At 42.1% G+C, this 114,920-nt stretch overlaps 8 protein-coding genes across 9 annotated transcripts; 1 reads left to right on the forward strand and 7 right to left on the reverse strand.

Moving 5' to 3' along the window:
- Positions 1-18,633: 18,633 nt before the first annotated feature.
- On the reverse strand, positions 18,634-34,793 carry actn2b (actinin, alpha 2b). Its single transcript, XM_080507986.1, has 21 exons — positions 34,468-34,793; positions 29,906-30,020; positions 29,633-29,752; positions 29,345-29,431; positions 28,556-28,643; positions 28,197-28,275; positions 25,881-25,962; positions 25,545-25,630; positions 25,221-25,313; positions 24,843-25,073; positions 24,430-24,577; positions 24,102-24,252; positions 22,286-22,394; positions 21,511-21,651; positions 21,215-21,397; positions 20,655-20,789; positions 20,298-20,477; positions 19,937-20,083; positions 19,699-19,764; positions 19,275-19,433; positions 18,634-19,172 (listed from the first exon to the last, which is right to left on the reverse strand). Exons 1-21 carry the CDS (start codon positions 34,597-34,599, stop codon positions 19,014-19,016), a joined length of 2,691 nt encoding a protein of 896 aa, XP_080364112.1. The 5' UTR covers positions 34,600-34,793; the 3' UTR covers positions 18,634-19,013.
- A 171-nt stretch (positions 34,794-34,964) lies between these two features.
- p4ha1b (prolyl 4-hydroxylase, alpha polypeptide I b) lies at positions 34,965-47,230 on the reverse strand. Of its 2 annotated transcripts, XM_080508033.1 has the most exons (16): positions 47,053-47,230; positions 42,380-42,462; positions 42,171-42,267; positions 41,852-42,003; positions 41,489-41,626; positions 41,143-41,382; positions 39,920-40,137; positions 39,649-39,825; positions 39,403-39,473; positions 38,702-38,767; positions 37,325-37,424; positions 37,181-37,234; positions 37,013-37,078; positions 36,462-36,530; positions 36,213-36,309; positions 34,965-36,080 (listed from the first exon to the last, which is right to left on the reverse strand). In XM_080508033.1, exons 1-16 carry the CDS (start codon positions 47,064-47,066, stop codon positions 36,010-36,012), a joined length of 1,713 nt encoding a protein of 570 aa, XP_080364159.1. In that variant the 5' UTR covers positions 47,067-47,230; the 3' UTR covers positions 34,965-36,009. The 2 variants fall into 2 exon arrangements, with proteins under 2 accessions (XP_080364159.1, XP_080364158.1); XM_080508032.1 differs by lacking the exon at positions 38,702-38,767.
- Positions 47,231-48,984: 1,754 nt separating this feature from the next.
- On the reverse strand, positions 48,985-51,722 carry LOC308138217 (serine/threonine/tyrosine-interacting-like protein 1; the record flags this gene model as incomplete). The annotated part of the gene is given in 6 exon segments (XM_080507247.1): positions 48,985-49,637; positions 50,430-50,566; positions 51,101-51,266; positions 51,360-51,490; positions 51,654-51,680; positions 51,682-51,722. Coding segments are annotated over 6 exon segments (1,155 nt in total).
- A 6,102-nt stretch (positions 51,723-57,824) lies between these two features.
- On the reverse strand, positions 57,825-64,878 carry ecd (ecdysoneless homolog). Its single transcript, XM_080507972.1, has 14 exons — positions 64,751-64,878; positions 64,380-64,596; positions 63,930-64,047; positions 63,715-63,802; positions 62,954-63,132; positions 62,465-62,657; positions 62,066-62,194; positions 61,846-61,971; positions 61,655-61,740; positions 61,443-61,546; positions 60,222-60,474; positions 59,946-60,013; positions 59,539-59,744; positions 57,825-58,470 (listed from the first exon to the last, which is right to left on the reverse strand). Exons 2-14 carry the CDS (start codon positions 64,582-64,584, stop codon positions 58,228-58,230), a joined length of 1,998 nt encoding a protein of 665 aa, XP_080364098.1. The 5' UTR covers positions 64,585-64,596; positions 64,751-64,878; the 3' UTR covers positions 57,825-58,227.
- Positions 64,879-65,518: 640 nt separating this feature from the next.
- Positions 65,519-74,880, forward strand: fam149b1 (family with sequence similarity 149 member B1). The gene is made up of 15 exons (XM_080507783.1): positions 65,519-65,658; positions 66,382-66,498; positions 66,934-67,078; positions 67,740-67,888; positions 68,043-68,186; positions 68,781-68,933; positions 69,020-69,204; positions 69,320-69,462; positions 71,152-71,264; positions 71,706-71,930; positions 72,749-72,872; positions 72,953-73,078; positions 73,169-73,250; positions 73,838-73,975; positions 74,140-74,880. Exons 1-15 carry the CDS (start codon positions 65,612-65,614, stop codon positions 74,220-74,222), a joined length of 1,974 nt encoding a protein of 657 aa, XP_080363909.1. The 5' UTR covers positions 65,519-65,611; the 3' UTR covers positions 74,223-74,880.
- Positions 74,881-75,047: 167 nt separating this feature from the next.
- On the reverse strand, positions 75,048-77,167 carry dnajc9 (DnaJ (Hsp40) homolog, subfamily C, member 9). Its single transcript, XM_080507740.1, has 5 exons — positions 76,841-77,167; positions 76,093-76,233; positions 75,641-75,895; positions 75,392-75,478; positions 75,048-75,300 (listed from the first exon to the last, which is right to left on the reverse strand). The coding sequence occupies exons 1-5, from the start codon at positions 77,012-77,014 to the stop codon at positions 75,199-75,201; spliced, it is 759 nt and encodes a 252-aa protein (XP_080363866.1). The 5' UTR covers positions 77,015-77,167; the 3' UTR covers positions 75,048-75,198.
- A 2,068-nt stretch (positions 77,168-79,235) lies between these two features.
- On the reverse strand, positions 79,236-86,918 carry ndnfl (neuron-derived neurotrophic factor, like; the record flags this gene model as incomplete). The annotated part of the gene is made up of 3 exons (XM_080507454.1): positions 79,236-81,092; positions 84,624-84,748; positions 86,740-86,918. 3 exons carry the CDS (start codon positions 86,916-86,918, stop codon positions 79,660-79,662), a joined length of 1,737 nt encoding a protein of 578 aa, XP_080363580.1. The 3' UTR covers positions 79,236-79,659.
- An 8,719-nt stretch (positions 86,919-95,637) lies between these two features.
- sparcl2 (SPARC-like 2) lies at positions 95,638-102,208 on the reverse strand. Its single transcript, XM_080507455.1, has 9 exons — positions 102,072-102,208; positions 101,560-101,641; positions 100,855-100,927; positions 99,738-99,849; positions 98,855-99,167; positions 98,806-98,823; positions 97,694-97,806; positions 96,563-96,657; positions 95,638-95,778 (listed from the first exon to the last, which is right to left on the reverse strand). Exons 2-9 carry the CDS (start codon positions 101,626-101,628, stop codon positions 95,723-95,725), a joined length of 849 nt encoding a protein of 282 aa, XP_080363581.1. The 5' UTR covers positions 101,629-101,641; positions 102,072-102,208; the 3' UTR covers positions 95,638-95,722.
- Between the last annotated feature and the right edge of the window lie 12,712 nt (positions 102,209-114,920).

Consider the following 114,920-nt stretch of genomic DNA (forward strand, 5'->3'; position numbering starts at 1 on the left):
CCACCGCTATTGCCGCCGCTGTTTCCGCCGCTATTTCCTCCGCTGTTTCCGCCACTATTGCCACCACTATTGCCGCCACTACTGACTCCACTGTTGCTGCCGCTATTTCCTCCGCTGTTTCCACCACTGTTTCCGCCGCTATTGCCGCCACTGTTTCCACCGCTATTGCCGCCACTACTGCCTCCACTATAGCTGCCGCTGTTTCCACCGCTGTTTCCACCGCTGTTTCCACCGCTATTTCCGCCGCTGTTGCCGCCACTGTTGCCACCACTGTTGCCACCACTATTGCCTCCACTGTTGCCACCACTGTTTCCACCACTATTGCCTCCACTGTTGCCACCACTATTTCCACCACTATTTCCGCCGCTATTGCCGCCACTGTTTCCACCGCTATTGCCACCACTATTGCCTCCGCTGTTGCCACCGCTACTGCCTCCACTATAGCTGCCGCTGTTTCCACCGCTGTTTCCACCGCTGTTTCCACCGCTATTTCCGCCGCTGTTGCCGCCGCTGTTGCCGCCGCTGTTGCCGCCGCTGTTGCCGCCGCTGTTGCCACCACTATTTCCACCACTATTTCCGCCACTGTTTCCGCCACTGTTTCCGCCGCTGTTGCCACCACTATGGCCGCCGCTGTTGCCGCCACTGTTTCCGCCACTGTTTCCGCCGCTGTTGCCACCACTATTGCCACCGCTATTGCCTCCGCTGTTGCCGCCGCTGTTACCACCGCTGTTACCACCGCTGTTACCACCGCTATTTCCGCCACTGTTGCCGCCACTATTTCCACCGCTATTGCCGCCGCTGTTACCTCCGCTATTGCCGCCGCTGTTGCCGCCACTATTTCCGCCACTGTTTCCGCCACTATTTCCACCACTATTGCTGCCGCTGTTGCCTCCGCTATTGCCGCCGCTATTTCCACCGCTATTGCCTCCGCTATTGCCTCCGCTGTTGCCGCCACTGTTTCCGCCACTGTTTCCACCGCTATTGCCGCCGCTGTTGCCGCCGCTGTTTCCACCACTATTGCCTCCGCTGTTACCGCCGCTGTTGCCGCCACTGTTTCCGCCGCTGTTGCCACCACTGTTACCACCACTATTTCCACCGCTATTGCCGCCGCTGTTGCCTCCGCTGTTTCCGCCACTATTTCCACCGCTACTGCTGCCACTATTGCCTCCGCTGTTACCACCGCTGTTTCCACCACTATTGCCTCCACTATTGCCTCCGCTGTTTCCGCCGCTGTTTCCACCACTATTGCCTCCGCTGTTACCACCGCTGTTGCCGCCGCTGTGGCCGCCGCTGTTTCCGCCGCTGTTGCCGCCGCTGTTTCCGCCGCTGTTTCCGCCACTATTTCCACCGCTACTGCTGCCACTATTGCCGCCGCTGTTGCCTCCACTATTGCCTCCGCTGTTGCCACCGCTGTTTCCACCACTATTGCCTCCGCTGTTACCACCGCTGTTGCCGCCGCTGTTTCCGCCGCTGTTGCCGCCACTATTTCCACCGCTATTGCCTCCACTATTGCCTCCGCTGTTGCCGCCGCTGTTGCCGCCGCTGTTGCCGCCGCTGTTGCCGCCACTATTTCCACCGCTATTGCCACCGCTATTGCCGCCGCTATTGCCGCCACTATTGCCGCCACTATTGCCTCCGCTGTTGCCGCCGCTGTTGCCGCCGCTGTTGCCGCCGCTGTTTCCACCACTGTTTCCACCACTATTGCCTCCGCTGTTGCCGCCGCTGTTGCCACCGCTATTTCCGCCACTATTTCCACCGCTATTGCCGCCACTATTTCCACCGCTATTGCTGCCGCTGATGCCTCCGCTATTGCCTCCACTGTTTCCGCCGCTGTTGCCGCCACTGTTGCCGCCACTATTTCCGCCGCTGTTGCCGCCACTGTTGCCGCCACTGTTGCCGCCACTGTTGCCGCCACTGTTGCCGCCACTATTTCCGCCACTGTTTCCGCCACTATTTCCACCGCTATTGCCGCCGCTGTTGCCTCCGCTGTTTCCTCCACTATTGCCTCCGCTGTTGCCGCCACTATTTCCGCCACTGTTGCCGCCGCTGTTTCCACCACTGTTGCCTCCACTATTGCCTCCACTATTGCCGCCACTGTTTCCGCCGCTGTTGCCGCCGCTGTTTCCACCACTATTGCCTCCGCTGTTACCGCCGCTGTTGCCACCACTGTTTCCGCCACTATTTCCACCGCTACTGCTGCCACTATTGCCTCCGCTGTTGCCACCACTGTTGCCGCCGCTGTTTCCACCACTGTTGCCTCCACTATTGCCTCCACTATTGCCTCCGCTGTTACCACCGCTGTTTCCACCACTATTGCCTCCGCTGTTACCACCGCTATTGCCTCCACTATTGCCTCCGCTGTTTCCGCCGCTGTTTCCACCACTATTGCCTCCGCTGTTACCACCGCTGTTGCCGCCGCTGTTGCCGCCGCTGTTTCCACCACTATTGCCTCCGCTGTTACCGCCGCTGTTGCCACCACTGTTACCGCCGCTATTGCCGCCACTATTTCCGCCACTATTTCCACCGCTACTGCTGCCACTATTGCCTCCGCTGTTACCACCGCTGTTTCCACCGCTATTGCCTCCACTATTGCCTCCGCTGTTTCCGCCGCTGTTTCCACCACTATTGCCTCCGCTGTTACCACCGCTGTTGCCGCCGCTGTTGCCGCCGCTGTTTCCGCCGCTGTTGCCGCCGCTGTTTCCGCCGCTGTTTCCGCCACTATTTCCACCGCTACTGCTGCCACTATTGCCGCCGCTGTTGCCTCCACTATTGCCTCCGCTGTTGCCACCGCTGTTTCCACCACTATTGCCTCCGCTGTTACCACCGCTGTTGCCGCCGCTGTTTCCGCCGCTGTTGCCGCCACTATTTCCACCGCTATTGCCTCCACTATTGCCTCCGCTGTTGCCGCCGCTGTTGCCACCGCTATTTCCGCCACTATTTCCACCGCTATTGCCGCCACTATTTCCACCGCTATTGCTGCCGCTGATGCCTCCGCTATTGCCTCCACTGTTTCCGCCGCTGTTGCCGCCACTGTTGCCGCCACTGTTGCCGCCACTATTTCCGCCGCTGTTGCCGCCACTGTTGCCGCCACTATTTCCGCCACTGTTTCCGCCACTATTTCCACCGCTATTGCCGCCGCTGTTGCCTCCGCTGTTTCCTCCACTATTGCCTCCGCTGTTGCCGCCACTATTTCCGCCACTGTTGCCGCCGCTGTTTCCACCACTGTTGCCTCCACTATTGCCTCCACTATTGCCGCCACTGTTTCCGCCGCTGTTGCCGCCGCTGTTTCCACCACTATTGCCTCCGCTGTTACCGCCGCTGTTGCCACCACTGCTTCCGCCACTATTTCCACCGCTACTGCTGCCACTATTGCCTCCGCTGTTGCCACCACTGTTGCCGCCGCTGTTTCCACCACTGTTGCCTCCACTATTGCCTCCACTATTGCCTCCGCTGTTACCACCGCTGTTTCCACCACTATTGCCTCCGCTGTTACCACCGCTATTGCCTCCACTATTGCCTCCGCTGTTTCCGCCGCTGTTTCCACCACTATTGCCTCCGCTGTTACCACCGCTGTTGCCGCCGCTGTTGCCGCCGCTGTTTCCACCACTATTGCCTCCGCTGTTACCGCCGCTGTTACCGCCGCTGTTGCCACCACTGTTACCGCCGCTATTGCCGCCACTGTTTCCGCCACTATTTCCACCGCTACTGCTGCCACTATTGCCTCCGCTGTTACCACCGCTGTTTCCACCGCTATTGCCTCCACTATTGCCTCCGCTGTTTCCGCCGCTGTTTCCACCACTATTGCCTCCGCTGTTACCACCGCTGTTGCCGCCGCTGTTTCCGCCGCTGTTTCCGCCGCTGTTTCCGCCACTATTTCCACCGCTACTGCTGCCACTATTGCCGCCGCTGTTGCCTCCACTATTGCCTCCGCTGTTGCCACCGCTGTTTCCACCACTATTGCCTCCGCTGTTACCACCGCTGTTGCCGCCGCTGTTGCTGCCGCTGTTTCCGCCGCTGTTGCCGCCACTATTTCCACCGCTATTGCCTCCACTATTGCCTCCGCTGTTGCCGCCGCTGTTGCCGCCGCTGTTGCCGCCACTATTTCCACCGCTATTGCCACCGCTATTTCCACCGCTATTGCCACCGCTATTTCCACCGCTATTGCCACCGCTGTTGCCTCCGCTGTTGCCGCCGCTGTTGCCGCCACTATTTCCACCGCTATTGCCTCCACTATTGCCGCCACTATTGCCTCCGCTGTTGCCGCCGCTGTTGCCGCCGCTGTTGCCGCCACTGTTTCCGCCGCTGTTGCCACCACTGTTACCACCACTGTTAGCACCACTGTTACCATCACTATTTCCACCGCTAATGCCGCCGCTGTTGCTACCGCTATTGCCGCCACTGTTTCCGCCGCTATTTCCACCGCTATTGCCTCCGCTGTTACCGCCGCTGTTGCCGCCACTGTTTCCGCCACTGTTTCCGCCACTATTTCCACCGCTACTGCTGCCACTATTGCCTCCGCTGTTACCACCGCTGTTGCCGCCGCTGTTGCTGCCGCTGTTTCCGCCGCTGTTGCCGCCACTATTTCCACCGCTATTGCCTCCACTATTGCCTCCGCTGTTGCCGCCGCTGTTGCCGCCACTATTTCCACCGCTATTGCCACCGCTATTTCCACCGCTATTGCCACCGCTATTGCCGCCACTATTGCCTCCGCTGTTGCCGCCGCTGTTGCCGCCGCTGTTGCCGCCGCTGTTACCGCCACTATTTCCACCGCTATTGCCTCCACTATTGCCTCCGCTGTTGCCACCACTGTTGCCGCCACTATTTCCACCGCTATTGCCACCACTATTTCCACCGCTATTGCCACCGCTATTGCCGCCACTATTGCCTCCGCTGTTGCCGCCGCTGTTGCCGCCACTGTTTCCGCCGCTGTTGCCACCACTGTTACCACCACTGTTACCACCACTGTTACCATCACTATTGCCGCCGCTGTTGCCTCCGCTATTGCCACCACTGTTTCCGCCACTATTTCCACCACTATTGCCTCCGCTATTGCCGCCACTGTTTCCGCCGCTATTTCCACCGCTATTGCCTCCGCTATTGCCTCCGCTGTTGCCGCCACTGTTGCCTCCGCTATTGCCGCCACTGTTTCCGCCGCTATTTCCACCGCTGTTGCCGCCGCTGTTTCCACCACTATTGCCTCCGCTGTTACCGCCGCTGTTGCCGCCGCTGTTGCCGCCGCTGTTGCCGCCGCTGTTGCCGCCGCTGTTTCCGCCGCTGTTGCCACCACTGTTACCACCACTGTTTCCACCACTATTGCCTCCGCTGTTGCCGCCGCTGTTGCCACCGCTATTTCCGCCACTGTTGCCGCCACTATTTCCACCGCTACTGCCGCCACTGTTTCCGCCACTATTTCCACCGCTATTGCTGCCGCTGTTGCCTCCGCTATTGCCTCCACTGTTTCCGCCGCTGTTGCCGCCGCTGTTTCCGCCGCTGTTGCCGCCACTATTTCCACCGCTACTACTGCCACTATTGCCTCCGCTGTTGCCACCACTATTTCCGCCACTGTTTCCGCCACTGTTGTTGCCACTGTTTCCACCACTATTGCCTCCGCTGTTACCACCGCTATTGCCTCCACTATTGCCTCCGCTGTTGCCGCCGCTGTTACCGCCACTATTTCCACCACTGTTGCCTCCACTATTGCCTCCACTGTTGCCTCCACTATTGTCTCCACTATTGCCGCCACTGTTTCCGCCGCTGTTGCCGCCGCTGTTTCCACCACTATTGCCTCCGCTGTTACCGCCGCTGTTGCCACCACTGTTACCGCCGCTATTGCCGCCACTATTTCCGCCACTGTTTCCGCCACTATTTCCACCGCTACTGCTGCCACTATTGCCTCCGCTGTTGCCACCACTATTTCCGCCACTGTTTCCGCCACTGTTGTTGCCACTGTTTCCACCACTATTGCCTCCGCTGTTACCACCGCTGTTTCCACCACTATTGCCTCCGCTGTTACCACCGCTATTGCCTCCACTATTGCCTCCGCTGTTTCCGCCGCTGTTTCCACCACTATTGCCTCCGCTGTTACCACCGCTGTTGCCGCCGCTGTTGCCGCCGCTGTTGCCACCGCTGTTTCCACCACTATTGCCTCCGCTGTTGCCACCGCTGTTGCCGCCGCTGTTGCCGCCGCTGTTTCCGCCGCTGTTGCCACCGCTGTTGCCGCCGCTGTTTCCGCCGCTGTTGCCACCACTATTTCCACCGCTATTGCCTCCACTATTGCCACCGCTATTGCCTCCGCTGTTGCCACCACTATTTCCACCACTATTGCCTCCGCTGTTACCGCCGCTGTTGCCGCCACTATTTCCACCGCTATTGCTGCCACTATTGCCTCCGCTATTGCCTCCACTGTTGCTGCCACTGTTTCCGCCGCTGTTGCCACCACTGTTGCCTCCGCTGTTGCCGCCACTATTTCCGCCACTGTTCCCGCCGCTGTTTCCACCACTATTGCCTCCGCTGTTACTGCCGCTGTTGCCACCACTATTGCCGCCACTATTGCTTCCGCTATTGTCGTCGCTTTCCATTGAGCTGTCGTCACCCCTTTTGCAGCCGTTGTGTTTGCGCTTGATTTTGAAACAGCAGCCCCATGAGCAGCGATAATTGGGCTTGCACTGACGGGAGTTGCGGCACCTCGGGTTTGTTTTGGAGCAGCGGCCCTTCTTACGATTCCCCTTGGATTTTTTTAGCTTATGTGATGACTTAGAAGCAGGTTTACATTTTGGTTTTCTGCGAAATGAACCCATACTGTTCACAAAAGGCATTCCTTTCAGGCTCTCTATCGTACGGCACAGATTTGATGTTCCACAGCCAGAAAGTCGTAAATTCTTGCCATTTTTCCTCACTGTGAATGAAAAGATAATCATCATTTTTAAGACAAGGACTTTTTCAGATATTTCTCAGTCATGACATCTTTTGGTTTATCATCTTACATTGCTCTCAAATATGCATTGAAAATAAAATATGTAGGTCAAAGTGAATTGAATCTGTTGCTATTTTTTTCAAAGATGGCAACATGTTTCAGTTACGGAAAATGAACAACGAACTATTTTTAGATGTAAATAGGAACAAATTGAGGAAAACTAATATCTTAGGCCTCTTAGATGTTCTTTTTCTCATAGTTTAATGACAACCTGGACATTGTGCCTCCTTGGGGAATCATGCTAATTAGGCTCTTCCTTACTGGCCCATCTGAGCTACGTAGACAAAAGCACAGTAGAGCCAGCAAATGTTTTCCAGTGATGGAACATATTATTTACACCAAATTAAACTAAGCAGAGTAACTTCAGGATCTGGTTTGGTCCTCCACAGCAGTATGAGCTTTTTGTGTGGACATTCAGGAATTGTACCTGATTTTGGAAAGCAGACTTCTATTGATGTGCTTCCTTTTATCAGTCACCATTAAATCGGTGCTACAGCTTTGCTATATTTCACTGTAAAAGTGTGAAAGAACATGCAGCAATTTTACACCAGTGCTTTAAAGTCGTTTATAGACTGACCTTTTGCTACAAAGCAGGTGTCCTCATCTCCTTTACATTGAACTTGAGATTTGCAACCATCAATGCCTGGGTTACAACCACGACAATGTAGGGAGTTTGGTAATGGATCATCAGGGACTGAAACAGAAAAGATATACATTTACAGAAATGCACTATGATTAACTATGTGTGTTCTTTTATACAAATTTAATTTTTACCCCCCTACTTACACTTGAGAACTTGTGTGTTGCACTCATCGGTGTCACAGCACTGAGCCTCTGCAACTGCACCCCAGTCCCCCGTGTTGACTGAGAGTTTAGTCAAGTCTTCAGTTGAACACACTTCATCTGGTCCACATCCTCTGTAGATGCGCTGCTTTTCGGTTCCAAACACGTTGACTATAGAATGAAAATATAGTGAACATTTTCAGAAAGTTAAAACAATATAACAAGTCAGGGTTTTTTTCAATAAAATGTGTAATTGATGGCTTGGAATTTTTTTTACCGAGGATGGAAGCTGTCAAGCACCGTGTGTCTTTAGGACAATTGCGTACTTCTGTATTTCTACATAGCTGATCATTGGGATCCGTGCAGAATTTACACTGTATTGCTCCAGCTGCAATCAGAATTAAAACAGTCAGAGTCAGTACAAGGAGCATCTTATCCTAAAATGCAAATTTAAAAAAATACAGGACTTGAAATTACTTTTTTAACCAGAGAATATATGAAGCACAATTAAAGAGTAAGTATTTTAACAATATTACACACACAAACTACACACACAAATCTTACAAAAGTTTTCACATTTCTTGAATTAGATATGTTTGCATTTTATTTTTTTTATTTTTTTATTTTTTTAATCTTTCTCAAAAGTAAGTTTACCTGTGCTGGAGAAAGCCAAGAGAAGAGTCACTGACAGGAACAGCTTCATTGTGATCAGGAGATCACTGCCTCAGATGACGTCTCTTGATCAAGCTGCTCTCTCGAGCAACTCTGCATGTTATATACTGCACAGTACCTCAACAAATGAATGACACATTAGTGTGGGTAACTAATAATTGGGCATATTTTCAGCAATCAATTATGAGTTTGGTGACGCTACCATCCATTCAGTTTTGAGATGGCAGCATTATCATGTCTAATTACGCCCCACCTTTTTCTGTTCATTATGTTTCACCAAGCACTCAATGTCTCCGTTGATTATAGTTTGTGAAACAATTGAATGTCCAATGAATATAATGGTGAAGCCTTTATTGTTCAATGAATGACTGACCTTCAACTTAACTTATAATTACAAGAAAAGGCAACGCATCACTGACAAGTCTAAAAAGCTGGATATGCCTGCTGTGGAAATTTCATCTGCATATTTAAAAAGCATCATTCCTTCACTGTTACCGGAGGTGTTGTTTGAGTACACAGAGATAGGAATGGGGGATAAAACATCGCTTTGAGGGACACCTGTGTCTAAAATCACTTTGCTGGATTTATAACCATTTTTAAATACCTGCGCTGTGGCCTGTCATGCAAAACAAACCTGATTCCATAAAATCAGTGTGGGATGAACCTGAAGGTGTGAGAGATGGCTCACTAAGGTGTTTTTAGTTTAAAAGGAAACACTGTGTTGTATAATAAAGTATTTGTGTGTGTGTGTGTGTGTGTGTGTGTGTGTGTGTGTGTGTGTGTGTGTGTGTGTGTGTGTGTGTGTGTGTGTGTGTGTGTGTGTGTGTGTGTGTGTGTGTGTGTGTGTTACACATGATCACAGAAAATATTACCTGGACTTTTAGTGGATTTGAGCTTGTGACTCATAAAAATGTGTTCAAAATTTTATTTTATTTTATTTTATTTTTCAGAGGGGTGGGGCTTTTGGCTTTCTCTCATTGTCCTGTGTGTTGTTCACATTATGCCCTGTAGTAATTTGGGATGTTTTGTTGGCCATGGGTGTGTCTACATCCATGACTAATGCACTAAAGATTTTTCTGGGTTTCCCCTGTGATTGCCTGACAACCTGTTTTTAGGTGCCATCTTATGTTATATCAGATAAAACTGAAGCACTTCCTGCTTTCTGTGATGAGCATGGGACACAGGAGGAGGAAGTTTTATATTGTTTTTTTTTGCTTTGTTTATTTTATTTTATTTTTTTTACATTGAAGACATTATACAATGTTTTGTTTGATGATATAGTCAGAATTGTTACTGTGTGTCCAAAAGTTGTTTTGAAATTAAATCACTAACATTTTGATCTTAACGCTTTAGTACGTTTTTCTCAATGGACCTGTTTGCAGAAATACCTACTAACTTTATGTCTGTCATCTCTCCTCTATTAAGAAAAGAAAGGTTGTCAACATTCAATCTTGTTTCGGTGCAATTTGTTGGATGCTTCTTGTTGTGATATATAAAATAAATGAAGTGCACCTAATTAATTAATCAGGCCCACATGCTAATGCAGTGATTAGCGCTCTTGCCTCATAGCGAGAACATTCCGGATTTAAGTTCTGGCTGGAGCCTTTGTATATGGAGTTTGTATGTTCACAGTATGTGCATGGCTTTCCTCCCACTGTCCATGTCTGGCCCCCTTCTTAAAACCTATCTTTGTTTGTAGCCATCAAAGTGATTGTGTGAGGTTGTCATGTGGTTGTCTATGTGTTTGCCCTGTGACAGACTGGCTACCTGCCGAGGGTGTATCCTGCCCTCGCCTAAAGTTAGCTGGGATTGATTCAGCGCCCCGCAACCCACCACAGGATAAAGCAATTTAGGAGATGGAGGGATGGATGTCAATGGAAGTGGTACTTTAATGAAGCGTCACAAAATGAAAAGATGATTTCCTGAGGACAAGATAAATAAATCGCCTGTGCTCAAAGACATGCCCTTTATGGCTTTTCAGATTAAGATTATGGCTCAAAAATGTCATATGCTGCTGCAGTTTGGAATTTCTGAAACAGTAGTCAACCCTGTAGCTGGAGCATTGATGGTGGGCATATATCCAACAACATCCTATGAGACAGCAAACAAATTCTGGGCCCGTATTCATCAAGCTTCTTAGAATTACTTGTGGCTGATGATAGCTGACAAGATTGGCATTTTCTGACATTGTTGAATAGTTCTTGAAATGTGTTTTGTAACAGTAACTCTGGTTACAAGTTTTATAACCCATAGATGACCCATGACGAACTGTATGTTACGTTGTTTTATGACGACAGTGTCAACCGTACTGGTAGGGCAAATTTACATTTTGAAAACTTGAAGTATTTGTATGACGTAAATTAAAACCTAATATATATGGAACAAGTTACGCAGCACTATTTGCCTATTTGCAAGCACTATTTGGTAGTTTGGGTAATTGTCACTTCTTCCAGCAAATTATAGGTATGTAAAAGCACTCCACACCTATGTGACGTGCTTTTTTTTAATAGGGAATTTCTCATGACTGCGTATATCAGGGGTGGCCAACCCTGGTCCTCGAGAGCCGCAGTCCTGCATGTTTTAGATGTTTCCCTGCTCAAACACACCTGTTGTCATGATGAGGCTCTGCAGAAAGCTTGACAAGGAGCCACTAATTGCTGTCAGCTGTACTGATGTGAGGAGACATCTAAAACGTGCAGGACTGCGGCTCTCGAGGACCAGGATTGGCCACCCCTGGCGTATATGATCAACAGTGAAGGACCAAAGGGTCTGTAAATGTTATGGAGGCACACCGACATGTTTACCACAAAGCAAATTTAAAGGAGGAAGGATGATTTTAGATGGCTTTTTTGGGGGTCATTTTGTGATGTTAAACTGGATAACTACATGAATAATAATCATAACAGAATATTTAATACCCTTGCTTACACTGTAATTTTCATGATAAAACTTCTTTTCTAAAAATTTGGGGACAATGTGTATTTTTATTTGTTTTTATTTTATTTGTTTTTAACCTTTTTAATCCCATATTTTATTCATGGTAGATCACCGGCATTATATCCAATTGTAATATATTTAAAAAAAAACATTTATTATAACCTAAATACAAATGTATTTTCATAACATGGCACCAGCACGTGCCAAGAATTATTAATGTAAGATTTCTTCCATTGCGACATCCAAACTCTGTCCTGGAGGACCCCTTTCCTGCATGTTTTAATTCTCTCTCTACTTCAGCATACCTGAATCCAATGATGAGGCCATCACCAAGGTGGGGGGAAAAGCCCAATAATGAGCCCTTCATTGCAATCAGGTGTGCTGCAACTGGGAGAGCGCTAAACCCTGCAGGACGCCAGCCCTCTATTTCAGCACAAACAAAAGCAACTCTATTCTGTTCAAGACAAACATTTATTAAATGTGTGTCATCTGTAAATGGAATAGGGAAGGTTGAATCAGATATTACAACAAATTCATTGATGAAAATGAGAAAGAGAAGAGGCCCTGAAATTGATCCTTGTGGCACACCATATTCATTTTGTTCTGTGGGAATTATAACGATTCTTAGATATGTACTGCTCCTTATTTTTCCTGAAGTAGTCACTTTGCTATTTATTAACTCTCATCTCTGCTTGCTCAGTATTTTTTATTTGAATATACAAATCATGATTTATTGGTTTGGGTGCCCTTGGGGTGAAGTCTTCTTCTTATGGTCTCTCCGCCTGTGTTAATGTGTGATTCGTTGATGGGAGGCAGGTGGGGAGCTTTGAGTACGACCGAAGGTACCGGATTGGTCAAATGTGGGTTTATCAGCAGCCAGAAGCGCTCGGCTCCCTTTCACCACAACGAACAGCCCCTGTGTGTAGAGTGCATGTATGTGTGTGCACTTGTGCAGAGAGGAAGGTAGTGCAGATATAACTTGAACTGTGTTAATTATGAGATAGACTATTAGTGTGGAGTATTAATATTTTCTTTTGAGCACTGTCAACGGTTTTTGTAGGACTGAGAAGGAATGTACCTGAATCCCCTCAGTTCTTGTTTGGAATTTTAACTCGGTTTCCAAATTTAGGGGAAACATTGCTCAGAGTTTGTCAATGCATTAAAACCTGTGGTAATCTCACATAAAACTGAATGTCGATACCTTAGTTAAGGTGCAAGTTATAGAGTTGTTTTAGATATACAAGTATATGTATTAATGTATTCAGCTTTCTTAATGATGAACGAACATCAGTGTGTGTTACTCCAGGTGGGTTCAACACTGTCAGTCACTCGAACTGCATCCAGGAACATGATCACTTCTTTTCTCAGCTCCTAAGAATTAAATAGATTTTAGAGACATAAAGTTAAACATTCCTATGCACATGCGTACAGATATATTGTGGCCTCCAGATATCAAACATTGTCTGTGTAGGTCATGGGCCCACTGTGAGCAGAAAATACAGCACAAATATGGGTGATTAGTTCATTTATAATCAATTACATATTTATTTAGAATGAGAAAATTGGGCCAAATAGGCATTTTAAACCTTTTTTTTTCTTTTTATAGACACCACAGGTTTGTAATAATCCTTTTGTCTCAAATTGGTATGGCGAGAGACACATTTTCAGAAAATAATTATGTAAGAAAAAAATTACCTAAATCTCATTCAATTAAATGTAAAGGAAAAGAAAAAGAAAAAGGTTTGTTTGGAAAGATCTAAGACAAACAAGTGTTTTGAGTCATCATCCTGAATGCTAACCAGAAGTCACCTGATCCAGAAAATAATTACTATGGCAAAAAAACAACACCCAGTGGAAATGAAGGCTTTGAGCCACGCTTCAATTACTAGTTACCACAAAGGACTCCATTGTGAATGAACATTTTTGCAAGCCTCATTGATGACTCAACCCATTGCGAACTTGTTATTTGCGCGGAAAACTTTTACAGTACAGAAACATTTCAGGTTGTCTGAACCGGTTAAACATGGGACTAAAAGCTGCTTCTCCTTCTCCTTGTTTGCTTCCAACTCTGGGGACACTTATCATGAAATCATTTGAAAGAATGAAAAATCAAAGGTTCTCCAACATTTTTATAGCTTGCAAAGGCTCGTTTACTCCTAAATTTGAATCATTGCTTAAACCTTTCTATCTTTTACACAGAGCAAGCCAAAACATTAAGAATACCAGTTACATTGAATAAATACAATACTTATTGCTATAATGTTTCATATACTTCCAATCTAAGTTTTGCTCCTCTATAAAATCGCATATCTTCAAATTGATGTGGTTTCCAAAAAATATAACTTTCCTACCCCTACCATCAGAGGGTGCTCAAATACCAATAGTGGTACACCCCAGGTCGCGACTCAATATTTTAAGTACGTAATCTTGTGCCATTTGAAGACAAATTGCACAGAGCTGGTAGATATTCTGCTTCTTTTGGACTGTGTTGTCTCTTTATGGCTCGACGAGCTTGAACTAATCTGTGTCTTAAGTTCGACGATTTCCAGTTTTTGAAAATAACAATGGAGCATATCATATTCATCCTCCTTCAAAAAGATCTTGTGAGGATCTTGAGTACAGAGAGTGAATTGGACGATCAGAAAAAGTTCATGTGAAAAACTCTGTCTTTAAAATAATGTACCGAGGTCACACTGAATGAGTCACCTCACGAATTGATAGCTGGAAAGAGTCAACGTCTGTATTAAGATGGGCCACACATATATTTCCAGAAAACATTTGCGTCGTATTTAGAAATGACATATAAGTGAAAAGACTTTATGATATGACAAAAATATGGGCGTTATGATCAGCGACCGAAGAGAAATATTTTGTACCAATCAGTCACATACCTTTGTTTGTATATTAGCAGAGTTGGCAGCTATAATGATTAAACACAGCAATTGATGACTATCCCTTTAATACTTTTCATGAAGTTTGAGGTCCCTTTGTCATTCTAGCTGCTTTTCAGCTGGAGATTATTTTTCTTTATTCTCATGTTTTGTTTTGTTTTTACACTCTCGCTGACTGTGTTTTCATAAGTGTCCTCTTCTTTGTTCTAATGTATTATTTGTCATCACTGCTCATCTTGTCATCATTACAGACCAGCTGACCTCATGGTCTGACCTGAAGAACCTGCCAAGTCAATGGAATCTTTATTTTCTTGTGGGACATTCTTATATGTTCCCTCTTTTCACTAATGTTTAGACAGTGTTTAGTTGTTTTCCTTTTAAACAATAAATCACAATTCAACTTTTATTAACTTTACTTAAAGCTCCAGTGAATCTAATACAAAAAAAACCACTCAAAATACAATGTGTTTTGTTTTTGTTTTTTAAATCAATATATGGTAGCTCCAGAAAATAATTCTGTGCTAACACAAGATAAGTAAAAGAAAAAAACAAAACAAAAAGGTGCAACATCATTATGGACGAGATACACAATGGAAAGTTTCTATTTAAACTGCTGCCAAAGGCGTCGTCACTCAGAACTCGTTCAACTTCCTGCTGTTTTCATGCTGATGGGAACCAAGATTGTGACCAGTTGGGAAGGTCCCATTTCTTGTTAATCTTATTTACAAATACAAATCTTATTTGTTTAAATTAAAGTTAATTGACTCATTCTATCAGAAAATACTTCTTTACTTTGCTTTGCAGTTGGAGGGGCTCATTTGATTTAAGATTGTGCCTCAATGTACCTGAACACTGATGGTTGATGCTTCAAAAGCTACAGTGCCTGAGCAATTATATTTAATTATGTCAGTTCAACAGAAAAAAAGAATGGCTTTGTTTGTCATTATATGTTCCATACAACGTGCATCAGTTTGTGCATGAATATCAGTATTTGTCGCCCTATTTCTTCAAAGTTTTAGAAATACCTTAAACCAGATTATTAGTTGTGTTTTCAGAAAAGCTGTGTGCATTTACATATATGCCAGCAGTAATAAGGCAACTGTTATTGTCAATTCATCACAAACATTTGACGATATTGTGTTCAGTTTTGAGAGTTTTCATTGGTTCAATGAAGGCTGTGATTAATAAATGGTAGATTACAAGCAAAAAACCCCACTCTTACTTTCCTGACCGTGTGAGGGAGGCAGTCGACTCACCAAGTGAGAACATGTGAACCCTACTTGGAACAGCTGTAAAACAAGATTATGATTATCATTATATATATACTGATTTACTACATCAAAACAACCCCAAGATATTTAAGAATATATTAAGGTTGAATATACTAAAATCACAAATTTAAGAGGTGAAAAATAAATCTTAACTTTCCTGTCAACAAAAATACAAATTGCACAACACAACCAAGTTGGCAGAATATGTTTATAGCAACTCTTTCACATCCCATATCTCTTGAAGAACGTTTTCTTTACAGTAGTGCACATGTGCACATTGGTATGGTGAGATACTGATCTTAGTCACCAACCAATAGTTATATAAAAAAACAGCAACAATTAGGTGTGGTATGAAGAAACTTGAAAACAAAGGTTTCGAATATTTTTCTTGAATGATTGAGGCAGCACGACAAAGGTCACCTGTGCAGGGAAAGTGGTGGATGGTAATCAAAATCTACGCCCAGTGAAAATGCCAACTCCAGTGCACACTGTAATTTACGATTGTGAAGCTGCGTCTTTGTGCATGAGCCTCATTCCAGGGTGGAGATTTGCATCTTTATTTTGACTGTTGTCATATTTCTGGTCGGATCAAAGTGCGAGTAAGCGTGTGAAGATATTTTACCTCACACAACTCACAGATACACAATTAATAACATTTGGTTATTTGTATTAACCGGGAATATAAAACCCATTGAAGATCAAGATTTCATTTACAAGGGTGACCTGGCCGAGAAGTCCGCAGCAAACATCACACCACTAGATTTAAAACATATAAAACTGATTTGACACAATTAACAGAATACAATAGTTAAAATGAGATAGTGTGGCTTTTAAGGCAAATTAGAATAAAGTGCAATACAATTTTAAGGCATATTCATTTAATGTAAAAATGTATAAAACACAAATACGGATTTGTCAATCCCCGCTCTATGAAGACTAATAAAGAATGGAAATAATTTAAGGATGCCAGTTCGGACATTCCAGTTTCTGTTTGAAGGTGGTTCCAGGCAGAGAAACAGAAAACTTGCTTTGCGAGTTCAGTCGGAACACGAGGAACATGTCGGTGAAGAATGTCCTTTGAACACAATGGCCATTGGTTCTCTGGCACATAGATAGGAAGGAACCAAGCCAAGAAGAGTCTTGTTTATTACGGTCATGTTACGTTAACACCACTCAGGTGAAAGCAGATTCTATGGTGTTTGGTGCTTTTGCTGAAGTGTTTTGCACTTCCAGTCCAGGCCATCGGAAAATCTATCAAATTTCAAACAAAATCACTTCTTGAAATTGCAATTAAATATTTTTTCCCATATTTAGCCACAAGGATTTGTTTTTCCCAAACACATTCTTTTGAGAGGTTCTTCCTGACAATTATGAAACTTTATATCAGCACCAGAGTGTTAAGCATAAAATTAAATATATTCCTTTACATTCAGACTGTTATTTTACCAGTAAACTTGAGTTTGTTTGTTTACAAATTAGATACAAATTATGTATTTTCTTTCTTTTTTTTTTTTTTTTTTTTAACAAACATTTAAAATTGATGTGAAATCAGTCAGAGAAGTAAAGCATTGACTAAAACGGAAGAAACATTCAGAACATTCTTTTTTCTTCTTTTTTTTTTGTCCAGTAATGACATGTCTCAACAACTGTTTTGTTCATTGTGTTTTGACTTTTGAGACATTATTCCTATAATTTTTTGAAAGCTGAGCAGGAAGTCTTGAAAACACAAGGTGTTCCGTCAATTAGTCCAGTAATTGTAAAAGTATATGGTGCAACCATTCATACAGTTAGGTATTGGTCAGGAAATGAATTATATATAATAATGATAACTTCATGCAGACCCATTCATCTCCATGCACAATGTCCAAACACAAAGAGCACATAGTTAGACTTGACACAGTCTGTTATATAAAAAGAGTATTTTAGTGAATATTTAGTGGCACATAGAAATACACAGAGGCACTGGTATTATCTGACCATAAACATCATATTTTAAGCTTCACTTTCACTCTATAAATTTAATTTCAAGGCAGCTATGGCCAGAATAATCTCAGTGAGCCAATCATGCAACAGAAATTTTACAATTGATTTTTATTTTCACATACAACCTTTGTTCCTACAGAGCCAGCAACTCTATATGGAAAAATAAATAAATAAATAAAAGAAATCTACAGAAGATGGACTGATGGATGGATATGTGTCGATACGTTCTGCATATTTACTTTTCAACGTTTATCTTGATTTATGTGAACACATGTGCTTTTATCAAACTCAACTGGTGTTCATTTCCACTGGTTTAACTTTTTTTCAGGGATTCATTAAATGCAAGTTAGCTGTGAACAGCATTATCTGAAAAGACAACTGTAATGGTCATTCAAGAATTTTCAAGCTTACAACACGGAGAGGCGAGAATTTGAAGTGGCCGCAAATACTTTTTTTTTTAAGCGATAGTTACAGTTGACGTTTAAGAACGTGTGACACAAAACCGCCAAGCAGTGTCAGATAATCGATTATTTCCATAATGTGTTGCTATAAATGTTTCAGGCTTTGGTGTAAGAGACAGTCAGTACGATCGGTTAAAAAAAGGGGAGAAAATAGAAATAAAAATGAATAACTTGACACCCAGTGCAAATGAAGACATACACAGATATTTCTACTATCATAACATTTTATTGTGTTGATCCACATTTGCACAGATGAACCCTTTAATGTTTTGCATCACATTTGATCTTACTCACTCTCATCCTTTGTGCCTTTATTTTTGGGTTGATTGTGAGAATGTCAAGTAAAACCTTTCCCGTTTCTTAAATTTCTTACTAGCAGGGAAGATATTTCACCATACATGGCTCATTAATACAACAGTGGGCCTTTCGTGTTTTGTGCATTTCAGCTCTAAACACTTGTAAACATTTTTACTTTTGCTGGTATGTAGTTTTCCCAATTTTCCTCTGTTGGTGCTGCATATTTTGACCTTTTTCTTGTCAGCACCCAGTTTATTGGTGTATGAAGTTAGATCTAAAGCTAATTTTGCAACCTGTGACTAAATTCAGCCCATCTTTTTACCAAACCAAAGGCACAACCAGGAAACAAAACAATACTTGACAAAGCAGGACTACTTTCTTTAATAGCATCAGCAATGAGGAAAAGAATCTAATTCCAAGTGATATGTATTTTGTGTTGGAAAAAGTTTCTTTGTGTTGACTTTTTTTTTTCTTAATGCAATTCAATCATGTCATAATGTATTTGCTTTCTGGACACCACCCAAATGACACAAGAGGAGCACCAGTTAACACAGAAAAAGTTCAGCTCGATTGCAGACAAACTGATGTTTCAAAACTAAATTCTGAAAATCGAATTCCATTTTACCGATTCAATTCTCCTTGCGTTATCGATTTTTTAAAAATGTAATTGGGAGATAAGGGGCGGGTTGGGGAGTGGTGGTGGTGGTGGTGGGGTCAGCAGATAAAGCCTCTGTTTTCAAACAGGTTAAAGGTCACTCTCTCCATAGAGGGCAGTGGAGAAGGCAGTGTAGTCGAGGGCCCCCGGCGGGGTTCCGTGGCCAGCGAAAGGCGGCATCCTCTTGATGCAATACTCTGCTTGCTCAGGGGGAAGCTCCCTCCTCAGCTCTTCCACAAGTATATATGGCTGTAGTGGTGGGAGAGAAACGGTTTCAAGTTCATATTACCAATTGAAAAGAACAGTGATGGTACAGTACAAGTTGAAACCCATGCTCGCACACACACAAACCTTATCAGCTGCCAGGATACGGAAGGATGCCACAACCTGCTCGGCGGTGTCTGTATCAGCCGTCTCTCTGGTCATAAAGTCAATAAAAGACTGGAAGGAAACGCGTCCAGTAGCACTGGGGTCCACCAGTAACATTATACGGGCGAACTCCACCTCTCCCTAAGAAAGACACCAAAGCACATGGGAGGTGATACAGTTATTATGGCAGACATTGGAAAACTAGAACTACTATGAAGGGAATACCTATAAGTGCACCTTCTGCCCAATATGAATACAGATCTAAACCAAAGTGGTTATATGGTTTTTGCTAGAAATCTAAAAAGACTTTAAAAGCAGCAAAAAAAACCTATATTTTCTACACCCCCACACACACACACGGAATGGAATACAGAGTGTTAGTATTCTAATCTATTTGACATCATACCAAGTCATAGCCCATTGAGATGAGGCAGGCTCTGAAGTCATCTGTTTCCATTGCTCCATTCTTCTTCTGCAACGACACGTCAAATGTCAGGGTGAACATGGAAAGAAGGAAGTTGAATCAAAGAAAACAGCTTGGTGGATTTTAGCAGGTTATGCACACTCGGGTAATGGTGCCGACAGTTACATTAATTTAACTGCACAACCTCCCCAAAAATAGATAAGTAGTGCCGGCGCTGTACCCTGTCGAAGTGGTTGAAAGAAGATCTGAACTCGTTCATCTGCTGCTGACTGATGCCCTTGGCATCCCGGGTCAGGATCTGGGTCTCGATCTCATTGATGGTTCGTGCGATGGTTGTGAGGAGCAGCTCCCACCCGACACGGATGTGCTATTGATGTGGTGGCACAGGAAACGTGGTTAAACCAATCATGTTTATTTATAGTAACTGTCCACAAACTCAAAGTGAATACAAATTGAATGACTACAGACAGATTTATTCAAATGTTAATGGACTCCATGGTTTGTTTTAGCCACATGGACACATGGATGTCATTCTTCTAAATGTGCATAAAGTTGTGAAACCGTGTTTCTCTGTCTTGTACCTCCATAGTATAGTTGGTGTGTTTGTTATCAAACACAAGGGACTCTTGGATGAGCTGGTGGTCTCCTTCCAATTTGTCGATGTTGGGCTTGTAGGCAACTATGACGTGCTCACATTGCTTCAGCTGGGTCATCTGGTCCTCCAAAGTTCCACCTATTTCCAAGGAGCAGCGTCCAATTTCCTGTTCGGATAGAAATCAGATTATAAAGGTGCATATATTAAACCTAATATGTTCATTCGTAGTCAATTTGATAACCTTCATAAATGGGCCTCCATAATGTAAACTGCATTTGAAAGACCTTATATTTATAGGTCTTTGCCTGGATATCAAACGACAAGTGACGGCTGGACATCAAACCTCCATTCTGGTCTGAATCCATGGTCCAATGAGATTAGCCTGGGCAGCAAACTGTCGTCTCAGTCTTTCATGGGTATGCTGGTGTGCCATCTCTTCCTGCAGAGCGCCATCTCGCTGAGGAACCAGCTGCTTCACCTAGAAAATGCACAAAAGCACAAAGTCAATCACGGCATGTTTGGCAAGAAGCCACTTGGCTGGTATTTTTGGACCAAAAACTCTGAATGAATGCTTTGATTCAACTCACGAATAATATATGCGAGTATGTATGAACACAGCTTTTCTATTTATTTGGTGGTATGTTGGGAATATTACTTGTGACCAATGCTAGGCTCCCTCCCCATCTGGCGTGCCATCATTTATGAATTCTGACAGTGAAGCACACAAAATTTCTTGGGGTGGTGCCCAAAATTCATGGGGTCAAAGCCCTGATTTTGGAGGGTATAATAATTTATGTATAGATGATTCAGTATTTATCTAAGGTCACTGTCACAGTTCAGCCCTGCTGATCAATATGCTATACTGTACCAGTACTTTAACTACTTCGTTGGTACTGTGATTACCTTTTCCCACTTATTGAGAAGCACTTCAATTGTGATGGTGCTGTAAGGGTTGATCATGCTGGCCTTGATCCCGTAGCTCTGGGAGATTTTCTGCACCTCATTGTGGATTCCCATGATGGCCTGTCGCTCTGCATCTGCCTCTGGCAGGGTGGCTTTAAACTGCTCATGAGCTGCAAGCAGACTCTGGAGATGTAATAGAGATAAAAAAAAAAACACAAAAAAAAAACAATCCTATGTCAATTGCGAGCAAGATACCTGCAATTCAGAGAAAGGCCATGTAAAGCTGAGTTACCTACCTGGACTTCTTCAATGGTATGCACAATAAACATGTCCTGCAGGTCCTCCATGGCTCCCTCCATCCAGTTGTTGAAAGGAGCTGACCTCTTGGCAAACTCCAGGAAAAGCTGATCAATAGTTTCCAGCAACTTGTCTGTACGCTGAGACAATTAACAGACAACATGTTGAAAATGTTAGAATATTGTACCAGAGTTCAGCACTGGGCTTAACTTTTCTTCAACTAAAATGTATTATTTTGCACTAACATCCACTGATTTAGATATATAAAATTAAGATTTAGAACCCCTCGCCCCCCCCCCCCCCCCTTTCTCTTCAGCAGAGGTATGGTGGGGTGATGGACGATGGACAGAAACAACCCCCTGTCCCTGTCAGTCAGATTTAATCCTTGGCCCTTTTCCCAGGGCCCACAAATATTTACAGGTCCAGAGCAGCCAGCTTGGATCAGAGGAAGTGGCTCATGGGCTTCGAGCCAGTCACTTCCTGTATGGGACTTCTGCCTCCTCTATTCTCTCAACCTCTTCTATTTGACACTTCTATGCCGGGTCAGTAATTTTAAAGAAGAGTCAGTTCTCTTTCCTCATCAGTCAGTTGTCACTGTGAAGCTCACCCTTGACATTTCACCATGTTCAAGTTAACGTTTTGATTGAGTTGGCTTTGTCTTTGTTTATTGCACACTCTAGTGGAGACCGAATAAATCTGAAACAAATTGCAGGTTATCACTTACAATGAATAGAAACACTCATACTCGCACATGAAGTGTGATCAAGTAGTCACCTCCAGTGCTTCCCGCCTCTTCTGAGTCAACGTTCCCAGCTTGTCCCATAAGTCGCAGATGCTCTGGCAGCGTTTGTTCACACTGGCAACGTCGTGATAGTCCAGCTCACTGGAAAAAGCACACAACACTGTCTCACTTATAGAAAAGAACTTTAATGGCATCCATTTTTATTCAGCCTGGGGACCACGTCCCAGTATTTCTCGTACACTGAAATAAGCCATGAAGCTCTTTGAAAGCTGAATCACAGATCACTTTTAACTGTTTAAGAATAGGAGGCAATTTAAAACTGAGAGACGAAGGTATTTGGATCTATAAAGTCTATCGTAGGCAATATGTGTAAAACCATTGCAAAGTATTTAGCAAGGCTATTTCAGATTGAAAGAAATTCCAGCATTGATACAATTGTTGTTTTCTGTTCAGATAAACATATTTGTACAGTTTTAAGAGGCTATAGATTAGAATCTATTGCAACTGCAAATGGAAGTGTTTAAGAATTTGAGAACCTGCTAATTTTCTTTCCAAATTGTTATTCCAGTAAACTTTTTAAAGAACTAAATTAAAAGAAAACTGTATTCATTTCTAAAAAAAAAAATGTTCATGTCAAGCTGACATTGCAAAATACACGACAGGGTATAAACACAAAATCATGACAAGTAAAAAGCAGGTAGTACTGGTTTGATTAACCCAGTTTCGGTTACAGTTTAACTGGAAGATGCATTTTTTCATCATCTGGCGGTTGAGGCAAAAAGACACTGGCCTGAAACCTTTGTCTTCAGTTGATTGCGCCATAGTTCTGTGCTCAACAGTGGCTTGATAACTCCAGACAGTATGGCGATCGAAGTGAAGGATGCTTAGATAGGAGAAAGCCTATTTTCTTAATCAGTGTTGCCAAACTCAAAGTTAGTCTCGAAGTGATCGAGCTCACGGGGTCGATATTGAGGTTGAAAAAACAAGTGGAACAGGGCCGAGATCCAATCCAAATCTATACTAAGTCTTACTGAAGCACCACTTGAAGCATGGCTTTGAGAATCGGGTGGTATTACACCTGTTGGACCTTCCATTGGGTCATACATGTACGGAATGATTGGACCAGACATGTCATTCAGCATCGAAGGACAACTGGGATGTCGAGCCAATGGTTCAGGCCCTGGCTAGAGGAGAATAAGGCTTGTAAAAATAATTGATAACAGAATGTTTAAAAAGGTTAAGAAGAAAAGTCTTTTGTAACTTTTTTTAGGAGGCAAGCAATGGATAGTTAAGCCCAACTATGAAATGAGAATCCACTGACTACAAAGAAAAACAGCTGGGTAAAAAAAATAAAATGCATATATATATATATATATATATATTTTGGGGTTAAAAATGGTCCACGATTATTTAAACTCTGCATACCTCGAAAACACTCAAGTCGCCATTTTTCTGGTCTATGAGATCATTATCCTCTCGTCTCAAAGTGATGAGAAATATGATGCAGGAAACACTCTGTGGCCACTCCCAGAGCAACATAATGTGATTCATCATTGACTAATGATTATGAAAACCGACAACTTTTACTTGCCTTCAATTTTCTTGTATTTCTGGGTAAAATATGAAGAAAGGAAGGAGGACGCATGGGTTTTGCAGCATCTGTTACTCTGAGTTCAACACAGTCTTTGTGTGCATGCCTTCTTAAGCAGTCACCTCTTTAGTACATTTTCTATACCAATAAATACAATTTGAAAGGAAAAAACACAACTGTTGACTTCACTATTATTTCCTCTTTCCGGGGTCTAGATGACTATTTCATTGCAAATGTCTGCGATTAAGAGTGCATACTTCAGTTCCTGTGCGATGGCAGCAATCTGCTCCACTCTATCCTGGTGGGCTGCCAAGTCACTCTCAAAGGCCTCGTGTTTTCGAAGCAGTGCTCGGATTTCTGTCAGGGTGGATGTTTCATAGTCCTTCTGAGAGAGGATCAGCTCTTTACCTGAAGATCACACAAGAGACAAGTACAATAAGGCCGTATTTGGTAATTGTACATGCATAAAGTGGCCTGTTGCTCAAAGACCATCAACCAAATTGCAATGCACGAATAAAAATGATTGTCGACAAACAAAAATATGTCGATTTTTAAACAAAACACCACAATATGACAACAACTGACCGCTGGCCCAGTTCTCGTGGTTGGTGGCTTTTTGGCGAAACTTCTCTGCCAGGTGGTCCAGCCTCTCCAGTCTACGGATCTCTGTCAGAAGCCACTCCTCATAGCCTTTCTCTGCCTGCTCAAGGCCCTGCCAAGCACTGGCTATATCCTACCATCACAATGAAAGTAACGCAAAAGAAATCCTAATCGACTTTCAGAAAATGTTTTTTTTTTTTTTTTTTTTTTGGAACGGAAGCATTTCAAATCAGATAGCCGGAGCTCCTGTTGCATTAAAAAAAAAAAAAAAAAAAAAGTGAAGAAACCAAACTTCAAGGTCGAGTGAGTACATTTTTGTAAAGTGTTGGAATCATCAAAGCTTTGAACATTTGCAATGATAAGTTGAACCAGAAAGATGATTCGTAGGTGCGACTTACAGATACCATCTTCCCCTCAGAGGGCATGAAAGCAGGGCGATTGCTGATGCGCAGCTTGGTCTGCAGGGTGTTGAAGTTAATCTCCAGCTGGCACTTCTCCTGCACCTTGGGGGGTTTGTGTTGGCGTCTGTAGTCCCTGAAGTCCTCCAGCTTCCGTTGCATCTCTGACATGGTCTTCTCTGGGGTGCGGTTTTCCAGCCATGGAGTGGTGCGGCGGATCCACTCCAGCAGCTGGGAAACACAAGGACAATGTGGGGATGAGTGGAGGTAGTCCGCGATGAATAATAGATATTTCGTCAGATGGATCCAGCTTATCGCAGAGGGTGATTAGATTTTAGCCGAACTAGATTTATTGCATTATTTGTACATAAATATTACCTCGCTGGCCAGTCTTTCGTACTCCTCCATCATTTTCTCATTCTCTTGGTTTACACCGAGCACCTTACAGATCCTATTGGCAGCTGTCTCCGCCTGGGAGCACAATATATCCAAATTAATTCACATGCCTCTATTGATCCCTTTGAACACATCCAAAGGCAATACATTCACTTTTCATCATCAACACATTGATTGATCAGCATGCAATGGCCTAAACATTCTCCGCAGCAGAAAGAAAACATTTGGACTGGAGAAAACCGGCTAGGATTTCTAAGAAAGTCTAAAAATACAAATTGCTCAGGTGAGCCTTTCCATCTCTTGTACCTGTTCAGCCCCAGCAAAAGCGTGATAAAAGCAGGACACGTAGGTCATAATGGCTCTCTCATCAGGCTTGGGGGTGTTAATGATATCTGAGAGAGGGAAGAAAAGTCAAAATGGCAGGAAGAATGACAAAAGGAAATAGCTTCTCTTAGAAGTCTATTTTGACTGCAATATATGAAATTTGATTAGGATGACTGTAATTTTTAATGACTGGAACACTTGTTGATGCATCACAAGGAGATTACTGCAAAATAAAATGTCCAAGAGACACAGAAACAATCATGACGAACACATATGAAAACTCTTATTAGCCGCTACTTTGACTCCATAAAACATTACCTTCTGCATCCAGCATTTTGGGAATGTCCAGGTGTTTCTCGGCTATGTCAAAAGCCAGGTTCAGGTTCCCCAGAGGATCATCCTAAATAAAGATACACAATTCTCCATCACTGGACACCAATGTTGGACTTAAAATGCCACTGTGCTGATCTCCATGCCATGGAGGACACGTTACCCTCCTCTGCTCTCATAGTCTACATGCACATTTAATATCACTAATATCTATTACATCCATCTACTTCACCAACGCATAAAGTTTATATTTTCGTAGAAGGCATGAAGTGAAGGATAATAAAAAGGGAAAGGAAGAGTACATTCCCACAAAAAGTTGTGCCATTAAAATGACAAGCGAATCCATACATTTGTCAGATGTTCATTAGTTTTACAATTTGCTATTTATGGTGATGTTCTCTGTCATTAATTAATATAAAAATGAGTTATGAGTCAGATGGACATCAATCAATATAATACAGTGCATTGCATGTTTTTATCTTTAAATACACGTTAATTTTGCATGACAGTAACTGACAGGATGAAGCAAGTGTTTCAAGGCGAGCGGTGCAGTGAGACGACAGCTGATGGTGAGCCCCTCGCCGCTAATGGGGTAGTCAGTGAGAGTGCAGTGGGGTAAAGGGATCATGCTCATCATGCTGATACTATTGTCCCTGTCTGAATACTGCTGCTCTGCAACGGTACGTGGTGGAGAATGGCAACGCTGCATGACAGGGCCAGCTGCTCACAGATCCAGTGCGGGATTGATAGATGGATGGGATTGACGGATGAATGGAAAGGATGGGAAACCGATGCAGTGGATGAGTGATGGAAAGAAGGATTTCCAAAGCCTTTCCTGTGTGTGGAGGTGCGTGTGTGTGTGCCTGACGAGAGCTGTCTCACTCGGTCTGTTACACTGCGAGCTTAACGAAACTGCTCACCTGGAGCCAGACTCAACAGCTGCCTGGTGCATCTGCCTCCTGGCAGCAGGAGCTGAACGGAAAAGTCCAGGTGTAGCCGAGTGTGTGTGAATATGGCGGTCAAAGGCAGAAAAGGATGAGTGAAAAGCCATAGGAAGATATTGTGTCACACTGTACAGTTTACTGCAAGTGTGAGTCATCACTTGTACCTTGAATAACCTTCCCTAACTCTGAAAACTGACACAGTCCATTGCGGTGATGCCTCAAATTTGACAGAGAAGTATCACAGTCATCTTTTCATGGACGTCTTCCTGACTTTTATGAGCGCAGCCTCTAACTGGGGAACACGATGTGATAGCCTGGACAATAGCAGAGGTGAAGTTAAGCCCGAGCTCTGCGGGGACTGGGCTCATGTTTCCGTGACTATTCCGGGTCAACTCGGAGTCAGGCCACTTGAGTTGGGCGCTGAAAAGCCTGTGTGCCTGTTCCCAAAACAAATATCACTCTTCATAAAGGAGTCGTGGTGTTTTCCTGCTGTGTACAGTCACATCATGAGATCACAGTTGAACTGTGTCAGGTAAATATTCTGACTTTGCGTGAGCTGTGCAGGGTCTCATGAATATATTTAAGTTAATTTTGCTTACTTTTACTTAATAGATTATTGAGACTGAATGAAATAGAAGAATGATGCCTTAGATTTTTCTGAAGCAGCCCTGACCTTTCCTCCCTCCAGGAGGAAAAGGTGATATACTGGAGGTCTGCCAAGCAGGGCTTCCTTCTTTCTTGGCAACTGAATCCATTAAAGCAGAACATTTAAATGAGACATGGATTCTTTGTCTAAAGTGCCTAAATGTCAATAGAGTTTCTGATGCACAATACAAGTTAGGTAATTGTATATCCACATATCTTAACCAAAAAATAAACCCTCAAAATATGGTATTTTCATTCCAATTAGGAAACATTTGTGTATAGAGTGACTCTCAGTGAATATGAAGAACAATAATAAATCATGAGGTGAGACTGAAGTCTATAAATGGCATGTGCATTGAACAGTTGTGTGGGTTTCCAACAAACAGTGACTTATTTACACTCATAAAGTGAAAAGTCATTATTTCTCACTAAGAGTATGAAGATTATTACTGCACTAAGAGTCTTAAACTAGAAACGTGTGTGACTGTTTCTCGATAAAACTGTAAAATGCCACAAAATGGAGTCAGTCATGTGACTTTAAGTGCACCGGCAGTGAGGTATTAGCAAACAGGAAGTGGATCAAAAGGGGGAGGAAAAAAAAAAAACCTTGTCACGATCAAAGTAACCCACACTGTCATTTGCGTCATTTCAACCGGTGTGTTAGTGCAAGAGGCTGAAGCACAGCACCCTGGTTATGGGTGAAACCACACGACACCTTGTTGAGCTTAGAGTAGTCGAGGAGGTCAGGTCTGTGTCTATGAATCAGGGCGCAGAAGGCCAGGCCGTCCTTCCAGCTTCACCAATAAGCAGAGAGAACCAACACGTCAGTTCCACTTCCAGCATCAACCTCTCACAGCGCAAACGGCTCCCACTGGAAGCATTTCACTGGCCCCACACTCCCACAGGCATCCATCATTTATTCTCTTCGGTCACAAAGAACTCCACATCGAAGTAACATATGGCCATATAACATTATGGCCATATCCACACATGCACGGATAACATCATAAGTAACTGACCAGTTTTATAGATCAGGATTGCAACTGTTCAGAGTTTTTTGAATAAAACACTCACCTGACGTGGAAGTTTTGAACATTAACATTCCTGTAGGGGGCAGTCTTTCTTTGGCACCACAGAAGAAGACCTTCCTTGGCAGATGTTTCTGAGCAGAAATCACAGAAATGTAAGTCAAATAATACATATTAAAACTTCTTTCTCTAAATGGGTATACAGTGGGATTTTTTTTTTCCGATTTAGTTCCTGCCCAGGGACTCCAGATGTAAACTAGCAATGGCTAAATCTGGTACAAAGCATTTTTTTTCTTTAGGATTAATTGTTACTGTACATGGTCCCTGAAAAATAAACAAATTAATAATAATAATAATAAAAAGTCTGATTTTACATGCAATCAGCATAAAGAAAATCCAAAAATGCAACACACAATCCCTATTTTCAATTTACAGTGGCAACATCACCGTGTCCATGCATGATGTAGAGTGTACACCAATTGGCCATGTTGAATATATCATGAAACTGTTGCTTTATTTGAGCAATATAATGAGCAATGAGAGACTACGAGACAAAACATGTGCAGATTAAGTGATGCTCCTTCTGCTTCATTTAGAGTTGAATAGAGATCATCAATGCAAGCTGCAAAGTTTCGATGTTATAGATGACACACTTTTTATCTAAAGTGAGATTATTAAAGGCTCTTCTGAACTCTTTCATCTTAGGAAATGACTGATTTCCATAATATATGCCTCTCTCCAGATATTGTTGGCACCATAAAATACAATATAAAATCTGAACCTCCCTAAAGAAAGTTTTGACACTTCTGATCTAAACGGATAACAATTATTTTACCTTCCACAGAAATGTCTTGAATGGCAAAGCGGAGGATGATAGTCCAAATCATTCCAAGAGTCATCTTCACATTTCCATCCACAATCTCTGGAATACAAACACAAGGTTCCAGTAAACACTTACATAAAAACAGAAACTATTTCTGCATGTAGCCACATTATTGCGAAATGCCACTAAATCCTACAGCCTTCACCTTTAATGTCCAAGCTTCTGTATCCATAGAAGCTCATTATCATCTTGTTGGCCTATAGTATCTATAGAATGAATCAGAGGAAGTGCCTCGGGTACCTTCAGCTCCAATGGAGACCAGTTTCACCCCTTTACTTGTGATGAAGTCCAGTGCTTTGTTGACATTTGCGATCTTATGAAAACGCATCTTGCCTCTGTCTGGCTTGGGTAACCTCTCTCCTGAAAACACAATAAAAACATTGCAGGTTTAACGACACATGTAAGACCAGCCAATATCACAAGTGAAAAAACAAAAAACAAAAGTGGAAATTAAAAACAAAACAAAACAAAACATGACATGAAAAGGGAAATGTGAGCTTTGATATCTCTGACCTGAGATAACTTCCAACAACAACATGAGTTTCAGTCCATTCCTGAAGTCCTCTTCGATGTTTTCAATCTGAGTGCCAGCTTTCCTCAGGTGGGAGTTACACCAGGCTGTGAAGGTCTGGCACAGAAAGGGATTATGAAGTTGATTAAAGTGGGATTTATTAAAATATCACCATTAAAATGCAGAGAACTCAGATGACACAAAAGCCTTTTGTTGTTTTTAAGAACTGGAGAACAGATGAAAATTGGCCAGTCTGAGATAATTTTGGATCATCGTCAGTATTTCTGTCTACAGATTAAGGACAATGCTGTTTTTAATTAGATTATCGCTCCATTTGGAGGAAAAAAAAAATACTTCCACGAGTATGGATTTACACCATGATGATCTATATCTTTGCAGCTCTTTTCAGCTTAACAAGTTTTCACCACAAGACTCCACCAAAACAGTATTGACCTCTATGCCTAGTGCGACATTTCAAGGTTAACCTTCAGTGACCTATTTGTGTCCAATTTCAGATTTTCCTTCTATAGTCCCTAACTTCGGTCCGTATGAATACATTCCCCCATGTGGTACTGAAATACTGTAAATCAAGTTAAGATGGGATCATTGTCTTTCTCCTATTTTTAAAAACTCTCCCAATAGCGAGCGGCAGAGTTCGCAGGCGCTCAGCACTGTAAGGATGAAAGCCTGGAGCCAACCGCAGGGGACATTCCAGCCGATATAAGGTGTTAAATTTAGACCGCTCTGCTATGCCTCACGATAAGTGAGCGGGAGGAAAAACGTCAGATCGTCTCGCCGTGTCAACGTGGCTGAAAATGTCACGTGGGACGCAGAGCAACTTTTCCTCTCACGTCACTTTCTGTTGCCACTCGCTCCACGACGTGCTGATAAGGCTGCAGCTGTGTGGAGACGGTTCTATTGCAGTCCTTCTAAGTCACACTCATTATTATGCAAAGGAATGAAGGCAGAATGGGGGGGCGGCGGGGGTGAGAGTGTTAAAACTTGTCATTTGAAATATGTCATAACTGTTACCTGCTGCCAAATTTAAGCACACATTTAAAGAAGTAGCTGTCATCAGCTTCAAATTAAGTTTTAAGTTTCAGGTAACTAATGAGCCACTCAACAGTTGCTGAAGGTCTACAAGAACACAGTTGTATCATGTAAAGTGAGACCTTCCTCTATAATCCTTTCTGCAATCTCATGATGCCTTTTAACTTGACAGAGTGATTAGAGTTAACGAAGGGATTGATGCAGTTTTCATAATAAAGTTTGCTTTTAATTGCTTGTTTATTATGACTAGCCGTCATAAATCTATATTCTTATTTCTTCACACCGGGTGTATTGTTAACAGGTTCTTTAATCAAAAAAATTTTTTCTAGCATTATACAATTATAAGACATAAGAAAAAAAAGCACATTTCATGAGAAACAAAAATTAATGTCAGCCTAATAAGAATTCTAAAATGAAAAACAAAGGTCAATGTTGCATTTCAACTGTATGAATTCCATCATTGGAGTCATTGTAAAGGCATTTTCACAAGCAGTTTAGTAATGTAAGTGGCTGCGTTTTGAGAGGTTTTATTAGGATTTTGCCTCTGCTTGAATTGACTGTAGTGTAATTGCAGTGAGAGCCGGTTTTCAATATCCATCCATCCATTCATTCATCCATCCATCTCCTGTATCGTTTTATGAAACCTAAGGTAGTTATACCCTGGAGCTGATCCCAGCAGATGATGGATGAAGGCAGGGTACACCCTGGACAGATCACCAGTCCTACACAGGTTACACACTGAGTACCCAGAGAAAATCCACACACACATGCAATGCATGCAAACTCTCCTGCCATTTGAACTTCCTGTGAGTGCTAACAACTCTATCACTGGGCAGCACTGATTTTATTCATCTTAAAAAAAAAATACCTTCAGTTAAATTTCAATACTACTTCATTCTTATATAGGTGCAGAAACCGTTTTAGACTATAGGAACTAAAGACCAGAGACAAGAGGGAAGGTTTCATTATTAACAGTTAATATGGTCGGCTTTAATAGCTTACATTTATTCTGTAAAGACGAGACATTTTAGTCATGGGTCTTCTGCATAAGGCTGCTCAGTCACTTATTTGGGCCTTCCCCCTGGGTGTTTGTGCAGGAACGACCCATATCAGCGTCAGAGCAAAGGTCCTCACATTCCACCCTGAGTGGGTCTCCAGGGTGGATGTGACATTGAACTGCTGCTCTCCTGGACCTCCCAATTTGACTCAGTCACAGACGCAAAACCCTCCAGCCCTCTTTCCAGGCCCCCACCGGACTCCACCCGCCTCCCTCTCCCGCACTACTGCACAGTGACGAGTAAACCTAAAAATATTTATGAATCACATCCAGCAAGGACCAACCCTGTCACTGGACTGACCGATACATGTGGGCCCCGGTGGAGAGGCTAGCAATGCAAGACGATGGAAAATACGTGCCGGATTGGTTTTAGACTTCTTATTAAAGAATCATTGTTGACTTTGACTGAAACTACACATACACAAGCACGACTGATTGACGTCACGTTTTGCACTTTCACTTAATGAAACACAACAATCAATCTTCATGTGAGACATGGGCGCTGAAGGCTTCATCAGTCCGCTAGATGGACCTGTCTGAGTCAGGTAACAGATACAAAAGAGGTCCATATATACAGAGCAGCATTAATATCCACTGGACAAGAGCTTCCACAGCTGTTGCCCGGATTTGAAAATAAGCCCCCCACACCATTGCTTGATGAGGGGAACTTATTCAGAAAAGCCCCCTCACCAACACTCCTCTCCTCATCCTGGAGCAAACAAAAGCCTCATGACAACATCACCACCCGCTGCGATTCTCGGGCTGAGGCATGAACCGAACACATACCCACAGTGCCAAAAAGAAGCACGGCATCATTGTGACTCTATGCAACATCGGTGATGCTGTGTCTTTGTGGATCACTGGGAACAGATGCTCTTCGAGCTGAGCCACTCTCCTATGAACACTTATCAACTCCGAATTATAATAAGTAAAAAGTCAAATGCTGGATGAATGGCTCTGTGTGCATAGGCATTTTGCCGTGGTGTTGCTGCCATGTGCTGCCAAAAATACTCTGGTTTTTTATCCTTCCGAGGGCCGGAGGGGGCATTGAGCTGACGGCCACCAGTTGTGCAAAGGGCTGCACTTTAAGGCCCGAGCCATCTTTTAAAGCCCTAAAACCAACTGGCTGTGTGTGAGTGGGGTCAGGGTGGGGTGGGGGGGGGGGGCTATATCGAGTGGGGCTAGTGCTTGTGCGATATTTCTGCGTGGTTTCTATAAACAAAAGAATTCCGCTCCAAGGACACTGGATTAACCCTACTATAATGCCTTTTGGTCCTGGGGTTAAAATTAGCTGTAGCATCCATTTTAATCCCAAGAGCGTCATCATGTGTTAGAAGCATCTGTTGACAGCTTGCATTCCACACGTATCAGTGGAGAGGCAGTCTGGAAAGCCGCTGGAAGGCACAGCTATTGTTAGATGGTACCCACCACATCCGTCCGTCAAGCCTCCCTCCCTGGGCCTGGACTGAGTCAAGTCTGCAGAAACTACCCAGGTCCAGTTCTTATCTGTTATATGTTTACTTTCGATATATACAGCCTATATTCTGCTTCATGGTCAGCAATACTGCACTGGATGGAGCTCAAGCCCTCATGCCATAACCTCATACAAGATAAGGAGACCCAAAGTGACCACAAAGAAGAGCAATCTCATCACACAGACAGAAAGCAAGTAAAGCTATAGAATCATGTGAAATGACCACAACGAAAAGCAAAATTGGAAAAAATCGGTTGAAAAAGAAATCCCCATAAAGGTGGATAAGAGATAGTTTGTCTCTAGAAGAGGATGAGGCTCCAAAACTACAACAAAAATAAAAGCAAAAATATGAGAAAGAGAGAGAGGGGTGAGATGAGAGAAGGAGATGCTAAATGATATGTGCAGTTTTTACAATGACATTCAATGACCTCAAGGTAAAATATCACTTCAGTAGAGTGTGGTTAGGGTCCAATCAGGAATCTAAACAATCTCAAAGACACATAGAATAAGAACCAAGAAGAACCCAAATGGGGCAGAAATAGTCGATGTCCACTTAAATATCATAAATAGGTGCACAATTGCCACCTCCTACATAAAATAATAATGATGCCCAAAAGCATCACAACTTTAGGCGAAAAAACAAAGCTTGTAATAAAACACAGAACAGAGTTTGGACATTATACATGTACTCTAGGACATTTTATTTTATGGTTGATCCAAAAACAGGAAACGTTTGCGTCACATACTTTAATGTACTTGGGATGCAAAGAAAAAAGTGGAATTTTAAATAGAAAATCGACTGATTTACCCAAATGTTAATATTGTAGATGGCTATCATGTTTGCATAGAACGCCATGTAGAACTTAACAATAACGTTTCTCATTCGCGAGGGACAATTGGTGAAGCTTTAACCTTGTGCGCCTTTTACGCACCGCCACTTTACGCACAGCTCTCCACATCTAGGTGACTTGTCTAGGACATACTTTCCTCTGCTGTTGCTCCCAGGCAGGATCCAGCAGCATGTCCCTGTCCCACTCGTCCTCCTGTATCATGTAGTCGTACTCGTTGTAGCCGTTGTCGTAGTGCACGGTGGTCTCCACCTGGGTCATCATCATTGCGCCGGTAATTTTCGTCTTTTTTTGCCCTTCGAAAATTGAAATCGCGTGTTATCCTTTTCGGTTTGGAGGTGACTACGTGTAAAGCTGAGGACGGGATGGTCGCCTGACTTTCTCTTCTCCGAGCTGCTGGTTCTCTCTCTGTCTCTCTCTCACGCTTGCCTTTGTCCTCCCGACCTGACAGACGTCTGGCCCCGGTTACAACGGGTGAACAAATCAGCGGTATCATTAGTACTGGGCAGTCACGTGATGTCCCAATACACCCCCCCCCCCCCCCCCCCCAAAAAAAAAAAAAAAAACAATCTCCCACCCACATGTACAGTAGCGGGATGGGCTTCCTTCATCAATAAAACACATTTCTATGATAGAAAAAAAAAAACAATCAAAATTTTATTTAGAACACAAAACAACACAAACTGGCTTGGAAACATAAATAAAATGCTTCTTCCTTTGGAAAACTCACACAGTCTCATCCAACATTAAAGGTACCGATCAGCAGACTCAGAGGAAAACCAACCCGGGTATTGAAAAACCTCTTATTCCCAAATATCCATGTTCTCGCGCTCCTTTCTTTTTCTGGTTAACTCTACAGGATTTCATTGTATTTTACACAAAACACTTTTTATGAAGACTTGGCCTCGTAAGTCTTTCCAGGCATTTCCATGTGCTCCAGATTTAAGAGTCAAATGATCGATGTATCAATTGCAGTGCTCAGACGAGTGGGAAAAACAGAACAACACAACGGCAGACCTGCAACATGTGTGGTGTATGATAATGAACCGCAGAAGCAACTTAGAGAAAGTGGTTTTAGTTGAACCAAAAAAAAGCAACAACTCCACCCTGATGTGTAAATATAATCTGTGAGGAGTTCTATGTAAATCATATGGAGATAAAGAAAAGATTTCGGTCACCTACTGTGTTGTCTGTAAACTCGCACACCGGCAATCGCTCATCGGAATAGTTGCATTTTAATGTGGTGCAGGTAATTTAACAAGAGAAGTGTAAAACTCAAATAAAATTGTATTTATCAAATTACTGAATCTTTTTGGGTTTCCTTAAAAAAAAAAAACCCACAACAAAATCCAAACTTCTTGACTATTTGAAACAGCTTCTTTAAGACTTAAGACAGTGGGTTGAATCCTCATGTAAAAAAAGATCTAAAGTTCATCTGAAGTGCAAAGACAGATATGCGAGAAAAAACCTCGGACGCTGTTGAGGGAGTCGACGTGAACTAAAACCACATCTGGTACAGGGTCGAACCGGTTGACGGGAAATGTTCTGTGAGAAAGAGCGAGCTGCTTGGGACCCAGTGTATCAGTATGTGTCGTCTGTGATCTGCAGCAGTGTTCATGGGTCCGGGGGTGGTTCACAAGGAAGAGGAGGGCGAGCGGGGGGTCTTTTGATTTTCCATCAGTCAGCTTCGCTCAAGCCACAGGGTCTCCGCCACTCCTGGCCTCGTTCGTGGATCCACTTGTTTGATACTAAAGACGGAAAGAAACACGATAACTCTCTCCAGGCGGTACAAATGTGTGCCTTTTTTGAAAGTTCTCGGATACGTTAGCAACATCGGGATAAACTGAAGTATTTAGAGGTGACCTAACAGAGGAACTCACCCCACTTGTTGCCCACCAACACAGGACATGCTGCATGTCGGGTGCTGTAGTCTCCCTCCCCGCTGGGAAACAGATTGTACCAGAAGACGGCTGTACCCTGAAGTACACACAAACAGGTACCATAGGTTATATAGGAATAGGTTTGAGAGGCAGGGCCCGACAATAATAAATAGAATAATGCTACATGGTCATTTCAAAATTGGTATAATCTTCCTTTGTGAGGTAAGAAGAGTCGTGCACTCGGCTCACCTTCATGGGCCAAACTGCTGCACCCACGTCAGGGAATACTGTGGCGCCACCTGCTGACACATCGCTCATCTACAACACAGACGGAAGCAATGCTCGCTGTTTATCTGAATCAATACTGACTCCTGCTGTTGAGTGTCCACATAGACAAAAAGCAAATAAACCAACTTTTTCAGTTTGACTTTTACGCAGCGCCTCATAATTTGCAATGCAGCCATTCTCTCCTCTTATAATAACATTGTGTTTGATCGTTAAAATATCAGATTTTTCCCTTTTAATCGAGGGTTTCACTTTAATAGTCTTTCCATTTTACAAGAAGATCATAGATGTTAATATATGGCTTCGTTCATCAACTTTGAAAGGCTTCATTATTACATTTACTGTCTGAACTCGGGCTCGATCGAATTAAAACAGCGGTGCCACATTATTAAGGCAGAATCATTGCTCGTGTTTTGACACCCAGAGTTCATTGCCAAACATTAAGTAACTATAGTGACTGAAAGATCTGGTCCAAACTATAAAAGCCCTGAGATCTATAAGGACAGGTGCCTTACGTAGAAGAGCCATGTTGCTATGCGGTTCCCGGTGCCCAGTTCTTTAAAAGCATCTGGCTCATCTTTCTGTGTGGAGACAAAAAAAAAAGAAAAAACCCACAATGAGATCAAATACCTGTCTGATTAACATGCACAAATTATGCAGTCAACATAGGGAACAGGAAATACCCTTCCAAAGTCAAAGTGGGGTTCATACTGTCCGCCAACGCCATAGTTTGCCACCTAAAGATGAAAACAGACCAAATGAGACGTCTCTTCCGAAAAAGCACAAGACTGCCTGATGAAAGAGGGACGAAGACTCGTGATATTTACCTGTAACTCTTCTGCTGTGTCTATTTCGAGCCCCGTGAGATATTCAATCCTCTGGTTGATAATGTCGATCATTGGGTCGTCGTAGCCGGTCAGCCAAGCGCTGGAGGACAAACAGACCCACGCTTAATACGGGTGGGTTTCCTTTATATTTTGTGTCAAATGTGTCCACAAGATGGCAGTGACGTGACCGGGCGACGTGTCATGCAGGGAAATGTGCCATGAAATAGCTCTTCCCCAAAGCCTGGCCATGCAGCAATAACAGACCACAGAAAAGAGAAGTGGAGGTGTGAGGAAGGAAACACAGCAAAGTGCTGGGATTAGACTCTCCAATCAGCTCGGGGAACAGGGTGGCGAACGTTTCCGTTTCATATATTGTCACCGATTTAGCCTTCCCTCAACACTCGAAACTAAAAGTACTGTAGTTATATTTTAAGAAGGAAGAATGAATGAAACAATTATTAGAATCAGTTTCAAAGCGATGTCAAAGTCAGAGGGGGAAAAAAAAAAAAAAAAACTACTTTAAGACGCATGTGTGCATCTGTGAGAAAGAGATTAGTCCTCGCTGTTATCCAGCTTGTGTTGCGAGCGACTCGGATTCGTCAAGGAATGCCGAAACTAATCTGAGCCAAAAGATACTTTCCCCTCTAGTGTCTTACGGCCGGTTCAACGGGAGTTCAAGCGACTCTCTCTTGTCTCCGTCACCGATACTCAGCAGATCCAGAAGCACGAGCAGACTAACGAGTAGATATGTGAAAATACCAGAGGGACACCACACCCTCACACCTTTCATCTACGATCACAATTGCAAATGACAGTAAAAAAAATTTTAAAAAAAAAACCTGGGCATGTTAGTGGTCTGCTACGTCTGTGGGTTTCAGGGTGGGATTCAAGCTGAACTCACTGTGAGTAATGCAGCGATTTAAAAAAAAAAAAAAAAAAAAAAAAAAAACCCAACCACGTGACTTCACAGGGAGAAGTTCCAGATTGCAGGATATGTTTATACAGAGTAAGCTTCTGGAGATTTCTCAATCTCTCTTGCTGAAGTCGTAGTTAAAAAGCGGAGCAGGACTGCAGCAGCTGGAATTAGTGTTTACTTTAAAGAAGAGAACAGACACGAGTGTTTAATCTCTCAATGCAATCAAATTGGCAAAATGAGTTTAGACTCAGTAAAAATACTGACAATGGAGGTTAAGTTTGCCCCATTAAAATCTCCTCTGCTGTTAATTTTTTTCAAAGTGCAAAACATTTGTAATTCTCCATTTGCACAATACATGGCTAAGATGGGTGTTTCAGCCACTTCGGGTATGATAAAGATAACGTCAGATAGGGAGGTGAAGAAGGCCTTGACACCTTCCTTGTAAACCTGTGACCCCTTACCTCTTGGAGACTCTGTATTGCGCTGTGGTAAGTTTTCCGGTTTGAGGGTCATGCACCGTGGCTCGCCTTAACTACAGTAGGTCCCGCAGCACAAGGACACACAGGTGGAGCAAAAGGAGATAACAGGAGGAAAGAGAAAAGGACAATGGAGCATGACACACAGAGGAAGACGTGGGGGGAGGGAGGTTTAAGAAGAGACGAAAGGGAGAGAGAGAAAAAAAAAGGCAGATCCCGTCACTAATTGAAAAAAAAAGAAAAAAGGACCAGATATTGTTCCACGAGGCAAAGGTAAAAACCAAACGAAAGCCTCTGACACATCACTAGGCTCTCTAAAGCAACTATGTTAATACCGACAAGCAGAAGAAGTAACACATTTGCTCTCCTCTGGCTTCTTGTTTTACATTTCTGTAGCAGACTCCTGAGCAGAAACACTCGCGTCTCCGCATTAGAAGAGAAACATACGATCCAAATCGGTTTAGAAACCAGCAACACATTTCTCCGTAGGGTGTATATGTGTTTATTTTATTCCGTGCTTCTGCTCAAGAATCTTTCAGCTCGGGAGAGGCAGTGAAATGGAGCTATGGACAGACATGGATACAGCCAAGAGATGGGATGAGTTTTGTTTTTGTTTAGGTGAAAAAAAAAAGGGGGGGGATAAAATGCCACTTCGTCTTTTCCACCTCGCTCCTACGTAGTCTTACCTTTTGCTGATTCTGTAAGGAGCTGTCTCCAGCACTCCTGTGATGGGGTTGGAGATGGTTGCCCTGCGCAGCTGTAAACCCAGGGACATAATTTACCCCACAGACACACACGTACAGATGTGCGTGCCTCTGCATCTCGCGGCGCTGCCAAACTGCGGGCCCCGGCCACAACGTGACCTCCGCTTCCTTCAAAGAGCCGAACCAGCCTCTCGCGTCTCCCAAGTGTTTTACGCCGGTTTTACTTACTCGTGGTTTTGCCAGCTGCTTGACTCGCTCCATCTCTGCGTCGGTGATGATGTCGAGGTAGCGCACGATGTAGGGGCGGTCCCACTCATCTTGCTGTTTGACCGGCGACAGCAGGTAGTGGGGGTTGTGGTTGTTGTCGTAGTAGCGACAGAACAGCCGGCTCTGCCTGCGAGGCGTCTATAAGGGGAGGAGTCCGGTGAAATTGAGTGATAAAATACCAGGTAAAGATTAGTTAGCACAAATTTCCTGTTTTTTTAAATTTTCCTCTCACCATTTTGATCCCCTCCCCACGACAGAGCATCTCGTACTTCTTTCTCTCTGGGATCAGAGAAAATTCCTTCTTGGACTTAGTCTTCTCTTCCTTTTCAGGCGTTTCTCTTTTCTCCCGCTCTTTGTCCGTTTCACTTTCTTGCTCTGTGGCCTTTTTCTGCTTCTCCAACTGGAACTCAAAGTACTTCAGGTTGCCTTTGGCGCGTTGGTGCTCTGGGTCTAAAAATGACATCAAGGTTTGGAAAAACTAATGGTTAAAGAAACGAGTTTCCAATGTATAATATAATTAGCTAATATATAGTCCTATAACAGAGCGGGCACAAAGACAAATTTCTTTTTGAGAAGATGTAAGACAAACAAATGCCACGAGGTGATGCCATTTAATCTGCAGCAGTTTAACATTAACTACACTTTATCATTGGTGTGAGAAGATTCTTTTTGTTATGCCAATCACCAACTGTACCAGAAGGTTTACCTACCGAGAAATAACTCAACAAAATCACATCGGGAAGAACAACACCAACCACTTTCTCCCAAGATGATTAATTACACAGCTCAGAGGTGTTAAACTCAGTTTACTTCAGGGGTGACAAACACTTCAATTTCATCTTCAGTGAGCCTGACCGGTAAATATATGGCATGCTTTCATGGCAGTAGCATCGATATTTCAGCTTGTGTCTCAGTGTTTTGTTGTACCTGCCAGGCTTAAGAAATGCGTTAAAAAATACTATAGTTTCTTTGACATTTTTGACACCCCTGATCTAGTGTAATATTTATCTTTAGGTGATCAATAACATGTCAGATTAAATGCTACAACCATTCACAAAGAGACAAAAAATTCCCTCCATCAAAATTACAAAATTGGCTATAGCCATTGTCATTCAATCCATAAATAAAAGTACAAATGCAACTAAAATTGTGTACAGAACGGTTGATTTCTGAGAAGTGTGCAGTACTCGGTCAGTTCTCTTGAACTGATTTCACCCGAAACAAACGTTATCTTATAAAAGTTATCTTGCTTAAGAGAGTGAAATCAGTTTCTTTTTTCTTTCAGTTCCAACTTCACTGCTTAATATATTCTATTTACTGACTCAATCGTAACAATTTACATAATCAATTGTATTCTTATCTTTCTCAGGGAAGTAGGCTCAATTGATCTGTGAAAGTCTACCCAAATTGTCTTTGAAGTATGTATTTCTTATACAATTTGTAATTTTGTCTTACCCAGTTGAAGTAGTCTCTTGGTTAACTCCAGAGCTCTCTCTATCTCCCCCTGCTGGTAGATGGCGTAGCTCAGGTAGTCCAGCACAGTCACCTTGTCAGTTGGGGATTCTTCGCCCTCGTCCAGTTGTTTCAGAGCCTGGATCATCCACAGCTCAGTGTGGTAATAATCGACGTCAGTGTAGGCGATTTTCCCCAACTCATAGCAGTCCTCCACTGTCATGAGGCTCTTGTGTTTCACTCCTAGTATACACACACGCAAGACAACACAAAAAGCTTTATAGAGTAACAGAAACCATTCAATGTGCTTTAACCACACTATATTTACGAATAGTTAGTAGGCATTCACCAGGGAGATCTCCGATGGAGATAGTGTTGGTGTCGAGCCTGTAGGTGTCCTGCAGACGGAGGAGAGCTTTTGCTGCTCCGGTCTGGTCCTCATCTGTGGGAAAGTACTGCCTCTGGATGGTCAGGTTGGAAATAAAACCTGGAAATAGTGAATGAAGAGGGTGTTCTGTGAATTATAAAGCAACCAAAGCGATGCAATCAAATTTGAACAAAACAGCTAAATTAGGAAGTGGTAAGCTTTAGACCGCTTTTCCCTTCAAATGAATTATTTCTTAATAAAACGTTCTAACAGCATTAGTGTAAATGTGCTTCTGGAAAACCTGAAGTGAGCAGGTAGCGGCCTACTCAGAACCTTCATTCCTACCGTCGGTGGTGTCGCGGAGCACGAGGCTCTCCAGGTCTCCCCACTCCGTGTTGAGCCTCTTCATCAGTTTGAAAGCGTTCACAGGGTGACCCAGGAACCCTTCAGGATCCTGTGTGGCCGTGGCTGTCAATAAATCCAATTTATCAGCCCACCTGGAGCGAACAAAGTGTGGCGGGTTGAAAGCAGCGATGAGTCGTCGATCATAAACACGGAGATCAGAGCAGGTGGTTACTTTTAGTATTGGCACGCGAGTGAACTTGCTTTGTACGTGCGTATACGTGAAGATCAGTGTGTTGTCACGTTTTGTCCACAAACGTACCGTTTCACCTGCTCTAATTTGTTTTCTTCAGCTCTGATGTAGTCCTTCAGAGAGATGACCAGGTCTTTCTCAGTGTACAACAAGTCTGTCATCTGGCCTGAGGATTACAAATCAGAAGGAATTTCACCGAAGGAATTTCTTTCAAAGACAACCCACGAGCGATTCATCTTTATTTAACACGGTTTAACAAATAGCGTGGTTTTTTTTACCGATAGAAGTGAAGAAGTCATTGTGGGCTGTGAGCGACGGCAGGCAGCTCATCAACAACAAGCACCAACATGGCAGCTCCATCCTGGAGAAAGAGCAGAACGTTACATTTACATTTTGTAATCACACAGATAGAACAGGTTACCGATGTTTAATCACAGAACTACATGCGAGTGACATTTTCCTTTAATCTGCTGCAAATCGATTGATTTCCATAAAACTCCCTAGTTTTGAAATCTGCTTATCAACACCAGCAAAGTGAGTGAAACAGCAGTAAATATCAATATTCTTCAAACGCCAAAGTAAAAAGGAGGAGTTGAAGGCTGAAACTAAAACTGTTCTAAGAATTTCCTCGAGCCTTTTAGGCGTGCAGCCTTTCAACCACCACACAGAGACAAAAATATACGTGTGGTTGGTGTCACTATGTGTGGTTTAGCTTGAGTGGGTACAGCCGTTAATTATGACAGGGATTCTGGTGGAGGAAACAGCTTAACATACATGAAAACATTGTCAATGTGCACAAGTCCAGACATTACAGGATCCATGTGGTAGAATGAAATTTCTGGAAATTTTGATGCGGGACACCCTGCTAACAACATGACCGACAAATGGGTATAAAAATATAACCAAGCACCAGCTTCATCAATTCTCTGCACAGCACATTGTCATAAAAGTGCTCCGAATGGAAAGTTTACTTGGAGAAAAGACGTTGCTCCAAAAGAATCACAGTTCACAGCAACACCAGTCAGCAGCTGTACAGGAACACTTAAAACTGTTCTCTTTTCAGCCAGGGAGGATTTGTTGAAAATACAATGAGAAATGGAAAATATACCTTATTTAGTTTTGTTTTCATGCATCAAACAAGGCGTTTCATTGTAATTTCCAAAAAGTAGATGATGTGACAGTCTAACTGTAGGCCACACAAAACAAACAAATAGCACTTTAAAATCCATTGCAAGAAAATCATTTGTAACGTCTAGAAACCTGCAGATATTCCCATAAAACTAATAAGACATCTAGTTCAGTAATGAAGATCTCCTGCAAAATGGCAATACAATGGTTATTCTATCTCCTTGCAGCGATAATGTTGTTGTTGTTGGGAGTCTGTGTGTGTGTGTGTCATCACACCGTTGTTTGTTCTGTTAGTACTCCAACAAACTTGACGTCTCCAAGGTCACCTCCTCTATTCCTGGACGACTGATCTCGGTATCTCCATCACACCAAATTCATAATCACACATCTGCAGCACTTCCTGGCAACTCGTCCATCAAAACCAGGTGACAGAGGAGATAAATGGAAATGCCAAGGAGTGCAGTTTTTGTTTTAACTAATGTTTCCAGCATTTGATGTAGGTCCATGACCTACTACTGTTGTTCCAAATACTTTATGCAGCTTGACCAAGTTTTGCTTTTTCCTGCACGGTTGTTTCCCATTTTAAGTGTTGAAAGCTGCATATTTATGAAGTTAAAAAGAAACCAGTGAGGCATTGAATTATGGGAGTGGTTCCATGTTTGGACAGGGTTGTTGACATTTTAACTTCACTGTGTGTGTGTGTGTGTGTGTGTGTGTGTGTGTGTGTGTGTGTGTGTGTGTGTGTGTGTGTGTGTGTGTGTGTGTGTGTGTGTGTGTGTGTGTGTGTGTGTGTGTGTGTGTTCACACAACAAGCTGCAGCACATAGCTCATCAGACAAGCGAAGCATTTTTGGCTCAAACTTGTGACGTGAACTTGCTTTCACATCAGTCTTACAGCGCAAGTGAGCATCAGAAGCTTCACGGAGACCCCCCCCCCCCAAAAAAAAGCGCAGTAGTGAAAACATCCAATACTATAAAGTGACCTACTAAAGTTTCTAATAAAAACTATGACGTGAGCTTTGATTGGAGTTAGACAACTCTACATTCCTATATTGTTCAGTATTGTAAAAGTATTCACAAAATTAAAACTGCACACTCACATTAACCAAGTGGCAAAGTACAGGTCATCCATTAAAAATGCCGCTGTGCAATTTTTTTGCAAAGCCTTTTACTGGAGGCAGAACAAGCTTGGGCAGGTTCTGACTTTGCAACAAGGACAAGTCTTAAAATATTAGAATTTCTTCATCGTGAGATTTTAATTTAGCTCAGCAGAAACCAGAGAAGGAAGTGAAGAAAATGTTCCTCTGTTCCCTAAGATGAATAAGACCAAACTGACTGCAAATACAAAAACACATACCGAAGAAAAGAGCTGTTAATTAACTCCCACTACAAGCACTTCCAGGATCTGTGGAGCCTTTTACAGCAAAACACCCTAAATATGCCTTTGCCACATTTTGATTTCCAGTTTAAAACCCAGAAATGTTTAATCACTGTCATTTCTTTAATGACTATGTGTATCTCCTATTATAATAATTTTACAGAGATATGATGTCAGATAAAAGCTATACATCTAACTATTATAATTTCACTCTCTGTCATGCAAACATGAAAGTGAAAGCATCTGCAAGCGCAACAGTATGCATTAACAGCTTTGTCTTTCACATGCTGGTGGGCGTTGTGTGTTTAAACTATTTAAAATATTGCCTGAAAGTGCTTTTTGTTGACCTTTTTAAGGTCAAGTCTGTTAAGACACGTTCAGAAGACACTCCCACCTCATCCCACAGTTATAACTGCAGTGAAAAGTGGCATTACTTTTTAGCCTGTCAGTTCTACTTTATTGCATGTTTCCCTCAAAGACATTAAGCTTTAATAGAACTTAAGTGAAAGAAATAAAAGACAGTATTTGGAGGAGCTTCACAAGACGTGCATATCAATCACCAATAAAAGATGTGAGAGCTTTTGATTCACCTTTAGCAAGATGATTTATATTGCTTAAATGAAAGGAAAAACTCCCACTAACTTTTAAACAATGGGTGAAAGACCTTACATATAATTTGACAATGGAGAAAACTCTGAAATTGTATGTTACACGGCAACCATTTTTAACTTATATTGAAAAGAATTATCCAATTGATACTGTGATAATGAGCCCATATTACTACTTGCATGTATATTGTTCGCAATGCTATTGCTTTACATTCTTCTATGCAAATATCCAAAGGCTTTTTTTTGTGTGTATGTGAAATTATTTGTAAAACGTTTGATCAATAGATAGTAAAGTAACACTGCTGCAGGGATGCTCTGTTGAAGTAAAACATGGAGGGGCTATATTGTATTCATCTCATCTGTATTTAGTATGTTTTTCAAAAACTATATATATTTTTAAAAAAATAATCGAGAATGCCCCCACGATCATGAACCAGATGAAGAGGCGTAGAAGATGGATTGAGGAGAATGAATTGAAACCTTGTCTGGGTTTTAGTAGGCATTTCAGATAAACCTCTGCAAATTGTGATTCTAGAAGTAGTGAGACTTTTCCTCATACAGAGCTCTTTTATATCAAAGTCACTGCTTCAGTTACAAGTAGTGTCAATCATACTTTTATTAAAAAAAAAAAAAAAAAGACTTCTCATGCAAATCATATTCTTTCACAAACACTATTTTACATATTATGTATGGTACAATTTATATTACATTCCTAAATGCCTTTCTTTTTTAACACGTGTAAGCTTGCACTGCACGATCAGGAAGATCGTATTATGAGTTTTCCTTGCTGAAAGATTGCATGTTCGATGTCTGGGAGTGAATCTGTGGAGTCTCTCAGGATCTGGATGGAAGAGGACTGACTGCCACGTCTTCGCCCCTCCCCGCCGGGAAGAGAAGGGAAGGGGGGGCTCCTGCCGGGGCTGCATGCTGCCCAATGGACGCTGCTTTTACCTTCTCTAACCCGTCCATGAACCCTGAAATCTGCCGATCAGCAGGGGGTTATATTTGTTATTGGGTTTTTTTTAACTATCTAAGACGCAATGAAGTGTTGGTTTTACTCCCAAAGTGGTTCAGGTTGAATTGCCGTCAGTCAAATTTAAAGGATGTGCAACCAGATTGAGAAAATATGAGCCTCTCTTTTTTTCCTCAAACTGTTTTTTTTTTCCTTTATAGTATTTAACATGAACGATAATATTGATTATTATCCAGAATGCAGAGGGAACGGGAATTGTGCAGATTAGATGGTAGCATCCCACGCTGCATTCCATAACACTGAAGCGACTTCACAATGTGCACATTTTTCTTCGTCCCTGCTCATTTCCTCATTCAGAAAGACCAAAAAAAGTTTACTTTTCTCATTTATTGACAAGATAACACAACCGTGAACTAACACAGATGAGTTAGAAACTTAGCCATCGTTTTTTTTTAACGAACGCTGTGGAAGTAAAGTTTTTAACTGGTGTATCGGATTAACTGGTTTCCCTGCTAACAGGTGACCGACTTCCTTTAGCATTCGTCGTTGCTGCTAATGACAGAACGTTTTAAAATAAGACCCACAAAAAGGTACGACACTTCGAAACCGTATTGTAAAAAGCGTTCGACAAGACAACTACGAATTTCTGCCGAGTTTTTAATATTTGTTATTACTCGCGCCAACGACGGACGCGAAAGGAAGTAGATCACCAGTTAACAGAGAAACCAGTTGATCCGAAACACCGGTCAAACATCGTGCAAATAGCAGTTTCACTGAACTGGCTGCATAAGTTCACATAAAATATGCACAGATGTGCTATATATATTTTTTTAATCTATTGTGGTTAAAAGGGGTGGGTATTTACCTGGTCCAAAGCATCCTGTGCTGGCAGATATGACCCCGTTCCAGTGCTGGTGGTGGTAGAAGAGAGTTCTGGAAGTAAGAAGGTGCTCCGTCCTATCCGTGCTGTTTTGGGGCTCTGTTGGCCATCTGCTGGTTAAAAACTGGATCCCTCAGTCTGCGCCTGAATGCTACGTGCAGACTCACATGCATACAGTCCCCCCCCCCCCCCCCCCCTACTAAAAAGCTTCAGGGGCAGTCGTCAAAAAAAAAAAAAAACAGCCAGGGGAGGTGTCTGTGTCTGCAGCTCCTCTTGACTCCACTGGATGAGAGCTTTTGTGGAAAGAGGAATTTATGGTCGAAACCCCCCTGCCACGTATTTAAACTCATCTGCATGTGCTTACTGTGACGTTTTTGCACTTTAAAAAAAGAAGAAAAAAAATTAAACATAACATCCTGCACACTTTCCAACACAAGAACTTCATTCATATAGATGCACAGATGAATTAAACGTTTAGTTAAATGAATGGCTCCCACCTGCAGTTTTCCTCCTCTGCCTCTCACATTCCAGAAAATTCCTTTATTCCGAGTTGAAATATGTGACAGGAGGGGAAATCCTGCTTCTGAGTTCAATAGGGTGGAGCTTAATAGTGTCCACAGTCTTAAGTATTAAATATGGCAATACAGGGAGAAGTGGGTTGCAGCCATTTGCACCTGAGTAGAGCTTGCATGTGCTGAACCATGCTTTGAATCCCTCCCCACAGTCTGTCTGTCCTGTCCTTTCTCTCTCTCTCTGTCCTCTTAATGCTAATCGCCACAGCAAAAAGCCTCCATCTATGAGTCTGGTTCTGCAGGTTTCTGCCTGTTAAAAATGAGTCTTTCCTTTCCAGCATCTCTTATGCTTCCTCATGTGGAATTGTATGGTTTTCCTATGTACCAGTGCCTTGACATGACTATGCTGTATTTGGTAATATATATTTTGTAGACATTGAATTGTATTACATATTCATAATTCGCAATTTATTTGGTGAACTCAGTTCATCGTGGAGCAAAGAGAGTGAATCGACACCACAGCTGGATACAGCCTCCATTGTGTTTGTTAGTAAAGTCTTTGGCTATCTGTCGTTTATCCGTGAGAAGGCTTTGCAAACAGTCCTTGCTTCTATTTTTTTTTTGTCTTTAGAAGTGATGTTCTCAGGAGTCTTCACCCAGGACGCACGATATGGGCAAGTGTGTGTCTATTGTCCAGTCTAAAAGCACCACTGTAGATTTATCCTGGTCTCTTTTCAATGTCCTGTAAGGTGTTTTTCACTGATCTGCATTAAACTTATTAAACTAAATTATTATTAAACTCATTAAACTAAATGATCTTGATAGTTGTATGACAATAAAAGCTTTTGAGGGATTGTGACTGTATACAAAGGAAATGCCAGAAACTATTAAATGTAAAATGTAATTTCTGGTATGTCCAATGTAAACACAAGACACTGTGTATGTGCTGGATAAACAGAAGGTTTCTGAAAGACTTCCAACCTTCAAGCTTTCCAAACATCCGAGCAGACTTTAAAATAACATTTCTATTGTAAAATGAAATAATTACACTATATTACTGTACATGTCCTATTGTGCTGCACTATCACCAAGCAATATGACGTAACAGGATTTATATTATTCTGAGCAGAGTTCACAATATTAAACAATTCTGTCATTACTGTTACTGAGGCATAACTCTAAAACACTTTTAGGTGAAGCAAGAATAACATCAAACTCAAGGAAATTACTCCTATCCAGTCTTTGAGAGTCTTACTTGCTGTGCAAATATCCACCTCGTTTGTTTCAGTCTCAGCTTGTTGTACACTTTTCCTCAACTGTGGGAAAGAAAAAAAGATACACATTCTCAATGTAGGTGAAAGAATCTCAGACACGTCCACTTTTCCGGCTCCTTTTCTTCCTCCGGTCATCGACGGATGTCATCCAGGCGGGTGAGTCTGCTCCCAAACAGTGTCTCCTCGTAGGTCAGCAGCTGGCTCAGGAAGTTCAAGTTGGGCGCCGTGCACGCCCTCCTCTCCTTCAGCCAGCGCAGGGCGTGGAGCAGCGACCAGCGTCGATGCTCCATGAGGAAGGCCAGCGTTAGTGCCGAGCTGCGGCTTCTCCCCATGCTGCAGTGGACCAGAACGCGGCCGGCGGGCTCAGCCCTCAGTGCCGCGTCGATGAACCTGGACGCCAGCGGCAGGGCCTCCACCAGGTCCTGCTGGGCGTCATCGCTGAGATGCAGCCTCAGGTAGCTCAGCGTGTTGGGGAAGGCGTCGGGGCAGTTGGCGGTGGCGGTGACCACGTGTGTGATGTGTAGATTCTTGATGATGCGGTAGTCAGAGGCCTGAGCGACGGAGCCCTGATAGAGAGCTCCCTCGAGGATCTCTGAAGGGTAGATGGTGAGGGTGTGGCGCTCGGGTTCGATCAGGACCATTCGTCGCGTGCAGAGGAAAGGGTAGAGCGCGGTGAAGGCTGAAAATCCACCCAGCAGGATGATGGGGTCCATTCCCAAACCGCTGAGCTGGAAAAAACAGCGCTGGAGGTCTGGAGAGTCGGCTTTGGCCTTCACACTGCCAACTGAAGACACATAGAGGCAAATTAAAACAAGCAAGGCAGATTACTTTTAAAAAAAACTATTAGAAATTGAATTTTGCATAATATGACCCCTTTAACATAGAAGTATTATGCCATTAATGAAGTGGATAAGCATTTTCCTTATATTCTAACGAGTTGGTAAATGGACTGTGAATATGTGTTGTTCTTGAGATATTTTTTCATGTGGCAGACTAACCCTCCAACAGAGGATTACATTTACCAAGTGCTTTAATATTGATTGATTTCTCCATGTCAAATTGGAAGCATCACATACTAGAAACATATTTTTCACAGGCTTTTATATGGTTAGAAAATGAGACGGAGCCAGGCCCATGACTTTTGAAGGATAGACACTTTCAACAAAACTATGACGCTATGGGTTTAAAACAACCTATATTATTGCCAATACTTTTCACCATCTTCACTATAAAGCTTCAGATTTTACCTTGACAAACTACAGATTCGCCATCTACATTTTAAAAGTAGGGGTAGTTTTCAAGAGGAACAATTAAGCTTTTAAGTTGGTCAAGTACAGGGTTGGCTTGACGTCTTTGACAACCACAGTCATTCTTTTTAACCAATCTCTTTGCCACAAAATACAACTGGGCCTATGGTAACCATAGACAACAAATATTAAATCTAAAAACTTACTGAGCCCCCAATGCAAATTTTTGTTAGGTACTATAAATATGCAATGTAATGCTAACTTATACTGTCTAATTTGTTCTGTGTATGTATGTCCATTAAAGTGTGAGTGTCTGACTGTGATCTTACCTGGACTGCATCCTTCTTCTGCATAAAGCAGAATAATCGAGTACTTTTGCAGCTCTATGCAGCTGATCAGACAGCCCAGCTCAGGATGGATCACGGTCACAGCAGCCCGTGCCGTCACCACATGGCTGTCCTGGTACCTAAGACACACACACACACACACACACACGCATTCACAATATGCACATGGATCTGAATTATGATGAAGTCTATGGCACAGTGAAGTGTTTTTATGACAACAGTGCAGGCACAGGGCTCAAAATATTGGATTAAGTTAATCACACACGTTACATAATATTTCTTTGTTGGTTTTCATCTTTTCACAGTATATGTTGTCAAAAGAAAAGAAATCCTGATGAATTACAGACTAGTTCCTTGTGTGTAATCTGTTCTCACATTGTGTTTGAGGACATTCTGTGTCTTAAAAAACAGAACATTGCCTTCCTACTATCCTCCCCCACTAGAACAGTCTTAAACTCCTGCAATAAAATCCAACTTTTTTTAGAATAGGCATATTGAAAACTAATAATAACCGAATTCGGTTGACAGTCAAAATTATGCTAAATCTAAAAACAAATATTTATATTGTCTTAGGATAGCCCTTCTTAATTTCCTTGGTTGTACTACTAATAATAGAGGGCGGAGGAGCCAGTACAGTGCCGTTTGGAACCCACCTGTCTGCGTTGCGACAGTCCAGAATGAGAATGTGGTACGGATCGTACAGTGCAGGCTGGCCTTCCTCGGCGTTCAGCAGGTTGTACACTTGTTGTGGGGTGATGTAGCCTCGCTCCACACAAGCTTTTTCCGGGAGAGCGGGGACGAGCAATTCCGGCTCGCCAACTGTTTCCAGGCATTGATAAGTGTCCAGTTAAATGCATATACTTTTGATTGCAGAGATGAATGTCTCTGTGGTGGTAATGATACACCGCTCACCTTTGTTCTGGACAGGTATGATAGAGGAATGGTCGCTGCCTATACTATTGACCTCTCTGTCAGAGATGCTGCTCACTCTCTGGAATGTGTTGACAGGCTCTTTTGGGGCCCTTTTGCAGCTGTTATTCACTCTGACGTGCGGACAGAAGCACATACAAGCAGACGGGGGCAATTTCAAGACCACAACATTATGAGGTGGCGAAACACAACACTCACAGATAGTCTGCTTTTAGAAGTCTTTAGTAGTAATTGTAATAAAAAAAATAAAAAATAAAAATCAGCATGGCTCTTTACCTGGACAATACTACGCCCATCTCGTTTGTCATTTGGCAGATGCATCAGCTGTCCGAACCAGCCCTTCATTAGAAGAACATGCTACAGAGGAGAAACCAAAGCCATGATGTCGGTGAGAATGTTGAAAGCTATTCTCCCAACAAGCCGTCACCTCAAAAAATACCCCACTATCTCTTGTGGGTGTGGTTCTTACTCAGCCCTGCTCCGGCTTTGTCCTTAATTTAGCTGGTGGTCCTGGAAACACAGAAAGTCTTAAGTGCTCTAGAGGGACGCACAGTAGCTGGCTGTGACAGGTGACTGAGAAATGACCTGCACAGAACTCCTACTTTAGCTGAATTAACTGCCAATGCTCGCACTGTAAAATACATTAAATCAGGACATGGTTTTAAATTGATAAAAAAAGAAAACAGGGCAGTGAAGATAAATTCAGAGAGTAGTAGGACATTTTCAAGTAAAGGGATTATAAATTATTATAAAAGATTAGAATAACATATATTAACATATTTGTTTGCCTGCTTGCTTTAAAAAAAAGAAAAAGAAAAAGAAAGAAAATTACCCAAATTTTTGTATTATTTGGCCACAAACGTTTGTCAGATCTAATCTAATCTGTGAAAGATATTCCCTATTGAAAGATTGGCATTTGGAATCAAACAATATGCTTTTATGTGCCTCTCAGTTGTGTCGTCTCCTCTCCTCCACCTTCATGTTAATATATTATTCTCTGTCTCTCACCTGTGGCCTGTGAACTCCCTTCACTTCCTGTCTTCTTTAACTATACTGCCACCTCCCCCCATTACAGTTTACACAGCCCTGACCCTGCCACCCATTGTGCTCTGCTGGGCCAGCTCTGTTTGTATACCTGGTTGTAATTTTTCACTCCAGCCAGTGTGGTTTTACATTGTTCTGGTCATATGACAGCTAAACACACCTAATTATATAGTCGCTCCAGTGCATTTTTACTGACTTTTCCTCACAGAGTTGCTTTTATTTCCTTCATAACTTATAAGAGAATTGTTGACCTATGTCATTTTTTCTGGTGCTGATATGGATACTATTTATTATTACAGTTTTAGAGTAATGGTATTATTTATAATCTGTCACAAGCACTACCACAAATAGTATTTTCTCTTAATCTGGCAATGGGAATGTATACTAAAAGATGAAAGATATGAGGGCACTGGAAGTAAAATCATAGGATAGGATGGAACGTGAGTGTATTCAAATTAAATAAACACTTTAATGAAAAGGAATCCATTACAAACAAGATTTCTGGACACATTATATTTAAAGTGTGACACTTTCTGCAAAGGGACTCAAAAAATATGTATATTTTGCATTAATTTCAATGTACTAATCTACAAACCAATAGGCATGGCAGCTCGATTCAGGTGGGCCACTTTACAATAAAGTCATATACAGTGCTAAACCAATACTTCAGATTCATGCACAGATGAATCTTTTTTAAACAGGATGTTAGTGGTTTGTAAAAATGTCAACGAGCAAGAAAAACTTATAATAACGTACATTTTTACATGGGCATAGATAACTTCGGTTGTACTCAAAACAATAAGTTTTTGTCACACGTATAATGATGTAGTTTATTTTTTAATCTGGCTGCACAATTCTGTAGTGGTTCACCTCTTGGACCAAGTGATGGGAATAATTTTGACGTGTGGAGTCGACTCATTTGAACACGTGGTGAGAGAGCGTTGAAAACAGCACGAGCGCCCCCCTGCTGTGATTCACTGTAATTTCGATTGCCTGCACACACTCAAAGAGCTGCACATATACATAAACCATTCATGCCATCGAGGAGTCACGTTTGCACGGCCCTCCAGGTCACATGCCTCATACATGCAGTGGATACACACATACTGGACTCACAGTGTGGCTGGGAAGGTGAAGGTGGAACTGGCTGACAGATATGTCACGAACAGGTGTGAAGGTGCGCGTGTGTGTGCGTATGTGTGTGAGAGACAGACTCGTAATGCTTCGCATGGTTAATGACTGATCAACTTGATTGGTTTTTCTATTACGGAACACAAACAGAGGGCCAAAGTCCACGTGGAGGGAAAGCCAATGAGGTGAATGTCCTCTGCTGGTTCACTCAGGCGCGCTATGGCGCAGGACAACAGTGGGCTCACTGGGTAGGTTACTGTATCACTGCAGTCCTCCCAGCCGTGGTGGGAATGAATGATACCGAGAGCTCCTCAGACTCACCGAGCGACGATGAATTATGACTTTATGCATTCAACAGGGTGAGTTTCGCTCCGTTCTATCGCGCGCTGTTTTGGCTTGAGCGCAAAATGCTTTTTACGCACACGGATCTTCAAAGCAGCACGACTAGATTTATGAATATAGCTATGAAAGATATCAAGAAAAGGAAATGTTTTTGCTTATATCATACATGCACTTGTTTAATTCATTCCCAGATGGCTTAAACGACTTTGGGCAGATTTTCCACTAAAGGAATAATCTCCATAAAGCAGCTGAGTGAAATACTGGCTATTGATATCGATGACTGAGTTTCAAAAATAGTAATTAAAAAGACACTTGCTTAAAAAGTAACATCTGGATTTTGGGGATTTTTTGTTGTTGTTACGTGGCTTTAACAATTGTTTACAAACTGATGTCCTTTTTTCATGGTGCCACATTTGTAGGGAAAGTGTATTTGCAGGGTGTTTTAACTAATGAAATTAATGAATTGCTCATATTTCTCATTTATTCACACTTCTATACACAAGCCATAGTCCATTCGGTATTGGCTTAAAGATGTAGGCACAGTTTTCATGGTAAGATTACTGCTGCTCATCCCACAAATGCCTGTTACATTACAAACTTAGCACTACTTTAAAGTGAAACAAACAGGCTTTCCAACGGTTTATATTCCGAAATTAAAATTTCACAATTAGCAACAATGTAAGAGCAGAAAAATGACGAAGTCTGTGGTGGTGAACGTGGTGCAAGTGCAGTCTGATAAGAAATACTGCTTTATTCGTAGCTTCAGAGGTAAAGTACATTTAAATTTTTCTATCCTTTCGCCACATTGACTACAGAAAATACACTTTTGTACTCCCAGCATGTTGCAACATGCACATTGTGTGTTCTAAATGTTACAAGCTTTATCTTTTGAAAGTTGTTGGGGAAAAAAATGAGGAATGCAAAGTTATCCAAACATACACAGTAATCATTCTTAGTGTCTGAGTCACAGCTGTAACATCCTGTGTGCAGTGTTGGGAGGTCGAGGATGGGATGGTGCCTCTCAGCAGCGAAAAGTCTTTCATGGAATCAGGCACTGAAGCCCTTCATGCCCATCCTCTGCCTGGTGGTTGTGGTGATGTATGGGCTGGCTGACAAACTTAGAAACTTTGTGATTGGCATCTTCATCCCTCAGTACCACTTCCACTATCCTGTGGTGCTCTGCTTTGGCCAGGTTGGTGGATTATTAATCTAAAACATGTTGATAGCAGGAATGCGTGTGAGCAGGGAGAACAAAGTCACTTTCACGCTGTCGAGTTTACACAGAGAGCTTTGTGTCCCGGGAGCAGATCATTTGCTTATCTTGCCATTACTAAGCATTTATAGCTCATCTGTTATCAAGTCATTTAAAAGAAACTATGTCAATCTATAAATCTGAAAAATATCACTAATACAACACTGCAGAACAAATATTCATTGATAACCCTTTAAAAATCATTAAATCTGTTTCATAGAGTTTCTGTTAATCATTTGTGCAGTTAACTTTACACAATGGATTACCACCTGCTGACCTTCGTAGCTCTTTTTATGTTACAGGTGTTGTTTAAAAGTGAGAGCAGAGGAGCTGGGAAATGACAGGCATTAACTGTTGGTAATGGCATAAGCAATAGATGACATAGACATCCAAAAGTGACCTAATGTGAGATCAATTAAACTAATAACTATGTATATTAATCATTATCCATTCAATAAAGTGAAATGTCATGGCAATCCACCAACATTTTTCTAATTTTCTGACATTTCTGACAAATGCTGCAGGAGAAGCTTTTCTTTGTCTCTTATTTGACCTCAACGGTATAATTTCTTTAACTTTAAGCTTTAATTTATTTAACTTTCAAGTTAAATAAGATCAAACTGCTGCAGTATTAAAGATTTACTTGTAAGTCAGGAATATTAAATATTTGTCAAAGATATATTTTTTAAATGATTTCACAAGCTATAATGCTGATTGTAGAGCACCAGATTAATGAAGAAACACATTAATACTGTTATTTATCAAGTGTGTAAATGGCAAATACCATCATAAGATTTAAACACTTTAATAATGGTGAATAGAAGTTTAGTATTTCTTCTAATTATAGTCAAGCTTTTACACTTCAGAAGCTTTTGTGCAAATAGACGTGTGCCCCCCCCCCCCCCAGGTACTGGTGTCTCTTCTAGTGTTAAACCTTCTTCATGTGCTGGGTCTGGTGCCTTTGAGACGTTACTCCAGGAGTCTCGGCGAGAAGCTACTGCTTCCTGCCATCTGCAACAGCGTTCAGGATGTGATGGTCATGTGGTTGAAAGCCAGCAGCTTGCACACCGGCCTCTACCTCCTCGCGGTGCCTCTGCTGCCTCTAGTGACTGTGGCCTTCAGCTTTGCCCTGAAGACGACGTCTCTACCATCTGTCCACGTCTCTGTGATGATTTCCATCCTGAGCGGGATGTCCATCGTCATCACAGGTACGACCTCTAGAGGGGAAATAAATAGCTTATCGCCTTGGGAGTGAATCTGATCCTTTTCATTTCTCCCCCTGCAGCCTCTAAGGGTTTCTCCCACATTGACCCTCTGGAATACATCTACACCCCTTTGGCGTTAATCCTCCATGGCCTCGCTCTGACTTGGCTGGGTAAAGTGTCAGACGCCGAGAGTCGACTCCCTCCCGACACCCAAATCTCTGCCTTCAGCATTCACTACACCACGCTGGTGAACCAGGGCTTGGTGCTGGGCGTCCTGTGGCTGCTGCACCCCGACAGTCTCTGGCGGGTGTTGAGTCGAGGCAGCTGGAACAGCCTGCTCTTCAACGGATACCTGCACGCCGTCCTGCTGCTGGGCACGCCGCTCAACTTCCTGCTCGGGATATCCGCTCTGTGCGTCTCGCCATTCGCCGCTGCAGCGCTGCACTCCGCTCGGCAGGTGCTGCAGCCGTTTTATCTGCTCCTGTAGTGGCCGTTCACCGTTACCGTATGGCAGCGTTGCAGTTCAGTGAACACCAGGCTTCAGCTTTGCTACATTTTGTCATTGTGCAGTCCACGAAAGAAAAGTTGGGAATGTGAAAGACGGCGCAAATAATTTACAGTTGGGTCCAAAGGTTTAAACAAAAGACTTTCTTCAACTATAAAAAAATACTCATGTAGTGCTACTGTTTTCAGTTACACTCCAGGATTTTTTCAGGATGTGACCGAGTTGGAAAGTTATTGAATTTTTTTGACCAGATCAAGTGTACGAATAAGATTTGAAAAGCACCTGAGCAAAGATCACCTTGCTCCAATTTAATGAAGTGCATCACGTACATTAGACTATGAAAGTATTAGGTGGGAAAATAAAAAAATAAAAAAAATAAAAAAAATCAAGGCCAACTCGGTTACAATGAAACAAATAACTTTAACTGATCAAAGGTTGAACTTGAGGTCAAACAAATATCATTACTAAACCTCAGAAAGAGAAGATTTGTTGGCTTATTAAACAAGCTCTAAAAATCAAGCTCATACTTTTGGACCCAACTCTTCATGTCACATATTTAATAGTATTTAAGTTTTTCTGTCCTTTTTTTTGCCTCAGTTAAGTGAATCTTAAAATCTTAGTCAGGTCCTCCCTGAATGACTCTGAAACTTTTTTTCCAGATGAAAAGGGGGAACAAAGGGACACCCTTGTTTGCGCAGGACAAAGACTATTGAACTCACATCTTTTCAACTTGCCAGTTACATTTATTTAAATCAGTTCCTGAATGTGTGATTTTTCAACCGGAGGTTGGAAGTTGTCCCTGAATGAACCCGACTGCTAATAAATTGGCTGAAAAGGGGTGAAAATGAGAAGCTAAATCCTAATTTCTTTGAGAAAATGTATATGTGATGATCATATTTAAAACACAGCAACATTCACGGTCTATAATTGGTTATTTATTAACATAATAAACTTCAATGAAATGAAAATGAAAGTTTCGGGAAATGTATTTATACAATCTAAACATACAAAGCAGCAGGTACAAATTCTCAATACACTTGATGTAAATTGCTGATTGGATTTTAAAACTCATTTGGAAGAAAAGTGACTTTTTGCATGCACTTTCAACATTTCGGAAAAATAACATTTTGACCAGCAAGTAGATTGACAAAACGCTATTTGCATTTGCTGCACGACAACAGTGGAGGTTTTTAAAAAAAATAATGGCCAGGATTTTCTTGAGGAATGTTTAATTTTACCAGTGAATCAAAAAATACTAATAGTCGACATTCATTGCAATAGCAGTTGCCATTACGTGGCTAAACTCATCTGGCCTTCAGAGAAAGCATCCTAATATTTCCTTTTCCACTACTCGAGTACACTTCTTGCCTGTCATGCAGGATCAGAGTTGGGTGGTAGGTGTATGCCCAGGCTCTGCAGCAAGTTAGAAGCCGGTCCGGCCAGGCCGGCCTGGCAACTGAGGGACTCCATCAGGTTTGCGACCAAATTGAAGTCCACGTCGAGAGGTTGGATCTCCTCCAGATTCTCGGTCTCTCCTTCTCCCTCCAAGAGGAAATCGTCTCCGAAAGAGAAGGGATGGGAGCAGCCACTGTCCGAGGTTGGTTTGTTTGGGTTCTGTGAGGAGGATAAATGTAGACTTAAGATGTCATAGATGACTGCCCTGGAACCTTTATTTGGTGATTTTCCACCAAATGAAAATTTACCTGGAGCCACAAAAATGCATTTAACCTTCAAAACTAGGCCGTGGCAAGTTTTGAACTTTCATATTTACAGTGGTTTTGAAATGTACAAAAACTGTATGTTATGCTCAATCTATGAAGTTTCGATTGCAATTTAGGATAGTACATATTTCATGGTATTTTCAGCTGATCTTGTACCCGATTTTAGCAGTTCCATCCAGCATTTTTTTTAGACAATTTTGACATTTTAGAATAGAAATACTTTACTAATCCCAGAGGGGATCTCTTTTAAGCATCATTGCTCCACAAAGAATAAAGAGAAAGGAAGTTGAGCTTCACATGAGACAAGATAAAAATTGAATACGTAATTTGAAATCATGTGTTCAAAGCCTAACGGTGACTATCAAAAAGGATGAAAATAACTAAAACACAGCAAACACACAGAGTATTATGCTCACAGGAACGGAGGATATTATAGCTATTTTAGCCATTTTCCAATCAGTTTAATTTCAAGCCATTTTTTCTCCTTTTAGAAATTTATTTTGTTGCTGCAACTGGCCACACGATGGTGCTACTGCAGCAATTATTTAATATATGAAACCGTGCAAGTGTGCAAAAATCCAGTGACTATAGTTTTCAAGTTTTATCAAACAAAACATTTACTGGAAATGGTTCATGTTTGCCTCACAACGTTTTCAGTTTGAGCACGCATGTTTTCCCTTGACCAGCCGAGAATATTGCCAACTCATCCCTTTTCCTCTCAGTTCAAAGGAAGATTAATGAATGATCATTCATACGTCTGATACAATTGACTTTGTATGTCATGTGATCGATGGCTCCATTACAAATAAAAGAAAGAAAGGTGAATGGATATAGGAGAAGCCAACAAGCACATACAAGTTGGATATGTATGGAGTGTTTACTAGTAGCATTTATTATTGATTTAATCTCCTCAATATGAGCAAAGAAGAGTGGTTATGGTGTAATCGCTGTCAGAATTTACCGTCTGGTTGAAGCTTTGTCCGATGTTTGTCTTCATCAACTCCTCATCCATCTGGTCCATGTAACTTCTGAGACTGTCCAGAGTTTCTGTCCCAACCGGCTCTGCATTACCAGAGGAGCCTTCTTCTTTCTCTTTCACCTCATCATCATCATCATCATCGTCGTCGTCATCAAGATCATCTGAATCCAGTTCCTCAGCTTTGCCTCCTTCAAAAAGAAGAAAGACATTAGCTTGGCGGAGTGAATAGTCTTCAAATCATTGGTGGTTTGAGTTCTGTTGGTTTCTGAAGCATCTTTATACAAAACTCGGAACCTCATTGATATGTGTGATCCATGTGACTCATTGTGTAAAATGCTTTAAGACCGCAGAAGCAGCATTTAGCAGTAATGTTACGTAGTTTAACTTACCAAGTAACTTATCCAGTGCGTTTGATATGGCTTCCGGATCGACACTGACAGACTGAGTTGAACTGCTCCTGTAATGCAGGGAGAGACGATGAGTCGTAGAGCTCAAGACGATCGCTGTGATGTTATATATTCACACAAAAAAATGATCTAGATTTGGGCAAGAAAGCCTGTACTCCATGTATGGGTGTGATTATTTTAACCACCTGTTAAATCACTTAAACAAACAGCACTTTGATGACTTTTGCACAAATAATGGTCACACTATTTCTCTCTCACCAGGGTAATTCTGCACCCTCATGTGAAGACATAGCATTGAGGAAGCTCTTCATCCCCTGACTGACCGCCACCAGGCTGTAACCAGCCACCTCTTCCTCCTCATTGTCCTCGCTCTCCTTTATGCTCTCCTCCGTGCCGCCAACATGCTGTTTGGTGGAACCGGAGCTTTGGCTGCCGGCGTCAGCTCTGCCCCAGCTTTTCTCCTGCAACAGCCGCTCCAAGTCCTGAGCGGTGATGTCCAGCCAGCCGTCACCTGGAGATTGACACAAAGCCAAATGAATTATGGGAAATGGGTAAAAGGAGAGCAGGCCAGAGAATGGGGGGCATGCACACCAAGAAGACTGAAATCAGACGACAAAAGAACCTCAGGTGGCAGAAAACAACAATGACATGTTTATATTGGAGCAAGGTCATACCGACTTTACATTTCTTTTAATTTTAGGAAGATTTTAAATCTTCACAGGGAGACATTTTGAACAAAGTGAAACTACATTTAAATGACAAGCACTTTTCCCATTTTAATGAGATAAAAACAACAAAATCTACATATAATATTTTAAATTTGTAAGCTTCTGGGCAAGAATCTATGCTTGCAAAGACTGTTGCCATGAGTTGGAGTCAAGATATTTTCACAAATCTGCTGTGGACATGTAAACCAAAACTATCTGAAATAAGATTTAATCTACTGACTTTCAGAAATAAAGGAGTTATTGCCTCCAACCCAATGAGGAAGCCAAAAGAATTTCATTTACCACCTATTTTGTACCTCCAAGCATAAACTTTATCAACTTTTGTAGGCCAAAACTCTGAAACTCTAGAGACTAATAATTTAAACTACTCTCCTCTTTGGACATTTTAAGACTAAATTACTTAATTAGCTAATGTCCAAATAATAAAACACTTCATTTTGATTTATGCCATGTGGCTCAGGTGACCGTTTTTATTAACTCCTTTGTTAGTTTTCTCTGCTTGTCACTCCTTGATCTTTTGTTATTTTCATTCCAGTAATGTTTCTCCTGTCCTCTTCTGCACAGTTTGGTTTCGATCCTTGTAATTCAGTATTAAATTCTTATTTTGCGCAAATAAAGAACCATCATGAACTGAATTCACACACAATGTAACTTCTTCTCAGCTCTTACAAGATGAATTTACAGGCTTTCCAAATGATTTTCAAGAACTATTTAATCGCCAAAATGTTTAAGCATGTTGTGTTCCACTCACTGTCCTCTTGTGGGAGCTGTGACTCAAGTTTCTTTAGCTCTTCCATAGTAAGGGTGCTGCTCTCCTGCAGCAGCTGGAGAATTTCCTCACCCGGAGTTACAACGCTGCCGCAAAACAAATAGGTCCAGTTAGACAAAAAGGCTGTTTGATATATATTTCAAAGGCAGGAATGTCCACACAGAGAAAACACACACACACGCGCCATTCCTCACCTTGATTTTGAGACAACAGATTGTTTGAAGAAGTTTTCTGCAGATCTTGTGAATTCTTTGTAACGAGCAGAACCTTCCATCTCGCCCTGTATTTCAAAGGAATCCATTCAGAAAAGTTGTGTCGTGAAGAAGAAGAAGAAGAAAATTTCAACAATGCAACACTGTAAGTGGTCCGTCAGTGTGCCACTCACCCGAAAGTAGTTATTCCTTTTCAGACTGCCCATGAAGCTTTTCCACTGAGGGTTACAGCTGACCGGAGCGTCGGGCTCAGACGAAGGTGGTCTGCACTTTGAGCAAAGAATCTCAAAGCCGTGTGCCTACGATTGGAGGTACAAGTTTTCAAATCCAATGATTTTCTCCCACGCTTGCAAACGAAAGCATAAACATTCCAGAAGCCTGAAGGTCATTTACCAGTTTCATGCCGAGCTCATGAGCTTTGTACTGGGGATGCGAGTGAGGAGGCAAAGTGAAGCCGCTCCTCCGGTCTGGGGTGAACTGCTGCTGCTGCAGCTGGCCGTACAGGCAACGGGTGAATGTCACCTGGAAACAAAGTCAAGTCAAAGTTTTCAATTGTAATTCCAGTCAACGCTCACAAAATAATGAAAATAATAGCCAGCAGCTATAAAAGCATTAAACAACCTGCACACTGTTCTCACTCCACAGACGAATAAAATTATTGTAGTTTAGCTTTTCGTCTCTTTAAGAGCTGTGTCTCATGAAACTTGAAAAAGACAGCGAGATCACATCTGGTTCACGAGGGAGCAGCACACACAGAAAGAAATGATATCACTTCAGGTTGTTTTCGCCCACCATGGTGAGGATCCTCGTATCGGGAGGGAAAGTCTTGAATCTCCGACATGCCTGCAGGTCTATTGGATCTCGCAGGTAGAAGGCTGAAACTGCAGGAGCGACCAGATCTGGCCGTTGAGCCAACACAGAGGCAATACTCGCAGGTACGAAGCAGTGAGCACGGTGGAGACTGGCTTTTATCTTTTCAGGATACCTGAGTAGAAATAGAAAGAAATCAATTTATTTTATTTTAACGACTTTAGCATTTCTGATATGATTATGGTACTTTTCTATGCCAGAGTAGCTCCAGTTCAGAATTTTTTTTGTTCATGCATATTATCAAAAACCGTAAGGTGCACTTAGCATTTAGATATTTTTACACAGGCCATGGGACCAGAAACATGCAATGTTTATATGATCATGTCAAGTGTTCACACTTGGTTTTGACTTTGACCTTTTATAAAAAAAATAAAATAAAAATTGAACAGACTGATGAGTAAGATTTCCTACTCTGCTATTCTTTTCCTCACAGCTGTACGGATCTTGGGACTGGCCTGACAGGCTTCTGTGTTGGTGGAAAGAAGTGCCAGAGCCTGTTCCACAGTGGGCACGACATCCTTTGGGAAGCCCACTGAACTCGACTTGGAGAGGGACGGAAGAATATGCAGTTCTCCCCGATAAATGAAAACCTGCAAAAGAGAACAAGCATACCTGTGATATGAAGACAAAATAAATCTCAAATCAAAGTTTGTGTCAACTGTATGGACATGGGCTTGAAAAGAAATCATTTCAAAAAGTAATAATATTTCATGCAATTTCATCAAAAGAGTGAAACCCTCAAACTTTAAAACGTTAACTTACACAAATTCAAATATTTCAGTTATTAATTTAGTTAGATTTTTTAATAATTATATATAGCAGATAATAGAAATGAACATGACACCGAACAAGATACGCAGGACAGATAGAGGGATGGAGACATGAAATAACTCAAAGTCTTCATATTTGAGAATATTTTGTGGCATTAGATATATATGACGAAGCCTTTGCAGTATAATCGTTTATGTACTTAATTTTCTTCATACTTGATAAAACACTTTGGGCTCCAGCATTCTTGGACTGCGAATGAACTTCCTAAAAATAGCTTTGTTCAAGGTGCTTTTTGAGTCTATTGTCTTTCAGCTGCTTGGACATTAACACCACCATGTTTTCCGCACCGAGCTGAAACCTTTACTCAACAATTTATCTACCATCTCATTTGAAAGTCTTACCCGGTTTTCACTGGTGTCTGGATTCAGCCACTTGGGAAGATAATCGGCTGCTTCAATCAGAAGAAACTCGCCATCATTATCCTCGACTCTGCAAGTACAAAAATGACAAGTGATATTTCAAATCCAGACACAAGACATCAATTTGTGCAATGTCATTAAACCAAAGCAGTTTATTGATTGTGAAAAAAATACGACTTCACAGCACACCATCTCACCTGGCTGCAACCTCTGGGAAAGCCTTTGTGATTTGCTGCAGGAGGTAAACGATAAACCACTCATCCTCAACGTTGTCTCCAAACTGTGTACTGCCACCAATGTGTGCAGGAACATCGTCTTTTAGAAGAAAAGAACACACAATATTGGCTTTATTTGTCAGTGTCCAACAAGAAGAGAAATTTGCAGACCCTATAAGTTATCTGCCAGCACCTCTGTATATTTCAACGTAATGATAAAATTGACCCGCATTTGTTGTCTTGATGAGGTTGTTGCATCTCAGGTAGGACTTCATAAATACATGTCTGGTTTGATTTGTTGTCTTTAGTGACATGGTGGAAACTAGTAGATAAATCAAGATAATACTTATATTTTGCTGGAAATCAAGGGTGGTCTGTGGTCAGTGCCAACTTGTAAACTGCTTAATGTTTGTGGCGTTGTCAAAAACTTACCTTTCTCAGGCTGGTATTTGAGGTTGAATGGCTGATGTTGCCAGATATATTGTATCAGGAGAGGAGCAACTTGTGCTAAAATCTCTTCTGTGAGGTGCGTCAGTCGGTTCCGAGTCTGTTGCGAGGATAAACACTCCGACTGGATCGCGAACAGTTTGTACTGAACCACATCGTCCTGCATCATTCTTCTCTCCGATGGATCCATTGCTATGCTTTTCTGAGGTCCGAAAAACAATGGTAAACATAGTTATAGGGTGGAAGAAGATGATATGAGAGAATATCAAGTCTCTGAGCACACATTTCAGGTATAAAATAGCTAAAAACTAACCAGTGAAATGGCCACAATAATCTATCGGTTCAGTTAACCTTACCTTCTCTTATTTCCACAGTTTTGGTATCAATCCAGGACAAAAAAAATCATTAATTAAGTAATGTTTATAAAACCAGACATTAAGTCAGCGTGTGTGCGTCGCTCACGCGCCTCTCGGTGTTGTTTGGGTCCTGCAATAAAATCTGGTCGGCTCCCCCAACATCATGGCAATATATAGTTCCTACGTAAAATGTAAACAATTTTCCGGCAAATCTAAAAGCACGCCCACCAACCCAAATATATTTTAACTTGTTGCCAGAATAAATATAGATTATGATAGTGTGAACTTCTTTGCAGTAATTGATATACTATTAGGATGTCAAGCGGGGATATTTAACAGACGTACTTCACGTGTTTGCTTTGACTTCTGGGATATGGAGGGAATCACTAAGCTTCTATGAACGTTCTCCTGAAACATTAGACTCAGTTTCCCATGAGGCCACGAGCTTACGTAGCTGCGTATCCATGACAGCCGCATTATTGTTGGTGTTGTGCTAAGGTTAGCTTCCGACAGCTAGCCCCACAAACTTCTCTTTTATTTTGGGACATTAATTCACGGGGACCACAAGGAGCACCCAAAATGCACATTTAGCAACTCTAATCTCACGTGAAGTATGCTATGGGGTTTTTCATAGTGCTATTCGTGCCTTTTTTTTCTTTCAGTTATCACCAGTGTAACGGAAAGTAGTTTATTTTTAGCTGCATCAGTTTGACTCAACGTTAGAATCTGTGTCTCCAGTTTTTAATCTATTAATGTTGGTGGAGATGTCAGAGCACCCTCTCAACTGGTCGCAGATAGTCCTGGAAGTGGAGGCGAGAGAACGAGACGTGGGTTTGTGTATATAAACGGAGATAAAGGAGGATGATTTCAAGGTACAACAGGAGATCTGTATCCCAGAAACTGGAAATGTGAGTATTGGTTTATAAAAGAGAAACGCTTGACTGACACACAGCTTCGAGAACGTTGAGTGGGCGACTCACAAGTTCTCCACCATTCACTGACAATGTAATACATTTTTACTAATCAGAGGATGGTACATCGTGATAAAAAGATGCAGCTCCATGGTGGCTGTGATGATGTTCTCAAAATCAATAGAAACACCCAAATAGATTTCTTATGTTGTCTGTGGTCACACATTGTTTCTACTAGAACAAGACGAAAATTAAGCTCTGTTCAAGATCAATTGAAATGATATGCAACATGATGGCGGAGTACTTGTCACTCTTCTCTCATGTTTTCAAGTTTGTTCTGTGTAGGGTTTGCATGTTCTCCTGGTACATGCTTTTTCTTTGGATGCTCAGCTTTCCTTCCACAGTTAAAAAACTCCATTCACTAAATCCATCCATCTGTTCCACTGGAGCCAAACCCAGCTAACTGAAACCAAACTAAATATTGATTTGAATTGGCAGTAAGTATGAATATGAGAATCTTTGATTGTGGCCTCTGTGCCTGCCCAGTGATGGACTGGAGACCTGTCCAGGATCTACCCTTCCTTTGTCACATTTCTAGCTGGAGTTAGCTCCAGTATTGCCTCTTGTGCTTGAACTGGATAAAGCATGGTAGAACATGGTTGGATGGAAATGACGGAAACATTTTTTCTAACAAATACACTTGGTCTTTCCACTGTATAGTCGTGGATTGTCCCGAAGCAGCCTTGATCATCATCCTCTTCCCGAAGAAGCAGACGATAATCAACCTCATCAGCGCTATCTCCATGACCTGCATGAATCTGTCCACACACACACCAGGTAAGAGCTGCTTATTATACAGAGAGAACTACAGAGTCGAGAGGCCAAGATGAATCCGCTTGTATAAATACACACACACACACAGACACTCATGTCTTCGTGTTTTGTAACGTTACACCATCTTGAGTGGGCAGCTGATTCTCAGGGTTCTTGCTATGTGACACCACCCAGAACCAGTGGATTACTTCATAACACAGTCAAAAGATTTAGTAATGAGGCAGCCTGTTAGAATATTCAATGGCCTTAACATGTTTCCCTTTATTTTCCACTTTGATTTGATCAGATGTTTGATTTTCTGAAGTCACATAACACACACTTGTTTAGAAAGATATAAAATGCTGATTTTTCAAAGCCGTTTTGTATGTGTGACACAGACGGTCTGCTATTGGAGAAAAAGGATGTGGCAAAATAACACAGACTTGCTTTTGTGTTTAGCTCAGAGACGTCTGCTGCCTCAGGCCACTCTGACTGTCCCACCGTCATCTCCGTAGACTCAAACCAGTCCTGGTCAGGTATCCACAGCTCAACAGGGACTGGAATATCAACAGAACGGAGCTCTGTTTTCTCCTGGGGCTACGATGTAAGTCTGCTCTTGAAAAAGCAACCTTGACGTGAAATGATAATACCGGTCTTTTTTTTTCTGTCACTCAACACAAGTGCTCACGTACACATACTGAAATAAGATATGCTCCCCCCCCCCCCCCTGGTAATTTCCAACTACTTTGTAATTTAACTTCAAAAATCAAAAGATGCTTTGATTTACTCTCGAACATTTTAGTGAAAATCCACATCGAAACATGCAATCAGAATCTGTATGAAGTCGCTCATAGCTTGTTTATCTGTCACTTTTCTTTAGCATGCAAGATCTAATTCATCTGGGTATTGGCTTGTTTTTGTGCTCTGCTTTCCAGACTCGGCTGGTCCTTCAAAACTTTTCCTAGACTCAATAATTTATTTAGTTTTTGTCCTCAAGTCGCCTCTGAAAGGGGAAAACTTTAATGCACCCGTAATGTACTTTTAGGCTCGTTCTTTTTTTGTTTGTGTTGTTGTTGCACACACAAAAAAAAAATCTGTGTTGACCACAAACACTTTTACACATTTTATGCATATTGGAGCAAATAACATTAATGCGTTCCAATATTTGAACAGGCAGAAAAGCAGACGGTTTCAATCCTGGAGCAGCTGTGTAAGAACAGAGAAGCCGCTAGATTTAGTTTTTTCTTGTGTTTTCTGTCCCACAGGAGTTTGACGAGGCGGCATCACGGCAAGTGCAGCAAATGTTTGAGGAGATCGACAAAGAGCTGTACGATGGAAGAGGAAGCGGTGGAGGGATACTCCAGGGGCTGCAGGATGAATGTCAACAGTGGGCCACGCGTTTTCCCCATCTCCGGTGTGTCTATACCCTTTTCCTGCCAGTCTCCTCAGACCCGGTAGCGCTGAGCAAAACAAAGCAGTTGTGGCTTCAGAAGTCGATGCTGACTGATGCAAAAAACAAAAAAAACTAGATATAGTTATTTTGCTCATTCATTTTATTTCTCACTCAGGATCGTGGGGACTCAGCTGCTGTGCCCCAGCGATGAGGGCTTTCAGTGGTATGCTTCATCAGGAAAAAGAAGCTCTGCCAGCAGCCCACCGTCAGGCAGGGAGAGCAGTGTGAAGTCCCAGGAGGGAGATAAAGGTGGTACAGAGTAAGTCTTAACGACACCGACTTACTAGCTGTCTGACTGATCAGAGAGGTGAAAGTTCACCAGATACATATCCCCCGATGACTGCACACTGAAGCTTTTCTAAATCAGTCTTTTTTTCAAGCAACAGCTCAGGAGACATTTCTATAGACATTGCTATGAATAAGCTCGACCAAAAATAAATATACTTGGATTAATTCAACAATGTTTCAAGTTCAAAAAGTGTCATGCCAGGTGCAGGTGATTGTTTGGTGGCTGTCCACATGGCTGCTGCCGTTTGCATCAATTATAGAGCTGTCCGGGCAGACTGTGGATTTCTGACCTAGATCCTCTGTCTTCTTAATTACGTATTTAGGCCAAATTCATGTAGGTTAGCTGTGATAAATAGATACTATGGTCGGCAACTGTAGGCAGAGCCACTATAACGCTACACTAAATTAACCTCTGAATGGAGTAAATAAGGATCAAGTTAGACATGATTACATTTGTGAAAAAAATAAATAAATAATGGAAAAGTGTTGATTTTTCTGTACCTTTGTGTGTTTGTGCTAATTTAATGTGCACAAATCAACTTGTCTTCTTTGTTTTTGGGAAAAGGTTGAATGTGCAGGGCAGGAGAGCTGCACTGATCCAGTCTTCCTCAGCGGAGTTGGATGGACCCACCAGCACCTCCAGCAGTCAAGACAAGCCAAGAGTGATTGAGGTTGAGGGTGTGATGGAGGAATACTTGGCTTTCGATTGCAGGGACTTGTAAGTTACTCACTTTCCAGACGTAGATTTCCACAAACTGCAAATATCCCAAAAAGCCTGCGTAAGAATGAACGACTCTCCGTCAGGGCCGACGAATGGGACCAGGATTGTTCCGAGTCGGCCCGGAGGCATCACTGCTGCCTCCCCCCGGTCTCACCCTACCGATGCCGTCGCCAGGCGGTGCTTGACCTGCTGTTCGACGACATGTGGCAGCAGGTGGTGGGGTGGACGAAAGAGCTGGTCCATCGTCACTGGGAATACTGCACCTCACGTAAACCGAGTCTCACTTGCTTCTCACGCAGAGCAAACTCATATTCACAAGTGCACAGAGTTTATTTATTTAGTTTTATATTTTTTTTTATTTGATGTTCTTGTGTGATTGGCAGAGGATGAAAAGATCTCTGGGAGCTTGAGCCCTGTGCAGCAATATCCCCAGGATCCCTACATGCTGCTCGCCACACTGCCCGCGACGCTGCCCAAGCTCGGTCAGAGCCGGGCGCCTCAGCTCACTGCTGGCCTCCAGCTTCAGGTCAGTGGTAGACGGGGAGCCGCCGGTCACTTTAATCAGTATTTCAGTAGTTTACAGGGTTCATCATGAGTTATTTTACTGATATTTTCTGAAATTCTTCAAACATCTGATATTGACAAGATTAGAATTAAGAAACTATGTTACTATCAGATTAATTGATATTAGTATGAAAATAAGGAGAAAAAACCCCCCAAGAAAGTGCACGTATAGTGTGAATGGATACAGTGTCAGTTCAGTCAAAATGTACTCCCTTTTCTTACAAGTCAGTAAAATCTTTGATGTAAAACCTTTGTGTGTATATCTTTTTAGAGCTGGCTGTGACCATTGGGTCACACCGTTTTCTGCTGCTTTACTTTACAAACCGGTGTTGAAATGACGACGTATACAAGGTGCATACGTTGTGTCGGGACTAATTCCCTCCTCTTCGATCACAAACGTCTGCTCCACAGTTCACATTTGATTGCCACGCCTGCCCGTTGCTCTTCAATCTCTGTGTTTTCTGGTTCATTAACTGATATCACTGTTTTCTTTCCCTCCCTCTTCACACTCCGCCCTTCACCTCGCTACTGTACTTTTGTGTGTCCTGTTTATTTGGCTTCCTTTCATTTCCTCTCTTTCTTTATCTTTGCTTGTGTGCCATTCCCTCTTTCCTTGCTATTTATATCCACTGCCGTTTTTGAACACCCCCCCCCCCCCCCCCCCCACCCTCTTAAAGAACACAAAGTCAAGGGGCTCAAAGCACAAGTCGAGACGGAAATCCAAAAAGCAGAAAAAGCCTCCCACTGTATGTAACTCACTCACTTAGAGCCAAAATGGAGGTGTGTTGTCCGCAACGCTGTCCATGGCGGCTCCTTGTTTCGTTCTCTAGAGCAGTGGTTGTCAAACTTTTTTAAAGTGTGTACCACCTGAGAAAATGTTGAGCTTCCCAAGTGGAAAGAAATACAGTAGTGAACGCTTAATTAGCTGTACATGCTCCACAAAGGAGACACGTTTACTCCCAACATGAGGTTTGATCGTTTTTTTTTACCAACAACTGCCACAAAGCAGCAGTGTTATAACAGGCACTTAAAAAAAAAAGCCTGCTCATACAGATCAGCCGATTTCCATCACTCATAAACAACAAGCAAAGAAAGAAAAGTAAACAAAGCAAAGATAATACAAATATGACTTTCATGTCTTATATTTTATTACATATTTTCAAATGGATTTCATTCACCACAAGAGGACGCTCTTATCATGCTGGTTGTACACGTACCACAGTTTAAAAATCACTGCTCTGGAATGAATGTGCTCATGCCTGTTGATTAACACAAAACCGTCATAACTTTTTTTTTTGGTAATTACTGCAACTCATTTACTACGACTTTTACTCTGATCTGTTTCTTCGGAGAGTTAAAAAAAAAAAAAACTAATTTGTTTTTGTTTTTTTAGTAACTGCCTTTGTTGCTCTCATTAGTGTAAAGGTTATTTTTAAATGGTTGCATAGTAGATACGAGGTTTTTTTTTATATCACCGCATGATGAATAACGGTTTCTTTGAGGTGATGCATTGTTTGTTAGTTTTTTTTTCTTTTATTCAATAGTACATAACTAACCATATGGTCACTTGGTTTCCCTGGTCGATGACCCCCCCCAGTGACTCTTCCTTCATCTCATGACTTCTTTTGACTCCTCTTATGATATCTTCCAGGCGGGGAGGGTTCCAATGGGAACCGCAGCCACCCAGCACAACTTGAACGACCTCATTGTGATCCACAGCATCCCCCTGCAGCAGAGAAACCTGAGTGTGCTGGAGAGGAACCAGTATGGACACGCTTTACTCATCACAGCATAGGAAAATGAAGCTGTAATGTTAAATCACACACAAGTATACTCATGATTACAAAGAAAACACAGGCTGCGTTCACCTGCTTTGAGTATGGCTATTTTTTTTTCTGGATTACAATTGAGAAATCTTCCTTTCATAGACATTATAACTCTTTAAAGCAGTTGAATTGATAGATATGTCCATTTGCTATAAGTTCATTTCATATTTACATTACGGTTTGCTCAAGAATCATGACACTAATGTGCACAAACTGCACTTGTAGAAAGAGTGAAAACGGATGAAAGCATCACATTTTGCTAAACAGGAGCTTCGCAGCCTCACTGGTCTGAACACCTTGTTTGGCATTGGCACTCAGCCAATTGGCTGGTTGGAAATGGGCTATTCATCTACTGTGTCCTTCTTCCTTCCCTGCCCAGAGAGCCAGAGGAGCGCATGTCACACAGGCCGGCCTCCAGCGTGGTCCCATCCAGCAAGCCCCGTCCTCGCCGAGCCCTGGAGCAGAGCTCCTCCTCGCTGACCCGCCCCCCACAGTCGGCTCGACGCAGAAACCCTCCCCCCCGGACCCTCCTGCCACTGGTTCCCAGCCTGACTCAGTCCTGCGTGGCGGGATCCATGGACGAGGTTGTCCGTGGGACACGTCTGTGAGTTTCGGCATCACGGGAACATCGACCAAAACTCCTATCTTACTTTCTCGAACTCCCTCATTCTCCCCCATGGCTCGTGAGGCTGTGCAGAAGCCGCGATAACTTTGAAAACCGTCTTCCTTTCAACTTGTGCCTTTTGGGTTTGAACAGTAGAATAATGGAGGTGAAAAGTGGGAGGAGATAAAAGTTCCATATGTGAAGACTGTCTTTACAAATGAACTCACGATGAACCGTCACATCTCTGGTTATCTTAGAAAGAAGAAGAAAAAAACTTCTCCAGGCACATGTGTGATATTTCTTTGAAGGTTTGGTTTGATATTTTTGAAATTTGCATTCTTGTTTGAAGGTTCATGAAGTATCTCAGGCATCCGGCTCATGATATATTTAGCTGAATGATGAAGGCATCAGGAAAACACATCCATCATCCTATATATATGTGTGTGTGTGTGTGTGTGTGTGTGTATTCTCAGTTGTGGTTAGAACGTCTTACAGGTAACAATGTAGTTTTTCACTTGAAAGTTGAAACTTCTCAAACAAATTCAAATGCGAGAGAAACATGTTTGTGGCTATTACTATTTCCCTCAGCTTCACAAAGTCACACCTCGGAACCAGATAGTAGTCTGACACACCAGACCTGCTGATCAGATTCTGTCTGGGGCAACAAATTGTAAAAATTTTTTTTTAAATAAATCAATTTTCATACTCACAGAACTCCACCAGTCATCGATTGAGAAAGAAATATATGTTCGTCCATAAATGCAGCAGAGAAAAATGCTAAAAATAAAAGTGTGAAAGTTGTCTGCTGTGCTCCACAGACCCACAGCCAGTGACCGACTCACTTCTCCACTGTGCCCCTTAAGCCGAAACACACTCCTTCCGCCGATCAGCACGGGGGACCCGGAGTCGTCTCACTCAGGGCAGCAGTCCAAACCTGCACAGGTAACCAGCAGCTATCAAGCGTGTGGACAACCTGTCGCACCGGAGCGGTTTAAAGACGGCTGACTGTGTTCCCCCGCCAGCGTCCGAAGGGCCCGTCCAGCCGAGCCCACAGCGCCATAAACAACGAAGCCGGCCGCTCCATACCGAGAGATCGCCGCAACCTGCTGGACGTCTTCTCTCAGCCCAACACCACTCACACATACAGGGTGAGACGGTTATCGTCTCAGAGATGCACACACGACGGAATCTCGAGAGGGGAAGTAATCATTTAATCCCATTGTTTATTTTGTTTGCAGTCAGACACTCCTTACCGCCGTTCCTTCACCATATTGGATAACATCGGGCAGGGACGGCCTGGCAGAGCTTCCGTGGCAACAGGTCTGAAATTCACATCTGGACAGTTGATTAAATAGAAGTTCCGAGAAATCCTCAGGAACATAGACGCGATACATGTGCGGTGGTTCCCACTTCATTCTTTACCCATGCAGCTTCATCAACATGTCTGGATGTTACTGTGAAGTGACAGTACAAAAATACCTTTCAAGAATTACTACAAACCGTCTCGCAGATTTACCAAAGATCTTTAAGGTTCGTCAAATTCTTCTGGAAACAGGAAAGAAAAAGAAAAAAAAGCTTGTAAATGAAAGCAAAGAGAACATTTGGAGGTTTTCCCTCGATCATAGAAAAAAGGCTTTCGAAAATAAACGGACATCCTCAGTGCAAGCAAAGCGGGGAATCCTGGACCCGACAGTGGTGACCATTGTGAAAGCTGACTATTTGTAGGTGTTGTCATTCATGTTTTTTAAAAAATAGATTTAGAAAGTTTTCACCCTGAGGTGCACAAACCGCAGTTGCCACAGTTTTACGCAGCACTGAGGCCTACAGTTACTCATTTTTAACCGACATTGTGAGATAGATGTGGCGGTACATCAGTTAATTGCTTATGCATTCATTTATTCCACCAGACTCTCTTGGAATTGGCGTGACTGGCATTAGTCTTGGCATCAGCAGCTTATCTTTCTTGGACTCCTTCTCCCACCACCCCTTGGGGCACTCGCCCATCAAAGACGAAGAGGAGCCCGAGCCACCAGCGCCCGTCCCAGGTCGGTTCGATTAAAAGTGGCTGATGAAACTCTTCCTCAGATAAACTATGAATGTGAGCCTGGTGCAGCTGGCTGCCTTCAACTGAAAATTCACTAACTCATTAACTTTTAGCCTTTAATTTTTTTTTTTTTTTCTTCTTCTTCCATGTCCCTCGCTCTCGCAGCTCCACTCGTGCCTGTGTCTGGCCCTCCTCGCACACACACCCGAGGAGGCATCTCATCCAGAGCCAGCAGACCTGGCTTATAAGGCTTCATCCCTGGAGCCTTCGGCCATCCATCTCTTCACCATGCAACACTCTGCAGCATCCGTGCCCACCAGACACTTTTGTTTTTGACAGAAGTCGCAGATTTTTTTTTTTTCCATACAATGAAGCTGCTTGGTAAAAGTTTTTGTTTAAGACCTATTTTTATATTTCAGCTCATGCGGCTGCCAAACAAAACGACAACTACAGTAACTCAACCTTCAGGGTCTGAGCTGTGTGTGGACATTTATACCACGTATGTATGATCTGAATGTGTATTTATTTATAGGTGAATGTATTGTGTATTCACCCTGTGACGTGTTGTGCTGGTAAATGACTATGCAGGGAATGACACGTCCTCTCAGATGGAGACAGAGGATTAAAACACACTTGTTCCTCTTCTTTGATGCAACATCAGTTTGGTACTGTATCTTTTTATAAGATCATTTTCAGCTGCCAGGTGCAAACAAAATTAATGCATTGCTCTCATTGCACATGATCAAAAACAATAGAAAGCACCTTTCTCTGCATTGTTTTGCTGGAAATCCTATATCAGAGAAACGACTGGGATTTTTTTTTTCTGTTTTGTAAATAACTTATTGATCATGCCTGTACAAAAGATGTATTGAATGTGAATTGTCTTTACTTTTTATCTGAGCATGGCCAAGTTGGGGTGCATTAAAAGCTAACAGTGGGGTTACTGTACAAAAGGTTTATTTTACATTAAGATACAATATCAGACAGCAATGCCACTGAAGTGACAAAAGCTTGAAAATGGAAACTTTCTCTTCAATGCATTTTATAGATAATAAACAATGTATTCGATAAATACAAATTTATTTGCATTTTAAGAAAACATTGGCAGCAAAAAAACAAAGAAGTGCTTACCCCGTCGCTAAAACTACTAGTGGTGAACAAATCCAAGAGTTTGAAAACAATAGTTGAACAAGTACTTCCATAATCTAACAGCATTTCAGCTTTTCACTTTTTTCCTTTACGTCCTTTTGGGCTTTTTTTGGCGTACTTTGCCTCCAAGTCTGACAGGAAACTGTTGAAATTTTTCTCCCTCGATTTCTGTTTTTGCTGCAAAACAAAAAGACGACAAAATGTGAGAAAAAGACAGACAAACTGAGGCACGGTCGCTTTTACAAGCATGTGGTCAGTCATCTGTTACCTGAAGCATCATCACAAGACTATCTTTGTCATCACCCAGCCCGAACTCTTTCTGCATTTCCTCTGCTTCTTGTCGCTCTCTGTCAGCCTGGAAGGTAAACCGTACAACACAAACACTATCTTCAATGAACGTAAAGGACGCAAACTCTGTATTGGTTTAAATATCTCAAATACTATTCAAGAGAATAAATCCAGACACGATGACTTGTGATAAGTGGGAATATTACAGCTTTATCCTTTGGTCTCTCACCCTCTTTCGACGGGTCCTTTTTTTCTTCAGGCTCTCTTGAGTAAAAGCTGGGAAGGCCGTGACTTCTCCGCTGTCTATGGCCTCCTGAATGATGCCGCACAGCCTGGGCTCGTCTTGTTGGGTGGCGCACATAACCGAGGTCATGATGGCGTCCATATCTCCTTGGTGCTGCGTGTAAACCTGGATCACATCCTGTCGCTCCTCGTCTGAGCCCTTATATTTCTTCTCAAACTCCAGGATATCCTGCACTGTGACCTGAGACGGGAACACACAACAAATGAAATGTTCGCAGTAATTAACCATCATTCAGTCATTTGTTGTAGGACTGGAAAATAGCTAAACATGTCCAACAGTTGCTCTCGTAAGTGTGTCATATCATCTCATGTTAAATAGACATTAATCAGCGACTCGGTCACATTAGAGTTGGGAATAAACCAAGTCTGCTCAGGTACCTTCGGGAAAAGCAGCCGCCAGTAGTCGTCCCAGCATCGATCTTGGCTCAGGACGTCAGACTCCTCGTCCACAATCCCCTGCTCGTCATAGATCGCCCTCTGATCCTTATCGCTCAGCACAACATACACCTTTCCCAACACCTGCAGCGACGGGCCACACAGCATGGTGATTTGCAATGATAGCAAACTTCTTATGAGTATTTATATCAAAAGTTAAAAGATATTGGACAATACATTACAAAGTGTATTGATTTTCCTTGTAAGTGGAAGGTAGTTTTGTTTTTTAGCTCAACCATCTTGCCAAATTTAGTTTGATTCTGTCCAGTTTGTTTTCAGACAATCATATTTTCTTCTTCATTTGACGAAATGTACTGTAAATCTTCTGGGGATGTTTGGCTGGACTTAATTATAGGTAATCCTGTTTCCCCATCATTTTCCATTCAAGTAAATCGAGTGGCAGAACAAAACTGCTCAAATGCATCTTAGAAATGACTATTGCTCAAGTAAAACCTTGTACTTTCACATTGGGAAGGATAATTTAATTGCTTCAATGTAAGTGGGTCGATTTGGGAAATGACTCAGATTCATAAAAGACCGATGGGCTTCTTCATTCCAGTAGCGGTTTAAATGGTGTATTCTTGCAGTTCATTTTATTATTATCGTTCTAATATGTACTGTACCCACATGACCTGTGTTAGCTAGCCTGTAAACCTAGCTTGTTTTTACACCAACAACGAGCATTAATGACCTGAAACTTTTCCGTAGCCAGCGGATCATCGGGAGCTCGGTCTGGGTGGACTTTCAGGGACATTTTGTAGTAGCTCCTCCGGATCTCCGCCTCGGTCGCCTCCTTGTTGGTCCCCAAAACCCCGTACAGGTCCGAGCATTTGAGGAGCTCCTTGCAGCGCTCGAGCAGACCCATCTTGACGGCGGTAGATACGTCAAGCACGCGGTCAAATGTTTAGTCTTAAACGTCCAGACGACGTGCACAGCTTATCTCTGTGTTGACCAGTTTGTTCGCGGAGGTAAAGTCTTTATCCTGCGAACCTTTTGTCGGCAGGAACTATTTGGCGCGCTGGGCTGTCACAAACAGTAGGACGTACAGAGACGTGTTTCCGTTGCAGAGCCGAGCCCTCCCATTGGTTCTGAGGAGCGGTGCGTCACATTACGTCACTGAAGTCGTATTATGTTGACAACATAAATTTATTTATGGCCTAAAATGACTAATTAGATAATGTCTAAAACAAACTAACAAATTTATTGTAAAAGTAGGATAAAAAAATCTAATTGGAAATTTTTACATTCACAATCCAGATTGTCAAAGGTAAACAGCTTTTGTCAAGTTCTATATCGAATTTAAATACACATCAAAGCAAAAAGTAACAAACCCAAAAAAGCAATACCATTGTTAAGATGTTTAAAGAACTAAAAGTTCCTTTTGAGAACCTTTACTTCCACCGGTTCTCTTTTTTATTTTTATTATACTGCTCTCATCACAAATATTTAATATATTTCAAATATCATTTGTATTTATTATAGTTAAAAAATTTTGAATTACCTGTCACAGAGCTAAAGATTATTTGAATGTATTATTTGTGAGCACTGTCTGTTAGAGTTGTTTGTTTTTGCGTTTGATCTTTGATTGCACTGTTTGGATGTTCCCTCTCTGTGCAATAAAATTCTTGGAAAAAACTCAACAAACATTAATTTATTTATTAGAGTAGTACATTCAGGAAATAACTTTTTGACTATATTCTGTGCAAAACAATATATGAAATCAATATCGAAGGAAAGAACATTTTTACCCATTTTTAATTTAAAAAATCTGTTAAGTTAATTCTAAATAATAAATGTATATCAATGACCGATATCCATCCAGAAGTATTCAACAAAAAAGCTGCAAAAAATTCTCATTTTACACAGACTATCACAATGAAGTCAGCCTCACCGCTTTTTAATTTTCTTTTTTGGGGGGCCTTTTCTTCCTTGGTCTCTGTCATTATTACTGTCAATGTTCTTTGTCGTTTTCATATAATGATAAAGTTGTTGCTGCTGATGCAATTAAGATTGTGATTTGTTTCATTTTTGCAACTGTAAACTTGATGAAGACGAAGGTTATTTAAAAAAAATAGTTTATGCAATTCTGACATTGATAAGATAAAGATAAATCTGCTTTTTATCACCAGACTTTCTTCCATGGTATCTCATTTACAAGCTTAATTAGGAATAACCAAAACATTCTCTACAAACACAAATCTTTTTTTACTGTTCGGTAGAACAGTAATTTTAGTCAGGAGGGTGTTGAAGAATATCTTTAAAGATATAATATCCCTGTATCTCCTGCAGAGTGGTGTTTTGGGCTTCTTGTCCCCTCTGGTACATGATGTCCACAAATTGCTCTGTTTAGTCACAACAGAAACAAATTCAGGTATAGTCTATCCAATTATTCTTTAAATGAAAATAAATCTATTGGATCCGTGCTCCAGAAAGACGTTACAACTTTACAATGTGTTTATTTCACATTGGACTAGATATGTGGCTGATGATGTGACATGTATATGATGTCATGGAGCTTTATGCTCTTTGTTGAATATGAAAATAGGAATGGTAAACAAATTTGTTTGTGTGATTCATGTTCACCCTTTGTTTTTAATGATTATGTAATTATTTTAACTTCAGTACTTCTGCTGTAGTCACATCTGTTTACCAAAATAAAGGATGTATATTCCCCCTTTTAAACTCTGCAGAATGGCATTGCATGGAGTGCAAGTATAAATGTACTCAAGCTACTTTAAAACAATTTGGTGGTAAGAAATAAAAAGGTTGACTATGTTCATGTATGAGTCAGTCAGTCAAGAACAAACAGATACCCCAGTATTTATTGGTGAGTTTGAAGCAGCACAAGAAAAACATCAAAGACAATGAGGCAAGTCACTAAGTATTTTTCACTGCTTCATGCGAAAGCAGAACACAAAGATACACACTGACTTTGAACTTAGCATCTGTAGATTGCACCCATCTGTGTTTATAAGCCTATACAATATGCAGCATGAGAGATATACACTGCACCCCCCCCCCCCCCCCCCCACCCACCCACCCACTCCCTGTCTCAGATGTTATCTAATTATTGCCCCATCTGCTTCTGTTGCATATTTGGCACAGTCTCTGTTGTTGTTGTTTTATTTTTGTATCGACTCTCTGTCATCACAAACCTCATCTGTCCTTTGTACTCAGACACGGAATAAGCACTTGGACAACTGGCACATCATTATCATGATTAACAATGAAAAACAAACTGACAAGAGCACAAGAGTTGTAAATGGTACGAATGTTTGCTGGTGTGCAGATCGTTCTTGTATGCTTTCTACCCATTTGCATCTTCAGTGCAAGTGGAGTTCCAATAAAACCATTGCTCACCCAGACGGAGAATTTCCTCGTTACGGTAACAGTCTCCCCACAACAGTCAAATGGCTTCGTTCTCTCGGTCAGTCTTTACAGCATGTCCATGGCTGATGCACTTTCCCCTAAACCGGGACAGTTTGAAGACCTCCTCTAGGGGGCGGCAGCTCAGCATTCCTTTCTGGTCTTCACCATCTTGCTGGCGTACTTGATAGGGATCCCCCAGCGTCTCATTAGATACACATCAAACACGTAGGCCACTCCTGGCTCCAGGCCCCCGATCACAGCTGTAGTGACGGCCCGCCGAGGGTTCAGCTCTTGGAAATACTTACAGAGAACTCTCTCGGTGTCAGAACGGGACTCTGGCCCCAGACAGGGTGCAGTTAGAGTGGAGACTCCCTCCGCCCCCGCCCCCGCCTCATGGTTTCCTAGTTTTCTGCGGTACACACAGTACAGGCTTCTCTCCTCTGTGCCCATCCAGGCCAGAGTGACACTGTTGCAACCACGCAGCCGGTTGAAGGACTTTATCTGCAAGGTAGAGGGCAAAGAGGGGACGCCGCTGCGGTGGTAGGCTGATGAAGTCTGCATTTTGACTGACGCCATTAGACCTCCAGTAAGAGCCAGATCTGGCCCGGTGGTGGTGCTATCTCTCTCCAAGTGAATGAGATAGGACGGACTTCCCTGCAGCCAAATGTGAACCAAATCTGCCCCCACCGCCTGCGAGTTCAAAACATGACCTTTACTGGACACGGTGACCTTGACCTTTTCCCCTCCGCAGCTCTGTAAGGTGAGGAGGCCGCCCTGCTGCGAACCCCGGGGGTTGAAACTGAAGAACCGCTCTGAGTTGGAGCCCCTGTCGTTGAAGGTCACCCACCTCAGCTCACCCTCTCTGAGCGTCGTGATTGCGGGTCGCGCCTCCTCGTGTGTGTGAGCGTGCGTCCCTCTGTATGCCATGCTCGTCCCGTTCAACCTGTCGATGACGAAGACGTCAAAGTAGTACTGGGTGTCAGGCAGGAGCTCGGACACGGTGCAAACGCTCTCCGTGCCCTGACACGCACACTGGAGGTCGGCGTGCTCGTCGGTGAGGGTAGATGCCGTACTCTCAGGATACGTGTCCCACTGCTGCCACCACCACTCTTTCAAAATTGGCCAGACCGTCACCCTCCTCCGCCGCTCCCTCTTTTCTTTGTCCTCGTCTTCTTCTTTCCGTGCGTCTTCTCGAGCGGCGCACAGGCTTGGGTAGCTCCGCTGGGAGTTGACCAGGACACAATAATTGTAGAGGTTCTCTGCATTTGGGAGGCTGGTGATGGAGGCACTGGGCACCCAGCTGAGGGTGACGCTGGTCATACCCACGCCGAGCGTGTGAACCCGTGGGTCAGCCGGGAGCAGAGGGAAGGTGCCGGAGGGACCCTGGCCCTCGTGGAGGTACACTGTGGCTCTGGTGCTCTTTTGTTTGGAACGGAGCCTCAGGATGTAGATGGCGGTGTGAGGATAGGAGGGACCCCTGTAGGTGGTGACTGCAATTCCAGCAAAGCTGTGCAGTTTCTTCTCCGTTCCCGGTCCTCGCCACCACACCTCGGGCATGCTCTTTTTTGTGCTCCCTGCAAAGCGAGAATAAATATGTCACATAAACAGTGTTGTACTCCAAATAAATAGGTCATTACAATTTTTGTAACATATTTCAAATGCAATCAATTTGACCTGTAATTTGGCCTCTTTTATCTGATGACGGATTCACTACTTAAGTTCAATAAACAGCTTTGTAACTTTCAAACAGTCGCAAACAGAAACTTAAAGTGACTTGTTAAAATCTTCATTTTTTTTTTTTTTTTAGCTTTCTGTTTCCATCTCTTGGATTAAGAGATTAAGAGATTAATTGGTCTTCTTGCATCCCACGTATGAAATATCTTCAACACAATTTTTTACCATCCATTTTTTTCCTTATCTCTTTGATAAGCTTCTTTATCCACAAAAAGTTTGTTTTCCAACTTTTGATGGGGCTCCAGGGCCTCGCTTCTGACAGCGTATGTCCCCCCCCCCCCCAATGCAATACAAATGTAAAATGAGCCTTTCGAGAATCATGTAAACACACGTTTTTCATTATGCCTAACTATGAAAGGGGAATCTGAACACATTTCCCCCATAGATTTCTTTTATTCTTTTCATGAGTACTCTCTGGAGTGTTACAGGTGCAAATAAACTGTATATATTTATATCAATAAAAATACAAAAAAGCATTGTTTTTCTTTATTTATTTTTCTTTTCCAAAAAGAGAACTTTATCATGAACCCAAATTCAAAGAACAGAGCCTGTCATCGTAGATTTTAATGGTTATGAATAAGGTGAGACACTATGACACAACAGTGGTGGTAAATCTTGAGGAAGGTGACGCTCTCAACCTCAGTTACTTTTCTTTTATTGTGGAAAGGAACAAATCTTTGGTCCACCGTTGCTTTTGGTAGTGGAAGGAGCTGCATCCTTTCTCACCCAGACAACTCTGATGGGAGCAAGCCTGTCAGATTTTGAGGAGTCTTCCATAAGGTTTGAAGTGACATTGTTGTCCTGAAAATATTTCTGCCTGTTGAAGCATCAGTGGCCTCCTTGTTGGATCTGTACACTCCAGCTGGAAGAACCCCGAACATCAAGCTTGTCAATGTCGTTCACCATGTCAGTGTTAAGATGATCAAAGCCCCTTTGAGCAATACTTGGGATTTTCATGACAGCCCCTCGATGTGAGTCAGGTGGTACTGGGATCCGAGAGATTTGTTCACTTTTGGATTTGAACAGAAGCAGCTTCAGCACCTGTGACCTTCTCATCAGATTCATCAGATGTGTCTTTGTGATAATCAACTTGGTCTTAATTCTTCTCAGCTCATTCACAGTGATGCCTTCAGTTCTCCTCGTCATTTTGTCGCCACAAAACACCTTTTAATTTTTACATACAAACTATAGAATTACTTTTCAAGTAATTTAGGACCTTATATGTTGACTTAAATCAATCTTTTTTATTTATCTAGTTATTTTTGAGAGTAGACTAAAAGGCCAAGAGATCAGTTATATTGTGACAAACTGTTAGTGAGCTGACAATGTGTTCATGATTTTAGCTTTAGCACAAAATGTTGCTTAATTACTGGTGACGATGATTGAAACTGACCCAAAGGACACTGTTTTGCACAGGAGCATTTTAAATGTTACTTCACATTTTAGTTTTACTTAGTTATTACTGAGATTCGTTGCAAAATCAAAGAATTTACCTGCCAAGAAAAAATAATTCTTGTGATTGTTAATATGCATTCAAAATGTAAAACTGGTGAGTGGCAACTCCAGTAAAATACACAGTACAGACAGAGTAACACATTACCTTATGACACATTATTTACAACACTGTACATAACTACACAAGGTCGATTGAAGGATATGTTGCACTCCACTGTGCAAGAATTATATGCCAGGGACTGTTTTTGCATAAATTCACAGCTCAATTGTACAACTACACAATACATATTTCACTCTTAAAAGCATATGCCTTGTGAGCCGCATAGAATAACAACTCATTATTGAGATAGAGAGAATCTCAGCTCCTGATAAATGAGCAAATATATAAATAAAAATGTCAATTGCCTCTTCAAAAGTGTTTGCCAGTATTTCTATTCACACCTAAAATGTTTTCTGTGTTGAAGTGCCAACGCTTCACTTGAATGACGCAACTGGCAATATAAACATATAAAATTGATGTTTACAAAAAAACAAAAGAAAAAAACAAAACATCACCACTTGTCCTCACTGTTCATGTCTGCTCGGGATGAAAAATTGCTCTTCAAATGTTGCAGAATCAAAGTGAATAATTCACATTGGCAGTGGGGACCATGAGCTCAGGGTCTGAATGATTTATGGTTCATTTTATAACTTCATCATGTTATTTTGCCATGAAGAGGATCCTGTTTAGGTCACTTGTTAGAATGCTCGATAAATATTTGGATTTCTTTTTTTTTTTTTGCCTCTTGGGATTAAAAACTTGAGTTTACTTTATGAGATTTCATAATTTTTACTGTAGTCTGAGGTTTAATCCCAAAGTGTTTTGTTTGCTCATTTTGCTCATCTCGAAAATGATTGATTGATTTTTCAAAGACTTGAATCTAAAGTTGTCAGTGTGTGTTTTGTGATACGCTAAACTCCAAAGCCTTCTTTAAACTTCATGGCAATGTGACATTCAAACATAATCACACTCACTCTATGGGCAAAGACATTCTAGAAAACACATTTGTTTTTGTTTTGACCTTGAAATAATCCACCGTTTAAGAACAAATCCATGCCTTATCTTCTGGAGGATTTGTCCCAGCTAACTAAAGGCAAAGGCGACCGACACCTTGCACGTGTCTCCAGCCCATCACATTTGTGGTCAGGGAGTTTTATGTTAATATTACTTTGTCTGAATATTTTAAAGTTAGCCTATATTCGTCAATGGATGCAAAATACCCGTTGGTCTTTTGCTGTGAACATCAAAAGACACATAAAGAGTGTAAAACCCATAAAAACCTGATCTTCTGCTCAAAAAAGAGGGTCAGGACCTTCTCACTGTGGGAATTGTTTTTTAATAAAGCACGATAAAAACAAATGTTGGGTCACATTTAACAACTGAATTTACTGTGAATGAATAGAAACAAATTAAGGTGATCAAATACGCTTTAAGTCAGGTGTGGACAACTCCTTTTCCCAAAGAGACATAAGTTAACTTGAATTTTGCTCAGAATAGGAATCATCTCTTGATAAATGGCAGTTTTCATTTTGTTTGTTTGTTTAACATGATTTGTGTGAGCAACTGTTGCTCTGAGTCCAACTCTTTGTTTGGAAACCACGATTACGTTTTTCTGAAGTTCGAATTAAGTGCAAAATCTGGTAATCTGGGAGACCCACTCCATAATTAAAGGCAAAAACCCAAAATAGATAGTGTTGCTCGGCACATCAGTCAAAGTGAAGACTTAACCCTTTGCCCTTCACTGTTACATTCCAGTGTTACATTGTGTTGTGATACTATACAATGGGCTGCTGTAACTCAGGTTGACGTAACAGGGATCTTCGGGTTAAATTGTGTGACTTCTAAATGCAGTTTATGGTCATAGTGGTCCACTTACACTGAACGCTTTTGAGGGGTTTGTCTTTGAGCGTGCGGGCGGCCAGGCTCCATTCAATGGGGGCGTCGCAGGGGCTGACTGTCACCGACATTGCCATGGCCTTCTTCTTCAGAGTGAAGTACAACCTGTGGAACAACACCAAAGATACCCACGAGAAGTTAAAAATTTTTTTCTTTGCCCTGAGTCTTCATTTCAGGGATTGTCAAAAGATAACATCCTGCTTTCTTTCAGCGGTGCAGTGATGGATGAGACGAGAACGTATCTTCCAGTGTGGATTGAGCAACATTCTTTCATTTTGTGTAATGGTTTTTAGATAACGTGCAGCTGGTTGCATTTTTTTTAAACCAGGGATTGAAGATGGGTGTTTCAGACATTATTTCCCAACCGCTGCATTTTCATTCACCCACATCTTGATCAGTCATTTGATAATAGACCAGGAGAGGTGACCCGGGAATCAAACGATAAGGCTGCATCGACAGTTTCAGATAGACATCTGCCTGTTTGGTGTAACTATCTTAGATCGTGCTTTGCATAGGAACCGTTAAGCTCCTTTTATGTGATTATGGACAAAGTTATGGCATGTTGAATTGCGGAACTGAATATCAGACAGCCTCTCTACGTTAAAGGACATTCTGGTGGTCTGTGTGTTACACTATTGTTTACGTCCACAAACACACACAAACAGAAAGAATTCTAGCCACTTTTAACTCAAAACATTTCATTCATTACTTTATGGTCAATTACATTCCGGAAAAATGTAACCGCACGGTTATTGCTTAATGAATATTTGTTTTCCTTCTGTAAACACACAATTATTCATGATTGTGTGCAGATGGGGGTTGTTTTCAAACAGATGTGCGACACTATCATTCTCAAGGACGCTTTGCAGCTTATTTATTAGAGTGATTAATTTCAGAATCACTGTTTTCCCTCCATTATTTGCCGTGTGGATCTGCATGACTGCCCCGGTGGACAGACTGCAGCTCGCAGGGAGACGCATTTTGCAATTTTTCAGCTCCCACTTTCAGAAAGCAGGCACTGGCACCGTTGTGCACGTTTCGGGCCAAATGGGCTCCACTTCCTCTTGTTTTCTCTATAACGATGCCGGAATCAGCCTCTGTCATCACCCCCCCCCCCCCCCCCCAGAAGGTGGTCGAGACATGGCTGGAGACATGACTGATGTGGGAAGGACAGATTTTATGAGCAAGCATCAACATTGAATTATGTGGATCATGCTTATGAGATGTTTTGTGTGGCGGTGAGTTTCAGAAATTCATGGTCAGTTTTATGTATACATTCCATTAAATATCTGATGTTTCCTCACTCAGTTTTACATTTAAATGATGTTACTTTTGGTTATCATAAGGATTTATTTTGCCTTCATTCAGTTCAAGACTGAACTCATTTTCAGTTTCCTGCCTTCATATTAATATTATTGATGCAATTTGAAAGCAGGATATTGTGTTCAATTGAACTGATTTAAATATACATAATACATCTTAATCATTAGCTTCCTATATTTTTGTAAATAAAGTACACAATATTTACACAATACTACTCATAATTGTGCATTTCAATCAGAGATTACTGATTTTTTTTCTACTCTGTTCATTTCTTGAGTTATTTTATTTATTATTTATTTATAGATATTTTCTGGGAGGATAGCATTGGAGTATTATTATTTTTTTATAAAATTGTTTCTTTTTTCACTTTGTGATTTTATTAAATGTACCTTTATGTCAAAGATAATGATACAGTGATAGTGATGCACACTTCACGGCATCAATAAATATTGCAATTGGATTTTGTTGATAATAGTTCTTTTTTTACTTTTGTCAAAATACAGCTGCAAAGCATAATTCATGTTATCATAGTCACATTAGACATATTTGAATATAATTTGTCAAACTCATGTCAGGTATAATACTCATTATTTGTGGCTGATGTGTGTCTTGTTGCTCCACCCACAAAGCGTCTGCACACTTCCTCACCTTGATTATATCCACCTGTGTCTCATCAAATTCCTATTGGTCTATAAGGGGTGGGCTCTGTCTACTGTTGTCGAGTGTTAACCTTAATTCCAACTCATAACTGGACCATATGAATACACTGTTACCTGCGAGTTCGTCCTTTGGGGAGTGCGATAGTCGTGAGCTTTCCTTCCAGTAACCATGTAGTCGGGCGAAGGGGCACCTCATTCTCAGGTGCCACAGCGGAGTGCACTTGGGGCCACGAAGAACCACAAACCAGCGTCAGGGTGACGCCAAGGCTCCAGGACAAGAGCAAGACCGTCATCGTTTTCGCCTGTTCGAATTGTACTGCTTGACTTTCCTCAGTCCCAGCGGCGTGGATATCTTCCAGTCTCTGAATAGGAACGGTGGAAAGGTTACAAACATCAGTCAAAGCCCACGAGTGATACACGCATCCACAGAGAGTAGGGCACTCAAACAGTCTTAGTTAAATTTCCTACTGTACCATTCACACAGACACTAAAGAGCTGTAGCGGGTGATGATTCATTGATATGAAGAAACATCCTATCCTATTCAGACAGAATTATTCATGCCAGGGAAAATAAATTGCCATGCTATATTACTCTGGAATGTGTGCGTAGCACAGCTTGACACTCACTGTAAAAAATCACCCATCGCACCACTTTTCAAAGTGTGAAGTGGGCTGCTAATATCGCTCAGAAGTCGAAGCCTTTACATCTACATTTCTATTTTTAGTTGGAGGGCTAAAATGGGCCTGTTCTCCAAATAATTTCCTTGATGGGTATTAGTGGCCATTTCATCTGGCGAGTGTGACGCCATGCTGATGTGGTAGAGAGGTACACAAACAACACCTGGAGGTGCTCTGGTGCAGTCAAATCCAATCAGCATACATTAATTCAACGCCAAACAAGAGGAACTTGCATCAGATTTTTCCCTCTCCCCTTCTGTCTGCCTTTTATTTACTTCTTTCACGCTCTATTAGTGTTTCACACTGGGTTTTTTTTGGTGTGTGTACTTGTGTGTTTATATGTGGCTTTGCCATTGTGTGTGTGTGTGTAGGCGTGTTTTAGTGATAGCGGATGATTACAGGTCTCAGTGTTCATCGTTCTCCCAGGAGAAGGCACATTTGTTCAAAGTCACACAGTCTTCGCAAACACACTCCCCACCTTCCCTTAACAAGGTGTATTATGTCAGTGCTGTGCCCTATAGATCAGATGACAATCACAGTGGAACCATGGAGGCGGTTACAGAAGGTACATCTAAGTCTTTTGGGCCCCGGGACGCTTCCGAGATCCAAACTCACAAACCGGCGCACAGCTACAAAGTCGTGCAGAGGCGCCTGCTCATTATCCTTGCAAGGAACGAGGGGAGTGAACGACCCATAAAGCTTTAACTGAGAGACATGCAGCAGGAGAAAAACAGATTGAAATGGGAGGGAGGAGAAGAAGGGCAAGCTGGGGAAAGGAGAGAGCTGTGGATATGGAGCGCAAGAAGAGGAGGATGTCGGATTCTGGAGTAATTAGAGGGAAGGAGACAGAAGGAGGGAAAAGTAAAACAGAAAAAAAAATGTTTGGAATAGAGAAGGAAAAAAAAACCAAAACAACTGTCATGCAAGAAGGTTGCAACAAAATTTGTCTCTGTGCTTTAACCAGACATGTGCAACTGATTGGCGTTTACTTCAGCTCCCATGTCAAATGTCCAGAGTGTCACACGTTACCAGACGGCTGCACAGCATTCACAACTCTTCTAACACACCCCCTCATTCAATCTTGATAAAGACGAAGACACAAAAAAGCTTGGCGGGCTCCTTCCTTCAAAACGTACCCGGTGATAAAATATGCATACGGTTCCTCAGCAAATTATGGCAATTGAATTTTCATAAGGCGAAAAGGCTGGGACTTACAGAGCGAGGGAGCTTAGTGAACTTAACTACCGCCCTCTATAAATAAATACACACTCCCCTTTAAATGCAAGAGCTCATGACTTTGATGGTCCTGCTGGCTTTCAGATCAGCTTTTTTGGGGGCTTTTTCTACAAGTTTCCCTTTCACATTATCTTCCGACCAGACTCTCAACTGACTGTATTTATTGTGGCTACTGTTTGGGTTTTAATTAAAGATACTTGAGCCCTGCTCTGTTTGTCTTTTTTCTTTCTCTCTCTCTACCCCCTCCAAATCTTTTTTCCCCCTTGCCTGCTTTTCACTCCATTTGGCCCCCTTATTTAGAAGTTGAAGCAGGCTCAGTTTCAGAGGGACAGGTTGAGTGCTGTGCACTATCTGTCTCCACATTGTATTAGCTATCTTCTATCTCCCTGGGCTCTGGCAGGACCATCTGCCTTCTGTTATCTGTGGGCAGGGACAGATTAAATGGCATGGGGTGGTCCCTGCAGGATCCATTGTCCCCCATCCTCCTAAACTACTACGGGCACAGAACCGGTCTGTGATTCATGGCGGGGGTTGACAAGATGACGGCAGGGCAACATGCAATGACCATGGAACTTGATAGGATTTTACGTCTGATTTTCTACCTCGGTGCGTGCACATTTTAATGCATGAACCCATCTACTGTTTCTCTCACTGTCTATTTCTGACTGGACTTTTCATCCTTCTCATTCTCAAGTGCATTTCCTTTTTTTGTTCATTTTTTTCACCCCCACAGATCTCCATGAAATATTTGGAAATCTCTAAGCCAATACTTTAGACCATTCTGTGTGATCACTGCCTCACTACACTGTCTCACTTTGCTAATCACAACATTTGAAAGACAAAAATGAATCGCTACCTTCAAACATGCAAAGAAAATGTGTGGACACGAAGATGAAGACACTCATATGACACGTTTAAAGTGCCCGGCATCTGTCTCAGAAGAGCCTCCAGAGACTGTACACACACACACACACACACACACACACACACACACACACACACACACACACACACACACACACACACACACACACACACACACACACACACACACACGCACACTCTCGCTCGAAAACAACTGATTCAAAGAAACAAGTTGCTGACTTACACAACCAGTTGAAATTTGACACGCTGATGCACTCACACACAGTCATGCACGCACACACACACACACACACACACACTCACACACACACGCTCTGCAAGGACAACATGCATGCGTGCATCCCCTCTTACCTTCTTTCTGCTCTCCCCTCACTGGTGCAGGGAGTGAGGGATGGGATCAAATGGGAGAGGGAGAGAGGATGGAAGAGGAGGAGGAGGAGGTGGAGAAGGAGGGGGAGGAGGAGGAGGAGGAGGAAGAGGAGGAGAGGGGGAGTGAGAGATGGTTGCGAGGAGAGGAGGAGCGACAGCAGGTTGTTGTCTGGTGTTCCACTGACTCCGTCTCCCATGAGGAGCTGCTCACTCTTGACTCCAGGAGGTGCTTCTTCAGGGCTCAGGTGTCCCTCCAGGGCAGTCCCAGCTCCCGTGTGCGTCCAGCTGTGGTGCAAAGCTCCAAAAGGCACGCTCTCCTCACTATTCCCCTTTCTGTCTCAGCCCTTCACATGTGGAGGCTCATCCTTGCTTAACACTGTGTGAATGTCATCCGGTCAGCATAGCCTGTATCCACCTCTTCTCCACCCGTTGTCCTTCCTTCACTTTTCACCCTCCTCTTTCCCGTTCTTTCCACGTGTTCCCTGCGTTCACCTCCTCCTGGTCGGGAACAGAGCTCACTTGCAATTCAAATGGGCTCATGTGTGACTCTGTGTGTTTGTGTATCTGTACGTGCAATCTGAGAGTGAGGGAGCGAGTGGGTGAGTGTGAGGGGGCTGATGGTGAGGTCGTTGAATGGGGGTGGTGATGAGAGTAGAGAGAGAGAGGGAGAGAGAGGGAGGGAGGGAGAGAGAGTCTGTTGTGAAGTGCATCATTAGGGAAAAGGGGAGGTGTTGTAAAAGTTAAATGCATTCACAATACACCAGTCCCCGGGTGCTCTGATAACATCTGTATTGGGAGACGATTTCAGACGACATGCTAGAGGTTACTTTGTCTTTGTGTCCTTATCGCTCGTTCAGCCAGGTGCTTTGTCTCGCTCTAAATGAATGTGTTTAAATGGAAAGACAAATCCTTTATAGATTTATGCAAATATTCCGGGATGGGGGAAGGCTCTTTTTTCTAGTGGTAAAAAGTGTGTAAATTTGAGCACTTTTAAAAAATTAAGTTAATTAATCATATTTATCATAAATATGAAATTAAAGCAGCTGCACAATATGTTTTGTCAAATTCTAGCTAAATTTAAACATTATTTTGAATTCCCTTAAGAAGGCTGCGGGTCAGCTGGTTGAGCAATGTTCCAAGGTTGTGGGTTTGATCTCCCATGTCTCTCAGTCAGTCTTTGAGAAAGGCACAGCACCTTGAAATGACTAACAACGGACAGAGAGAGCCCTATTGCTTCCTATGCATTTGTCACACCTTACATTGAAGTGGTCACCTTTGCAATAGATGAATATCTCTAAGTACTTTGAGTCTGTTGAAGCATTGAAAGAATGCACAAAACAAGTGAAGTCCAGTGCTTGTATGATTGAACGTGTGTGTGGTCGTTTATCTCTCGTGATGGACTGGCAACCTGCCCAGACTGAACCCTGCTTTTAACCATATAGTTGGTTCAACTCCACACCCCAAATAGACATTTTTTTTGTTTGTTTTTTCATGTTTTGTTGTTGTTGTTGTCAGTCGTGTAATCAAGTAAACAATGTGAGGGGAAAGAAAATCATTAGAATATCAGTCGGAGGCTGACATAGACTGACATCTTGCTCTGTGTCCCCTGCACCTCCTCTAAAGTCAACTTGTCATCAACTTATTTAGGATAACAGGATGAGCTGGTGACAAGCAGACACAGATTGATTAATATGTCAAACAGCAGCAGGTTGCGTGACTGAAACATAAGCATAATACTAAGATAAATGTTTTTTGTTTTTTTTAATTGATCTAGTCACACTTTAGGTTAGGTTATTATCCACCATGTTTATAACAGGAGCTTGATTCAAATTCAGTATTTGGATGCTGAACATCTTGTTCTGGAGGTGGGTAAACAATCCCTTGGCTCTCTCCAAAAGCTAAAAATGCCAACCTAGCTAAGTTTTATTTGAGTAAATGTAGTGGTTTAAAGTGGGTTTTATGCCAGAGAGTTTCTTGGCAGAAGGCAATATGCTGATATGTGTCCCGTTTAATGCTAAAATTGAGCCAATTTGTTTGTAATAGCTTCATATTTACCACCAAAAAAAACAACAACCTCATACTAAAAACGCCATTAAATGAAATGTGTCTTCTTGACATTGAGGAATAGGAATATTTTCACTCAATGTTTTGCCGTTTGCAGCTTTAGTGAGAGCCACTATTCATTGAGCGAGATTTCAAAACATGTAGGTCCCCCCTATTCACAGTGTATAAAATGTAAAGACGTGGAAAATTCACCACACAAAGTGATGTAAACTTTTCATACTGGACAGCCATATTGAAAGCTTCTTGTCCTCCACCCATGGGTCAAGTGTGGATCTCGAGGGACTGGAGGCATTCATATCAGTGGCTCTCCAATCCCACCCAGCCCTCTCATCTCTACACAATGGAGGGCCTGGTGTACTCTCCTGAGTTCTTTAATCAATATCATCAGGAAAATAGAAGGAGCTGTGTGTTAAGTCCCCCTTTTCCATATTGTGATGGGGGCCTTCTTCTCACTCATTCACAAGGTACTTCAGTGTAGGGCTATTGAGGTCGCTCTGAATGGGACCCACTCCACCCGGAGGGAATATTGTCTGACCGCAGGCTAGAATCTGAGAGACCCCCACTCTCTCTCCCTTCCGATCCATCTCTTTCTGCCTGCAACATCACTTCAAAGAAAAAAAAAATGTGGCACATGAGCGCTATTAATAAATGTATCACTTCAATGTCCACAACTAGCCTTTTTTTTTTTTTTTTTTTTGGAGTGAGGACCCTTTGCTGTGACTGGATTCTCTTTCAAAGCCACCACTCTTTATATCATTCTCCATTTGCTGCCCCACTTTGCAGTCCCTAAGAAGTTCTGAAAGTCGGCAATCTGGCAGCGCACGATATGGCGGCTGCTTTTGAAGACTGGATTGTGATGAACCTATAACAGATTACTGCACGCACACAACTTTATGCATGAGCTGTGTTCTAACAACTTTCATATAGTTTTTTTTTTTTTTTTTTTTAAAGAGGAGCATAATTTAATTGCGAGATCACATTGTAGCCTTTTTCTTTTTTTTTTTACATACTTAAGACTCTGGACATCTGTTGGACATCTGTCAGACCTGGAATGGATGACTGGGTTTTTGGTGACACACAAGCCCTCATATATATCCTTGTGTTTCACCACCATCATGACCGGCCTGTATACACCCCCCCCACACACACACACACAGACACACAAACTCCCTCTCTCTTGTGTTGCCTTTCAATAATTCATTAACATACAGTCACAGGACAAATTCCATTCGCAGAAAAAGCCACAGAAAGTGAGAGTAAAATTTTCATTTGGCTTAATTGCATGAAAAGAAACTGCAAAACTGGCCTTTTCATCTATTATTGATGTGTGCTTACAAGCCATGCATAATGCAGAGGGCCCGTCTTTATGACAGCCATGTATTAAATATCATGTTCAGAGGGTCGGGGGGTCTCCGGCTGCGTGCTTTTACCACCACAGTTAGCTGGTTTTGCGATGACTGAGTAACAGCCAACGTGGACAGATTTGTCAGCTAAAAGCAGTAAAAGAATACAGAACTGACAGAGAGAAAAGAATGACGGGGGAAAGATTGACAAGCGAGAGACGACATGAAATGTGGGGACGTGACGACGAGAGGGAGGGTGTGCAAGCTGACAACGGGTTAACAGAAATCTTTATTTTTAACAACATGTCATCAGCAGCCGCCCATCTGCTCCTGTGCTGTCAGAGTCCCACGGGAGTGTATATGTGTCTATGGGTGTGTGAGAAAGAGCAAGATGCAAGCAAGCCATCACAGATCAGATCACTGATCAACACCCAGAGGAGGAGGAGGAGGAAGAGGGTTGGCAAGAGGACAAGGTTAGAGAGGTGGGTGACATATAGATATCTCCCTTCTCCAATATCCAAATGGGGTGTGACAGGAGGGGTGAGCACAAAGGTGAGCGGTATGTGTTTGTGTGTGTGTGTGTGTGTGTGTGTGTGTGTGTGTGTGTGTGTGTGTGTGTGTGTGTGTGTGTGTGTGTGTGTGTGTGTGTGTGTGTGTGTGTGTGTGTGACAGGAAGGTAAAGCAGGATTAGGTGGGTCAATCGTGGTGTTTGTAATGGGGGGGATGGAAGGAGGTTGGAGATGGTGGTCCAGAGGTAATGAGAAGGAATCTATTAGCACTGAGCAAGGGGGGGTATGAAGACACACAAAGGACGAACCAGTGGTGATGAGGAGGAGGCGGTGGAGCAGGGTGTGTGTGTGTGTGTGTGTGTGTAGAATACTCTGGACCTCCAGGGGTGGCCCCAACAACTCATTTTATTTATTTATTTCAGGATAAAGGGACTAGTCCCTAGGGGGAATAGGGAGGGATTGAAGGGAGATGTTTACCAGCGGAAGTAGTGAGGGGGGGGACTTTATTCCTGATGTTTTTTTTCTTTTTATTCCTCTTTCTTCACATAGCGGGACACCAGGCAACCAAGACCAGCAGCTCGCCGTTACGCAGGTCACTCACCATTAGCAAATACAGTCTCATCGCTATTCAGTATCTCTTCATGCCTCTCAGACTTGTTTTCTCTGCATTCCTCCACTGGCCTACTCCAATTCATCAAAAGTTTTGGGTGAAAATCTGAAGGAATGAAAAATATGTTGTTTTGATCTTCACAAGGATGCACTTTTATTTTAAGGGAGCGTGGGGACATCTGTAGCGCGTGGTTCTTGGCCCGTTTTGTCTCGGGTTTTTCGTGGAGGAATCTGCATCTCGTATTGAACGCCGAAACATTTCCCCCATTCTTGATCTCTTTCCCAACATCCCTCTCCCCCTCATCCTTCAGGCATGGTAAATGTGAAGGCTAATTAGTCCAGAGAAACCAGTCATACCGAAGAGTCCACCCCGGGCCACACACGCACACACACATCCCTCTATTGATGTAGTAGCACAACACAAGTACTACTACACACTGACACACACATTCACATATAGAGCAGCAACAAACAAACAAACAAGAGGCAATATTACTTTTTAGAGCATCATGTATTATATGCAGTCAGCAAGCTTGCATTATCAAAGTTTTCTGACCTTGACAGAGGTCAAGTGTTTTAAATATTCTGCGTCGTGTTCCCATGATGTTATTTAAATAGTTGGCTGCAAAAAGAAATATTTTGCAGCATCAACCCCCCCCCCCCTCCTCTTTTTTTTCTTGCCTCCCCTCCTCTCCTCGGTTCCTCTTGCTTTCCCAGCCATCCCTTCCCCCTCACTCTCCGTTCTCCGGTCTATCCTTCATTTCTGATCCATTTTTTATGCATTACTCCATTACTCTCAACTCCCATTTACAGTGCATTACCTCCTTCCATCTTTCACAAACACACTTTGTGCTTCTCTCCACTTCCTTCAGACGCTTTCCTCGCCGCTCCTTCGGATTGTTTCCCGTGCATTATGACACTTTGCATTACTTCTCCCATTCGCCCCCTTTATTATCTCTTTGTCTCTTCCCTGGTCACGTCATCTCACACTATGCGCTTCTGCCGCCCATATCCTCTCCACATCTTTGTTCCCCATCCAGTTTGTCTTCATCCCGCTGTCCGTTTACAGCGATTTTTAACTGCTGGTTTAAAACATGCCAGGGCCATTTGATTTCAATATTGCACATTGTCCCTGCTCTTTTACAACCCAGCGGTACAAATGTCAGCAAATATAATTACCTTTGAAAGTAATTGGCAGTCAGTGAATCCAGACATTTAATTGTCCCCCCGAGCACAAATACATAGACAACCAGCAGACTTTGCTGATCTCATAAATCTCTATATTACAACCAGTAAAAAGTGCTAATCAAGCAGTGTGTGGAGATGTCAGCCAGTAAAAATCAGCTTTAAAATCAGGTAACTGTGATGTTGTGAGTTCATTAATTTCCATGCTTGGCCTTTATGTCAAAGGTTGTTTTCTCTGATTGAAGGACACAGCTTCCGGGAACCCATTTTCACGGCTGTGGATGAGACAGAACAAAAGAAAATAAATAAATATTTCAGTAAGGCAAATCATCTTAGTTTGAACAGCTTGAAAATAAGAACTGTAGAAAATTAGCTTAACTGAGTTGGAAAAAAGTTTTTTTTGTTTTCAATTGCATACTTATGAACTATGGGTTTGAAATGATCTCCACCGAGACTGACAACACAGTATTGGAGAAGGACATAAATATTGGTTATAAAGATTGCAAAATTATCAAAATTCGAGGCAAAAAAGGAATAGCAAGTTGTGACATTTGGGTTTGCATTGAACGTGTACAGTGTTCGCAAATCAGAGCAAATCAGTTTAACTCAAAATTGTTCAAATTCAGACCCTCAAATAACTTCATATGTGGTATGTTTCACACACCAAGAATTTTTTTCACTACAATCCAACAAACCACATTACATCACTTCAAATATTACAAAACCTGTGAAACCAAGGTGAGTGACCTCCAGGGAGAGTTCAGTTCGTGAGAATGCACTCTCTCTCATCACACGGGCAAATTTCCCTGAAGTGGATAAAAGTGAAGATATCTGATCACTTTCAAGTGTGAAGCAGTCCATTAACTTTATGGAAGTGCCAAATTAAAATGCTCCTTTTAATGGAAGAGTGTGCATCATCTTGGAAACTATATATTTTTTTTTTCGAAGAGGGGTCATATTTTATCTGTAATATACAGCAAAACTGTAATCTGTTGCCTTAATCAGCCCTCTCTCACTATGAAGAATCACAACACAGAAAGGGAATTAGTTGTAACTAACACATGAAATGGTGAAACCAGGCCTCTGTGCGATCCACCAGACAGCTTTTCCACTCACGCAGGGTCACCTTCCTGTTACTGTCACGATCACATGACCTGCAAACACATCACAGCGTGACACACGGCCCCCGCAGACTGTGGACAGTTTGTCAAAACACATCTATTCAATCACTCACACAAATGCATGCACCTGTTACATGTGAGCTTCAAACCATTAAAAAAAAAATGTATGTATATATATTTTTATGGTGATTCACAGATAAGGTCATGTATTGAAAGAGCCGCTGGGGCTCATGAGCTGCAGTTGCCTTTCAGTTCTCTGAAGGGTACTCCCTCAATTTGTGTTAATCCATGGGCAGCGGGAGACACAGTGGGTAATAAACATTATCATTGCTGGGAATGGCTTGACATTGACACAGACAGCCCTTCTTCCACAAAAGCTGTCATTGCAGACATGGCAGGGAAAAAAGGGGGGAGGGTTGGGTTGATGCATGAACGGTGAAGGGATATAAAGGGTTGATGGAAGGATAACAGAATGACATATGAGGGAAAATACAGAAAGTTAGAAGATGAGTCCGTTTGTAGGAATACCGACTGGAAACTGAGGAGTGCCGAAGAGGGACAGAACATGGAGGAGGTGTGAGATAATGTAGAGATGGTGTGGTCATGAGATCAGTGGGAAGGAGGACACAGGAAGCGCAGATTGGCATGGAGGATGAATGGATTGATGGCGTGCAGAGAGAACAGCATGGTGGGAGGTGCGGTTCGGTTCGAGCGGGGGCGAATTTCATCACAGTGGGACATTTTTTAACCCTTGTTGTTTCAGTAATTAACAGAAACCAAACATATTGCAGGAGACAGAAGGTTTGGATCGTCTCGACCACTGTTTGACATGAGGTGATGGTAATGTGAACGTCCGTGAGCCAAAGCTGGACGGCGGCCACCCAATCACTCAATGACAAATCGAGCAAGCCCTATTCAGAGAATGATTTAAATAGACTCGTTAGTTTATCAGACTAACGTGCAGGTGAGGAACACGCCAAGGCTGAAATTATTCAAATATGAGTCAAGTTAGTTAATTATCACATCAGTTGGCAGGCTTCTAGCATTAACTTGTGGAGGTGGGACTGACTGAAAGAATGGCGTCGCGCAGTGCTCCAGAGGCATCCTCTTATAACGGAGCTTCCTCAGGTCCCGGCGGCTCAACTTGCCGTCTTTGTTCTTATCCAGTAAAGTGAATCTTTCCTGCGGAAAAAATGAAAATGGCACAGGTTAGAAAGCAAAAACAGACTGATTATTCCATGTAATCATACAAAATGATTATTATATTTTCTTTGGACAGCGAGTTCTGAAACATTTGTTGACCCCCAGTAATCCCACAATATGAACTGGATTTTGTTTGGCGACTTGGAAATATGGTCATAAATGTAAATCGTCTTTGGTAATAGAGGACAGGAACGGACATGAAAGATAGAGAGAATATAAGTTTGTTTAGTTAAATTTAAGCAAAGGAAAACATGAGAAAGTGTTGCCTGATTAGATTAGTTCTATTTTCTTCTTGAACATTTTAATGGCAAAGTCAGCACTTTGGCTTAAACAGCAGGTATTCACTGAGCCTGTATATCATCATTGGTTTTATGCTGATACTTTAGTTGGATGTCACAGTAAGGGTATGACAAGAAAGACTGAAATCTTGCTGATAATGAAAAAAGAACAATACCTAGTAAAAAATAATGTGTACCAGGTTTCATAGGATAAAAAGGTGAATATGGCTTCATTTAATTCCTTTGAGGATTGGAGATCAGTGTAAATGTTATTAAGTTATCCTTCCTTTCACCATCTTATTGAATAATTTAGTGATTATTGACCAAATCCTATTTATACATGGTGTTCTTGAGAGGCCCTGTCTCAGCCTCAGCCTGTGGACAGCCACACCACAGGCAACATGAGAACTTGCCACTTACAGTAGGTTGTTAACATCGATCAGTCACGAGACGGGCCAGTTTGTACACTGGCATGAAAGATGGAGTCCGGTGTGAAAAACAACTTTATACTGAGTGTTAGATTACACAGGGAGTGAAAGTGATCCCCTGGTATAGCCTTCTTCCGGATATGGTTTCATTAGTGTTACATTTTGTTGTGGATATTGATCTCATCTGCATCCTCAGCAGGTGAGGTCATGGTAGATCATAAATTGTGTTGAATTATCTCCTCAGTCTGTCTTGGTAGTGAAGTGTGTGCTACCTGTGCCAGCTGTGTCCTCTGGGCATGGCTGAGGCAGCTCTGGGTCGGAGCAGCAGGTGTGTATGACCTCCCCATACGACTCAGGAGCAGAAACCAGTCCAGGAGACGATATGGAAACTGGCCTAATTCCTCCTCGGTGCATTGGGCCTTGGGGACTGATCAAGAGGGAACAACAAAACAGGTTTGGAGGGCAACAGTGCAAGCAGGAGACCGTGTCTGTTTTCAAATGCTGTTTGTATTTACCCTGACAGGGTCCTGTGTGAGCCACTCCAGTGCAGCGTCTCTTTCTGCAGGCCTCTTTATGAAGCAAACACTCGCTCCCATAGGTTTTCCCCACAACACTGCACACTGGTGCCATCTGCCTGATTGCACAAGCCAGTGCCCAAATATAAAACTGGTGAGGTTGGATCCTAACATGCAAACAAACTGTTCCACTTTATGGTTTCATTAAATTAAATTTTCAAATGAAAGCTGATTTCCAAATTGAATGCCAATGTAAAATCAACTTTTAATAATGATAAATGCTTTGAGCCGAGGACAGGGTGGATGTGCAGGAATAAGCTTAACTGAGAGTTGTTCAACTCCGCCCGTACTTGGGTGAATTTTGTCCAGGTGATTCTGCCTACTCACACAATCCAAAGACATGTTGTGTCTTTACATATCTGTAAATGTTTGCATGCGGTTTATATGTTTCTCTGTGTTTTAGTACTGTGATGGACTGGCTTCATGTCCAGGATGAAACCTGCCCTTCAGCCTTTGTCAGCTCAGCTTCTTACAACCCAAACTTGGATGAATCAATTATAGTTGCTGTATAAATGGGCAGATTTGAGCAGATTTACAGATCCAAAACTGAAAATGATCAAAACGCACGACAGGCTGACGGACGGAGTTTTTTTTAAATCTTTTACTTTCTTCTTTTTTTTTTTTTTTACCGAGGACAGGACTGAGGACAGACACACTTGGGGATGAAGACTCCATTTTCTTGAACCACCTGGCACCAAGACCCTTTTGGACGACGGCATTTCAGAAGCTCACAAAGTTTTTCTGAAACAAGAAGACAAAAAAAATCCCCTTCCTTTTTATCTCCCAGATTTACATCTGTGTTTTCTTTCTGTGATTACAGGCGCTTTTGAGTGTTTATTCAAATCAAAGGTGTTATCAAGACAAGTTCATGTGACAAGGCTTTATTTAAGATGATGAACTATCACAGAGACATCGACAGGCACGTGAAGTAAATGATGGGCCAGGGCAAAAAGTCAATGAGTGAGTGCAAAGTGTTTCATAATCATGTCCCATATTGTCTTGCTGTGCATGTGCTTCAAAATGGGATGTGCAGATGAACGTATAAACATATTTTTAGCACAATGTTGCAATTGAACCCTTTTTACTCCCATCCTGACCAAATTTAGCATTATTTGACATGTAGTCCGATGTTTATGAGAAACAGAAAATGCAAAAACAAACAAAAAAACATCAGAACGCAGATAAATAGAGCTTTGCACCTTTAAATGATCAAAACATGTCCCACATTCTCACTTTCCAACCACCGATTCACATACTCGCCAGCATGTCACACGTTTGTAACGTGAGCTTCTCACGAACATCAGACACAAACAGCAATAAGGAATGATTGCCAGATACTCACCGCAATCAAAACAAATCCTGTCAATCTCCCGAGAAGGGTTAAACCTTATGGTCGAATTGTTGCTTACTATCCAACATGTCCAAAATGTCACTGAGTTAAATGCCATATATGTTTTGTTTTGTCTAGTTACAAAATACTTCATTAAACATCCTGTTGCACTTAACATAATAATGTAGGAAAAGCTACCGGTATTGTGTTCTGCTATATGCTATTTTGTAGGATTTGTCATGATCTTAAGTGATTAAGACCATGTCTCTTTTTTAATTATTTGAAGTTGCTCTTGTAGGTCCTGGTTGATGATATAAATACTTGTTTTTGTCTGTTTGTCTTTTGTGTGATTGCATAAACCATTTATCTAACTTGCATGCAGTTGAAAGCAGTATCTCCACTCTAGAAAGACTTACCGGGCTCAACTCTGCCAATGTATGGTCTCAGGCTCTCCTCTGCTTTCCTCTGTCTGCGCTGGGCTCGGCCTCCCTGAACCAAACACACCAGCCAAACACAACTCACAACTGAGTTTTTTTTTTTTTTTACTTTACTGTTGTGCTTTGACAGGAGATGAAAGAATCATATGTTTGTATGTCATTCCAGCAGAATCTGAGGCATGCACAGAACTCACTTAATAATAAACCCGTCCTTCATTCTAAACCTACTGGCTCTTTATATGAACCTCTTATCTAGATCATCAAAGAAAGCTTCTAAAATTGAAAGCAGTTTATAATGAAAAACATCATCTGAAAATGAACTGGAAATAATATGAATTCTGCTTCACATTTATCTCCCCTCATTGCCTCAAATCCAATCTTAAATGTCCTAGAAACTTTGTAGTACCTGCCAAATCCACATCTGCCCCTAAAAGTCTTCCCAGATCAAATGTGAAACAGGTGACCCCCAAATAGTGGATCCACATGTCTAGAACCAAAGAGCTGCTTTATTAACACAGAGAACCAAACGTGTGAGGAGCAAAGAGGCGAGGAAATTTGACATGCGCACATTGTAACTTCCCACAGCTTAAAAGGACCTCAAACGAGAATGATACTTAATTTCGAATGCATATTCAAAATCACTGCCTCGCATTTAAACATAAGACCATCTGAGGTTAAACTTACCGTATCTGTATGAATCTGAAGACTTGGGAGGATGAACAAGGCAACCATCAAGATTTGGTTTGTGTCCATGACATCCACAGAACTTTAAGAAGAAATCAACAATCTGTAAGATCAATCGATTCTGAGTCGCTCCAAGAGGCCGCCTGAGAAACCTGGTTCCAGCAGAATCAACCTTCTAGGGTTTTTTGTTTCAATCACACTTAAGTGAAAATCAATTGAAAATAAAAACAAAGTGCAGAAAAGCCTAAATCCACCAAACTCTCGTATTAAATGGCCAAATGGATTCAGTTTTCTTCGTCATTCTCACCGCTGTGGTGTAATTTACAGACTATTACTATTATTCCATTTCCCGGACTCCTAGCTCAGAGAGAATAAATGTCCTACAGAGAGGAAACAGAGGGATATATTACACTGAGAGAAAATCCAGCTCTCTGTTGAGGAAGTCATTACAATCTTACAATGATTCTACTATACTGTTCTTCCAGCTTGAAAGAAAGAAAAAAAGATCTTACCTGGGACTGTGCCACTGTCTTTCCTTCACCGCTTGTTGGCTTTCCCCTTGTTTTTCTTCCACTTAGTGTGTATTTTTCAGATCAGGCTTAAGGAGTCTTGACTTTCTCTATTTTTTAAACCCATCAATATATTTCCCTTAAATGCAGCCTTCTCCTTGCTTGTTTGGCATCTGAAGTCAGATTTAGACAAGGTGCAGTTCAATGTTGTAGATAAGATCTGGCAGGGGTGAAGAGGGAGATGATGTGCTTTTTAGTGGGTGGAGTAGGTTTTTCACCGAGGCTGGACGTAGTCCACAGAAAGATTTACAAGACAGAGAGAACATATGGTCACGCTCCTTCACGCACACTTGTGAAAATATGAGCTGTCAAAGGCAAAACAAGGCAACGTCTGCTCTCTAGTGGCAATATGGATGAACGACAACCTCAACATATAGTTGGCACAAAATTCATCCATCCATCCATCCATCCATCCATCCAGCCATCTAAATTGCAAATACTTCAACATTAGCCCCCAGTTGTCAATTTTTGACCGTCGATGGTTAGACATAACATTGGAAGTAATCTGTTAATACAATGAAGTATGATCCCATTTGATTTCAATTTAAATATGAAGAACAAACCACTGAACTGGAAGCAAATGATCTCTCTCTCTATTCAGTTTGAGATTAGCCAGCTAATGAAAGGTGTGGAGAAATAAAACGGAATCACACTGATTCTGTACATCTCTTTATGGGGAATAGCACCATTAACACTACAACAACTGCTGTTAGATTGTGGCTATAGATAATTTCACAATTTTGGAACCCTGTTTAAATCTGGACCAAACCAATCCAATAAATCTTTTTTTTTGTTTGTTTTAATAAAACTTTGACAGATTTTGTTGACAATGTCCGAAAGATGGTGGTGATGTTGTACAGGACTGACTTTCAGTATGACGATATTTTGTCTTGTTTCAAAATTGATTAGCAAAATAAAGCAATACTTGTTTAAGACAATCTCAATATTGTTGAAGGAATATGCCATCTATAGCTATTTTGTTGCTTTATAATTAATCCCACCACATACACATTGGTAACTTCTGACTTGCCAGAGGGTACACATTCATGTCCAGGGAAAGTATAAACTCATCACTTACATGCAAATGAACAAGAGCAGGAGCTGGTGCACCTGAGGAAATATTCTGCATGCATAGTCAAAACATGCAAATTTCACACAGAGACCCATGGATTCAATGTTCAAGGTGTTATAACTACCTCTACATCGATGCCTTCTATATAACACATATTTAAATAAAAATCAACAAATAATCAAACCAAAGTTAGGCTATATGCATGTGGAAAGAAGTCGGGTCTAATAATGACATGACAGCAAAATATTTAAAATATTTGACTTAATAGTAAACTCCCAATTGCAGAGAAATGTCCCCCTCCACTGAACAAAGTTTAGCACTGCATCTTGATTACATTGAAACGAATGAATTAATCTTGTAGATGGAGATGGTTTGCTGTAAAACCTTACAAAAACATTCGGATAAAAGTACTTTTCAGAATCTTATGCTGATCTCCTGATCTCCATTGATCTCCTCTCATGGGGTGTCTCTCCCATCCACTCTGTATCCCCTTTGTGTGGGAAACTTTTTCGCAGTTTATTTATTCAGAAACGGTTTGATGTTGCCGTCTCAAAATGTAATCGATTGGTCCTTGGAAGATGACAAATCATCCCTGAGAATTTCATGCAAATCAGGTGAGTATTTATTTGCGAAAAGTTGGTACAATATAACAAGTAAACAAATAAATAAATAAACAAACAGACAAATAAATAAATAAGCAAACAAACACACGCAGACCAAAACATAACCTTCTCGGCCCAACTTTTGTTAAATATTGGTAATAGCATGAGTGACATTATAACCACAACTGTTGAAACATGAACATGAAAGAAAAACTGAAACAAAACTAAATAAACACACACACACACGACTCGTGGCCATGCGGGATTAGACGGGATTAGCGCGCGGAGCGGAGTCATTCGCTCGGCGGACGCAGGTGACGTCCGCGCGCTCCGCTCTCTCGCTCCACTTGGCTCCGCCCCTCTGGAAGCCAGAGGAGGATGTTGGTATGACGAGAGTCCGTGTGCACTCCGTTAACGCGCGGTGCCCATCGCTGTGTGTTAGTTTCCTCCACCGAAGCGAGTTGTTGTTGTTGTTGTTTTTACGTGAGGATTTGTCTTCGTTAACTCGTTGCTTTTAACGCTGTTCGCCTGTCGCCTTCACGGACCGCCCTTCTCACGCGCGACACCGCTCCGTCTCATCAGTTGGTCGTTGTTGACGCTCACAGTTTCAACGAGCAGCTTCGAGGTACAGTCGCTCCAGGCTGCTTTAAGTCGTCAGCAGGTAACGATGAGCGAGAATCAAGTTATTGTTTTGCGAGTTTAATAGACCGCAGGCAGCGTCGCCTGGCTGTGTTTGTTTGCTACGAGGCTCACTGAATGGCACACGGAGGCTGCCATTCAAACAAGCTGCTGGCCTCAACTTCAATCAGTGCATCTCAAAGTGTGTATAAAAAAACAGAAATACGACGAAATGACCACGTCGACTTGGCTTCGCTTTCCAACATGCTGTCATTCACGACACGACGAAGAAGAGGACTGCCTGCTGACCCAACATTAAGTCAACAAATCTTTTTTTAATCAGCATAATTCAGGTAAGTGCAATTCACTACAGTTCTGTTACTGATGCACAACACAATGCAATGTATTGTGCTTAGTTGTGCATGATAACCACACTTGCACTGAAAGGACAACAATCAACCTCGAAGCAGCTTTTGATGAAGCTGTCCATAGTCTTCCTCTGCCCATTGAGGCAGAAGAGGCCATGTTTTCTCAATGCCAACCCCCCATAGTCATAACAAGTCCTGAAGGAATCGGTGCACCATGAATGAAAATTACCATACCTTTATGTAATCGACATATGAAGTTATGCTTATTATATAACAAATCAGCCCAGATATTAATACACACTGATTTCACAATGGAGCAGTCTCGCAAGTGCAGTTGACATGTGCTTCAGTTGGTTGGAGGGAAACCCTTGCTTGCTTGACATGTTTCACACAGGCACATGTCAAGATTAAAGGGCAACTGAAGATGACTGGCATGCAGCTGTAAAGTCAGATTCAAAGGAGTAGAGTTCAAATTTAACCAAAGTTTTTTACCCCATACAAGCGCAGCCGGGCATATCCATATTTTTATACCACGACTAAAGTTGCTGTCAGTCAAAGTCTTTACCGTGATGTCTGCATGTGCATGTGTGCACCATTTTAGGCGGTGATCTATAACAGCCCAGACGGTGTAAAGCGCCATGGCATCAGAGCGCCAATGAACATTAGGATAAGGCGTGACCGATTGCCCTCAGTGTAAGTGAGATGGACTCTCCTCTGGTTTCCCCAGTGTTCGGGTGGGGTTGCAACCCACACACACACATGCAGATCCATGTGTGTGATCCTCGGGCACCTGTTGACATGGGTCCTGGAGCGCCACCTTGGCTGAGGGTCTGTTTACAATCTGATTCCTCCCAACAACAGCTGAATGCCTGTACTACTGTACACCTGCCTGTAAAAGACCACCCAAACTGCGGTTCTGTATCATTAGTTTTTTTTGTCAGACTATGTGTCTCTGTCACCGTCTTAAATGGCCATGTGTAAAAACACACATTCAACTCCCAGCCCTATTCCGTGTCACTGTATTGCCCACGAATGGCAACCTTGAGTCAGATAAAACAGGCTTACAATCAATGTCAAGCTGGCATTCACAGGATCGAGAAGTGCTGAGTCATTTCTGAGGTAATGCCAGAAATCACAGGCTAAAGAAGTCTGCACAGTGCAAGCAAGGCGAGTTTAAAACGGTTCCTCAGACATGAGCTGTCATTTTTTTTCCTGCTGTACATGTTACTCACTGCCTGTTCCCTTTTGTCTAGCAGATTTCTTTTATTATAGTGCCACAGGTCTGTTGGAACATGCTACCCCCGACCTACTACCGTGAGAAACATCAACGAAATTCTGTGTCATGAAAATCCGGAGACGAGGTCTTTCAGTTTTCTTTGCTGAGGCTTTTGTGCCTGTCTTCATGTGCGAGTTGTGCTCAAAGTCAAGCGGCTTGATTTGACTTTTCTCTGATCCTCCTTGCCCTCCTCTCACTCTCTGTATGTGGCCTATCATTAGGGCTATACTTAGGCACGCTTATCAGTTCTGTCATTCCCTCAGTAAGACCACAGATGTTTAAAAGCTTGGAATAGCTAGGAGCGTAGACACAGGCTCTCCGATACACAATGAGTGGGTCAAAAAGTAGTTGGCGCTTCGAGCGGCGCTGTCCTCCAAAATCAAGTAATACAAATCTGTCGATTGTCTCCCAATTTATTATGGTATGTGATTTATTTGATGTGTTTTGGTAGGATTGGAGCCCAAGTTGCACACAAATGTAGCAAGGAAAGAAGTTTAAAACCAATATTTGAGTTTCTAAGTAAGGAAAACACAATGTCCTACACCAAGGCTTTGCCCTGATATCATTCAGGCAAAACCAGCTCCTATTTGATTGTATTTTTAGACACGTGGTTCCTCTATTTATGTTGTGATTTGCTTTATAAATGCCACACTGCTTCACTCTGCTGGACACAGGCTTATGCTTTACATTGTGTGGCTTTACAAAGTAATAATAGGGTGCCAGAGGAGGATCTACTGCGTTTTTGTTCTTTTACCCTTCAGTCTGTTTACTCAGGTGTTAGTGGGATTTTGGCAGCAGGTGTTTGTCTGGATGATTGCATTTATTGTCAAGATGCATGAAGGATTAGTTTTATGTGGCAATTTTAAGGTGAGGTGATATGACAGTTTTTAACGGACAGAAGTGAATAAAGTCCTTTTGTTTATAGTGGTATCATTCACTTAAGGTGCTGCTTTGTGTTCGTAAAAGAGTTTGAACCTTGTGGGGTCGGTCGTCTCCAAAGCGTTCAGTCTCACCCAATAATCCCTGGAAGCTTTGCATCATGTGATATTATAGTCTTTAAGTCCTCTGGATCAGATATTGAACTTGTGTTCTCTGCAAAGAGGTTGAAGGTTTTATTTGAGCTTGTCTGCACACTGCTGACTCATTCCCAGTCGCCATTTGGACTTCACTGTTATTTCCAAGCGTCTGTTCAAAAATAAGTGTTCGACTCACACATTATGCCTGCTTTCCTGAGCTGTTCCCACTTGGTGAAAGATGGCCGACTCCCTTTGTACTCCCATTATAACAACAGTTTCATCTGGCACAATGCACCTTTATGGTCACTCACCCCAGACCGCTTCTCCAATTTCACCCAGGGAAGCTTTCTGAAACCTTTCAACATTGACTATTTCCTTTGTCTCATTCAAAAAGGTTGAGCTCAGGGGTTGTGTTTCAGAAAGTACCTTACATGAAAATCTAAGCTCTGCTGTTTGGAAACTTAAAGAATTAGTGCTAAGACCTGATTTGTGAGCAAAGCCATAACAGAGCACTTCCAAGCAAATGTTTGTACATGTGTTATGAAAACACACCTCACATTTGCACATTCACACTCAGACAAGGCCATTTTAGAATAACTAACATGGTGGTGTAGTGGTTAGCGCTCAATGCTTCTTGTTTGAGTCCCATTAAAAGGACATTTTTTTCCCCTGTTGTCCTTGTGTGGGATTTCTCAAAGTACTTGGATTCGTCCCACACTCGAAAAACATGAATTTGAGGTTAAATGTTGACACTAAATAACCTGAATTTTAGTTCAGGTGCCACATACTGCCAGTTTTCATCTTGCGTAGGCCAGACCAGTAAAATAGTGCCATAATTACCTTGGAATTTAAACTTTTTCTTTGTTGTGGCTCAGAGTATACGTGATGAAAATATAGATATTTTCCCAAAGTCAAACAATTATTCCTGGAAATCACGACAATCTCAACTTAAAGCCATTTTAATCGTACCTTCTGCTGCCGGATTAGAGCAGTTTTACACCCCTGAGATGGATAACTTACCAAACAAATATGCTTTAGGACTGGGGGAGAAAGTCAACTCAAGCACAGTCACAACGTACAAATTCTATATAGAGAGATCAGCAAGTTTGAAACATAAACTTTTTCCATAACAGTGGTCGCTACTGTTTTAATATGCTCCTCTCGCTTTTTGAGATAAGTTGTGCATTTTGTGAGAATATAGATCAAAAAAATGTTTAAAGACTCAGGATTGTAAATATCATAAACTATTTATACATTCTTTGTATGTTCACCGAGCCTCTCTAGAAAAATATCAACATCCAGATTGTTTTTGGCTGCATTGTTATGAATGCAGGTTTCAAATACTCTCTTTGCATGATATTCTCAACTGCAGCGTCATCTGATGTTGGCACACTGTAGATTTCAAAGTTTATTATGATGCCTTCAGGTGTTTATTCCACACAGTAGGAGGGATTCATATCAAGTGGAAAGCTTTTTTTTGTCAGTGAAGTTAGTAGGTTTATTATCCCCATCACTTTCCTGGATATGTTTCCCCCTGGTTTCATCAGTTCACTTCGAAATGGACACAAAGGAGTGTCATTTGATAAATGTTTACCACCTACTGTGGCCTGATATGAAGTCGTATCCTCCTTGACCTCCTGTAGGAATATTTACTTTATATTTTTAACTACTGTATTAAAAAAAAAAAGTGCTGTCTAAGGAAATAGTAAACCATTGGGGAAATGTTTGTTTAAGCAGACTGATAACAATGAAAACAGGGAAGTGGATCATACTGTAGAGGAAGTTGACCAAACTGTATTGTCCATTCACAGAGGATAAACTACCAGGAGATATGAATGCTTAATATTTCGGTTTATGATTCATTGTTATGGTCTTTGCCAGGAACATCTGTGTCAGGACAATAATAATTTTTAGTCTCACTTACTGAAGCCGCCTCTATGGTCTTGCACTGTGTGGCTGTTTACAGGTGACATCAAAACAAAATGCTCAATAAAACAAGGCAATTTGAAGGTAAGCAACATGGTCCCAATGATGGCGCTTGTTGAGCTTGTAACCTGCTGATAAACTCATAACCTGCATGTGACTCTGAAAACATGGACATGAGTCATGCAAGATATTTATCATTTAATGCCGAATCATATGGCTGTGCGTTCTTTGATTGAAACGATAAGCTTTTTCTTTGTTGCTCAATCGCTGATGTAAATACATTGACAAGCAGCAGGATCAGTTTTTGGCTGTGCTCCTGTTTCAAATTAGAGTTATTTAGAGCTTAGTGACTATTAATCTAATGCCCTGCTGTGAATTCCGTGCTGCAGTTAGTGATCTATCCACTTATCTCCTTGAGTGGATAGAGTTAATTCACTTTACATATGCATGGACTGGAGTTAAAAGCTACTGTTGATCATAGGAATCTTTTGTGGATCATCTGTGTTGAGGTTTCGTGTCATAGAGTAATCATGACTCTTCGGGTAGATCTAGCTATTGAATTACATAGATATACATGGTATTTTGAAAAGCGAAGGTCTTTCAGATTAGATGTGCTTCATAAGTTGAAATGAGAAAAGCATAATGTTTATTATTCATTTGCTTCATGTTTATAACATTTTTTTTAGTTGATGAAGAAAACTATTCTTCCAATGTTGAATCAGCTTTTGGCCATCTCGGCTTCTTTTTTTGTGTGTGGGCTGAGTCAATACATCAGCGCTGGTACATAAAAATTCATAAACATAAATTTATGGCCTCACAGAAACTCTGAATCCGATTTAACTGCACTGGAAATTAGTACAAAGTTAATCAAGTTGAAAGCATCAGGACCTCTCTTTCTGATGTCTGTTCGAGCCTATCCCAGCACTTTCATGGTCCGATCATTCGGTGTCTTCTTCCAAAATGCCGCATTTATATTTTAAATCGTAGGCTCGTCCTTTGACTTTAATTCCATCCACATGCCGTTGACATTCCTTCACCTGCCACCTCCATCTGTTGGAGGCAGTCTGCTAGGGAGCCCATTTAGGACACACACTGTGTTTATTCTATCTAATTTCGCCACCTCTGCAAGGGTCGAGTCCACGGCCAGTCGAGGTCATCTGCTTCGTTAGTGAGATCAACCCTCAAATGCCAACGTTCACTGTATTAATAGTTGGTTCAAAATGGTTTTCAATGAGTTGTAACTTCAAAAGTGCAAAATCTGCCAAGTATATTCTGTTCCAATATGAACCATCGTCAGTTATTTGGATATAAATTCACGCAAACAATGTAATGCGAGTGTCTGAAGCAACTCGCTTATTTGCATCACGTTTTGTTTGCTTTCTGTTCACGTTTTGTAACATTTCACTTACGCTTTATCATTTGGAAGTGATCTGATGACCCACTTGTTATGAAGTGAAGTTGGATTACTCTTTAAGTAAAAACAAAAAGGCCTGCTGTCTTCCATGCCTCACACAGCTATTATGACCCTGCTGACAATGATTGACACCTGTGCTGCCGCCTGGTGACGGTTGTCAGCCATTCTAGCCCTTGTGACCAATCGGAAGGTGAGAATTAAATGGGGCTGTCAAGCGCACTGCGGTCATCTCGCAGTGTGGTTCACCTGACGGTCATGTGTTATTGAGCAGACGGGGACACGTGTGTCACTGGAAGCCCAACGTTGCAGTGTGCCATCAGTGGGAGAGCAGACATCTGGGCTGCTGTGAGTGAGCATAATTAGATTTATAAAAGTGCTGCCGGAACTTTCAACACTCATTATGGCACCTCGGGAACAGCACAGCCAAGTTATGGATGAGTCACAGTTAAAATATGGGAACTTTTTATGGGTGTTGCTGTGTCGTGACTATTCACAAGCGTGACTCATTTTGAGTTTGTATCAAAAAATATATACGTTCAGTGTGTGAATGTCACATTAGAAAAACCTGCCAGCTAAATAGACACACAGTCAAACGTTTTCCACTTGGACCCAGCAGGTGCTCCTACTTCTTCAAGTGTGAAAGTTCCCCCATCTCATTTTAATTAAGGCCTTTTATGAAAAGTAGTGCATGGAAAAACATATTAAAGCCAAATTAGCTTTGAGATACCCCTTTACTTTAATTTTAGTTTCTGCTGATGGTATAATGAATGTTGCTTCTGACTTCATGCTGTGATAAATTAACACATGTGCCATCATAAGAAACGGGCAACGCTCGTGTGCTTTTACCGCTGGCACTAAACGGAAAAAACGGTTGACTGAGTGTAATTACTGCGCTGTCGAGCATGAAGTGAGCAGGAGAAAATTTAATTTACAGTGGATTTTTATGAGAGACACCACATATTTCTCTCCAGTGTTTAATTTTTTTATTTTTTTTCTCCCTCAAGCTGCAGTACAAGGGAGGATCTGTTTCCTTGATTGTTTGCAGTAGTGATCTAATCACGCTGCAAAAGTGCACAGAGAAAATTGGTACATCATATTATAGATAGAAGTCCTTGAGTTGAGAGAGATTTTGCAGCCTAGATGTTACAGTTTGTGCCATGTTATGGAGTGAAGTTTAAGACTCTCTGGCAACAAATGAAGAATACAAGTCTCCTCTCCTCTCCTCTCCTCTCCTCTCCTCTCCTCTCCTCTCCTCTCCTCTCCACTGGGTGGGGTTGCTGAAAGATACCCTATCAAATATTAACGCACTCAAGAAGAGCCTCTTCTCTCCACCCACACACCCACTGGCACAGCACAAGACACGCACATCACATTACACACATGCAAAGACGACCCAGACAGCAGACGACTCAACCTCTGTGAGAGCGTCTTCCTTTTTCCTGTGCCGCTTTCGCTCGTGGGCGCGACCTTACTCTCAGTTCAGACGATGGAGGAAACCAAGTGCAGATTGACTAGATGAGGTTGAGCTCTCACCGCAATGATTATTTTTTTGGATGAAAATGATGCGACAGGTCAAGATAAGGTCACTGAGTTAAGGTAACATTTTCTAATTTACTGTTCTTCTTACTTTGGAGTAAAAAAAACCCCCCAAAAATAAAATACTAAAAGAGGTAGTTATTTGCTGTGTTTGTTTTGGCTTCCCTGTGTAATGGCATATGCATTGTTTACATGCTGTAGTTTGAAATATAGCAGGCTGCCGCACCCTTAACTTTCTCGACTTTTGTTGACTCACTGCTTCCTTTGTTGCTTTCTGTCACTTGATCCATCCCAGTTAGTCCACAGCATTACTGAACCTTTCGGGCTGTCTTATTGGATCAGCATCGTTTAGCATCAGCGCAGCCCTACCCAGTATCGCTTTCACTCAATACACATTAGTCTAGTGTCAGTGTTGCCTTCATCCCTGTCTCATTCTATTAGCCCGCTCTAATGGCACTCTGTTAATCTCTTCAGGGAGAGAGCGACGACCCACAACTGCCCTGTCCAGATGACCGGCCTAGTTATTACTCCATAGAGACGATGAAGTCGTCAATACATGTAAATGAGGCTGCACTTTGCTTTTAATTCAGTTAGAGGTGAAAAAGTCACTTGAATTAAATTTGATTGCCACCATATCTTTATTATCCCCTTTTTCATGATTCTGAGATCAGTCCCTTTGATTTAATGGTCGTAGGTTTTACATATTTTCCTATTTAAGCATATCCGTTTTGTGGTTGTCTCGCACAAATCATTGAATTTGACATCCGTGACGGAAATAAAGATAAATGTATTTTGAAGGAGTGGTTATGAGTATGTTTCTCTGGGAGGGTGCACAGACTTCAAAACAAAGCTGGATGACATATAGGGCTCTTTGGCCACAAGCTATATTTATCTATTGATCCATGCTTATGCTCTGTGAAAGTCAGATTTACCAAGATAGACGAGTAGATCATAATAAAGGAGGATATGCAGAGGAGCAGCTGTCTTCCACATCATGCCAAGAACAAACAAGAGCCAGAAAACAGCTTTTATACTTATTTTTCCATTTTTCCTGCTTTTTCCCTTGCTCCCCCCTCCGTTTCTTTCTTTCTGCAGTTTTCTGTTATGAAGCTCACAGCCCGTGTGGACTTAGAGTTGCTCAGATATACCATTTTTTATTCAAAAGAGAAGGCGCTTTGCTTATTAAGTTTTACTGAGGACACTGTTTTGCATTTTTAATCTCTGCAGTTATAAACCCTGATATTGTGCTGCAGGGTTTGCACATCTTTACAGGTAACAGCCTCGAGAAAATTGCCACATAATAGTTTCTATGTATATTGTAAATACTGCAGTTTTAAACTATTCTGGTGGGCTTTTATTCATTGTATAAATGAAGCACGTATATATTGGTTGCCTCCAGAAGATGTATCTGATGCCGTCCTAAAATTAAGCCACTTTGCAAGTACAATATTCACATTAAGTTTGCACAAGGAACAACCTCAGGAATAAAAATGTGCCAAAAGATGTGGCCGCAAACAGAGTAGATTATTTCAGAGATTTGAAAGAGCAGCCATGTCGGGGATTGTGTGTCTTAAATCACATATTCCCTCATATTTAGTGTCAAAGTCTAGAGCAGTGACACATACGGGTTAACTTGCAGCACACAATAGTACTCCTCTTTTTTTCCTGATGGTGTTAATAGTTTCTCACAATAAAAAAAGGAAAAAAAAGACTTTTTTTGGTGTTTGAAAAATTTGGCTTGTATCAACTCATGGTAAAGGTTTGGCAGAATATTCACCTTATAAATTCACAAGTCTATCTAATGAAATGTTTTTGTTTTGAAAATTGTTTTGGTACATTTTCTTTACAGTTTTCTTTATGAAATTGATTAGCCTTTCTTTTATGTACATACCTCTTGACCTCTTTTCCATGTTTTGTCACATTGCAACCAGAAATAAAAATTCCTTTTATTGTGATTTTAAGAATGACACAACATGCCGCATAATTGTGGAAATGATGCACGGTTTGAAAAGAGAAAAAAAATGAAGGGATGTGGAAAAGCATTTATACCCAGGAGTAAATACTTTGTCACCTTTAGCTGCTGGTAGAGTACATCTCTACCGGCTTTGCACATCTGCAGATGGACGTTTTTGCCAATTCTTCTTCGCAAAATAGCTCAAGCTCAGTCAGATTGGATGGAGAGCATTTGTGAACAGAAATTTTCTAGTCATGCCAAATATTTTCAGTTGGATTAAGGTCTTGACTTTGAATTTGCCATCCTGACACATGAAAATGCTTCGATCTAAACCTTTTCATCGTTGCTCTTGTGTGTTTAGTGTCGTCGTCGTCCTGCTGCAAGGTGAACCTCCACCCCAGTCTCAAGTCTTTTGCAGAGCCCAACAGGTTTCGCTCCAAGATTGCCTTTTATTTGGCTCCATCCATCTTCCCATCAACTCTGACCAGCATCCCTGTTCCTCCCGAGGTGATGGTGTGTACAGGGTGCGGTGCAGTGCGAGTTTACTGCCAACAGAAGCCTCAAGTGTTTTGAATTTAATCCATAAAGTTTGATCTCGATCACAAAGAGGTAGTGCTGAGGTAATGATAGCACGTTGAGTCGGTTGCAGACAGGCTGTGGTTATAAAAGGGAGGAATGGGGATTTACTGTGTATAGTGGAGCACCTCCATTCATGCGTAGTTCCAATGACCCAATAGATCATAGCCCTCTGGCTGTCACATCCTATCTGCATCCATCCCATTGCTCTTGAAGAATGCATTGCTGTGCTTTGTGTTCATGTGCTACTCAAAAGTGAAAGCCTGGAGAGATGTAAAAACCTTACTTCTCTAGATTTATTAATTTCTTTTTCCCTGTTTGTCTGCCAGGTGCTTTCTGACTGCTTGTCCTCAGAGTCAGAAATGAAAGCAAGTCCAGATAACCTCACTGTCAGACAGAAATAAAGCTTCCTTAGCCTGTATGACAGAGAATAA

The sequence above is a fragment of the Blennius ocellaris genome (genome assembly GCF_963422515.1).
Source record: "Blennius ocellaris genome assembly, chromosome: 13".
Lineage (NCBI taxonomy): Eukaryota > Metazoa > Chordata > Actinopteri > Blenniiformes > Blenniidae > Blennius > Blennius ocellaris.

Bases quoted from the DNA above. Each gene is read 5' to 3' on its own strand.
- p4ha1b (XM_080508033.1), bottom strand. The intron at 37,425-38,701 runs GTAAGGGGTCAC...TTTGTCCTCCAG, and splicing joins CAATACAGAGTCTCCAAGAG to CGCTTGGCTGACCGGCTACG. The intron at 36,531-37,012 runs GTAAGGCACCTG...TCTGTGTTGTAG, and splicing joins TAGCAACATGGCTCTTCTAC to ATGAGCGATGTGTCAGCAGG.
- ecd (XM_080507972.1), bottom strand. From the start codon at position 64,584: ATGGATCCATCGGAGAGAAGAATGATGCAGGACGATGTGGTTCAGTAC. The intron at 64,048-64,379 runs GTAAGTTTTTGA...TTCTTCTAAAAG, and splicing joins CAAATACCAGCCTGAGAAAG to ACGATGTTCCTGCACACATT. The intron at 61,972-62,065 runs GTAAATGACCTT...CTCCAATCGTAG, and splicing joins ATGAGCTCGGCATGAAACTG to GCACACGGCTTTGAGATTCT.
- dnajc9 (XM_080507740.1), bottom strand. From the start codon at position 77,014: ATGGGTCTGCTCGAGCGCTGCAAGGAGCTCCTCAAATGCTCGGACCTG. The intron at 75,896-76,092 runs GTACCTGAGCAG...TTCCCGTCTCAG, and splicing joins GGCGGCTGCTTTTCCCGAAG to GTCACAGTGCAGGATATCCT. The intron at 75,301-75,391 runs GTAACAGATGAC...TTTGTTTTGCAG, and splicing joins GTCTTGTGATGATGCTTCAG to CAAAAACAGAAATCGAGGGA.
- actn2b (XM_080507986.1), bottom strand. From the start codon at position 34,599: ATGATGATGACCCAGGTGGAGACCACCGTGCACTACGACAACGGCTAC. The intron at 28,276-28,555 runs GTGAGTGTTTTA...TTATTGGTGAAG, and splicing joins GTTCAAAACTTCCACGTCAG to CTGGAAGGACGGCCTGGCCT. The intron at 19,434-19,698 runs GTATGATGTCAA...TGTCTTTCTTAG, and splicing joins TCTCAATGGGCTATGACTTG to GGAGAGGTGGAGTTCGCCCG.
- fam149b1 (XM_080507783.1), top strand. From the start codon at position 65,612: ATGATTTCAAGGTACAACAGGAGATCTGTATCCCAGAAACTGGAAAT. The intron at 67,079-67,739 runs GTAAGTCTGCTC...TCTGTCCCACAG, and splicing joins TTTTCTCCTGGGGCTACGAT to GAGTTTGACGAGGCGGCATC. The intron at 71,265-71,705 runs GTATGGACACGC...TTCCCTGCCCAG, and splicing joins AGTGTGCTGGAGAGGAACCA to AGAGCCAGAGGAGCGCATGT.
- sparcl2 (XM_080507455.1), bottom strand. From the start codon at position 101,628: ATGGACACAAACCAAATCTTGATGGTTGCCTTGTTCATCCTCCCAAGT. The intron at 100,928-101,559 runs GTAAGTTTAACC...TGTTTGGTTCAG, and splicing joins TTCAGATTCATACAGATACG to GGAGGCCGAGCCCAGCGCAG. The intron at 99,168-99,737 runs GTAAAAAAAAAA...TTGTGCAATCAG, and splicing joins TGTCCTCAGTCCTGTCCTCG to GCAGATGGCACCAGTGTGCA.